This window comes from Prunus mume, linkage group LG6 (assembly GCF_029339155.1).
Source record: "Prunus mume cultivar Tortuosa linkage group LG6, ASM2933915v1, whole genome shotgun sequence".
NCBI lineage: Eukaryota > Viridiplantae > Streptophyta > Magnoliopsida > Rosales > Rosaceae > Prunus > Prunus mume.
Window position 1 is genome coordinate 3,202,550 of NC_142703.1, and position 116,066 is coordinate 3,318,615.

Here is a 116,066-nt window from a genome sequence, read left to right on the forward strand (position 1 = left end):
TAATATCCTAATCCCACATAATCAACATAACTCAACAACGCTCAAGACCCGTCACTAGGGTCATTATAATCCTCCTAGGAAGGTAAAATTACATCGGAAGACTCACGGTCAACCAAGGGTCAAACTACCCAAAGTTGGTCAAATGGGCCCATGGGGCCCACGGCCTCCAAATTCTGATCCAAGAGTTCCTATGTGTTCTACAAAGCTTAGGACACATGTCCTGTAAGTTTGGTCCAGATCGGATGGTCGGATCGCTCATGATCGCACGATCAGACGGTTACTGTAACCCTAGCCCTAGGGTTGGCATTTTTGGAGTGTTTGGGACTCGGTTTTACGATCCGTCAAATCCTACGCAATTCTAAGGATGTCCAGATTAACCTATAATAAACTCAGGACCATCCAACGCGCAATAGGCGATATCTGTTTGGGACTCAAATGGTATCCAAATTGAAATCCGAGCACACCTATGTACTCGTGAGGACTAGGAGATCACATAGGGATGTAATGCCCACTCACCGCCACACGCCCCGACAGCGCGTAGGTGTCCAAAGCTATAACGCTTTGCAGTAAAATCTCAAAATCACGGCTCAAGACTCCTACCCTAGTTATAACACCCTATTTGGAACCACTTTTGTTCTCGGACCTACCCTAAAAACTGACCGGAAGTGGCTGGAATCGCGATCCCAAAATCGGCTGAAATCCAATTCGAAAATCAGACAATCTATGCTCAAAATTTATACAATCCTACCCAACCATTAGCTATATTATGAAGAAAGGATGAATTTTCATACCTGGATCGCCAAAAATGGCGGCCGAACGACGGAGAACGGCCGGCGAATCGGCGAAAAATCGCATGAAATTCCCATTTTTCGATGGATGAGCGATGGCCGATGTGAGGAAGGGTCTGGGTCATGACACCGGCTGAGCCGTCCTTTGGCACCAGTCTCATCCACAGCCGTGACCAGTGGCCAGAGTTTTGACAAGAGAGAGTGCTGCCATCGTGAGAGGGGAGAGAGAAAGAGAGAGAGGGAAAGAATCAGATTTTTATCAAACCCTTTTCGCAATATTTACGATTGTGCCACTGGTGATGTTTTACTTGTAACTTCTTCGTTACAACTCCGATTCAAGCCCGCTACGTGTCTATGGACTCATCACGTCGTGCTCTACGTAACGGTATAGTCGAAATTCCCAAAATCCTTCTCGGTCAAAAAGGCAACTTTATTACTAGTATAATATTTTAGGGCCAAAATGGTCTTTTATTTGAATAAATTAATATTTACCAATTTATTTAGGACCGGGTCGTTACAATCACCCTTAACCTTTTCATTTATAGCCTCATCAACAGCAATGTCATCACTCTCATCCTCCACATTTATAGCCTCTTCATCATCCTCATCTTCCTTATACATACCCTCATAACTAGATTGTTCATTACTATCATCTTCATGATCAAATTCAACAACTAGATTTCTTGCAATAGGACCCCTCTCCCTCCAAGGCATTGCAGTTTCATCCACATTAATAATAGTTGGGTGTTCCAAGTAAATTACAATCATTCTTTCAAAGCTATAGGAGGCACCAAATGACACCATTCAAGTAGCTGAGCATCACTATCTATGCACACTTCTTTTACCATTTTGTATCCCTGTCATAACCACTTGGTCATGGTAGCCAAGCTCTTTTGCATACTTATATATCTCTAACAATTTAATGTAGTTCAGAAGACACCAATCCAAATAATCAATCGACCCCCCTCTCCCCACATAAAACCACCACTCATTGAGGTTTGGGGACTTTACCATTCTACCTCCATGGAGTACTTCAAAGGTGACTATTCCTTTGTCATCTACACAACAGAACATAAAAAAACACATTTTAACCACTGCCTAGTCATATGTACAGTTTAAAAAGGAAAACACAATCTCCAAACTACCAGTAAACAGACATTGAGCAACATTCACAAGCAACTAACAATTTTAAAGCACTAAAAGAACCTTTAAACAACTAGTAAACATGAAAACATAACAGCAAGACATAGGGGACCACAACAATTTTTTATTCCAGGCTTTTCAAACTCAACACCTTTGAACCTAGACAATAAAGAAGCTTAAACTTGGACCACATTTTGTAAATCTCTCGCTTTCATTGATTCCATTTCAAAAGAGAAGGGCCACTTACAGAACTCAGGTTGAGAACCTCCTTTCTCTCTCGGCACCGCTATTGTCCTTTTCATTCTCTCCAATATTCGCGCTTCTCCCAAGATTTCAATTCTTTTGCTTTGATTCTTTGCAATATTCGCTCCTTCTCATATCCTCTCTCTCTCTCTCTCTCTCTCTCTCTCTCTCTCTGATTATACACTCTAAACCCAAATCTCCAAATTATTTCGACTAAGAAGCTTCTTTTTTGCCAAATCTACAAACTGATCTACTTTGAATTGGATTTTAAAAGCATGTGGGGTCCACTGTGCCACGTAGGATGCTAACTATGCTGACATAAACTTTCATTCATGTCAGCTAGTCTACGCATAAATAGTTTATCCATTTCCAAAGGGAAGATTTAATTACGTGAACTAAATTTAAAACTCATCCAGAAAATATTTATGTATAAAAGCACTTTGATCACGTTTTTAATTACTAAATATATAATATAACAATTAAAAGTTACCCTAAACTTTGTAAGATGGTGAAACTTTTGACATATGTTTTTTATTATATGATTTTATTAGTTTTGTCAAATTAAATTGAGATGATTTTGAGTAGTTGAGTGAAATTGTATAGTTCAATTGAATGTAATTGAGTTGAATAATACTTTAAGGTTAAATTTAAGTGTTACAATATGAATAATTTAAAAATAGAAAGAAAAAAAAGGGAAAAAGAAAAAAAAAAAAAAGGGATTCAAGATGGGTTTGGGATACCATTCCCCGACGGGGACGAGAATGGGGATTCCCCGAAATTTCATATTGGGGATGGGGACAAGGACATGGGCGAGAATGAAGAGCAAGGATGGATATGGTATTGCCATACCCGACTCCTAACCTGCCTTTTACCATCCCGCTTGGATTTGTGTTTTCTTTTACCATATTCTACGTGTAAACTTTTAAAACCCATGTTTTAATCTCAACCATCAATATCGATCCAACGGTTGAATTTGATGTTCGCACACAACTAGCTGTCCTCAAGAGAGATAAATTTCTACGTGATTTGCCCTAGAGCACGGGCCAAACTAATCAATGTTAAAATGGCAAGGCTCCTCCATTTTAGTATTATTAAGTTGTCATAATATGTTTGTTGAATTAATGCATAATGTTATTTCAAAACTACAGTATGAAATTATATTATTTCAAAACCCAGAGGGTAAGTAATGCAAACCAACAATCTTATTCAATTAATATTACATCATGGTAATTTGTTGTAGGTACGTAGGGAAAAAACATATTGGCCAACTTAATACATCCAACCAAGCACATCGATTGGTTGTTCTTTCCTTGGCCTTTTATGCTTTTCGCATATAATTATTGTTGTATTTTACTAATTGTTGTTGTCGTACCAGAACTGTTTCTGAAGATAGTCAACCACATTGTTGTCCACTTGGAAGGCCTTGGCTAGAACATCAGGGTTGATGAGAGGCTTGGAGCCAAACACTGCATTGGCTATAGTGATCACTCCTGGGTTCTGGCTGCTAAGCCCAGCGAAGGCTACAGCGTTGACGTATCCCACATTGAATTGGAAGTGAATGAGGCCAATTGGGAACACAAACACATCTCCCTTGTTCAACACTTTGGTGAATAGGCGATTGCCATCACCGTTGGATGTGACGAAACCAACATAGAGTGTTCCTTCCAAGACCACAAGAAATTCGGAGGCACGAGGGTGAGTGTGAGGAGGGTTTAGGCCATTTGGTGCAAAGTCTATGCGAGTCAGAGATATGCCGAGAGTGTTCAACCCTGCTATTTGGTCCACATTCACAGTTGTCACATTTGAACCAAGCGGATTTTGTGTGTTTCTTGGATTTTGGAGGCCAGAAAAGAAGAAATCATTTGCATTGACAAGCTTTGGGTCCTTGCAGAATTTCCCATTTACAAACACTGCGCCTGCACCGAAATATCCACCTAAGCGAAACAGAACCCACATGATATATTAGAGAGGTGATCAATAAGATAGTCAGCAAATATAGTACAAATAGCACATACATGTGTAAGGGACAATACATACATACATACATATATATATGTATATGTAAACTTATGTACTAATAGATTGTTCACGCATGAGAAGCCATACAAATGCATATTTTTAACAGAAAAACAATATTCATAATATTCCTAATGCCTTAGGAAGAAAATTATTCATGTGGAAATAATTGCATGCCAGAATATAATGAATATAATTAAAGCATACCAGCAGATTTGTTGTCATTAAGTGCTACACAGAAGTCCTGAAGAGGACTGGGGTCAGAGGCAGAGACAAGGAAGGTTGCAGATGCCAATATGGCAAGAGTGCTTATGAGCAAATGAACACCTTTCATTGCAGTTGGCTTAATTAGAGCTAGGTTGCCTCAGAACTTTCTTTTACTGTTTTTTCTTCGTGTGTAGAAAGTTTTGGTTTGAGGATGTGGGATGAAAATCCTTCATGGCTTAGAAGCCTATTTATAGACTGGAGAGAATGAACTGGTCTTGTACTCTTGGATATGATTTTCCTTGTCGAAGCAGGTACAGATTTGAATATTGTAGTATTTAGAGGCAAGTCAAGACTTGGTATTTGACAAAATCTCACCTTTAAGTTTAACTATTGAACAATAAATTTCCTATATATATTTTAGCACAAGAAAAAGAAAATTCAGTTGTGATAGAATTTTGAAGAACTTTGACTCAGCTCTACTGTTTGGTGTTTCAATAAAATAAGTTACCTTTTGTAAAGGGTTATTAGGGTTGTTTATTATAAGACAAGGTCAGTTGTGGGAGAATATATTCATATAATTATGATGATGAAAGACCAGGTATTAGGAGTAGTACTCAAAAAAAAAAAAGTAGTTAGGAGATAATTATTATTATTTTTTAATTAGGTGGTATTTAACCAATGGAAATGTTCAATGCTTATGCTATATATGGATTCATTCTACAAAGAGAATGAAATTCATTTCCTTATATATTAACATTGATGGTGACAATTTGCCTCGATATAAAATTTTACAGTCAGTCCACCAATTAACGTTGAGTGCATGACTTTTTCTTCTTTTTCATTTTTTCACCTTCTAGCTGGTTGAAAGTTGTCTTGCTAAAATGGATTCTGCAGTGGCTATGGTGTCTCTGGTTTCAAGCTGCTGGGAGCTTATGGGAAAGTTTGATACCTGTGCTCTTCAGCATGTTTATAGAGAAAGAAATGTGGTTCTTGATTGTATTGCTCAGCGGAGCTACAGTCTGGACCTAGGTGTTTGTTTTCTTGATACGGCTCCGAGTTGGATTGGCTCTAGCCTTGTTGATGATTTGCTAGGAGTCACTAGGACTCGGTTCGTCTGTAGTGATTAGTTGCTCTGTGTTTCTTGGGGTTTTACACAGCCCAATTCATAGAAAATAAAAAAAACTGGTCTTGCTCAAAGCAGCCGCTGCTCCTGATTATTTTCCCGTTTGGGTTAGCTGGTGGTTTTTTTTTTTTTTTTTTTCTCTGTTGTGTTTTCTTTTTGGTCCTAAAACACAGATTCAGATAATTGGCAGGCACACCTGAATTCAATCTGATGCTGCTTAACTTCAAATGACGTTTAACAACATGACTGAGTAGCTTTTAAACAGACAAATGTGTCATTTAATTTTTATGGAAATCAGTAAGTCGAATATATATATATATATATATATATAATAACCCTAGTTGTTATGGTTGTAGATTATAGAATTTTCAAAGTGAGAAAGTAGAGAGAGATGAGAAGGGAGAAGAAAATGTGAAACAGATATGGAGATCATGAGAAGATGAAAAAAAAAAAGAGAAAAAAAACGTTGTCTGAAATCCACCACAATCTGTCCGGTTCGCCCGGTCCCCTTTTTCACTACAAGATATTGGAATTGAAATCGAACCAAACCGGTCTAGTTCAGTTTTTGGTTAACTCAGTCTGGTTTTTGGTTATTCCGATTTTTTTCTGCTCAATTCAGCTCGATTTGTCAGTTTGAATGCCCAGAGAGGGAGGATAGGAGAATGAGAGGAAAATAGAAGAAGGCAGAGAAAGAGGAGAGAGAAGATGATTGTGTGGGTCAATGGGTCTCAGTCAGGTGAATTTGTGTTTTCTTTCACCAGATTCTACATGTAACCTTTAAAATCGATCCAACGTTGAATTTAATGTCTGCACTAATTGCACGCAAATAGCTGTCTGTTGAAAAAAGTAATGCATATTTGTGTAGATATAACTACACAATTCTAGAAAACTCAAGAAACTACAAACTAAATTATGGAACAAAAAAATATGAGAATATTCTAGATAAAGCCACATGGTTGTGGCTGGAGAAAGAGACCAAGTCAGTGGACTTCGTGATGTCTGCTAACACAACAAAAGTTTGAAGAAAGTTCCAGAACAACCATGCAGCAATGAATTGTGAAGTTCACCAACTATGTCGGTTGAACATGTGGCTGGAGTAAAGAGCTCAAGTCGGTGGAGAAAGCATATGTCGGCTACTTACACCTATAAAAGGAGTTGTAGCATTCCCAAATAAAGTGGAGTGAGCCAATCAACTCCCAATCTTTGTGGGAGCAAAAAAGCTACCCTAATAAAGGTCACCAAGTGAAGGGCCAAATATCCCAAACTAATCTAAACCAAGTGTTGTGGCCAATAAGCCAATATGCTATGTGTATAAGGCCAATTAGCCTACACAAAACCATGTACTATCCTCCTCCAATCTAATAAAATCACTTTGTTTCCCCTTCAATTCTAACACTGTCCTCGAGAGAGAGAAATTTCTACTTGATTTGCCCTAGAGCATGGGCCAAATTTATCAATGTTAAAATGGCAAGGCTCCTCCATTTTAGTATTATCAAGCTGTCATAATATCTTTGCATAATGTTATTTCAAAACTACAGTATGAAATTATGTTATTTCAAAACCCAAAGGGTAAGTAATGCAAACCAACAATCTTCTTCAATTAATATTACATCATAGTAATTTATTGTAGGTACGTAGTTGAAAACATATTGGCCAACTTAATACATCCAACCAAGCACATCGATTGGTTGTTCTTTCCTTGGCCTTTTATTCTTTTCGCATATAATTATTGTTGCATTTTACTAATTGTTGTCGTACCAGAACTGTTTCTGAAGATTGTCAACCACATTGTCGTCCACTTGGAAGGCCTTGGCTAGAACATCAGAGTTGATGGGAGGCTGGGAGCCAAACACTGCTTTGGCTATGGTGATCACTCCTGGGTTCTGGCTGCTAAGCCCAGCGAAGGCTACTGCGTTGACGTGTCCCACATTGAGTTGGAAGTGAATGAGGCCAATTGGGAACACAAACACATCTCCCTTGTTCAACACTTTGGTGAATAGGCGATTGCCATCACCGTTGGATGTGACGAAACCAACATAGAGTGTTCCTTCCAAGACCACAAGGATTTCAGTGGCCCGAGGGTGAGTGTGAGGAGGGTTTAGGCCATTTGGTGCAAAGTCTATGCGAGCCAAGGATATGCCGAGAGTGTTTAGTCCTAGTAGGTTGTCCACATTCACGGCTGTCACATTTGAACCAAGCGGATTTTGTGTGTTTCTTGGGTTTTGGAGGCCAGAAAAGAAGAAATCATTTGCATTGGCAAGCTTTGGGTCCTTGCAGAACTTCCCATTCACAAACACTGCTTCTACAACCCAAAAAAAAGTTATATTAAACTTTAGTGTTAGAGCTATTCGGAGGTAAAATCCACGTACGTAAGTGGAAACTACTTTAATATATATAAGAGAGATGATCACTAAGATGGACAGTAAATGTAGTACAAATAGCATTATTCATATGTAAAAGTACGTAATAATAGATTTTTCATGCATGAGAAGAAGCTATAGTTAACAGAAAAACGATCTTCATAAACCTAATATCTAATGAAAATAATTCATGTGGAAATAATTGCGGGGCAGAATATAAATAATTAACACAAGTATATATTAATGCATACCAGCAGATTTGGTGTCATTCAGTGCTACACAGAAGTCCTGAAGAGGACCGGGGTCAGAGGCAGAGACAAGGAAGGTTGCAGATGCCAATATGGCAAGAGTGCTTATGAGGAAATAAACACCTTTCATTGCAGCTGGCTTAATTAGCTAGGTAATAAAGATTTGGTTGTGGGATGGAAATCCTTTATGGGTTAGAAGCCTATTTATAGACTGGGGAGAATGAACTGGTCTTGTTCCTGGATATGATTTTCCATGTCGAAGCAGGTAAGGATTTGAATATATATATATAAATACTTAGTATTTAGAACCAAGTCAAGACTCGGTGTTTGATTAAATCTCACCTTTAAGTTTAGAAGGTATATATTGACCAAAATTTTATATTAATTTTCTTCCTTCCAGATCCATGTAGTTTAGGGTTTGAATCTTTTACTTCAAATTAATTGCTGCTTCTACTTTAGGTGGTTTTTAACCAATGGAAATGTTCAATGCTTCTACTTTATATATGGAATGGATTCATTCAGTCAAAGAGAGTGAATTATGAAACTCATTCTCCCATTAACATTGATGGTGACAATTTGCCTCAATATAAAATTTTAAAGTCCTTCCACCAATTGCTTCTGTCATTTCCACCTGCACCCCAGAAATTTGAGTGCATGACTTTTTCTTTTTCATTTTTCACCTTCTAGCTGGTTTGAAACTGGTCTTGCTCTCTGTTTTCCCACTTGGGGTTAGCTGCTGGTGGCTGCTGGTGTTTTTTTTTTTTTTTTGGCTCTTATATTTTGGTCCTAAAACACAGTTGTTATTCAGATAGTTGGCAGGCACACCTCAGTTCAATCCGACTGGACTGATGGTGCTTTAACTTCAAATGATGTTTACCAATTTGACTGAGTCCCTTTGCAATAATATTTCTTGAATTGGTTGGGGACCTTTTACGTGGTTGAGACAAATCGATCATTTATTTTTTATGGAAATCAGTAAATCTTTTAACTTTTTTTTTTTCATAACCCTAGTTGCTATGGTTGTAGATAATAAAACTAGAATTTTCAAAGAGAGAAAGTAGAGAGAGATAAGAAGGGAAAAGAAAATGCGAAACAGAGATGGAGATTATAAGAGTATGAGGGAAGATGAAAACAAGAAAAAGAAAACGTGGTCTGAATCCTTCCCTCTTTGTATTTCATTCAAAATAACTTTCTACCCATTTTAATTGAGAATTAGCAACCAAAAAGAAAAAAGCAGTGTTTCTGGAAATACTCAGGCTTAAATTTACACTTCTAGCGATAAATTTTCCTTTGGTCAATAGTGAATAATTCATTAAACAGCCCAAAGGCAGCAAAGGTAATTCGACCTAAGAAACATAAAGGGATACATGATTGGATAATATAGTTGAAATCAAAATAAAATCTGAAATCGGTAACCATCAATGCAAAGTAAACTTGCCATAAAAATTAGATAACTAAAGGAAGAGATTAGGATGCTGAGGTTGATCGAGATCATATAGCTCCAGAAAATGGCTCCTAGAATCAGGCTCACTGCAAAAATTATATCCAACTTCACCAACTCTACCCAAGTTTTCCAAGTCTCCTAGATCTTTATATATGTTGCTTGTATTGAAATGAGGTGTAGCATTGCCCAAATGTTCGGGGTTATTAAGTTCCTGCAGGAGAATATGCACACATTAATACACTTAGGGAAGCCAACAGATACAGATGTATGTAAGAAAAATTAAAATGTATTAACAGTATGGAAGTTACACCATCTAGTTTAAAACTCATGCTTCATGCAATGACATTCTGTAATTGAGAACAGTCAGATATTACTATAAGCAGTAACATATCATTGCTCATTGGAAAAACAAGAGAGCATGATCAAGAAAGCAGGAAGAGAAAGAGAATCATCATCAGCAGAGGATAATAGAATACAATTACTCCTAGCAAAATAAAGCAGGGTTTTTCTTTACTCTCCAGCTATGGGAAAGGAAAAAACAATGACAAGAACCAAAAATATCTTAAAGAAGCATCCGATTGTTAATGTGTAAATGGTGAACTGATTTAGTATTGTAATCGTTTTGTTTAGTGTTAAGTCTTAGCTCATAGGCTAAGTTAGTTTGTTAAGTCTCATAGGACTTGACTTGGACAGGTGTCTTAATCGTATTGATAGTGTAGTTGGATGGTTGAGATTGAAGCTAGGAGCTGTCTAGCTCTCTCTCTCTCTCCTCTAACGGTAATATGAGTGTGAATTGGTTACCTCACATGATAGATGAATGCAAGTGTTTTACAAAGCAATTTTGTTCATCTCTCTCTCGTCTGCATCATTCTCAATACTCCATTTTCTCATTAGCTCAGATTAGCTCATAAACTCTAACATGGCCTCAGAGCCAAGTTCGATCTAAATTTTCTAGGCGTTGTGACTGTGAGGTTGGGCTCGAATCTGTAAGCAAAAGCTCATTGCGTGATTCTTGAGCTCAAAAATCTAAACTAACATGTCTGGATCTGGAGGAGGAGAACTCAAAGCGCCAATCTTCAATGGAGAAAACTTCAATTTCTAGCAGATCAAGATGAAAACCATCTTTCGATCACACGAGCTATGGGAAACGGTTGAGAATGGGTATAAGATTCCGGTGAAGGAGGAGGCACTCACAGAGGCAGAGAAGAAGCTTTGCGTGAGTATGCGGTGAAAGATGCCAGAGCATTAGGCATTATTCAAGGAGCTGTGTCCGATTAGATTTTTCCAAGGATTGCAACTCAGGAAAGTGCAAAAGCTGCATGGGACATTTTAAAACAAGAATTTGTAGGTTACAAACAAGTAAGATCTGTGAAACTCCAGGGTCTTCATAGAGATTTTGAATATACATGTATGAATGATAATAAGACACTTTTGGGGTATATTGCTAAACTATTTGATTTAATTAATCAAATGAGAAGCTATGGTGAGGATTTGAGTAATCAACGAATTGTCCAGAAATTGTTGATTAGCTTACCTAAATCCTACAATAGCATTGCAGTTGTGATAAAGAATACTAAAGATCTGGACACCATTGATGCACAAGATGTAGTTGCTATTTTGAAAGGGTATGAGCAGAGGCTTGATAGGCATGGTGAGAATGGTACAGAGAAGGCATTTGTGAGTTTGAATATTGGATCGAAATCCAATCGGTCCAATAGTCAAAACAACCAGAATGAGTCTCAGAAATCTAAATGGAAACCATGGAGTAACAAGGTTGAAAGGAGCAATAAGGCTATTTCTTATGAAGGGAACAATGAGGCTAGTTCTTATGTGAAGAATGAAGCAACAAACACTGGAGACAAGTGTAAGTTTTGTGATAAAACTTCACCATGGTGAATGCTGGGTTAAAAACAAAGTCAAATGTCACAAGTGCAATAAAGTTGGACATATTGCACGATATTGCAATACATACAAGACTGTTCAACATGGGCATTTTGCAAATCAGTTTGAAGAAACTGGAAATTTGTTTTATGCAAATCATACTGAGACGGAGAAAAGGGTAAGTGATGACTGGTATATAGACAGTGGATGTAGTAACCACATGACATCTCGAGAAGATTTGCTTGTTGATATTGATAGGAGAGTGAAAGCCAAAGTTCAAGTAGGCACTGAAGTGTTGGTTGATGTAGCAGGGAAAGGGACTTTGGTCATTGAAACTACAAAAGGCAAACGGTACATAAAAGAAGTCATGTTGGTACTTGGCCTTGCAGAAAACTTGCTCAGTGTGGGACAAATGACAGATCATGGCTATTTTCTCTTGTTTGGAAATTGTAGGGTTGACATATTTGATGATAGAACTTTACAACATTTGGTAGTAAGTGTAAGGCATAAAGGGAACAGGTGTTTTCCACTAGTTTTCAATACAAACAAAGAGTTTTCTTTGAAAACCAGTGTGCATTAGTTTTCCAAGTTGTGGCACAAGGGGTTTGGGCATTAAACTTCACAAGTCTCAAGCTGTTACAGAAACAAGAACTTGCACTGGGGCTGCCTAAAATCCAAGAGCATGATGCAGTATGTCATGGATGTGCAATGGGGAATAATCATAGAGAGGCATTTCCACAAGAATCGAAATGGAGAGCAAAGGAGCCACTAGGATTGATCCATTCAAATATATGTGGTCCTATGCAAACACCAAGTTTGGGAGGGACTAGATACTTTATCACCTTCATTGATGACTACTCAAGAATGTGTTGGGTATATTTTTTGAGAAACAGGTCAGAAGCACTTCATGTGTTTAAGAAGTTTAAAGTGATGGTGGAACTTAAAAGTGGGTATCATATAAAGAGGTTAAGGACAAATAGAGGAGGGGAGTTCAATTCACATGAGTTTGTGCAGTTTTGTGAAGAATTGGGAATAGAAAGACAGCTCACTATTGCCCACTCTCCCCAACAAAATGGCGTGGCAAAAAGGAAGAACAGAACAGTTATGGAAATGGCAAACTGCATGGTTCATGAGAAAGAGATGCCATACAACCTGTGGTGTAAAGCAATAAACACAGTAGTGTATCTGTTAAATCGAAGTCCAACAAAAGCTTTAGAAAACTCTACACCTTTTGAGAGGTTTAGTGGAAGAAAGCTAGGTATTAAACACTTAAAAGAGTTTGGCTGAATGTGTTATCCTTTAGTTCCAGGAGCTGTGAGACACAAGTTGGAAGCAACAAGTGCCATTGGTGTTTTTATCGGCTATGGCATCTATGATAAGGGATATAGGATACTGAATCCTATAACTCAGAAAGTGTTACTCTCTAGAGATGTGATCTTTGATGAACATGGCAAGTGGGATTGGGAGAAGCACAAAGTCTAGGAAATTTGTATTCCCCTATCTATAAACAGATATACAGATATGAATAGAACTACTGATGAATTGGAAAATCAAGATCAAGTGATTTCTGATGATACTCAGGTTGAAAGTGAGATTCCCTTAGCTACTGAGGGTGGAGAATCAAGTAGTCATTCTTAGTATGATGATACTCCATTGAGATATAGAAATTTAAGTGAAATCTATGAAAGGTGCCATGTATGCATTGTTGAGCCTGAAAGTTTTGATGAGGCTGCAACGGATGAGGCATGGAGAAAGGCAATGGAAAATGAAATAAGCATGATAGAAAAGAACGTTGAGTGCATGACTTTTTCTTCTTTTTCTGTTAGTACGAAATTTCGTATTGGCATTTCCTAGACTTTAGTATAGGGTGAAAATTAGTTTGTGAGGAATTGTTGATGAACGCTTTGTCACTACTCTTTCAACCCCACATTTCCGAGGCATGCCCTGACCATATGAGAATCTTGACCTCGGGTAAATCATGACATAATCATGCATTCATTATAGGATTCCTAATTGGAGTTATTTTTCACTTAAAGTATTTTTATCTTGATCTTATTTTTAATAGGATTAGATTTTATCTCTTGAGATTACTTTCCTAGTTAGACTCTATTTTGGTTTAAGTTAAATTATTAAGTTTTCATCATCTTGGACTTGGAAAGGATGTTTGAATGAATATCCTATTTGGCCGTTGTTTACATATTGATATACACTGTTTTGTTGGATATCAATTCATGATTGGAAAATCATCCTTTATAGTACAAAAGATGACGAAATAGAATAGGACTTTATTTCAATCAAATCTGATTTGGCACGTTTGTGATACCTTAGTTTTTTGAATCATCTCTCGGAAGATAACAACACAGTTGTATAAAGCCAAGGCGTGCATCTCCTTCTTGGTTACAGCTTTTGAGATATTTGTTTTGAGCATATAGAATTCCAAGAAAGCTGCTGTGCGTATATTTGAGATAAATCATCAAGTGTTCAATGTTTACTTGGTGATTTATCAAACACTTTAATCATTCATATTGCATTCATATGCATGTCGGTGACTCATACGGTTGAAGGCACCAAGACCGTGGTTGCGGTTTTCCTCCGGTGAGCTTGAAGCAATCGTGGTCAGTGATTGCGTTCAACATAAGGAGTGTCGAAGATCATCCCGTGACAGAAGTTGAGTTACGAAGAAGTCGGTAAACATTATCTAGAATGTGTCTAGGATAAGTGTGTGAGTACTTCTTGTAATCATCGTTCTATAGTGGATTTGTGTTGGACTGAGGAGTCTCGTGGATTTTCCCCATATGTGGGGTTTTACCACGTAAAATAATTCTCTGCGTGTTCTTTTATTTTATGCCTAGCACGTTACAGGATTGATAAGTCATATCAATCCTGCTACCTAAGTTTATTTTTATTTATTTGATTAGAATCTTAAATTGGCCTATTCACCCTCCTCTAGGCATTTTGAGTCATCCTGCAGGTATTATCATTTTCATTTTTTCACCTTCTAGCTGGTTGAAAGTTGTCTTGCTAAAATGGATTCTGCAGTGGCTATGGTGTCTCTGGTTTCAAGCTACTGGGAGCTTATGGGAAAGTTTGATACCTGTGCTCTTCAGCATGTTTATAGAGAAAGAAATGTGGTTCTTGATTGTATTGCTCAGCGGAGCTACAGTCTGGACCTAGGTGTTTGTTTTCTTGATATGGCTCCGAGTTGGATTGACTCTAGCCTTGTTGATGATTTGCTAGGAGTCACTAGGACTCGGTTCGTCTATAGTGATTAGTTGCTCTGTGTTTCTTGGGGTTTTACACCCCCCAATTCATAGAAAATAAAAAAACTGGTCTTGCTCAAAGCAGCCGCTGCTCCTGATTATTTTCCCGTTTGGTTTTTTTTTTTTTTTTTTTCTCTGTTGTGTTTTCTTTTTGGTCATAAAACACAGATGTTATTCAGATAATTGGCAGGCACACCTGAATTCAATCTGATGCTGCTTAACTTCAAATGATGTTTACCAACATGACTGAGTAGCTTTTAAACAGTCTCTTCAGTAATATGTCAAACAGACAAATGTGTCATTTAATTTTTATGGAAATCAGTAAGTCGAATATATATATATATATATATATTTAATAACCCTAGTTGTTATGGTTGTAGATTATAGAATTTTCAAAGAAAATGTGAAACAGATATGGAGATTACGAGAAGATGAAAAAAATAATAAATAAATAAAAAAAAAATGTTGTCTAAAATCCACCACAATCTGTCCGGTTCGCCCGGTCCCTTTTTTCACTACAAGATACTGGAATTGAAATCAGACAAAACCGGTCTAGTTCAGTTTTTGGTTAACTCGGTCTGGTTTTTGGTTATTCCGATTTTTTTCTGCTCGATTTTTCAGTTTGAATGCCCAAAGAGAGAGGATAGGAGAAGGAGTGGAAAATAGAAGAAGGCAGAGAGAGAAATTTCTACTCGATTTGCCCTAGAGCATGGGCCAAATTTATCAAAGTTAAAATGGCAAGGCTCCTCCATTTTAGTATTATTAAGCTGTCATAATATCTTTGTTGAATTAATGCATAATGTTATTTCAAAACTACAGTATGAAATTATGTTATTTCAAAACCCAGAGGGTAAGTAAGGCAAACCAACAATCTTATTCAATGTATTACATCATAGTAATTTATTGTAGGTACGTAGTTAAAAACATATTGGCCAACTTAATACATCCAACCAAGCACATCGATTGGTTGTTCTTTCCTTGGCCTTTTATGCTTTTCGCATATAATTATTGTTGTATTTTACTAATTGTTGTCGTACCAGAACTGTTTCTGAAGATTGTCAACCACATTGTCGTCCACTTGGAAGGCCTTGGCTAGAACATCAGAGTTGATGGGAGGCTGGGAGCCAAACACTGCTTTGGCTATGGTGATCACTCCTGGGTTCTGGCTGCTAAGCCCAGCGAAGGCTACAGCGTTGACGTGTCCCACATTGAGTTGGAAGTGAATGAGGCCAATTGGGAACACAAACACATCTCCCTTGTTCAACACTTTGGTGAATAGGCGATTGCCATCACCGTTGGATGTGACGAAACCAACATAGAGTGTTCCTTCCAAGACCACAAGGATTTCAGTGGCACGAGGGTGAGTGTGAGGAGGGTTCAGGCCATTTGGTGCAAAGTCTATGCGAGCCAAGGATATGCCGAGAGTGTTCAGTCCTAGTAGGTTGTCCACATTCACGGCTGTCACATTTGAACCAAGCGGATTTTGTGTGTTTCTTGGATTTTGGAGCCCAGAAAAGAAGAAATCATTTGCATTGACAAGCTTTGGGTCCTTGCAGAACTTCCCATTCACAAACACTGCTTCTACAACCCAAAAAAAATTTATATTAAACTTTAGTGTTAGAGCTATTCGGAGGTAAAATCCACGTACGTAAGTGGAAACTACTTTAATATATATCAGAGAGATGATCACTAACATGCCCAGTAAATGCAGTACAAATAGCATTATTCATATGTAAAATTACGTACTAACAGATTTTTCAAGCATGAGAAGAAGCTATAGTTAACAGAAAAACGATCTTCATAAACCTAATATCTAATGAAAATAATTCATGTGGGAATAATTGCAGGGCAGAATATAAATAATTAACACAAGTATATATTAATGCATACCAGCAGATTTGGTGTCATTGAGTGCTACACAGAAGTCCTGAAGAGGACTGGGGTCAGAGGCAGAGACAAGGAAGGTTGCAGATGCCAATATGGCAAGAGTGCTTATGAGGAAATAAACACCTTTCATTGCAGTTGGCTTGATTAGCTAGGTAATAAAGATTTGGTTTGAGGGTGTGGGATGAAAATCCTTCATGGCTTAGAAGCCTATTTATAGACTGGGGAGAATGAACTGGTCTTGTGCTCTTGGATATAATTTTCCATGTCGAAGCAGGTAAGGATTTGAATATATATATATATATATACTTAGTATTTAGAACCAAGTCAAGACTTGGTGTTTGATTAAATCTCACCTTTAAGTTTAGCTAGAAGGTATATATTGACCAAAATTTTATATTAATTTTCTTCCTTCCAGATCCATATAGTTTAGGGTTTGAATCTTTTACTTCGAATTAATTGCTGCTTCTTTTTTTTCTACTTAATATTATAAGTTTAAACCCAGTGGTATTTAACCAATGGAAATGTTCAATGCTTATGCTATGTATGGAATGGATTCATTCTGCCAAAGAGAATGAATTATGAAACTCATTCTCCCATTAACATTGATGGTGACAATTTGCCTCAATATAAAATTTTAGTCCTTCACCAATTGCTTCTGTCATTTCCACCTGCACCCTCGAAATTTGAGTGCATGACTTTTTCTTCTGTTTCATTTTTCACCTTCTAGCTGGTTTGAAACTGGTCTTGCTCTCTGTTTTCCCACTTGGGGTTAGCTGCTGGTGGCTGCTGGTGTTTCTTTTTTTTTTTTTTTTTTTTTTTTTTTTTTGCTCTTATTTTGGCAGGCAGACCTCAGTTCAATCCGACTGGACTGATGGTGCTTTAACTTCAAATGATGTCTACCAATTTGACTGAGTTCCTTCGGAAGTAATATTTCTTGAATTAGTTGGGGACTTTTTACGTGGTTGAGAGGCAAATCTGTCATTTACTTTTTATGGAAATCAGTAAGTCTTTCTGGAAATGCTAAATCCACTTTAACTCCGCCAAAATCCTTCCCTCTTTTATTTCATTCAAAATAACTTTCTAGCCATTTTAACTAAGAATTAGCAACCCAAAAAAAAAAAAAGTAGTGTTTCTGGAAATGCTCAGGCTAAAATTTAAACTTCTAGAATTTTCCTTTGGTCAATAGTGAATAATTCATTAAACAGCCCAAAGGCAGCAAAGGTAATACAAGCTAAGAAACATAAAGGGATACATGATTGGATAATATAGTTGAAATCAAAATAAAATCCGGAATCGGTAACCATCAATGCAAAGTAAACTCGCCATAAAAATTACATAACTAAAAGAAGAGATTAGGATGCTGAGGTTGGTCGAGATCATATAGCTCCAGAAAATGGCTCCTAGAATCAGGCTCACTGCAGAAATTATATCCGACTTCACCAACTCTACCCAAGTTTTCCAAGTCTCCTAGATCTTCATATATGTTGCTTGTATTGAAATGAGGTGTAGCATTGCCCAAATGTTCGAGATTATTAAGTTCCTGCAGGATAATATGCAAACATTACACTTAAGGAAGCCAACAGATACAGATGTATGCAAGAAAAATTAAAATGTATGTTAGTAAGGACGTTACACCATCTAGTTTAAAACTCATGCTTCAAGCAATGACATTCTATAATAGTTGAGAACAGTAAGATATTACTATAAGCAGTAACATATCATTGCTCATTGGAAAAACAAGAGAGCATGATCAAGAAAGCAGGAAGAGAAAGAAAATCCTCATCAGCAGAGGATAATAGAAAACAATTACTCCTAGCAAAATAAAGCAGGGTTTTTCTTTACTCTCCAGCTATGGGAAAGGAAACAGTGACAAGAACCAAACATATCTAAAAGAAGCATCCGATAGCATAAAGGACACTAATTAGTTACAGCATTTGCAAATATGTATTGGCAAGCTACAACACACGCACAGAGAGTGTTTTAAAATGATAACACAAATAGGAAAGAAAAGACTTCTTTGTCAAATAAACACCAAAGGCACGGCAAGATTCACATAACCAAATAAAAAATCAGCATACTTCATGAAAATGGCAAACATATCAGTACATGCGGTAACCAATAACAGTACTCGGAAAAAAAAAAAAAATTTGAATCCAAATATTAAATCCTAATTTGCATGTCCACTTGCCACTAAAATCAAGAATGTTACATGCCAATACTACATGTAAATAAAAGGGAAGAGCACATTACGCACCTCATTTTTGCCATTATCATTCACAAGAAACGCGCTTTCTTCTGCAAAGCAATCCATAATTGGCAGGGTCTCATCACCATTAGAAGCAGGAGGGTTCTCCATTGTAAAAAAATTACAGGAAACCGATTTGTAAACATTGCAAGGTGGTAAGACATCAAATCCGCATGATTCGAATGAAGGACCTACGCCTATAACTTCAGGGGAATGTGTATTAGGCATGTTTGCATTTTGGACTGTTTCTAAACGACCTTCCGCCTCAACTTTTTTAGGTTCATCTATATAGAGAGCACTTTCTTCGGTAAAGCAATCAAACATTGAAATTATATCATCACCAACAGGAGCAAGAGGCATCTCCAGTACAACATAATTGCTGGAAACCGGCTGGGAAACCTCGCAAAAAGGTGGTAAAATATCATAAATGCCTGATCCAGATGGACCTACGCCAATATCCCCAACAGAATGTGCATTAGTAGCGGTTGGGCTGACATAATTGCAAGGCAGCCCAAGATCTGGCTCAGGCGTGATTGCAACTTGGACTGCTTCTGAAGTAATTTCAACCTCATCATCACTCCAGTCTTCCTCTTTAAAGGGTGCACCATATTGTGCACCAATTCTTGGTCCTAGCCCTTCTTTTTGGAAAATCATGCAGAGCACATATGAGTCCTGCAACATCAAAAGAGCCAACTAAGATCAATATCAACTGACCAACCATCAGCAGCAACATAACAAAGAATAAGGGAATGGAAATAGCAACATGATCAATCCAATTTGGATGCATTAAAAAATTTTAATCAGTTGCAGCAGAAGAAATTTAATTTTTTTTACATCTCACAAAAATTCCATTGAATAAAAAGGAAGAAATAAAAATAATTAAAGGAGGAAGAGTAGCACTTACCAGAGGCACACCCCTATCAGCCAGGCCCTGATCTTCAAGCCTATACTCATGCATAACCCAATTTGTTCGATCTCCTGATGGGGCTCGACCCGTATGAAAAATTAAAGTTTTTATCCACCCAACAATTTCACCACTGTAAAGAACGGATCTATCCTTTCCCGTGGTCTTCCAGTAACCACCTTCAGTGGCACGTTGAATTTTATTCCCACTACGATATTTCTTTTCTCTCGGACAAAAGAAATACCATTTCAGATCTCCACAATCCCAGCAAGATTTGTCTGGAAAGGAAAAACAAAACACAGTAAGAAACTAAATAATATAAAGTCTGAACTAGATGATAGATAAGGAATTCAAAGGTGAGAAAGTGAAGTGACCTATACCTGGAAGATCCCAAGGATCATACTTGTAAATGTCAACCTCTGCAATGACTTTAAAACCGAGCCTTTTCCCCAGTAACTTTCTCTTCAAGTAGTATTGCACAAGCTCAACATCAGTTGGCTTGAACCGAAACCCAGGAGCCAAGGATGATTTCCCCATGAGAGTCCCCCTATCTAATAAGAACCCTTAAATCTCAAACTAGAAAAAAACTAGAAATTCCTTCACTTCTTAGAACCCTTAAATCTCAAACTAGAAATTCCTCACAAGAAGTGAAGGAATCAAGACCCCCTCCTCCAAAGAAAAGGAGAGTCAAGTCCAGTCCCGAAACAATATCCTCCGCAACCAGAGTCTGCCTCGGTTCATAAAACAAAATGCTCTAATAATTGATGAATGTTCCTTGTTGTGATCAAAAGACATCGGGTGCAAAATGAAGGCCCTGTTTCCAACATTATACACATAAACTTCGTTAATCAACAGAACACCAAACGCAAAATAACTAAGGAACTAAGCAATGAAACACAGGAAACAGTAAACTCTTTTATATATAAAAAAAATTCAACACAAAATCATACAAATGATCATCTAAACCAGAAAGCAATAAAATTGGAAACCCTAATAAAAACCCACAAACCCTAGCAAGCAAAAAGAAAGAACGATAAACTCGTCTAAGAAGCAGAATTCTCGAAACAAATCATACCAAAATCATATAACCCAGAAATCAATAAAATTCAAAACCCACATAAAAACACTCAAACCCTAGATCGCAACCCAAATTGAAACACAGAATCAACGTATGCGAATAATCTCCTTAATTATATTCAACATTCAAATTCTGTCACCTACCCACGAACCCGTAAGAGATAACAATATTTGAATTGACGAAAAAGAACTACATTGACCAAAAACAAAGACGTGAATGAAAGAAGAGAGAGAGCGAGAAAGAGATCAATAAAGAAAATGAATCAAACCCTAGAAACAAGAACCAGAGAAATTGAAAATTTGAATCGAAAGAGCGAGAAATACCTAAAATGGAGAACGAGATTGAAAAACAGGAACAGACGACGAGCGAACTGAGAACACTGCAGTAGAGTGCGGAGTGTGTTGTTTTCGTTACGCTACTTGGTCAATTTATAACGCGGTCAAATCTTTATTATTTACGTTATTGTCCAAATAATAATAATTGTTTATTTAGTTTTGGACCCAAAGAAATGTCTTTATTCATCTTATGGCCCAAATTTGCTTCTTCTTCTTTTTACCCCAAATAAATTTAAAAAGGAGTTTCTTATTTGTTTGGGCCAGTCTAAACATGGGCCGGGCCGGGCCTGGCCATAAACCCTTACTCTTTCAGTTTAGAAAATTAGAAGTTAATTGGTTGTTGTTTGTGAGTAGATAAATTGAACTAATTAACAGTTTTGTAGAGTGAGGATTGTCGAACCTCCGTTTTGTGGTTTATATATTGGCTGGGTTGAATTGTTTTAATTCTTTTATTTCAAGCAGAAAAAAAGGGTTTTCGACCAAAATGGTCATCCAACTTTTTGCCTCAGTATTATTTTGGTCCACTAATTAAAATTTTATTTTCAATAGTCCTCTAACTCTTTATTTGGTATCAAAACAATCTTCACCGTTAAAGACTGTTAATATTGCCGTTAAATTAAAGGGAAATTTTCCATAAAAATTAAAATATTAATAAATAATTAAAAATTAAAGGAAACTATTATGAAAACTTTAAAGAAAATAAAAGAAAATTGAATCTCACCAGACCACAGGTTTTTTTTTTTTTTTTTTGTGGCTGAGAATGACTTAAAAATTAATCAAAAAAAAATTCTCTATTGTTTAAATTAATTTAAAAAGTTCAATCCGATAAATACAAAAATAAAATTACGAAAAATTTTAAAAAAGTAACCGATGAACAATCAAACCCAGATTTTTGTGTTAGAGAGCTGAGATGAATGGTGTCGTGATTTCTGTGTTATTACTTTTTAAAATTTATGGTTTTTTTACTTTTGTTTTAAATTTATAATATTTATGTGTGATTAAAAATTCCAATTTATCTCTAGAATTGGAGCATGTGTCATCCACGTGATTCAATTTAACTGAAAATTGAATGGTAGGACCGTTTTGATACCAAATGAAGAGTTGGAAGATGATTGAAATGAAAATTTTAGTTAGTGAACCAAAATGATATTGGAGCAAAAGTTAGGAGACCGTTTCTGTCAAAACCCTCCAAAAAAAACATACAAATTAAAAGAAAATGTTTCAAATTGATCCAATTTGAATTTAGATTTGCGTTGAATGGAATTGGATTTTAAGTAAATAACAATTAAGAGAGAATGTAAATCTCCGTTTGTTAAAGTTCATTAGAAACCTCCATTACCCCCATTAAAAAATAAATAAATAAAAATTCATGACATTATGTTAAAGTTCCATTGCTAATGTACTGTTGATTGCTGGTTAAAGTTCATCAACAAGCTCACATTTGACCCCCAAAAAATGTACTGCTGCTGATTGCTGGTTGTTGAAATTTTGACCAGAAGAGACTATGGAAAGTTTGATTGCAAAAACCCAAACTGTTTAGATTAACGTATGAAACTGATTTTTTCATTCTTCTTTTGTTTACTTACGCTCTTTTTATTGAAAATTGTATGCTCTCATTCGTCTTTTAAAAGTCCATTGTCACTCTTCATAAGGCTAAAGCTTGTAAGTGCAATCTCATCGGGAAAGTGAAATGAATAGATTGCATGAGTAAGGTGCGATCTTCCAAAGTTGAAAATTAGAGTTTTGCTCCACATGATGCGAATATCATCAAAATTTGCGTTGGAACTTACTCTAGGGATGGCTATTTATTTATTTATTCTAATTAATGCATGTCGTCTAGAGTCAATGTTTAGTCTACTACGGACAGGGAATGCAAAAACAGGTTTGATTTGATCCTCTTTGAATATTTGTGTGCGGAACACATCAATATATATATATATATATATATATATCAAATAAATTCATAGATCATCCTTACAAAATTATCGAAAACCGATCTAATTGGGTCCTACAAAATCAATGAACACGCTTCAAAAAGTACTAAAATTTTCAATAACTCAATTGAATGGTCAAATGACATCAGTTCAAATGATTTTTGTAGAGCATTAAAATACAATCCGAGCACTCATTTTTCCTATTTTATCAACAGGGTGTAAATGAATAAAATAGAATTAAAATCATTGCCCTATATATATATATATATATATATATATATATATTTTAAAGAAGGTAAATCAAATCTTTAAAGATTAAAATTAAAGAAAAACAAAATAATTAAACATTTTAAAAACAAAATGAAAAAACATTAAAAAAGTTCACTTCATTATGTTAAATTCAACAAAACATTGAAGCAAATAAATAAATAAAAAGTAAATTTAGGTTTTAACCACACAAAAACTCACTTTTAGAAAAAGCCAAAACTTTATAAAAAAACATCTTAGCACAAAAATATAAATAAAAAATGTTCAAATACTAAGATAATATGATTGAGGCAAAAGACAACAAAGAATTTCTCAAAGCAAAAGCAACAATAACACAAGTACACGTGAACAAAAAAACATAAGCCAAGTCACACAACCTCACGATTATAACCTCCACGTTACTGACCCAACGGAAAAACACTACGAAAGTCCACAAGCTGGTTTAAGCGTAAACCCTCGTAAAAGATTGTAGTAAAACAATACGGTAATCCCAGGTAAACCTGATAATTTTTAATACAATACGGTAAACACAATTTTCAGTACCGTTCTATCCCAACAATGAAAATGAATGTGCAGAGGCAACTCAAAGTTGTGTCTGATAAGGTGAACTTCTGAAGCAAACTGGTTAACAAATTTGATCTGAAGGACTAGAGAGCAAAAATAATTTCAGAAGTTAAGTTATCAAACACATTCAACTCGTCTTCAACCGGAAAAGGCGTCTCTCCCATCAAAGTAGGAGGCTGAGTATGTGTCGAATCAGGGCAATTCAACGGTTTACCAAGATAGATCATCCAGCTCCAAGAATTGCTCATTGTCACCTAGCTGCATTTGAGCCGTGGAGCACAGATTGAATTATGCACATTGGAGAAATTATATCCATCTTCACTCACTCTAGCCATCTTCCCCAAGTCTCCTAAATCTTCATAAATATCATCACTATTGAAATTGGGTGTAGCACTAGCATTTCCAGAAGCAATGACATTACCAAGCTCCTGCAAACCGTGAAGAAGTTTTACATTAGCATACATTAGAAGTTTAAAGAACATTAGCAAGATAATTAATTTGTACTAATGTACTTATGGAATCTTTTTTTTTTCTTTTAACAGATATAATGAAATTTTCAAAATTTAAATTCAAAGCCATCAACTTTTCTAGTTACGCCATCTAGTTTAAAACTCTAGCTTCAAGAAAAAACATCTGCACTATAATAATATATCATTTCTCCATGAATAAAGAATAGGAAAATTTGCCCTCCATCCATGGAAAAGTAAAAGCAGAAAAACAGAAAAACAGTCAGAGAAACACCAAACCTCTCCAAAATAAAGCAGTATGAAAAAGGAAAAAGGAACCAATTAGGTTGCTGAGAGAGAGAGAGAGAGAGAGAGAGAGAGAGATGAAGGAAATAACGCAAACTACAGATGCACGGAATTCGTAGAGCACACAAGACCATCATCAGAAAAAGGAAAAAACAACAAGGCTAATTTGTCTCTTTCAACAACCTGGATGACATCAATGACAAAAGTAAAATATACCCAACTATATTGTGCCACATTAGCACATCTGAAATTGGAAATCTATGGCACAAGCAGAGTGTCACAACATAAACCTATCCTGATTGCATAAATTAGATCATGTTTTGCATTTCCACGTGCTATAGATCAGGAATGATATATACTACATGTAGAAAAAAGAGAAGGGCGCATTACACACCTCATTTTTGTCATTTTCTTTCATTAAGGAAGTGCTTCCTTCAGTGAAACAATTCAACATTGACAGGATATCATCATTGGAACCACGAAGCTTCTCCATTGTAACATGATTACTGGAAACCAATTGGTGAACATTGCAAGAAGGTGGTAAAACATCTGATATGCACGATTCAGAAGGACTTGTGTGTATTCCCTTCAGGGAATGTCTGCTAGTAGTGATGGAACTATTACAGTTGCTCGGCACTACAAGGTTTGGCTCAGACATATTTTCATGTGGGATTGCTTCTGAACAAATTTCAGCTTCATCATCAGTCCAGTCTTCCTCTTTAAAGGGTGCACCATATTGTGCACCAATTTTCGGCCCCAACCCATCTTTTTGGAAAATCATACAGATCACATATGAGTCCTGCAACACCAAAAAGCCACAAAACTTATCCAACAAAAACCCACAAGCCATGAAAAGCAGTAACACAAATTGTATGAAGTAAGGAAAAATAACATTATCAATCCAATTCAGCAGCATGAAAAAATTCCATTGAATAAAAGGAATAAATAAAAATAATTAAAGGAGGAAGAGTAGCACTTACCAGAGGCACACCCCTATCAGACAGGCCCTGATCTTCAAGCCTATACTCATGCATAACCCAATTTGTTCGATCTCCTCGTGGGGCTCGACCAGTGTGAAAAACTAAAGTTCTTATCCACCCAACAACTTCACCACTGTAAACAACGGATCTATCCTTTCCCGTGGTCTTCCAGTAACCACCTTCAGTGGCACGTTGAATTCTATTCCCATTACGATACTTCTTTTCTCTCGGACAAAAGAAATACCATTTCAGATCTCCACTTTCCCAGCAAGATTTGTCTGGAAAGGAAAAACAAAACACGGTAAGAAACTAAAAAATACCAAGAATGAACCAGATGATAGATAAAGAATTCAAAGGCGAGAATGTGAAGTGACCTATACCTGGAAGATCCCAAGGATCATACTTGTAAATGTCAACCTCTGCAATGACTTTAAAACCGAGCCTTTTCCCCAGTAACTTTCTCTTCAAGTAGTATTGCATAAGCTCAACATCAGTTGGCTTGAACCGAAACCCAGGAGCCAAGGATGATTTCCCCATGAGAGTCCCCCTATCTAATAAGAACCCTTAAATCTCAAACTAGAAATACCTCACAAGAAGTGAATGAATCAAGAACCTTTCCTCCAAAGAAAAGGAGTTTCAAGTCCAGTCCCGAAACAATATCCTCCGCAACCACAGTCTGCCTCGGTTCATAAAACAAAATGCTATGATAATTGACGAATGTTCCTTGTTGTGATCAAAAGACATCGGGTGCAAAATGGAGACCCTGTTTCCAACATTATTACACATAAACTTCGTTAAGCAGCAGAAAACCAAAGGCAAAATAACTACGGACTAAGCAATGAAACACAGTAAGCAGTAAACTCTTTTATATATAAAAAATTCAAGACAAAACAACATCGCATAAAATTGATATTTGAATTGTCAAAAAACCTAATTGATAATCGATATAAAATATTCAACAGCAAGACACATTGAATTTAAAAGAAGTAATCCCACATACGAATCCTCAAAATAACCAGATAGAAAAAAAAATTCAAAACCAGATCGTAAAATGGGCATAATTCTCGAAAAATATCATACCAATAATCGTAAAGCAATAAAATTCAAAACCCAAAAAACACAAATTCCACAAACCCTAGATCGCAAAAAGAAAGAACCCAAATTGAAACACAGAATCAACGTATGCGAATAATCTCCTTAAATTATATTCAATATTCAAATTCAGTCACCTACCCACGAACCCGTAAGAGATAACAAAATTTGAATTGACGAAAAACAAAGACGTGAACGAAATTATAAAAAAAGAAAAAGATAAATAGAGAGAGATAAATAAAGAAATGAATCAAGCCCTAGAAACAAGAACCAGAGAAATCGAAAATTTGAATCGAAAGAGAAATACCTAAAATGGAGAACGAGATTGAAAGGCAGGAACAGACGATGCGCGAACTGAGGACACAGCAGTAGAGAGCGGAGTGTTTTGTTTTCGTCACGCCTACTCTGTCAATTTATAACGCGTTTAAAGTTTTATTATTTACTTTCTGGCCGGAATAGTTGTGTATTTAGTTTCCGACCCAACAAAATGTCTTTATTTATTTTATGACCTATATTTATTTCTTTTTACCCCAAAAAAATTTAAGGAAAATATACTAATATAATCACGTTTCACAACTTCTATTCTGAAATGATCACGTTACAAATCTTATTCAGATATAATCACTTGGGGATGTGAAATTACCTAAGTGCCCTCCATATAAAAACATATCTATTGTGGAGTTATTAGTCATTAATTGTCGACCTAACACTTCTGACTTCTCTCTTTGTCTCAGCTCTCTCTCACGATTCTCTCTTCCTTTCTCTGCGATTTCTCTCATCAACCACCACCACTCTCTTTCTCCCTCTACCACGAAAACCTAAGCAGCACTCTCTCGTTCTCTCTCTGCAGTCAATGTTAGGGTTTGTTGAAGGGGTTATTGAAGGTGAAAGAGCGGGTTTCTTCATTAAATGCTCTCTCCCTTCAACAATCTCTCAGTTCCCTCTCTTTTCATGTCTTCAATCGACTTCTTTCTCTTCTCCTCTGCTCATTCAGGGCCTCTGATGCTGATTTGGGCTTTTCTTTGGGAGTCAAGGCCTATTTTTGTTTTCTGCTTTGTGGGTTTTCATAAAAATGGACTATTGTGCAGAGTGTTTGGCTCGATCATAAGGAGAATGTTGGTGGTTGTCAAAAATTGATATGGGCTTTTGATTTTGGATTGGGTGTGCCAAATTGGGCCCAAACAGAAAAAACAGAGTTAGAGTGACATAGGCATAACCAGTGACACTTGAGTACATTATGAACGCCAAAGAACTCAGATAAATCACCAATATGATCATCCTTCATAGATTAGGCCTAACTCTATCTCAGCACCTTAACATGTTGGTGGCAGGTGGTTTGAGCTCCAACCACTTCGTGAAATTAACCAAAATAAAAACCATTCTCCAAAATTGATACTTTCTCTTCCGAAAATTAGAAAACTAACAATTTTGCTAAAGACAATTTTATCTTTTTCTGCATGAGTAAATAGTGTGGATTGAGATGATTGAGACCAAGGTTTAATGATCTTCCTCTATTCAAAAAATAACAATCATATCTGTTTTTGCATAGTGATTTATATTTTGGGTCATGTGAGCATAGAATCCTTTAAGATTTGAGTATAGTTATGATAATTCCTTGTGATGTTCTGAGACCAAAATTGAACTTCATAATTTAACCCAAAATTTTCATAGAAGTGAAAGACACATACCCTGATAGTGACATAACCAGCTGGTATCAGACCAATTATGGTTGCCATGAAGAAAATATGATAGGGTACATCCACTATTGGTGAAGCAAGATTAATAAACGTGTTTGGCAAGGTGGAAGTGAATCATAGAAACAACATGTAGTTCAAAAGTCCCTCTCTTCTTTTAGCCACCTAGAAGAAAAAATAAATGACTTACTCCTATTTTTGAAGTTAGTATCAATGTAGGGCTCGTTAAATGGGCCGGGTCGGGCTTGGGCCGGACTTTAAAGAGGAGAGATGAAATGTCGGGCAGGCATAGCCAGATTTTTAGAAAAATCAAAGCCTAAGCCCAACTCATGAGCCGGCCTTGAGAAAGCCCATCGGGCTAGGCCGGGCCGAAACGAGCCTACTTCATTCGAAAAAAATCATAAACTTAATCATAAAGGCATTTTAATCCAAATTTGAGATTAAACTCACTTAATTCCAATATTTTCACATCAAACCAAATTCATAAAACACCCAATAAAGTCACACAACTTAATAAGATTTTCCACAAAAATAATAAAACCAAGTATTATTTTTGAGGTCATTACATAATTAGACCGTAATACGTTTTAAGAAATCATTTTAAAAAAATAATAAGTATCAAATTTTTTTTTTTTTTAAGGATTGTATGAATAAATATGCAAATGTTTGGTGATGTGTTCAAGAAAAGCATTATTATATTTGGTGGTATGATTATGTTTCGTGATATGATTATATTTGGTGATATGATATGTTGTTCATCTTATTTTTATATATATAATTGTTGTATTAATAATTGACACAAATTAATGTGTTAATCATCCAATTATAAACTAGGAATGAGTAAAGAAAAGTAAATGAAATGAAACAAATTATATATGTGATTTAAGTGATATAATCCTAATCATAAACTCTTATTTATACATAATTATATATGTATGCGGCCCTAACGGGCTTTTTGGCGGGCTGGCGGACTTTCTTGAGGCTTAATCCGGGCCTAGGCCGACCGACCTCTCAAGCCTAGCCTAACCGCGGGCAGGCGGGGCCCAGGGAGTAGGCGGAAGGGCAGTGCCATGGGCCCCCAATTAAGGGGCCCCAACATTGTTTATGGCAGGACCGTCAATTTCCCAGAACCAGAGGCGAACCTGCGGAGACCCGGCATCACACCCAAGCGGGTTCACTCCTTAAATCTATGTCCTCGTTTACGAGAGAGGACTAAGGGCACGAGACTTTAAATTTGTGAGTCTCCCTATAAATTGAACATTTCCCCAAAATTTCCACATAAAACGCATTTATAACCCAACTGGCAGCATGCACAATAAAATCTCATGCAATTTACATAAATGGCCTCCGGCCTTCAAATGCTTCTAGCAGAACTGCCCACACTGCTTTTAAAATAACTTAATGCATTAAACATGCATATAACAATTTCAAAATCTAAAAACGCACACCTTCACTTGCTCAGTCCACAGGACGAGTCCCAATTCAACCAAGTTTTGGGACCAACAACGAGGTCCAACCCAATCCCAATAAGACCACCTAAGTGGGGTCTAATATGTGGCTGCACCTAGTAACTTCAGGCTGCCTCGTACCCTACTAAGGGATCAAGCCACACGTAGCTCTTTCATATCTATCCTGGCTACTAATATCAAATAAACCATTACCACCACACAAATACATACATTCAAATATTTATCCATCACAACCCATCAGTCACAATCACAGTATCACCCTTCATACGACGGGACGCCTTTCGGCCTCGTGTAGGAGTGCATCAACACGCCGGCTAATCCAAAGGCGCGTGCGACCTCCTGCCCAGGCAGGCTACATTCTCACCACCTCACACAACCATATCTCCCCTCATGCGTCGGGACGCACCGGCCACGTGTAGAGTGCAATCAACACGCCGGCTAATCCAAAGGCGGCGTCGACCTCCTGCCCAGGCACGCTACATTCTCACCACCCTCACAATCATATCTCCCTCATCGTCGGGACGCGCCGGCCACGTGTGGAGTGCAACACGCCGGCTAATCCAAGGCGCGTGCGACATCCTGTCAGGCACGCTACATTCTCACCGACCCTCACACATATATCTCCTCATACGTCGGGCGCACCCGGCCACGTATGGGAGTCCGTCAACTTCTGGCTAATCCAAAGGCGGCGTGCGACCTCCCTGCGGGCTGGCTACATTCTCACCCTCACACAACCATATCTCCCCTCATCGTCGGGGCCCGGCCACGTATGGGAGTGCATCCAACTGCGCCGGCTAATCCAAAGCGCGTGCGACCTCCTGCTGGGCACGGCTGCATTCTCACCGCCCTCACACAATCATATCTCCCCTCATCGTCGGGACGCACCGGCCACGTATGGGGTGCATCAACACGCCGGCTAATCCAAAGGCGTGCGACCTCACTGGGGCACGGCTACATTCTCACCAGCCTCACACAACCATATCTCCCCTCATCGTCGGGCGCCCCGGCCACGTATGGGAGTGCATCCTTTCTGCCGGCTAATCCAAAGACGCGTGCGACCTCTGGGCACGGCTACATTCTCACCACCCTCACACAATCATATCTCCCCTCATACGTCCGGGACGCACCCGACCACGTATGGAGTGCATCAACACGCCGGCTAATCCAAAGACGCGTGCGACCTCCTGCTGGGCACGCTACATTCTCACCACCACTCACACAACCATATCTCCTCATACGTCGGGACGCACCCGCCACGTATAGAGTGCAATCAACTGCCGGCTAATCCAAAGACGCGTGCGACCTCCTGGGTGCAGCTACATTCTCACCGACCCTCACACAACCATATCTCCCTCATACGTCGGGGCCTTCCACGTGTGGGTGCATCAACACGCCGCTAATCCAAAGGCGCGTGCGACCTCACCAGGGGCACGCTACATTCTCTGACCCTCCACACAACCAAAGCTCCCCTCATCGACGGGGCGCCCCGGCCTCGTATGGGAGTCGCAACACTGCGGCTAATCCAAGGCGGCGTGCGACCTCCCAGGTGCAGCTACATTCTCACCACCCTCAACATGATCACAATATATGGAAGTGCGTAGGGTAGTGCGTGTAGCTGTAAGCTAACATTCAACCGTTTTATTTACTTTTAAACATCCACACAATTAATTATATAAAATATAAACCTGCACAAATAAAGCATACCGTAAACTCCCCCATTTAACTTCACTAATTTATATCTTAAGCTCACAGTCTCCGTTTCACTCAACAACGCTCGAGACACATCACTAAGTCATTCTAGCCCTCCGGGATGGTAGACTACAAGGAAAGTCTAGCGGTCAACCCAGGGTCAAACTACCCAAACTTGGTCAAGCGGGCCCGCGGGCCCACGACCTCAAATTCGATCCGAAAGTTCCTATAGGTTCTGCGGGCTTTAGGACACACGTCCTGCAAGTTTGGTCCGATCGGACGGTCGGATCGCTCACGATCGCCGATCGGACGGTCGCTAAAACCTAACCTAGGGTTGGCATTTTTGATATCGGGACTCCTTTACGATCCGTCGAATCCTACGATCCTGGTAATACCTAGATCAACATATTATAACTTCAGGACCATCCAAGCGGTCCAAACCTAGCGAACCGGAAAATCGCAATATCGATATCAGATTCGGAACCTGCGGTATCCAAAATGAGATCCGAGCACACCTCGCGCTCGTGACATTGAGAGGATCACAATGGGACAAGAATGCCCCTCAGCTATAAAGGTGCCTGCCGCCACCGCGCGCCGGCGTGGGGTGTCAAGCGATATCGCATCGCGGAAATCCTCCAAATCGTGAGCCAAGACTCCTACCTAGGTAATACACCTAATTTGGAGTCACTTTTGTTCTTGGACATACCCCAAAAACTGACCGGAAGTGGCGGAATCTCCCCTCGAAATCCGGTAGAAACCCATTCGTAAATCGGGTTACCTCGCTACAAATTGATCAATTCCTACCCAACCATCAGCTAGATCATGCGAAGGGATGGATTTCCATACCACTGATTGCCAAAAATGGCGGTCGGACGACGGAGAAGCGGCCGCGAAGTTTCTATCAAAACCGCGCTTTCTCCTCGTTTCCGGCGAAATCACGGCGTGGCGAACCGGTAGGGTAGGAAGAGGGCGGCGGCCAGTCATTTGCGGCCGTCGACTTTGGTGGCGGACGAGAGCCTGGCCGGCCAAAGCGTGGCGGCCTCCATTCTTGTCGCGAACCAGCGGAGGGAGAGAGGGACAGCGGGGAGAGAGAGAGAGACGAGCAGGGCATTTCCGTCTTTTAACCAAAAATCCAATTTCAAATATTTACGATTATGCCACTGAGCTTCTTGACCATATCTCTCTCGTTACAACTCGATTCGAGCCCACTACGTGTCTACGGACTCATCTCACCGTGCTCTTATGCAATACAACCGAATTCCCAAATTCCTTTCGGGTAAGAAAATGACTAAAATACCCCTTTCCCACGGGTAATTTCTCAATTCCATTTAAATTAATTAAACATGGGATAAATTTGAGGTCGGGGTGTTACAGTTTATATTATATATGTATACCCTCATCAAATATAAAATATATAAAATATCTGGGGGACGTTTGATGAATTTGGAATAAATTTTTGGGGTCCAACTTATTTAAAAAAAACACACGATAAAATTAAATGAGGAAACACGATTCCTCTTCCAAGAAGAAACCCCAATAGGATTCCTCTTTTCCCACGGAGAGCCTACTCCTAGTTTCTCCATGGAAGAACATACTATCTATATAATCCACCACCATTTTATTCTCTGTTTTCCCAATCTCTCTTCAATCCATCCATTATTTTCAGTTTCTCTCATTCCTCTTTTCTCATATTGTAACCCTAAGAATCGATCTCTCAATGAAAACCTCACAAATTTTTCTTTTTTGATCTTTGTCTTTGAGATTGATGGTGACCAAGAGGAGAGAAGCATGAGAATTATAAAGGTAATCAGATTTATGAATTTTTCTTTATATTTGTTCCTATCTAGCAAACTATTTTTTCAATTTCCAATAGGAACAAAACACATAAAGACCCATTATAGAAGCAAACAACAAACTCTTTCCTTGGGTTATTGGTTGCTAGAACGTCAGTTTGTAAATTTGTAATTTCCTTCATGATATTAAATATCTAATTTGAATTTTTTTTATGGAGATATGTCCTACTATAATGCATACAACCTTTTTTATTTGCTCATAGCTCGCGAAGTAAAATCATTTTATTTGTTATTTTTCGCAATTGTATACTAAAAAAGGGGCCTCATTTAGTTTATGGCCTCAGGGCCACCCAAAAGTCAAGGCGGCCACAGGCCTAGGCCATCTCAAAGCCATAACAGGGCGGACAGCTTTTTCAATGGGCAGGCGAACCCCATCGGCTATGAGCCTGCGAGCCAAATGATGAGGCCTATATCAATGAGAGATATGGAGACATTTGGTGGTTTTGGAAGAACTGCAGCTTGTCAGGCCTAATATAGAAGACAATGGGCCTCCCTATCAACTTTGACAGGAAATAAGAAGAAGATACACTAGCAGTGGCATTGAAAACCACCAAAGCTACACCTTTGAAAACCCCAAAAAGGGAACCAGCAAGAGCAAGGACATGAATACAGTACCAAAGGCAAAAACAAAAGCAAAATAAATAAACCAATCAATGCCAAACAGTCATTACAACAAATGAAAAGGAAGTAGGGACAATGATTTTGTGGGGTAAACAGTAGCAGTACAATTTTTGTGGTTTGGAAGCCTCTCTCAAGATTCCATCAACCAATGTGTTGCATTGTGCTGTCAAAATTTCAAATGACCACAAAAATTGCTCTTCATTTCTTTTCTTTTTTTAACTCTTCCTTCACTTGTCTATTTATTAATGTCTACTTGGATTTGTTTCAGGGTTTTCCCTTTTGTTTCTGGTACCATCAAGATCACGAACAATATAACTACAAAAAGAAAAAGAAAAGTATTTCTTACCAACCATCTTGGAGACTCAGGAATGAAAAAGAGACCGAAAATGGTCACTGCACAGGGAACTAGTCCTGCAATCACTACACAAATGAGCACTCTACTACTATATTAGATAAGTATTCTAAAGCACATTCTGTCTAAGTAAATCACCTATTAATGCTAAAGCCCTCCAGCTTTCTAGTACCCCATTTTTTAAGGAAATGGACACTCCAGAAATGATCATTAACTATAAAATAAGCACAAGATAAAGTTAGATATGATCCAATCCAAACCCATATAGTTTGTTGCTGAACTAACCCACATCAATTTCTTGTTTAAAATATCAAAGCTAACTCACAGAAAAATTCTACTAGCTAGGTTCAAGGATTGCATTTCTTGTTACATGTTTACCTGATTTATAGCAGTTAATCTTCCTCCAAGATTTTTGAGTGCAATTGAAGCTATGAACAACAACCCAGAAACAGACATATTGAAAGAATCCCAAAAGAACCACACACACATATTGAAAAGCTCACAAAATGATTTCAATAAAAATGGAAACGCAAAGGTCCAAATGTAATCAGAACAGAAAAGTTATAAATAAAAGGTCTATATTATCCCTAGCCAAAAGGTACATCAAAATCAAACTAAACATTACTAGAAATTCGATTACAAAGGATTAGATATACACCGAGGTTGTCAAGTTGTCATTAGCTCTTCTCCGATTCTGAGCTTGAAACCCATGCACTTGGCAACATCGGATAATGCACAAGTGATGGAGGAGACATCAAAGCAGGGACTTGATAGGGCTGCTCATCATGATTAATCTCTTCCCGGACCAAACTTTGATTTTGTTTCTTAGCAAACCCCATATATCTTTCTATAGAATCAATCTTCTTGGTTGCAACTTGTATCTTGGATTCGAGTGAAGCAATGAGCTTAGTCAATTCATCCTGTGAAAAATCATCTATTCGATCGTTCCATGTCGGGTACTCCTCCTCAGAAATCTTCTTCCCTAAATTTTGAAACTTCGTCGGATATTCCCCCTCAAAAATCTTCTTCCCCAAATTCTGAAACTTTTCGTCATCCTCATCCACGTGATCTTTCTTGTCCTCATAAAAATCTGACATATCAAAGTTTCTCTTCAATCCAGGCGTGGACGTATCCTTAGAATCCTTGTACTTGTTGAGAATGCGTTTGAATTGAGTTGGATCTCGCGGCCACGTCTCCGGCTGAACTGCCCTCCCCTTCTTTTGATCGGCTTCGTAGACGATCAAGCAAACATCAATACCACAAAGCTTCGAAAGCTCGTCAGCCTTTTTATATATACTCTTCTTTCGCTTCCAAAAGGTCATCTTCCGAGTGCCCTCATTAGGTATGAGTTCTAAGCTTCTTCTTCGAGGGGCCACCATATCTTCAAGTTGAAGAAAGTACCTGTGACTTGGATTTTTCGGAGATCTTAATATGAGAGTGAAAGTCGGGGTTGTGATTGAGTTTTATAGAGAAAGAAAAAGGAGGCGGTAAAGGAAACTCAATTCAAATGGGAATGTTTCTGGTTTTTTATTTAATTTTTAATATTTATAGAAAGGTAGTTTCCATATTTAATGAGGAAAACCCAAAATATAAAAAGGAGTTTCTTATTTGTTTGGGCCAGCCTAAATATGGGCCGGGCCTATCCGGTCGTAGAAAGAGGTTAGGGCCCACTCTAATTCAGAACGACGACGTAGCAAGAGCTTAGGGCCTGCTTCAAATCAAAACGACTCCGTAAGGCGAGGCTAGGGCACCGCTATGAGAGCAGCGTTCTTTATAAAAGGCAAGCCTCCTCAGCCTCTGCTATCCGATCCAAACAAAGCTCGTCTGAATTTCAATGGCGTTGTGTGGTTCTGTAATTAGGGTTTTGTGTTAATATATGTATGTATATATGAAGGAGGAGAGGGGATGATGAAATTCAATGTGCAAACGCAGTACCAGGCATCTCTTGGTTTCTATGAGCGGCACTTCCACACGAGATTTCTGACTCTCTCTCTATCTCTCACATATGATTTATCAATTTTCTCTTCTTCATTTTTTTGTGGGTTTTTCTTTCAAAATATTCTGAGCTTTGAGATTTAAAACTGGATTTTCAAGATTTTTTTGGTTTTTGTTATTGGGGTATTTGCTGAAATTAATTTAAAAGTATTTAATTTCGTTTTTATTAAAAGTGGGTCTAGAATGTCTTGAGACTTGCTAAGTTTTGGTTTACAATGTATTAAAGTTCATCAACAACCTCATATTTTAACCCCCCAAAAAAATGTATTGCTGGTTGTTGGCGTTTTGACAAGAAGAGGTCATGGAAAATACAAGTTTGATTGGAAAAACCCAAAATTTATAGCTTAATGTGAAGTCCATTGTTCCCTTTTCTCGAATCGCTTGTAAGAGAATTTGGTTTGGGAAAGTGAAATGAGTAGGTTGCATGAGTTGATCTTCCAAAGTGCAAAATTAGAGTTATTGACCCAAAGATGGTGCATTAAAAACATAAGCCAAGTCACAACCTCATGATTATAACCTCAACGTTATTGACCCAAAAGAAACACACTACGAAAGTACACAAGTCTAGTTTAAGATTATAGACATAAAACAAGTGCATTGTAATCCCAGGTAAACCTGAGAAGTTCACGTTATCTAACACATTCAACTCGTCTTCAACCGGAAAAGGCGTCTCTCTCCCATCAAAATAGGAGGCTGAGTATATGTCGAATCCGGGCAATTCAACGGTTTACCAAGATAGCATCCAGCTCCAAGAATTGCTCATTGTCACCTAGCTGCATTTGAGCTGGAGCACAGATTGGATTATGCACATTGGAGAAATTATATCCATCTTCACTCACTCTAGCCATCTTCCCCAAGTCTCCTAAATTAGCACTAGCATTTCCAGAAGGAATGACATTACCAAGCTCCTGCAAACCGTAAAGAAGTTTTACATTAGAAGTTTAAATAACATTAGCTAGATAATTTATTTGTACTAATGTACTTGTGGAATCTTTTTTTTTTTTATAACAGATATAGGTGCATATAAGAACATCCAAGAGGCTCCAGTATGTAATGAAATTTTAAAATTTTAAATTCAAAGCCATCAACTTTTCTAGTTACGCCATCTAGATTAAAACTCTAGCTTCAAGAAATAACATTTGCACTATAGTTAATAACATATCATTATGGCACAAACAAAGTGTCACAACATAAACCTATCCTGATTGAAGGCTTACTTACTGTATTACCCTCTGAAACTTGGTCAAATCTCACTTTACCTCCCAAAGTTAAAATGACCCACTTAACCCCCTTGACCGTGGTTTCGTATTCCACTTTACCGCGCATCGTTATCTCCATTAATAACTCTATCAATTTTCATGACATGACATGACTATTTTAGTCTTTTTGCAACAAGTGTTGATGTATCATGTGAATTTGCTCCTCGGGAGTATAACCAAGTTGCTCATCTATTGGCTAAACAAGCGCTCTGGTCTTAGAACTTTCAAGTGTGGTTAGAGGATGGTCCCTTATGGATTTATGATGTTTTGGCCAATGACAAATTATTTTCTTAAATTAATTTTATACTGTATGTGATATAGTGGTACTCTTATTCCTTAACTAGATTTTCCTCCATTTGGGAGTTTTTAAAAGCAAAGTTTTAATGAAACTACACTTGTTACATTGCTGAAGTCCAGTTTTTCTTTTTTTACTATAACATTGTTGTTTCAATGAAGTTACCTCGCTTTAATCAACAACAAAAAAGGCTTTAAGCCGCTACGTCAATAAAGAATTAAAAAACCCGGACCTAAATTTAAAAATAAAAGAATCAAAAACCGTAGTAAGGTTTTGGGCCCATGTCATGTAGCATCCTCATCGTTGTTAGGCCTGCAAGGCATTCAGAAGCCCACTGGGCTCTATCTTGCGGTGTTATTAAGCAAATTTAACACTTTTGGAACCCTAATTTCGAGCACGTCAAAATTTCGTATGACAGAGACAAAAGATCCACTATCAAATTGCCCCACCTTGTCAGCGAAACATCTTTTCTATGTAGTGTAATAACAATTCAAAAACGAAAATTAAATAACTTGAATGAACTTCTGGGACCATTATGCCCTATCTAGTGGTGGCTGGCTCCATGTACTCTTCACTTGAGAGAGCTGATTAAGCGAGATCAATGGAGCAACTGGTCTACACTGAACGAGAGGAGTAAAATATTCCAGACTGACTATGCACAACAAAAGAAACGGTTAGCAAGGAAATAAGAGATCATTAGGTTTTCGTTTGCTTGACAGGGAACTTGTCTTCAGCTTGCTTTAACCACATATAATTTGAAGCTTCAATCCACTGTGGATGGACCAAAAACTTCTTCTCTTGCACTGCCCAACGAGACTTCTCTGTTCCAGCGTCTGTTGAAACCACATGTGTCACCGACGGGTCCAATTCTGTTGAACAAGTGGCTCCCAACTGCTCTGCCATCTTCCACAGCTGATGATTCTCGGCCTGGAATTTTGAAGGAAAAACACTGCTGAAAACAATTTTACACCCCTTTAAGATTTCCTTCCGAAGAGTTTTCAACACCTACAAATAACATTCACAAGAATCCATATTAATAATCCTTGCAGACCTCCTGCATCGAAGTTGGATTGCGGTGAAAGCACAGGAAACAAATCACTCAAACAAAGATATATTCCAAATAAGCAGACAAGAAAAAAGTGTCAAGTTTTAGTGGTTCCTGAATAAAATTCTTCACCTGCCTCACATCTCTGTCAATAAGATTGTCCAATTCCTACCAAATGGTTCACCAACAATTGATCAGCTCATAACAAAATGAAATTTTTTATCATTAAAGAGACAGGCAGCAGCATTACTTACATAAAAGAAGATATTGTGGATTCGCTTAAGAACTTCAAGAACAGTTGCAAGAGCTCCTTCAGGCTCACTTTCATCACTCTTCAACTCTGAAAGAGACTTGCAATGGAACCCAAATTGGTGACAACTCGATCTAAAGAAATGATATCTTTCCATCAATATTAAATTGTCCTTGTGCTTTGTCCATGCCTACAATAACAGAGAGCAACATTGATAACCCTTCAAAAGATAAACAACAGATTCAAAGACCATCAAACTCATAGCCAGTGTATCCACTATCCAGACATAAAGGAGTCAAGGACGTCAGGTACTTACATTTTCTGTATCATCAAGGATCAAAGCAGCACTTTCCTGCCCAAGCACAACATCTAGACCCTTTTGATGTTTTTGGGTGCCATCATCACGTGATATCACTCTATCACCGAAGTACTCTTTCCTGGGATCAAGCAGTTTAGCCATTTCCAGTGCATAGGCTCGTTCACCCATTGTGTATATGTACATCTCAAACATTTCGCTGGCCTCCTTTAAAAATTTCCTAACAAAGGGCCTCAACTTGGTCATCATATGCATAACGTCCACTCTGAAGAGGCTACCATTTGAAACATCTACATGTAGCACAGTGGAGCAACAATTAAGTTGGGGAAAAACATAAGAGTATGCACATCCATTTGCACACGATACTACGGTAAATGAATCAAATCAAATAACACCTCATCAACCTTGTTTTATGTCAGAAGCATGCTACGGAAAATAAAACTAGAGAACCTCTCTATAGTTTGCAAAGTCCAACAGGGACAAGAAACACCCCACAAAGAAAGGTGTATACATTAATTGTGTTACAAAAGCAAAAACACATTAAGGGAAAACATTGGATACCTTGCAGAGAATCTGTTTGGCTATGTAAATATTCTTCTTCTGCCGTCATATGATTCAGATGGGTGGAATTTAGCAGCGTGTGATCTAGATCAAGTACCAAGTAAAGTTTCTTAAGGTGTAATGATTTCTTAATGTCTGTGCTGCGTACCCGGTCAATTTCATCATTATTAAGCCAGAAGTCCTGCAGAAACATATAAATTCCAATTTATATCACTGTAAAAGAAGATAGCAGCAGATTGAGTAGTCATTCTACATATAACTGAAAATGAAAACATTGAAAATTTATGTTTCTTTCCTAACAGTAAGTTTATCTTTTACATCAGGGATAGGTAATTCAAAAATTAAAAGAAAGAACTGACAGGAACTTAATAATGCCTCTACAAAACAAATTAATAGAAAACCATATGCATGTATACTACCAATATTTAAGCAAAAAATCCAAAATTCTTGTATCTACCAATTTGCCATCTAAAAGAGTACCTTGTGTATGTACCCAAGTGGCACACCAGACTTCTCATCCACCCTCTGGCCACAAACCATACACAAATCTTTTACTGAACCGGGATGAGTGCAGATATCCTTCTTTGGGGATGCTTCTGCACACAATAACATGATGAATACAATATTATGCACCTAAAGGCAAAAACAGGATGCTCACATCTATCCTCTGAGAATCCTTCAGCACATAATAATTACAACATTCTTATTCAATCCATACTTCTTCTAAAGACTCAAATTGTTTCTACATTAAAATTAAATAAATAAAAGCATTTCTGCAAAGCTTTTTGAAACTTTTTCTCATGTTTGTTTGAGCAGAAACAAGAAAAAATGAGTATTCCCTTTAGTTTCTGAACAGTAATTTTAAGTTGGTCTTATGACCAGGCGGGGATTTGTTGTTTATGACAGTTCACAGCATTTCACCCATTATTAGAAACCCTTCTTGCAGTGCGAGGAGTTGAAAGGGTACAGAACATAGAACAAACCAAAAAGCTATCCAACTGAGTTGAAAAAGTTACCTGAGTTTTCTTCTACAAATACTTGTGAAGTGGACCCATGAGTTTCCTCTATGCTTCCAAGATTCTCTACCTTGCGCCTTTTTGCACTGCAAGGTAATTCATAAGTTGCATCCAAGTAAAAATTTCGAACGCTAAATAAACTTTAACCTGCAGTTTAACAGAAAACTCATACTACATTAATCATTAAAGAAAGAAGATTTAAACACCTCCTCTCACTTCCATCATCGCTCTCATAATCAGCTTCTTCATCTGGTGAGGAATGCGAAGAACCAGAACCCAGTGCTCTCTCAAGAAACCCAGTAAAGTCATCACTGCTAGATGAATGTACTGGAGATTCGGCAAGACTCGTCTAAAGAAAACCCTTCACATATGTTAATTTCCCGATGGATTTGATGAGGGGAAATAATGCATGCAACAGGCTAAGCTCAGAACATTATAGCTAATTTGCATCCTTCAAAATTGTATAGGTTAAGTACAGACAGTGACTTCTCAGCTATTTAAAGGCAAAATATAATATGCATTGGCAATCCAGTCCCACCTATCTAGGAAAACATGGTCTCAACAATTTGCACCAAGACTAGGCTACTGGCATGTTCCAGAGTTTCAAGAAATATGCTTTTTTTATTTGGAAATGAAGTGTTTCACTATGTATTTATTCATAGAATGATAATGTGCAAAATAGCTTAATAACTGCACCTTCTATTGCAGCAAGATTGGAAAGGGCATATGCTAGAGGGCAATGAGGCCATGCTACATAAAAATTTATTGTGGTATACACAAACCTCATCAATTGCAACAACTTTGGAAGTGAGAGTATGTTCTTATGGAGATTCAGAGCCCGTTAACAATACGTCAGCCTAGTTAACTATCATTGTAATCCTCAATTCTAAAGCTCTGTAGTAAATGTGCCTCAGGCCTCTCTGTAGTTAATGTGCCTCAGAGAGGCAACGCCGATTAATCCACCGAGTAGAATCTAAATTCTTCATATCATCATTACAATGTAGTATCAATGATAATCAAAGATTTATGACCGTGAAGAAATCAGAGGATTGGAAATTGTGAAGGTTTGTCAAACATTTAGGTGTGTTCTCTAACACATCATCATTGCTCAATAAATTGCCTCTTGTGGCAATATTACTCGAGAAGTGTACATAAATAGCATGTTTACTACTGTTCCTCAATAAGTATCACCGCAGCTGTCCCCCACAGCTAAGCCTAGGTAGAAAGAAATGCAGTTACTATCTGGAGTAAGGAAAAATCAATTTCATAGAATTTAATATATATGTGTCTCCCCATTTTCTATTTCAATCAGTGAAGACCTTCTGCACACTCCAAACTCCCAAACCCTTCTATCAGAAGACAATCCCGACAGCTGAAGGGCAAAGGCATCTACTCAGTATTGGGGGGAAAAAATCTTAACACAGTGCACTTCATCAAGAAGGTAATGCCCAGCTTATTTAAATTAAATTACTCAATAAACACAATCGGAGAAAAGAGAATATATATGATCCTGTATTTTGAGCAATTCCACTCTCTGTAGTGACTTCCATTCAAATTTTCAGGTACCATCGATTCAAGTAAATGCCACAATTCTGAAACATATTCAAATTATTAATTTTCACTTCACTGATAATCAACTACACACTCACATTGTACAATGATTACAAAGCATAATTTACAATTCTAATCTCTCATAAAAAGGGGACATCACAAGACCCCAGATACAAAAAGTTCCCTACATTAATCAACATGTTAACAAAACTAAACTAACCTCAAACTGAGAATGAAATGGATGATACCCATGATCGCTATACCCAACTTTGGGGGGTGCAACCACGCTGCCACCGCCAACAGCCTTCCCGGCTTCACCCATCTCCTTTCTCTCACCTTCAGCCGCCTGTGCTCTGTCTTCACCCCACTGCTCTTCCATCGTTTGGTTCAGCTCACCATCAGCCACAATAACGAGCCCGTCTTCATCGTCGTCGTCGCCTTCAGCGTTGCCGCCTATTCCGTCTCTCTCCATAGCCATAGGCCCGTAGTTGTTATCATTCAACACTATCTGCAAATCGTTCTCGCTATGGTCACTGTCCCAATCATCTTCGCCTCTCTCGCCTTCCTTTCTAGAACCTTCCGGGTTTCCTATATTGACCGCCGAATCATTCACCGGCAAGGTTTCCGATAGTCCTGGAATCACCGGGTCCAAACCCATATCATCAGTTTCATTGTTATCCTCCGCGATGTCGAAATTGACATCCTTGTCCATCAAATCCACACTTTTACCACCGATATTAGAATCCACAGAATCGACTTTTGGTAATTCAACACCATTATCCTCCAAAACCCTAGACCCACCTGCTGAATCCGCATCTTTAGTCGAATTGGCGGGGACAGAGTCGGCGGGAGCTAGGGTTTGGGTATTCGGTGGATGGGGAAGAGAAGGAATAGAGCGAGGAGCTGCATATAGGATCTCGTCCTCTTCGTTACGGAGGTTGAGATCGATCGGACGGTGAGGTTGGGGTGCAGTGGAGGGTTGGTGGGTCTGCGGCGCAGAAGATGGTTGGGACGATTCAAAGGGTCTAAGAACGTCTGTGTAGAGATCTCCGAATTCGTCATCGTCTTCCATCTAAAAGACACAGCTTTAGACAGAGAGTGTGGAAGTGTATTTCTTTCCTAAATTCCAATACCCAAAATGTATTTAATAATAATTATTATTATTTTGGTGACAGAAATATAAGCTCCTAATTTTGGGTTTTATCTTTCCACTTTTGCTCATGGGAATGGATAAATATGACCGGGCAGCCAATAGAGATGTCCTCTGTCGTTGATGGGTTAAAGACTTGACTTGAGAGCTCTTTTGTTGTGCAATTAAAAATGTTGCATAAAAATGCAATCCCAAGTCAAGTCTAATACCAATTCTATCCGATCCAATCTAATACAATTCAATCATAGTCACCAAACAATAAGGAAAAACAAATTATTTATTTATATATATATATATATACACACACAGAGAGACTAAGCCCAATGCAACCAGATACTATTCATAAGCACTGTTCCTTGAACAGTAAAATGACACTACGAAAGTACACAAGTCTAGTTTAAGATTATAGACATAAAACAAGTGCATTGTAATCCCAGGTAAACCTGATAATTTTTAATACAATACGGTAAACACAATTTTCAGTACCGTTCTGTCCCAACAATGAAAATGAATGTGCAGAGGCAACTCAAAGTTGTGTCTGATAAGGTGAACTTCTGAAGCAAACTGGTTAACAAATTTGATCTGAAGGACTAGAGAGCAAAAATAATTTCAGAAGTTAAGTTATCAAACACATTCAACTCGTCTTCAACCGGAAAAGGCGTCTCTCCCATCAAAGTAGGAGGCTGAGTATGTGTCGAATCAGGGCAATTCAACGGTTTACCAAGATAGATCATCCAGCTCCAAGAATTGCTCATTGTCACCTAGCTGCATTTGAGCCGTAGCACAGATTGAATTATGCACATTGGAGAAATTATATCCATCTTCACTCACTCTAGCCATCTTCCCCAAGTCTCCTAAATCTTCATAAATATCATCACTATTGAAATTGGGTGTAGCACTAGCATTTCCAGAAGCAATGACATTACCAAGCTCCTGCAAACCGTGAAGAAGTTTTACATTAGCATACATTAGAAGTTTAAAGAACATTAGCAAGATAATTAATTTGTACTAATGTACTTATGGAATCATTTTTTTTCTTTTAACAGATATAGGTGCATATAAGAACATCCAAGAGGCTCCAGTATGTAATGAAATTTTAAAAATTGAAATTCAAAGCCGTCAACTTTTCTAGTTACACCATCTAGATTAAAACTCTAGCTTCAAGAGATAACATTTGCACTACAGTTGATAACATATAATTTCTCCATGAACAAAGAATAGGAAAATTTGCCCTCCATCAAGGAAAAGTAAACACAAAAACAGTCAGAGAAGCACCAAACCTCTCCAAAGGAAAGAGAGAGAGAGAGAGAGAGAGAGGAAGGAAATAACGCAAACTACAGATGCACGGAATTTGTAGAGCACACAAGACCCTCATCAGGAAAAAAAACAAAACAAAACAAAACAAGGCTTAATTTGCCTATTTCAACAACCTGGATGACATCAATGACAAGAGTAAAATATACCCAACTATATTGTGCCACATTAGCACATCTGAAATTGGAAATCGATGGCACGAGCAGAATGTCAAAACATAAACCTATCCTGATTGCATAAATTAGATCATGATTTGCATTTCCACTTGCTATAGATCAGGAATGATATATATATTACATGTAGAAAAAAGAGAAGGGCGCATTACACACCTCATTTTTGTCATTTTCTTTCATTAAGGAAGTGCTTCCTTCAGTGAAGCAATTCAACATTGACAGGATATCACCATCAGAACCATGAAGCTTCTCCATTGTAACATGATTACTGGAAACCAATTGGAGAACATTGCAAGAAGGTGGTAAAACATCTGATATGCACGATTCAGAAGGACCTATGTGTATACCCTTCGGGGAATGTCCGCTAGTAGTGACAGCACTATTACAGTTGCTCTGCACTACAAGGTTTAGCTCAGACATGTTTTCATGTGGGACTGCTTCTGAACAAATTTCAGCCTCATCATCAGTCCAGTCTTCCTCTTTAAAGGGTGCACCATATTGTGCACCATTTTTGGGCCCCCACCCATCTTTTTGGAAAATCATACAGATCACATATGAGTCCTGCAACACCAAAAAGCCACAAACTTATTCAACAAAAACCCACAAGCCATGAAAAGCAGTAAAACAAATTGTATGAAGTAAGGAAATCTAACATTATCAGTCCAATTCAGCAGCATGAAAAAATTCTAATCACGTAAAACATTAAAGAATAACAAACCTTTTACAAAAGGAGAGTATATTACTAAATCACTGCAGAGTTTCAGACTAATTTATTGAAAACAAAGAAGCATACAAAATAGTGAGAGGAAGAGTGTCATTTACATGTGGCACACCACTATCAGCCAGGTCCTTAGCTTCAAGCCTATACTCGTGCATAACCCAATCTGTTCTTTCTCCTTTTGGGGATCGACCTTTATGAAAGATCAATATTTTTTTCCACCCGGAAACTTCACCATTGTAAAGAACAGATCTATCCTTTCCCGTGGACTTCCAGTAACCACACTCAGTGCCACGTTGCACTCTAACTCCAGTTGAATACTTCCTTGCTGTCGGACAAAAGAAGTACCATTTTAGATCTCCACTTTGCCAGCCAGATTTTTCTGAAGAAATAAAAAGCACAATACAGTCAGAAACTATATGATACAAAGTAGGAAAACCAAGGTAAATGACAGTGAAGAAAACAAATAAGAGAAATTAGAATGACATATACCTGGAAGATCCCAAGGAGCATACTTGTGAATGTCGACCTCTGCAATGAAGTTAAAATGTAGCCTTTTCCCCATTACCTTCCTCTTCAAATAATACCGTACAAGTTCTACATCAGTTGGAGAAAACCGGAAACCAGGTGGCAACGGTGGTTTCCCCATCACAAAATCCAAATGTAAAGTCTCAAATATCTAACAATAGCCTTAAATCCCACTGTAAAAATTCCTCACAAGATGTGAGGAAAATAATGCACTATTATAAACAACGCCCACTCCCAAAAAAAATTAGGTCAAGTCCAGTGCCGGAACAAGATCCTCCGCGAACACCAGAGCCTCCCTCGGTCCATAAAGTAAAATTTTCCAATAGTTGATGAATGTTTGTTGTTGAGATCAAAAGACATTGGATGTGCAATGAAGACCCTGTTTTCAAACATTATTAGACACGCTCAGAATAAGAAGCAGAAAACTAAACGAAACAGCACAGGAAACAGCAAGAACAATTTTTTCTTCTATAAACTTTCAAGACAAACAAACCCCATCAAAATTGATAGGTCCCTCAAAACCCTAATTGGTGATCACCTTTTAAATATCTAACAGAACAAAGCAACGCCTTTCGCATTCAAAATACGGACCCTGCATACAAATTATATATGATGCCCATCTATAAAATAAAAATTAAAAAATTAAAAATAAAAATAAATAAAAAGTCAAACCCATATCGTAAAACCATCATAATAATCTAAAAACACATAGAAACAATCATATAAAATCCGAAAAATACAAAAATGAAAACCCACATTACGCTAGCCCGCTAAAGAAAAGAACGAAATTTGAACTGAGAAGAATACCCTAAATTGACGACGAACTAAAACGCGTAGATAACAGAGAATAAAGAGAGAGAGAGAGAGAGAGAGAGTTTCGATTTGAAAAATCAAAGGCGGGAGAGCATCAGGGCTTAACGAGAGGAAAAATAATCAAAACCTTGAAAAAAAAAAAAATACTTGAACGACTGAAACCAAACAAGGGAGAGAGCTATACCTGAAGATGGGGGAAATGGCGATGATGGGTTGAACCGGAGAAGTGGTGGGCGAAGATGGCTTCAATGGAGGAAGACCCGAAGCGCGGAGTGAAACAAGCTACAGGTGACGACTCTGGTTTTCAGTGCTTTTGGGGTATTTATACACGAATCGCAGCCATAGTTTCTTTATTTATTTTGTGGCCAAAATGTTTCTTTAATTATATGGGCTTGGCCCAGCTGTAGATTAAATGAATTTGAAGGGTCAATAAATAAATTTTATGAAATCAACCAATTATCTATTAAGAGTTTTAAATGATGTTTTCATAGAAATGTCACCTCAACTTTATACATCAATTTCAATTTGTTGCCTTAAAGGAAAACTAAAGTGTTTAAAATATCGCTATATTGTCAAAACTAGGGGCAGAACTAGCCCAAGGACTACCTTGAGTTGTAGATAAAAAGGAGTGTAAGTGAACAAAAGAGGAGTGAGAACAAACAATTTTAAAAAAATAGAGTGTAAGTGGATAAAAAGAGAGTGGAAAAATCAGTACCCTAATGTAAATGTCATCAGAAATTAGTTTAGTGCATGCGTTGGTACGAGTATGATATGAATTTGCAATTATAAACAGTTAGCCAGCACGATCTGAGAGTCGAATACATTGTCAAATAACAAAACGAAGAACAAACTTTTATTAATTTTTAAGATCATAGATTCATAGTCAAAGTACCAGCTGTGAGTTATAAACTTACCATGATTTGGGTAAATGATGATTTACTACACATTTATCCTATTAATTAGTTTTTAGTTTTATTTGAAACAACTTCAGTTGCTGATCAACCAATGGACAATTACATCTTAGAATATACACAAGTAGTTAGTTTTTGGGTACAAAACTTTCCAAACTCCCAAAACCTTTCCAACTGCAAACAGCTAATGAAACCACCTTTATATGAATATACTCTCTCCTTTCCATTGCCTACTTCCGTAGGCCTCCTTAATTTCTCCCCCATCCCGGCCTTTTTTTTTCTTCTTTCCTCAGTGACGAATTAAGGAGGAGACATAATAGGTCAGAGAAGAGCGAGATTCGAACTCTGAAATGAGTACGCAGTACTATGAGGGAAATATTCATTCGTTATCCTTCCCTCATGCAGAAAGGGTTTCTTCACAAGCCAATTATATTGATCAAATACCCGAAATAACCATCACAAAAATTGTACTTTCAGTGCTTGCTTTTCTAGGGTTTATTGGGTACTTGTTTGTGGGTGTCCTATACATGTCTGAGACCTACTGTCCAAAATCAAAATCCCTTCAAGTGATTTTGCATTCTTTGACAACATCAAATTTCCATGCCAAATCCACCCATCCATTGAACACCACCAAATGGGAAGCCACCCTCACCATACAAAACTATCACAAGAACAAGCTCAGGATCCTCGTGTCGGACCTCGAAACCCTCCTTCATTACAGAAACTACGGATTTTCATGCGCCTCGGGGTTGAGAAAACCGATGGAGATTGGGAGCCTGAAGCAGAGGACGGTGAAGCTGAACATTAGCCACTCAGCATGTGCTGAGAAGCCCTATGTGGTACCAGAGCTAAACGAAAAGGCAATTAGGGAAAGGAGGAGAAAGCGTTTGAGGTTGAGCTTGGAAATGAAGATGGTGATTTCATCTGCCATGATTCAATCAGCTTTTGGAGGAAGATTTACCATCGTTGATTATAGAAGTTTAGATGTGTTAGACGTTGAATTTTTTCATGGAGGAAGGGGTAGATTGGTTCATCGTGATGTAAAGTTGCGGATGAATTCCACTTTGTCAACTAATGATAATTATTAGCAATTTGCATCAATTTCTTTTAGATTAATTTACTCTCTCTCTTTTTTTTTTCTTTTTACATTCCAATTAAAGGGGCATTAGATTTCTTGTTCTAGTAACAAATTTGTATATTAATTCAACTTCCTCACAAATATATGACAGCATTAATTAGCTGGATGAACCTGAGAACTAACCGTAGAGCTTACTCAGTTTAATTTGGCCTTATTATGCTTTAATTGTGAGTCTGCCTAATTATGCGTCAATTTAGTTGTTGGAAAACAGTTAAATTAGTTTCGAGATTATGGAGGTTAAGTAAGAAAAGTTCAGTTTCATGGGTTAAAATAAGACCGAGTGTCCATTCAAGGGGTGAAACAGTAATTAAGCCATATTTTAATGCAAGAATTTCAATTGAGAACTTCAACTAGTAATTCAATTTAAATAAGAATGGCAACAATTATAAATAAATAGATAAGAATTTTGTTCCAAAAAGATAACTCAGACAATTAAAACAAATCACTTTACCCTTTTCATTCTTTATCACTTTCTCACTAATTTTCTCGGCAACTTTACTACCTACCAAACACTTGAATCTCCCACCACATGTAAAACGATTTCTCAATTTTACACATCTTTACTGTAGAAACAATAGAAATTCATAAACTTAGCAACAATCAGAAAAAGAAGAAAATGGTTTGAATATATCTTCTGATCTAAGAGGATAGAGGGAGAGAGGACAAGCACATCTAAACAAGAAGGTTCATTGTTGCATTAAAAAATCACAAGGGAAAAATATCAAGGAGAGAAATGCATATACATCAAATAAGGAAATCAAGGGAGGACATTTAAGTGGCTTGTTGTGTATTTGGTTGAGCGGTAGTTGTCTCCGCTTAATTCAAGAAAGTCTTAGGTTCCACTTAATTGATTTTTTTAAAATTTAAATTACTATAAATTAATTTAATATAAGGATTCGAACTTGAGTGCAACGGGACAGACTCACTACCATCACTAACTGATGTAACCTGCGTATGCCTTAATTGATAAATTATCTTGTAAATTTTATGTTTCTTTCCAAGAATGATATATATGTAGGGACTTTTTTTTGGTAAAAGAGATTTGGGAACTTGGAAGAGAGAAAATATAAATAAAACTAACAATAAATACAATTTAAAAATAGGGAGTTTCACTAAAACACCCAAAATGGGGGTTGAAATTATAAAAAAACCCAAGTACTATTTAAACATATAAACACACCCAAAACCCATCATTACACACACTCAAAACTCATTTATAAACACACCCAAAAAGTTAATTTTGGGGTTGATTTTGGGTGTGTTTCTATATTTAAATAGTGCTTGGGTTTTTGTATAAATACATGTCTAGGATTGGGTTTATTTATAAATTTGTATTAAAAATATCGTTAATTTGCATTTCTCACTTGACTTCTCCCTCAAGATTCAACTCACTTTTTGTCTCAGCGAACAAAAGTTACACACTCGCTTTCCTTGGTCGACACCTGTACCACGCACCGACTTAAGCCTAACCTTAAAATTACCATTATACCCCTACAATCGTCTCCCTCGTCGCTCATTCCGCAAGTACAGAATCCATTTCCCTTTTGAAATCGCGAGTTACATAAAACCCGTCTTGGAAAGCGGGAAACTCATCCAGTTTGAATTTAAAAAAGCACAGAGAAAAAAGCAAAAGGAAATCAAACCGATTTTTCGAGAAAGAAAAGAAAATTAGAACATCGAAAGCAAAAATCGAATTTAATTTCATCGAAAGTAAATCAACAATCAACAATCTCCCTCTCAGAAGGTTCTGAATTTTCTGAGTTCTCTCCATAGCCAAGCCAACTTCGCGTTGGCGCGAAAAAGGTGAGTGGAAGATTCTCGAACTGTAATTTTTTTTTTAAATACATTTTTAGTTGTTTTGTTGGTTTCAATAATTTATGATCTTTTCTTTGTTCAAAATTTTGATTACAGAGATGGATTATTATGCGATGAAGAGGAAGCAACTTCAATCACTCTGTAAACAGCACGGAATTCCTGCAAATTTAAGGAACACTGAAATGGCCCATAAGCTTACTTTGCTTCTCAAGGTAATAGCATCACCGAAGAATGAAAGTTTTTTTATCTGTGTTTATAAACTTTATAGTTCTTGCTTCTTTTCTTTTTTTTTCTTTAAATTTAAATTTTGTTTTCTTTTTGGTTCCTGATAAAATTGATGAAAAGAAAATTGTGGGTTTCATGTTATTATTTCCAGAAAGTGAAACCCCTAAACCAATTAGGGCAAATGATGTGTACGGGATCAGTTGGCTGTGTTCCAATTTCTCTCTTTTGTTATGTACTTTGCAATGGGGTTTTGGTTTATTTTGGTAATATTTTTTGTTCCTTTTATTTTTCCCTAATAAACAGGAAGATGAAAAACTCAGTGAGCCAGTCTGTAAAAATTTAGAAGAAAATGAAGGGGGAATTGATGCTGAGGTTGAGACAAAGAAGGTGAAGAAAGTAAAGTTCAGTCCAGAAAATCAAACGTTTTACTTTGTGGGTACGGATAATGACTCAAACTCGGATTGTGATTACAATCCAAAGAAAAAACAGGGGAGAAAGAGGAAGTCCATGGTTGTTAAGAAGGTTCAGGTTTTTGAAATTTCCAGAGGACTCGAACACTCTCACAAAATTATTGACTCCCCAGGTAGAGTTACAAGGTCCAGAGCACAAAAAATGGATGAAGGCAATGCAGAAGCAGTTTTTTCACCTCTTCCTGGGAAGAAGAAATTGACAAATCGAGTGAAAAAGGTTGATAGCTGTGATAAGCCTCCTCCGGAGGTTGAGTTTATTGAGAGAGTGGATAGTAATGCGGAACATGCTAATTTGAATGGAGGGTTGATTCAAAGGCAGTTGAGAAGCAGGGTGGTGGTGAGTGGTGATGGTGGAAATTCACTGGTTTTGAGGAAGAATCTAGTGCCAAGGGGTTCAAAGAAACCCAAACAAAATAAAGGTAGTGATGGGGATCTTTTATCAACTGAGACTTACGAAGAAAATGTCCCTGTAGAAAAAGGTATTAAACCTGAAAAAGTCCAGAAGCAATGTAAAGGAAATGTCACAAAGGTTGAAGGCTCAAGTGTTCTGAGTGAAAAATCGGGGAAAACTGATCTTGGTGGTAGTAGGATCACACGGTCTCGGACTCAGGTTGGAGGGAATAGTTCTGGAGTTGAAAGTAAAACAGATATTCTCGAAGTTCAGGAAAAGGGACAAGAAGTGCTTCAACTTGAAGAAACCTGTAAGGGCCTAGATAGAAAGCATTTGAGGCGGAAGTCTGCTGTACCTCTGAAGAGGAGTCTGGAAGGTGACCAACCTTGCTAATGAAGCTGTTGTACCTGGGAAGACCCTGAGGAGGTCAAAACGAAATTTAGCCAGGGACAGAGACTCTGCATGTGGGCCATTGGCAGAAACCAAACTTGTTGGTAGGAGCGAAAAGTCTAAAACAAAGTTTATGGGAAAACCTTCAGGCCAAGAAAAATGTGAACTTGAAGAACCATCAAAGGACGGGCAGAAAATTCCTGTGTTCCAGAAGGGCAAGGAACTGGCGAAAGGTGATACTAGAAAAAGACCAAGGAATATAGATTTGGAAAGAGCTTCCAAAGTTGAGTCAAGTGTAGAAAGAATGGAAGCAAATGTTGCTCTCCTACCCAATGGTCCTTTAAGGAGATCCAGACGCAAAACTACATTGTTTTCCTCCGCTGCTCATGATGATAGGGAGTTTAGAATTTGTGAAGCTGCTGGAACTGTGAAGCAATCAACAGCTGCTGGAACAGTGAAGCAACCAGTTCCTGACAAGGGTGCCAATGTGTCTCAATCTCTAAGGCGTTCTAGTTGGAATGCTTGTGAAAAGATACTAACAGAAGCCACTGGGGACATGTGTGGAATTGCCAATGGTGTTAAAAAGGATGGTCTTGTGAAGCAAATACAAGAGCCAACATATGAGAAGGAAAGTTCATTAATTGTGCATGATTCTTTAAATAAAAGCCCACAAAGACGATCCTCACGTATTCTGTCCAAAAGTGGCTTGGTTGCACCTACAGGACGCACTGGTATAGCTGCTGGAAAGAACAAAAAGAGTGAATCTAGGATGCCAATTATAAAGGAAAAGGTCTCGTTTGCTAAAATCAATTCACCCCTTGAAGAAAATCCGAGTATAGATATTAGATTGAATATTCCAGAAGCTTCAGGAAATGAGAACAATACTGATTCTTTCTGCAGCAAAGGTCTGGAAAGGTCAAGCAAGCAGAGGAAGGGATCAAGCAAGCAGAGGAAAGGATCAAGCAAGCAGAGGAAGGGATCAAGCAAGAAGAGGGAATCTGCTGGAAGGGGTCAGCCTGTTTATGATGAAGTATCTACTGCATATTCTATCATGGAGAAGGCCATGGACATTTCAGGTCATCTGAAGGACAATCAGATCTCAGAATCAATGAAGTTTCAAGGTATATCTACAGTGCAGAAGCCTCAGAATGTGACAGAACCCCTGACTAACGAGATGGAAAATAGCATCCCGGATAACACTACTGCATGTGATATGGATTATCATTCTTATCTGTCTTTGAACAAAGGTCATACTGGCCATGCTATTGCAGTTGAACAAAACCCAGTAGAATGTCCAGATAAGTTCAGCAATGTCGTTTCTTCCAAAGTTACCTGTCCAAGTGATGGCCACTCACCTACCTATCAACCAGACTGTGAAGGTAAGGGAGTTATTCACTTTTGCTGTCAAATGGATGTATTAATTAGTTTTTGGTGCTTATTGTGTTTGCCTAACTTGTAGGTGAATGTTCCAACCTGTTGGACTTGAAAAATGGATTGGAAACAGATGAGTCATTAACTGTTAAAACCTCAAACCAAAGGATTGATGTGGTGGATGATCAGTTAGAAGGTGGTAGCAAAGTTAGTGTTACTGAGGTTCAAAACTTAGTTCAATTGGATGCTAGGGGGATTGATCAACCAGTACTTGTAGAACAAGTTCTTGAGGATCATCTAACTGAACTTGGTGAAAATAAGGAGTCAGACAGCAATAATGCAAAGTCCTCTGAATTAGTAGAAGAAATATGTGCTTTCAGTTCTTGTGACAGAGAAGAAACGGTTCAGGTTGATGTAGGTTCTACTGCTGAAACTAGTGCAGAGACAGATGGAGTCATCCATCTGGGTAGAATTGTTCTCAGTGATACTGCTGTAACTCTGTCCAAATCTTCACTAGTAAAGGAAGGTATTTGATTTTCCCTTGTTTGGTTTCTTCTTTAATTTTCATGTTTATGTGATGTTTTTATTGCTGATAGGTTCAGCTGTTTAATCTCATTATTCATCAGTTAAATCGTTTGGATGGATTTACTTTGTAGAACTTAATGCTATTGGTAATCAATCACATTATTTATTCTTATCACTAAAGGGAAGTATGTGCATGATCTCCCTGACTGTGATAGAAACAGTTCAATCACTTTACAAGAAAGTGCTATGGCTCAGGCACTGTAGTTTTCAACTGTGAGGCCTTCAACAAATTCCCTTTGTTTAAACCTTTTTTGTCCGGCTCAATCACTGCTTAGAGTATTAAACCTCTATCACTTTGTATTTTTTCACATGATTAATATTTGTATCTTCTCTTTGTTCTAGCTACTGATTCTTGCTGCAGCAAAGAAGCTGTTGAAAAATCAAGCAATAAGTGGGAATCTGCTGCAATGGGTCAGCCTGTTTGTTTTGAAGTATCTGCTGTACATTCAAGCATAGAGAAAACCATGGACATTTCAGCTCATCTGAAGGAAGATCAGCTATCAAAGTATAATAATTTACAAGGTATATTTACAGTCCAAAACGCACAGAATGTAATGGAACCCGTGACTAACGTGATGGAAAATGTTATGGTAGATAGTGGATTGAATGTCCCAGAGAACGCTACTGTACGTGATATGGAAGATAATTACTATCCGTCTTTGGACAGAGGTGATAGTGGTCATATTATTGCAGTTGAACAAACCTCGGAAGAATGTTTGGATAAGCTCAGCAATGTCGGTTTTTCCAGATTGACCTGTCTAGGTGATGGTCACTCACCTACCTGTCAACCAGGTTGTGAAGGTACGGGAGTTATTCAAGTTTTGGTGTCAAATAGATGTATTAATTAATTTTGGTGCTCTGCTTATTGTGCTCTTATAATATGTAGGTGAATGTACCAACCTGTTGGACTTGAAAGGACTGGAGACAGATGAGTCATGGACTGTTAAGACGTCACACCAAAGAAGTGATGTGGTGGATGACCAGTTAGAAGATGGTAGCAAAGCTAGTGTTCCTGAGGATCATAACTTAGTTCAAATGGATGCTAGAGGGATTAATCAACCAGTACTAGTTGAGCCAGTTGTTGAGGATCATCTAACTGAACCTGATGAGAATAACGAGTCAGACAGAAATACTGCGAAATCCACTGAAGTAGTAGAAGAAACTAGTGAAGAGACAGTTGGAGATATCCATCTGGATAGAATTGTACCCAGTGGTACTGCTGTAACCCCGCCCAAATCTTCACTACTAAAGCAAGGTATTTGATGTTCCCTTGTTTAATTTTTCATGTTCATATGATAATTTTTATTTTTATTTTTTTGATAGTTCAGCTGTTAGATCTTGTTATTCATGATTCATTTCGTTTGAGCATTATTTGCAATGGTTAGTTCCATGAATTCTCCTCCTAATAGTACCATGTTACATGACATTTTTTAAATGCTCTTGACCTTACTTTGCGGACTGAGGTTGAGTTAAATTGTGTTTGTGGTCTAGATTACCAACACTAGTCCCGACTCTTGTTAACTTTTTCGGTTGGGCAGTATAGAACCATGCTGTTAACTAAGTTTGACACTCTTAACTTTTACTTTATATTGGTTTATCTGTAAAGTGAATAGAAGAGATGGATACTCTTCCTCATTCCTAGTAATCAGTGGCAAACAACTGATAATTGAAAATTTAATTTATCTACATGAATAACTTGTGTTGTTCTCTGGTGTCTTTAAGAAAAACATGTGAATTCCATCCAGTAAGTTATGAGATATTAATGATTGTTTAATCTGCAGAAGGAGATCAACTTGAAAATCAATTCAAATCACCAGTTGAAGGCGGAAGTATTTGTGAAATAGATGAGGCCTTGTTATATGGAAGCAAAAACCAAAATTTATCCTTTGATGAGGTTGATTATCTGGAAGACGACACAGTGGCAGCAAGTAAAATTGAAAGTTCTATGGGTGCCATCGTCGTTGAAACAGAGGCAATATCTCTTTCTGATTGTGCTTTGGCAAAAATGCAACATAGAAATGAGAACATTCTTAAAGAAGTTACTTCAGAGATGAAGAGACATCCTTCCATTGCTTCAGATGACAGTATGCACATGGATGGCAATGCTGATATGGATGATAATGTTGGAACACTGGATGGTGGTATGAATTCTCTAAATGTGAGTTCAAAAACTGAGATAAGTTCAGACAATATTGGTGATTTCTTAGTCAGAGATGAGCTGACTGATCTGAGTTGCTGTGATCATGGCATTATTTTGGGCAATGCTGGTGTGAGTAATAGCGTGGCACAAAGCATACCTGGCTTGGCTGACACAGATGGAATAGTTGGAACTGAAAGTATTACACAAGTCAAACTATGTGCTGATAACTCTTGTGCCAAACCTCAAATGTATTCAGGTGTTCTGCCATTGTGTCATGTTTTTAATGATTCTTCATCTCTTGGTATATTTTGGTTATTGATCTTGAATATATAATTTTACTGCTTATAACCTGACATTCTGATTTAAGTAACTGTATATACTCAAGTAAGCAAATTTTCTCAAACGCAGGAAATCTAAGTGGATTAAATGAGATTGAGGGTAAAAAAAACAATGCCAAAGAAAAGGAGATGACCTATGAGGATAGAGGTACAATTCCTCTTTTAGGTTGGAAACTTGTCGTATTGAGAAGTTTATATGTTCATGTGCTTCTTGTTTATTCATATCACTTGATAGGGTATTCTCTTGCATCTGTGAGAAAAAATGTATGTGTTCCATCCAGTAAGTTATGAGATAATAATAACTGTTTAATCTGCAGAAGGAGATCAACTGAAAGATAAATTCAAATCACCAGTTGAAGGCAGAAATATTCATGAAAGAAATCAGGCCTTGTTACATGGAAGCAAAAATCAGAATTTATACTTCGAAGAGGTCAATATTTTGGAAAAGCACACAGTTGCAGCAAATAACACTGAAAGTTCTATGGATGCCGTGGTGAACGAAGCAGAGTCGCGGTCCCTTTCTGATTTTTCTTTGGCAAAAATGCGGCATGGAAATGAGAACAAATCCCCAGATCCTTCAACTATGGTGGTGTCAGTAGACAGTGAAGTTCAAGAGAGAGCACTAAACAATGTTATGCAATCTGTCCTCCTACTGGATCAAGTGAAGTATGGTGATCCTGGCATACATAAGGAAGTATCTTTAGAGATGAAGAGACATCCTTCCATTGCTTCAGTTGATAGTATGCACACGGATGGCAATGCTGATATGGATGATAATATTGGAACACTGGATGGTGGTATAAATTCTGTAAATGTGAGTTCGAAAACTGAAATTAAGTCAGATAATACTGATGATTTCTTGGTCAGAGATGAGTTGGGTGATCTGTGCTGCTGTGATCATGGGATTATTTTGGGCAATGCCGGTGTGAGTAATAGAGTGTCACAAAACGAACCTGGCTTGGCTCACACAGCTAGAATTGTTGATACTGAAAGTATTACACAAGTCAATCTATCAGCTGATAACTTCTGTGCCAAACGTCAAATGCATTCAGGTGGTGCCACTGTCTCATGTTTAATGATTCTTCATCTCTTGGTATCTTTCGATGATTAATCTTGAATATATGATTTTACTGGTTATAATGAGATTTTGATTTGAGTAACTGTATATACTTATGTTTTTATATTGTCTCAAATGCAGGAGATCTAAGTGGATTAAATGAAAGTGAGGGTAGAAACAATGCGGAAGAAAAGGAGAGGACTTATGAGAATAGGGGTACAGTTTCTCTTTTAGGTTGGAAACTTGTTATCTTGTTGAGAAATTTGTATGTTCATATGCTTCTTGTTTATTCTTATCACTTGATAGGCAATGAAAGTACCTTGTTATATTCTCTGGCACTTCGAGAAAAAAATATGTGTTCCATCCAGTAAGTTATGAGACAATAACAATTATTTAATCTGCAGAAGGAGATCAACTTAAAGATCAATTCAAATCACCAGTTGAAGGCGGAATAATTCGTGAAAGAGATGAGGCCTTGTTACATGGAAGCCAAAACCAGAATTTATCCTTTGATGAGGTTGATATTCTGGAAAAGCAATCGGTGGCAGCAAATGATATTGGAAGTTCTATGGATGCCCTGGTGGACGAAACACAGTCGGGGTCTCTTTCTGATTTTGCTTTGGCAAAAATGCAGCTTGGAAATGAGAACAAATCTCCAGGTCCTTCAAATATGGTGTTGCCGGTAGACAGTGAAGTTCAAGAGAAAGCATCAAATGAAGTTATACAATCTGTTCTCCAACCAGATCCAGCAAAGTGTGGTGATCTTGAATTACAAGGCAATGAATTTGGAGTGCCGGAAAGAGTCTCAGGCGTGAAGGTTGTTGAAAGTCTCAATGTTGGCATTAATCGTACGAGGACCTCCCAAGAGACTGAGGAAGTAATTGATCTGCTTAATCTTAATGATAGGGATGTCATTTCTGGTGACTCAAAGGAATCCCCCAGTTTTGAAAACTTGCATCCCATCTCTATGGTTAAACCTGAAACGGGTGTCGATTGCTCTGCTGATTCTCCAGCTACCGATTCTAGTCATGGTCAGTGCTTATTGCATCAAGGTGAAGAAGCAACTGCAGGTTAATAATTGTTTCCAAAATTTTCAACTCTTATGTATATTTGTCTTCATTTCCTAAGCCACGTGGCCTGGGGTGGGGAGTGGGGGGAAGAATAGTATCCATGTTTGAGCCCAAGGAGTATCTATATATCTTGTAGTTATTTTTTAACAAAAATAAAAAAATTAATCTTCATTCAACTTAAACTTTTTATTAAAAACAGTTCCTTCTCTAACGGTTTTTGTATCTTTGTGATTAAACAGAAACTAAAGCCTTGGAGTTAAATGCTGCCTCACCTTTATTTAGCAGTTATGGGATAAAAAAACTTTTCAGCGACGACAAAATAGATGGATTTTCAAAATCATATCCAGACATGTCGAAAGTCGATTCAGTGATTGAAGATAGTGAGGATGTGAAGAAAGGGAAAGAAAGTGCTGTTGGTATTGCACAAGTTGCTGCAGGGCAACTTACTGACCATGAGCATAAATCTGAGGAAGTTGTGGAGCTAAAATCTACTCTGGAAATGGGTATTCATTACCCTGTTGGTTCTCCTGTTACCAACTTTTCTAGTTGTGGTGAGTGTTTAATTTTGGACTTCTCTGCTAATACTTTTAATTAACTATGAGTCTACGACTCCAAGAGTTTGCTATTATATTTTTTCTTGAATAGTCCAACATGTGGAAGTCTATAGATTGGGAAGTTATAGTTTTAGGATTTCGAACTTTGATATCATGATACCATGTTATACTTTTTATTTATCCATGCCTCCAAAAGTATAGAGTATTAGGATCTGTAAAGACAAATGTTATAATGTGTTTTGGGGAATAACAAAGCCTTGGAGTCAAATGTTGAATTGTTTGGATTGACTGATTTTGAGATGGAACTGATTGTAGGGGACATCGAAAGAGATGAATTTCAGAAATTAGATGCAGGTCTGAGTAAAGCCAGTCTGATGAATGAAGTTGGTGAGCATGTGAAGGAAGGTATAGAAAATGACCTGGGAATTGCTCAAGTTGTTGCCAAGCAACACAGTGATCATGGGCAGAGAATGGCAGATGAACTTCTGAAATCCACTCATCCTCCTGTTTCAGATGGGAACACCTGTGTAAATGAAGGACCAAAGGAGAAAGGAATCAGGCCTATCAACCAAGTGTTTGTTGATCATGAGGATATTGATGAGGCTGGTGATATTGAATATTCTAATGTCTGGGCATGTACAGGGAAATCGGTAGATGATTTTGAGATGAGTGGCAGCAATCCTGGTGCTTTTGATGCGCCAATTGATGTGCCAGCAGCAAACAGTGATCCAAATTACTTAATGCAAGCTCAAAGTAATGTGAACCCTGATGTTGATGATACTAAATTTTCAGTTGAGAGTGAGATTGTGTCAGAACAGAATGTAACTGCAGATCAATGTCCCATATCTGCAGATTCAGTTTTGAGAAAAGGTACACATATCTTGCACTTGAACGTCAATTTTTTTCTCTTTATTGGTTCTCCAAGTATTTTTACAAGCACGATTTACTTGAAAATGCAAGCCGATTCTTTGACCTTCTTGCTCATCTCTTCTCAGACAATTTGGAATCACCTTGGGTAAGGAGTTGGGAGGCAGATTCGGACAAAAGTATCAGTATTTCTTTTGCGCCAAGGGAGAACAAGACAGATAGTCTGGTCCCTAGTCCTCCAAAGAGTTTTGTCAATACTGTTGATATGAAGGAAAATTTCAGAAACACAAAGAGCGACAAAGTTTCCAACCCAGCAGTGAAAACTTTGCAACCTAGGCCGGCATTGAAGGATCTCCAAAAAAGTAGACCTATTTGTGTTGGCCATGGAAATACGAGTTAAAGTGACCCTTCATTTTCAGCTGAAGCATACCTCATGCAGATCTTCAAGTTTCTTTTGGTAATTTACAGTATTGCTTGTAAATGAACTTGTTAATGGTACAGTTAGTTTTGTGGGGTCCAGTGTAAGTATGGTGTTGTATTGGATTGCTTATTTTAAATATGAGAATGTCTAGCGACAAAAGTTTGCAAATGCAAATATGTAAAGTTTGTTAATGTGCGTATATTGCAATTTTAGGGTTTATATGCAAATATATAAATGTGTTAATTTTAAAAATGAGGTTCGCATATCAGAACAGAGGATCCGGATCCTTGGGGGTGAATGAGGCCTATTTCCTCCCTAATTTGTTGTTTCAGAGGTGGATTTACTTTAAGGCTTTACTTAATAAGCCAGGAAATTAATTCCACAGGATTCCTGGGAGAAAAAAGCAGACATTCAAAACCTCTGAGTTAGTCAAAATAATTTGCCACGTTACAATGTCATCACACCATCAATGTGATTGCAAAAGCTGAAGTCAAACTTATAGGCAGAAGTATCAGAGGTGAGAACTCCAAACAAGCCAGAAGAAAGAAAGAGAAGAAAGAAAATCAAACATTTATTGAATGTTGAGTTGTTCTAAAATAAGCACACATACAAGAAGAGTTGCCTTTGTTTGGCAAACACATTTGGACATCTCAAAAAATACATCACCCTAAGATTGCAGCTATTTCCTCTCAAATACTGCACAAAAGGACAAGGTTTTATGACACTAATATATATGAACCAACCCCCTTATTGAGAAGGGAACATAAATTATGAATCAAACTAAATTTATCTTCTCATGGGATTACAGACAGACCTGAATACAAATCCCCTTCCAACCCACAAAATCCATGTATTAAAGAATTAATGAACACTTTGCAAAACAATCAATGTGTCAGATCCAGTCCCTTTGTATCTACATGCAACCTCCCAGGATTGCTCTTTCTTCCCATCTCATCTTTTACCACAAGATTTATCCTTATAAATAGAACTGTTCGAAACAATTTTACCTTCGATTGAACAACATCGCGCATTCAAACTCAATCTCTTTTTGTTTGCCCAAACAGCTACTTTATAGAACTCACGCCATCTAAACCTTCTGTATAAGTAGAGACCTTAGTCACAATCCAGCCCGCAAACTTCTAATACGATACCACCTTTTGATACAAATGGGTTGATTCGGACCCATAATAGAGAGAAGATCGATGCAAGAAGAATTGACCAGACCACAATGATTGTGGGGAGTCTCTCCTGTCTTCCCACCAAACCCTTTAGGAATGGGTAAAGATGGACAATGACCCATATGGCAAAGAACAACCTACCAAAGAGAGGACCCCATGAGTCGTAACCATTGTTGATGGCATCAGAAATCCCAACGACGACTCCAATAATGTTTATGATCAATAAGGTCATGGGAGGGATCAAAAGTGACGTCCACTTAAAGAGGTATAGATCAGAAAACTCTCCATCATCCGCTGCTTTAGATGTGACAGTGAAGTTTGTGTTAACTCCGCCCAAAACCTTGAGCAGACCCTGGATGAGTGCGAAAAAGTGTGATGACGCACCACCAATGACCCAGAACTGTTCATTCCTCCACCAGTCATGTATGCCAACATGTCCCCACTGCATCTCAAGTATGCTAGTTGCAGCGATGGATAAAAAGAGAGCCATGAAAAGGATACTGGCATAGTTGCTAATCTGTTAATCGGAGAAAGCCATTATTAGCTGAAAGCATTGCAACAGAAATAAATACAGCAAGCACAGCACTCTCAAGTTAGGCCTTTCAAAAAATATATATTTCCTAAAAAGGGCCAGGGAAAATAAAGTTCTCACACACACATATATATATATATAGTCCAGACCAAAATAAAGGGGAAAATTACCTCAGGGACAATGAATTTCCCAGTAAGGAGACAGACAGCTGGCAAGGAACAGTAGGCAAGCAAGGGGATAGATGTCAAAGGATAGACAACCGAGTTTATATAAGAAAAGCGCTCCAACCATTTCAAACCACACCCATATCCATACCAAATTGGACAGTGCCTGCTCAATAATATTTCAACAGATCCCAACGCCCACCGAAGCACCTGGTGAAGCCGATCAGATAAGTTTATAGGGGCTGAACCCTTGAATGCAGGCCTTTTGGGCATGCAATACACAGATCGCCAGCCATGGCAATGCATCTTGAAGCCCGTTAGGATATCCTCTGTAACAGAGCCATATATCCACCCAACCTGGAACAAAATTAAGATTTAGAAAACAGAAAAATGCCAAGCTTCAAATCATAAGAGCTTGAGTCATTCTTTAGTCAAACTCCATAAATGGTGCAGCATACCTCCTTCCCCCATTCTGTTTTATCTTCATAGCCACAACTAATGACATGGATGGCTTCTTTCAAGAGTGATGCCGAACTTGTTCCCTTCGGAACTCCACCGTCTTCCATGAGTGTAGAAGCGATGAAAACTGGCGACTGTCCAAATTTTTTCTCAAATTTTATTTGGGGTATTAGGGATGACTTTTCATTGTCTATTCCTGTAAAAAAGTTTCAGTAAAATCATAAACATCTGTGTTTAACACAACCAATCACTTACAGAAATCAAATTAATAATCCGCATTCACAAGTAGCCTGAGCAAGGAAATTCAAGATTGATCTGTAAGGAGGAAAACAACTATACTATCCATTTGTAAAGCACCTCTTACCTTCAATTCCCTCCTGAATATTTTCTAGTGCATGTATCTGCTTTGAAGCATCCTTGTTCTTTTTCTTTTTATCATTTGACTTTGCTTTTTTGTTCTTCTTTCTAGATCCACAACACCAGCAGCACCATTTTGGCAAACAATTACAAGTCTTCCCTGGTGGTTTCTTCTTGGTAGGAGCATCATATCCATACAGTGCCTGCCTTCGGAAGACACAACCAGTTCCAACATATATGGGTCCTTGAATACCATCTAAACCTTTCATATTGATCTGTATTCAAATTATGAAAGGAATTAGCTTCTCTCACAAAAAATCATACTTTTGCAACTTCTCACCTACTCTTTGAATAAAATAAACAAACAAACAAGGTGCTTACATCAAAGAATACAACATTGCGATTTGAGTATCTATCATGACGATCAATCCCATCAAATCGTTGAGGAAATTGTACGTAACAGATTTTCTTTCCTGACGTGGGGTCCATCATGAAGCACATTGCTTCACGAAGTGCTCTGCTGTTGTTTATATAGTGATCACAATCAACATTCAGTATGTAAGGAGCATTTGAGATGATTGCTGACACCCGTACCTTGATTTATTAGCCAGCATGTAAATAAAAATTAGACAACTGAAAACCTAAACAAGTTCAGAGAGGAGAGAGGGAAAGAGAGGGAGAGGGAGAGACAACAAGAGAGCTATACCAAAGAATTCATAGCTCCAGCTTTTTTGTGATGATCAAAACCTGGTCTCTTTTCACGGGACACATAAACCAGACGTGGTAATTCATTTCCTTCCACATCACGAACACCATTTTGCCCAAGGAAAACCTGCCAAAAAAAGATAAAGATTAGAAATACTCAATAAGGATTGGCTCTTCATCATGAATTGATTAAATGAACACCGCCTCACCTGAATCATTCCAGGATGATCCCTGACATTGTTCCCAGGCCATGGAGTCCCGTCCTGCATCGTCCAACCCTCCTCGGGAACTTTCTGTGCTGTGGCGACCAACCCATTTATCCTAACTTTGAACTCTTCATACTCTCTCTATACCAACAAAATGACAACACCAGATCAGAAACGTCATCATCCAGCACCAACCAAAAGTGTGTGCATCATTGCAAGGTTGTCACTATAATTTAAGCAATTTTTTTTTTTTAATGAAAATCATCTTTTCTTTTTTCTTTTTTTAACTGAAAGATGGTTATCAAAGAAGCTAAATGCCAGACCAGAAACTTGTCAGACTGTAACACAAACAAATGAAGAAAGAAGTGGTAAACCTTAATGGCTCGACGTTCCCTGACAAATGTCGGATCTACTTTGTCTCTCAAATAGTCAACTTTTTGTGCAAAGTACCACTCTGGGGCCCGGGGTTCAATACTGTACTTCTTGCAGAATGGAACCCACTTTCTTGCAAACTCAGATGTCTCTGAGAGGGCTTCAAAAGTGAGCATTGCAGCACCATCATCAGAGACATAGCATGCAACTTTGTCAACTGGATAATCTACAGAGAGGATGGACAGAACTGTGTTTGCTGTGATAAGTGGAGGTTCCTTAAGAGGATCAACAGTACTAACAAATACGTCTAGATCGGCCAACTCAGATGGCTTCCCTTCTTTCTCATACCTGAACCCCAAAAAAAAAATCACACTAGCTTAGAACAGACATTTCAAAAAGCCGCATATAGAGAGAGAGAGAGAGAGAGAGAAGGTGGCTACCTGAGTGATAATCTATCAAGGTATGTTTCTCTCTCAATAGGATACCACTTAGGAAACTGATCCAATATCCACGACAAGCCAAACCAAATTTCACATATTATCGATGTTAACCACAATCCATATGCGTTGTTGACCGGATGGAGAATTCTATAGTGGAAAAAAAGGCCAAGAATTGCAAGACGGAGTAAGATTATCATTCTATATGGATTTATCTTGCTCGAAGGAATGGGTAACTTCCTCGAAAGCGGCTGCCTGCCTTCATCCATCCTGTAAAAAGAATTACAAAAATCAACTCTCTTTGGTTGAAACAAAATTACATCATTCTAAGTAGTGACACAGCTAAATTTTAAACTTGTGCCAAAATGGACAATAATATTGCACCATTTGGATTGTCCTTTAGCTTGCACTAAGTATCTGTAGCCAGTACCTCATACGTGTTTTCAGACAAATACATTAAGAAAGTAAAAGTTTAAATGTTATGGATAAATATTTTTCTTTTTCATTCATATAAACTGTCATTAAATTAAACGAACGTTTACCTTCTCTTTTAACAAGAACTGCAAAGTTTGAGTAACTAAAAATATACATAACCAATCTCTTAACACCTAAAGAATACAAATTCACACAATAAATATAAACTATCATCTCTTTTTTTTTCAAAGAATAATTCATAAAATAATTTCGCATTTCAATTTAGAATAAAATAACATAATCGTTCCAGGAATATAAAAATATTCTAAAGGAGCACCTACTTGGGTAAATCCGGATCATCCGGCTCATTTCCATTATTGTTTCCACCATCATTTCCTCCTTGGTGCTTCACCACCTGAAGTTTTTCATTTTGCTTCTTCTTCCAGTCCTCCATTCGCTCCTTCCATGCAACAGTTCCATAACCATATACAGCTAAGTCTTTCTTAGGATCCATTGGCCTGGGTGGAACTGCATCATCAACACCACAATCAGACTCTAAGAAAGATTAAGCAGTCCGAACAGCTACAAAAATTGAGGCAAATATTGAGGCAAATTTAATGAACTTACAGGACATAGAGGAATCAGTGGTCGGCATTGGATGAACCCGTTTTCCTCGACTCATAAATGGGGGAATAATAAGAGCGTGCTTATCAGAAGCAATCCCAACATCCTTCACCAAAAACAACAATTATCAATTTATCAGACACAGATCAATTATAACCATCACTGTCAAGGAAAGAACATCAAACAGTTAAACTAACTCACCTCTTGGCCATAGGTCAGCAGAGGGATCTCGGAAGCAATGGAGGCAGAGTCAAATTCTGCTGGTGTGCTAATCCCTGAACCATGAACGTGGGATCCCCGTCCGATATTAAGGCGAGCAGCGAGAACTGCCTCGGCAATGTGGTGAGGATCTCTCCTATCATTGCTTGAAATATCAAACTCATTCTCCAAATCATCAATATCATCCTCTTCTTCATCACCTTCAACTCTTGGACTCCCTAACAGAAAGTTGCAATTTCAGTATTATTTTTATAACAAAAAATTAAAAATCACCAAAACCGTGATTGATATGGGGAAGAGACTCACCTTTGAGGCGCTTGTATCTGGTTTTGCACTGAGGGCAGGCTTGATTGCCCTCTCTTCTTTCATACTCATAGCAAGATCTGCAAACAGGAAATGCACATTCATTGCAAGCAACAAATGGCTCCCCATCCACTGTTATCTCTATCTCATCCCCACAGATCTGGCAAATCTGCCCACTCAGTTCTTTGACAGATGTTACCTGCAATTCATTGGTACCATAGCAATATCAATCTCCGTCAGATCGAAGACTAAAATAATACCAAAAGCATCAGAAGAAGAGAAAGAAATCCTATAACACCCATCTGAATTGCTTGGAAAGGAAACTAGTTAATTTACTAGAAAACTATTAAATAAATTTTGCAGAAGCAAAGTTGAAGGCCTTATGCACCGGTTCATTGACCAGCTCTGAAAACCAAGAAAGAACAAGACACAAAAAATAAAGTAATTTTACGGAAGCCGTTTCAAGGGAAACCACAGAGTACCACAACCAATGCACAGAACCCAGAAAGAGATTGTGGCTGAGAAAAGTCAAATCCAATATACTAAAAACCCCGAACAAAATTCAGTAACTGAAGCTTTAAATCTCAGTTGAAATCAGAGAGGAGGTAAAGGAAAACATAGAAGACAAATTTTGCTCATCAAGAGGTAGGAAACAGCATAAACAGAGTTGTAGAAAGAGAAGGAAAAATGTACTGTCTTTATTTCAAGATCTAACAAATTTAAGAGAGAGAGAGAAGGAGTCAATATGAGCAAATGGGTATCTTCCAAATGTAGACAAAGGGTCCAGAAATGATTTCTGGGACAAAGAGTGAACAAAAGCAACAGATTTTGAAGGCTCTCAACATGTCCAGTATCAGAAATGGAGTTGAGAGGAAATGCAAAAGGCACAAGGGGAAGGGAGAAGAAACAAAGTAAAAGACCTACTCTTGAAACCTCATCAGCATTGATGAGAACAAACTCATTCCTGTTGTGAGAACCTGCAACAAGTCTTCCTTTGGTATCCATAGCACTCAGAACACACAGACTGAGCCTTGAAACTCAAAAGAGACCCACTTCACAAAACCACTTTCTCTGTCTTTCTCATCACTCAAAAACCACCAAAGAACACCACTTGACCTCTCTCTTCCTCTTCTCCTTCTTCTTGTGTGTGTGTCTCTCTCTCTTTCTAGGTTGCTTAATTTAGTACACACTCTCAAAGGCACCCATTACAAGAAACACCAACCCCACATTACACAATGAATAAAAAACACAGCTTTACACAGAGACACAGAGAGAGAGAGAGAGAGAGACGGAGAGAGCTAAATAGAGAATGAGTGAATATAATAAAAGGGTGAAATTAAAATAAGAAAAAAATTAAAAATGTTTTGTTTGTGTGTAATGAATGATTCTTTTCTTGAGGGAGAGACCTAGTCCTCTAACAAATTGGCTGTCTGCAAAGAAAACTTGGTGCTTTCGATCTGTGACACGGGTTGCTGCCAAATTATATAGAGCAATAAAAAGAAAAAAACTTTTGTTTTTAGAGAGAGAATCTAAAAGTGGGAGTTGAAATTTCAACACATAAACACAGAAGGGACGAGATAGGGACAGAGACAGAGGAGATCAATATATAATTTGGATCTAAAATATCACTGTAATCTAAATTAAACCCCAAAGCTAATTCTCAAAATATGGGTTTTTGGGTGGGTCCCAGATTTTGATTATGGAAGCCAAAGGCAGCAGTCGTGGTGGTGGTAGTGGGGCGAAGGTGGTGCCCCACCGGAGTGTCGGTGGCGCTGGACCTTGGAGGTGGGAGAGGGGTACTTCCGTATTTTCACTACAGAGAAACAGAGAGAATTGTTGGGTTGTTTTTGTACGTAAGTATGTAAGTGTCGGTGGCTCGAAATCGATGTCTTTCTCCTTCTCTTTCTCTTTCTCTTTCTCTTCTCTCTCTGTCACGGTTTCTGTGTGGGGTCTGTTGTCAAATGAGAGAGAGTTTCGGAGTTTTTAAATTGTTCTTCAGAGGGGAGAGAGAGAGAGTGAAGAAGAAGTTGATGAGTCTTCTCTTCACCAAAAAGACAACACAACAAAACACAGTTCACAGTACGCTGATGAGTGTCACGTGTGACTCGTGCAACGTGTGACCGAAAGACGGGTAAAATATCGCGAGAAATTGAGCCACAGCTGTTTAGAAAAGGCTAGCAAGTGATGGCCATCTATTGCGTTGCTGTCTGTCCGCCTTTCTTGAATTATTTTTTAGAGGAATTTACTATTATACCCAATATAAGAATTCAAATTATAAAAAAAACTTATATAAAATAGATTTAAAAACATACCTAAAATTTATTTACAACATAATAAAAAGACTTTTAATTTCTTTTAAATTACAAAATTATCATTAATTTTTTAAAACAAACGCAATCCCAAAATCTCATTAAAAAAAACTCAAAACACTCAATAGGGCATCAAAATAATTTAATAATCAAAATTAAATTCAATAGGGTCAGCTATTATTTTTTGGGTTTGATTATAAAAATTAAATGATGTAAGATTTATCTATATTATTAGTACTAAAAATGAATATATGTCTAAATATCTCTTATTTTTTCTCAATCAAGTTTTAGGTCATGTTTCTTTCATTTCAGTTAGAAAAATTTAAGGGGAAAAACTTTGGCCCAAACTAGGGAAAGTTTGAGAGCAGGCACTTACACAGTAACACCAGCAAATTGATGAGTCGAACTGAACCAAACCGAAATATGACACACAACCATATATACAAATGGTAATATTTTTTTCCCAAACTTATATTGTTAAAGTTGTTTTGTTATGTGTATGTTGTCATGTTATGAATTTAGACCTAACATTTATATAATAATCAATTTGATTCATTGTTAATTTTTGAATTTGGCAACATATATATCCATCTTATGTTGTGAGTCAGTCTGGACTTTATAATTTATATATATATATATATATACACACACACAAAGCGATATTGGGGAAAGAGAAATAAAACATATGACCTTGAATACATATGTAAATGCTCTTAACCAACTGAGGTACAAACTCCTTGCTAAACTTTATAATTCTTAATATATCTTATTTGTACTGATTTACAATCATGATCAAATATTGATGATAACATCGATAGTTTTCTCATCAACGAGTTTTAGTATTATATATAATATTTGTTTGCGCATTTAATTCAAATTTCCATTGTTGACCTTGTTAGTAGATAAATTTTGGTCTCTCAAATTTGGGTGGTATTGCTTCGTGTCATGCCGAATATGGCGTGTTTACAGGACCCATGTGTGCATGTCTATTAACATGTTTAATCTATTTAACATATTTAAACTTATTTACTCTTTTAAATATTTATTTTATCAATAATATTACTCATATATACTATAAAAATTACGTTAATCTTGAAAATATCATTTAAAAAATACAAATTAAATGTCCGAAATATAATTTAAATTAACAAAATTAAACATTTTAAATGTGACAGATCAATTAACTAACTTCCATTGCAACAACGGAGAAGAAGAAAAAGTTAGCGGAATGGCATCGTTTGATGTCTGTCAAAAGGTCCTTCATGTCCAATTAATTAACTTTTATATTTACGACAATCAACTTATGATATAAGTTTTCATTTTTTATCTCAACTATTAAATTTCCCATAAATTCTGATAAGTCCTAAACTGCCCATAAAATTAAATAAATAATAGAGTGATCAAGTTGAACCGACTGTTGTACATTTGATCTATGACTCAAGTTTTAGTCAGTAATAAATTAATTCTAACAAAGTTTTTTTTTTTAATTACATCCTATGAAATCTAAGAAACGGTACATAAACGGAAAATTCTAGTTCCCTCTTTCCCAAAAAATATTCTAAAACCATTTTCACTTTGAGGGGAGAAGAAATTCCTCCCCTCTCTCCTCCTATCTTCCACTCCTCTCTTCTCCTCTTTTCCTCCGTTTTCAAAGACAGAAGGTTTCCCTTATTTGTCTTCATTTTATAATGATTTTCCTCCACTCATCACATGCGAATGCGTCTCGACATCGGATCTTCACCTGCATTTCAGTATTGGATCTCTACCACCATCTATTATGCAGTTTCTTCATGTTTGGAATAAATCGTAAAGACTTTTTGTGTTTTATGTGTAGATTTCACCTCTCCTTTGCGCGAGTTTTATTTGTAGTATTATGGCTTGGTTTTTTTCAAGCTTTATCTATTTTTTGTTCTTCTGAGTTTGCACTTTTAGTTTTGGTGCATATGTTCTTCGATTTTGCACGATCATTTGTGAATGAGCCTCATATTGTCTTAATTTTTATATTAGATCACTCCGTTATTGTAATGGCACTTTGTGGTTAGTGGCTTTTTTAGTAGAATTATAAATGCAATCCCAGAAATTCTATAATTAAAAAAAAAAAGGATTAAACAATGGGCTAAGTTACATTTTTTTGATTCATGTAGTGTGATCTATTTTTCACTTCAGTTCCGTCATGTCAATTTTGACAATTTTAGACATGTTATTTTTGTTTAGGTAGCAATCGAGTCTTATGAGTGTAATATTATTAAGAAAAATAACCAAAATAATAAAATTTTGGATTGAATGCAACAATTTTGAAGAGACAAAAAATGCTCTTGCATGTGGTACTTGCATATTATCACATCGAATTTCATCTATTAATATGATAAACCTTTGGATCTGAACTTGGTTGCCATTCGATCAAATTATCCCCAAAAAAAAATGTAAAACGAAAATAAAAGAAAAATCAGATATAAATATGTTCATACAAATGCGAGCATAAAATCCCAATTAAATTCCTCACCTAAGAAAACGAGTGAACAAGTAATGGCTGCGTATCAGCAGCATGTCAGCCTTTTATGACTTGCAGAACGGAAACTAGTGTCAGACATCCCCAAAATAATAATAACAACAATAATAATAGTAATAGGGTTGGTGGAAGCTTAATTCCATCTGTAAATTATTTGAAGCCAGCTCCATAGTCCATACAATTTTCTTACCCCCCACATGATCATGATGGCTTTTCAATGATTTTTTTTTCTTTCTGTTTCTGTACTTTATGTAAAGTACCCATTGATTGTTACCACTACCACTAGATTAAGTAAAACTTTTAGGATGAATGAGTTAGTGTAGAAGCTTAATTGAGTTGTTACTTTTTTATTATCTAATATGCTCTCCCTTTCTTGAAAGTGCTTTGTGGTATACAAATATAAGATATTGAACTACGTTTTTCTCGTGTTACTTCAAATTAAACGAGGAGCTATTATTGATAACAATCTAACATGTAGCATATTATGTTTTCAGACTGTACATTTCGACTATTTATTAGATAGTTTATTACTTGTGCATATAGTTTAGTTGACTTTTTGTAACATGTTCGGTGCATAGTTTATATCGAGAAATGTTGTTATTAGGAACTTCATCTTTTATGTATTACTACAAGAAAAAACAATCAAAAATATCTTTTATGTATCAGCTAGGTCGCTATCAAAAAGAAAAAAAGAAAATTTAGGTCTCTTGACTATACAAGTATATGTAAAGGTATTGTCAATTGAATAAAAAAAGTGTAGTAGTTAATTAGTTGACATCCATATATGCCAAGGGGCAAGAAGGATATGTAAAGTTCCAATAGACATATTGACATTGTATCAAGCAATATGTGAAGAGATATCTGTTGGTACTGAGTCATAGTCATATAGAAGATCCCAAATTATCAAGTCTCAGCTCTCTCGTGTCATAACTTCCGAATAAGAAATAGTCACTTCCTTTGTCTCTTGCACTTCTTTTAGCATAATTAGTCCTAAATACATTGGAATATGGTTTTAACCAACTAAATTAAATCTAAATAAAGACTATTCCTGATATTATAGAAGAGGTACTATGAAGTTGAAATCCCGGCTTCTCCATTGACATTTTTTTAAAGGAAGGAAAAATGGCAACTTTAGTAGGCAGAATTTGACCATAGATGAGTGACCTCCATAACATGTGTTACATTTTGAAAATTATAAATAAAAACTTAAAACTCATGTTATGTTTTAATTAGACAATACATGTAATTCGCGTTGGACATCTCCGCCCTGTAGTATTGGGGGCCTACACTGGTGACAAAAATATAGAAAATGCAGGAGACATAAACCGATGTAGCAATATCTTATATTCCGTAAATGAATAAAGTCTAGCGAGTGAGCCTAGAAATAAAACAAATTAAACGCTAATAACACATCAGTTGGTGTCCCAAAATTACTACGAAAATATAACCATCTGCATATTTTAAGGTACCAACATCTCTAACAATCAATGATACACAGGTCCCTGCAGTTTATATACTGTGAAAAGGACTGAGGAACTAATGCTTCCGAAAATTCGTATTAACTAAGTTGACAAAATGGACCGATGGATCGCAAATGTGGTTGAAAACAACCCTACTACTAATAATTATTTGGTCCAAAAACGGTGGTTGTGGTATTTGCTGGTATAGAGTCACTCATCATAATATTACTTTAGACCAAGAATAATATTGCATCAGCAATGAGAGAGAGAGAGAGAGAGAGAGAGAGAGAGAGAGAGAGAGAGAGAGAGAGAGAGAGAGAGAGATTCCAGTGGGCAAATATTTACAGATATTTCCAAAGCATGTGTACATGAAGGTGTCACATGTGCATAGTTTTTTTCTTCAAGAGAGGGCCAGAGGCTGTGACTCCATATGCATGCTTTGCTCCCAAAAAAAATAAAGGAACAGGGCAAGTTGTCTCTGGATGCTTCTGCTACAGGTAGCCCCTCCCTCCATTGATTTGATTTTAATTGTCACCAAGCGTATCTGGGAAACATATAGAAAAATAATACCAATTTGTTGCTCATTTGATTTGATATATCTTGCTCAACAGAAACAGATAACAGGTTATTAAATTCAAAAACTTTTTCAAGATCCTGAAAGTGAAAGGCTAAGCCTCAATTATTTGAGCCAGCTGAGGCCACACAGAAACGTCCATATAAAAACTATATATTATAAATAAATAAATAAATATGATGAAGATTAATGACTACTTATGCTATGATCATTAGGGGTTGCCGACACTGGGCAGTGTTGGTTGTTAATGAATAATTAAATTTTGATTAATGTGTAATCACTGGACCAAATGCTTTGCATGTAGCTAAGGAGAGAGAGAGAGAGAGAGTACACATTTTAATCACAATATAGTATGTAGTGTGCACTTGTCCTTTGCCTTACTTAAAGACTTGTTGAAAACGACTACTTTGGGTTTGTTAGCTTAATGTCGTTCATGAGCGCAAGTACATGATGGTGATGATGATGATGATATCGTTGAGCTAGCATGGCTTGATGCCTTTTTTGGCTTTAAGCAGCACGACATGTGTTGTCAAATGTCATCACTGCCAACTAATATCATCAAAGGCCATTGTTGACATTCCCAGATTTGTTAGGTCTATGTTCCCAACATTGCTTCTGAACAAGCCATGAGGCTAGCTACTATAGTCTTTGATTCATTTGCCAAAATTGATAACTCGGTTTGTTGCAAATAAATCGGAGTTTGATATGTGTGCATATATTTTTCTTTTTATACTTTAATGTGTTATTTTTACATATGTAAAAAAATATAATTTGGAAATATGGATAAGAATGACTCATTACTTGTGTGGGCGCATAAATTCTGAAGATATTTAAATGTCGTAATAGCTGAAAGTAGTATAGAAGAATCATACTGAAGACTTATTACATTCTTTTGATCTAAATGATGCGACAATTGATATGTATATATAATTACTGGTGTTTAGCTGTTAATTTACCCATTCACTTGCTTCTTCAATGTACCTTGTGCAATAGTTAAATTATTAATGTACGACTGTAAATGTAAGTTAAGTAAGTTGACCGGGATAATGTGACGGTTTAAACTAATGCAAGAAAGATGTAATAGTGGATACTTAATATAAAAGAAAAGGCTAAAGGAAAGGGAAAAAAGGCAAAAGGGCAAAAGGGATCAATAATTGTTGCCAAGAAATTGAAATAGTTGATGGGACAGTGCTGCAATGGCCTTTAGGCTTTAGCTTTCTTTCGAGCAACTCAACCCAAAGCCTAATCTCGTCCCATTTGTCCCGCTCCTTTTCCAGAGGGTCATGAGCAAAAACAAGAGGCTTGGATGGTTTCCACTTCAAGGGAACCAATCCCATTGGATAGGAAGATACGAGCCAACGGCTATCTTTAAAGCAAAACGCAGTGTTCATTCTATTTTGGGTAGTCATCAATTGGCATTATACATGCTGCATTTCTAAGTCATTTCGTTTTAGATACGCTGCTTGATGAGAGTTGGAATTCACCTAAGTCCAGCTAATGTTTTATCTCAAGTCAAACAAAAGATTTCTAACTCAAGGGCAGCCCAATTAAAAATGGTTACGTGTTAGATAATAAATTGACTTGTGATTTGAAAGTAATTAATCCTACTAACCCTAGGTTAAGCTGGATTAATTAGCCTTGCAAATTGCACCCCAATGTTGACTATTAAAGTCTAGAACACACAACCTTGCAAATTGCAATAGATTATGGGAGTTTGGAACATAAAATAATTAATTTACATTTTTTTTTTCTATTTTGCATTGGATTCTTAATTCTTTTCATCTTCTGTCGGTGGCATCATTGGCTAATTAGTCGATCAAAACACGTGCCAAAGACCAACTGGTACTCTACTGTTTCATCATTCATCAACCAATTAACAACGATAAAGTAAGAAGCCACATTTCGACCCAGAAAAGAAGAAGAAGCGACATTCTAACTTCCAGCCAAAAAGAAAACACAAAATTTGAGGGCCCACATGTTACAGGGTGGGCTAAATGGGGATTTACATCAGAGAAATTATTATATGGTACTGAAAGAAATATAACTGTGGTATAATTCTTCGAAATTGAAGTAATAAGATTAAAAACTGGTATATTTTTGTCTCAAAAAAAGTATGTGATGAATTTCCTCACTGAAACAGGAATGCTTGGATGTAAAAACTGGTATATTTAGTCAGTTTATGCATTCACTTCGTGTTTCTCATAGAAATGTAATTTATCGGATCTTAAGATAATTAAAATCAACCCCAAAAAAGAATTAATGTTCTCAAAGATACCAGCGCGGAGTTATACCAAGCAACCAAACTCCTTCGTCCCGTACTACATTATAATTACTTGTGTACGATTATTATCTGGCACCTCCTGGCTGCAGAGAAAATTTCCGAGAGAGGTAGGTAGGTTCATTCAACTAATTCATGATTGATTACTACAATCGATAAACAAGGTTTGGTTAAATCCATTCGCATTGCATTGATGACACTTAGAAGAAGAAGAGCGCCACGTCGAAATGGGGCCCACAGGGCCACACGTATGCGATAGACCCCACATGTTACAATCGTAGTGGTTGGGGCCCTCGGCCACAGGAGAAACTTTCCGACTGGGCGATTGATACAGCTGGCTGTTCCTAGTTTTGTCTGGTGGAGATTGGAAAGCAAAAGATATTAAACCCACAAATTGAAAAATAAATAAAAAATAAAAAACAAAATTTAAAAAAAGAGGGTAGATAGAGCAAAGCAGAGCATATATAATTTGTTTTTATTTTATATTTTATATGCGGTCCAGATTGTTTAAGATACGAGTTGATCGTACAGTGCCAGAGGCGCCACGTGTCAAGAGGACCCCACCAGACTGGCAGTGGAATTGATTTTGTGTCTGTGGCTTTCAGTAGCTGTCAGATTAGTAGTAGCCCTATAAATAATAATATAATATTTTTTATGCTCTTGAGTCTTTGGTTAAGAGCCTTGAGGGGACTTCTTGTGAAGTGCTATTTTGTCGGTGGAATTGGGCTTGGGCATAAATAAATATAAAAAATAAAAAATAGCCCGCGAGATTTTCGTGCGAAAGTGAAAGGCGGGCTGCCTTCAAGTTTCAATTCTGTGAAGCAAAAATCGTAACTTTTTCTTATTTTTCTGAAATTTGGGGTGTATTTTTGTGATGGCAGAAGACAAAAGTGTTTGATTTTGATTATGATATAAGCAAATTGTCTGCAATAAGTACTTATTGTCTGCATTAGATGACATACTATTACAATTCATTTTATTTAATAAAAATTGAAGAATGTGTTCATCACTTTGCATCCGAGTTCGAATCCCCTTCTATGTAATTTAGATTAGATTAAAGTAAAATATCGCTTAATTGAAGAATGTTTAACGAAAACAAAAAGTGTTTACCTATAAAAAAGGACCCATTTGTTTTGACCCCATGAGGAATGAATGAGGTAGAAAAAGATTTTGTGAAGTACTCATTTAGGTTTTCATCATTTGGGTTGGGTAGGTGAAGGTCATAATATTTCATCTTTTTCTGGCCTTAAAATGTGATACTTGAGCATGAAGTTTGAAATTGATTGAGTTTTTCAAATTCATATGATATGGGTTGATGATGAAAATTAATTTACCATTAGAACCACATATATAATAGGAATCATGTTAATGATCTGGGTACTAATGGATTAGCCCAACCCAGTCCATAAACAAAAGGGATTATGTGTAAATCCCAATCCACATCAATCTGTAAAGCCCAGTTGTTGTTGTTTTTTTGCTAAGGCAGCCCAGCAGTTCACCCTTCCAAATATGCCATTCGTTTTAAAACTTGTCAATAATTATCATCGATTTTTTTTTGTCATTGTGTTTTGTCTGGATTTTAATTTAGATTGGTGTGATTTTATTTTGAAAATTTTCTCTAATTAACTTTAAATCATAACTAAAAAATTTGTTTAAACTCAAGAATATTATTCAAGGGTTATTGAAATCATGTTGATAGCAATGACTTTGATTTTCAAGCAAGAAATCAAAGAAATCGCAAACTTGGAGTTCAAATTCTAACAATACTTTTAGAAAGCTAATAAGTCGAGTGATATTTGTCTGCACTTATTTGGAGGAGATCTCATATTTGACTTACATAAATGACAAAAGCAATATATATATATATATATATTTGTTATCAATTTGATACCTAGTTACTTGTGGCTACTAGCTAGCCTCATTGTGATGCTGTAGCAATATTGTGAGTGTATTGACCTATTGTAAAAGCGTCGTGCAATTATGACAGTTGTTTGTAAAACCAAAAAATGTGGTAATTGATTATCTACAATGACAACATAACCTCCATGAGTCCATGACCAATAGTAAATTAATTAGTAAATTGTAATGGCATTTCATTGGACGCATTGCCATCTTAGGTTTTCAATAACGTTAACATAAGCATTAAGCAACAAAAACTTATCATTAAAATCCAATAGCAAGCTTATTTCATTTATTATCGCACCTCTAAAGCTACATATAAAAATATGTATCGTTGACCGAGGGGTTTACCTCAGTGGTGAGGTCCCTCCCCCTTCCTCCCTTTGGTCACCTATTCGAATCTCAGGATAAGTACCCCCCTCCCCAATGCAATATATCTATCGCTAATTCAATATTTTTAAAAAAAAGTATTGACAATATAGGGTTTTGTTTTTTTGGTTATTAAAAAAATGGTGGTAATTGATTATCGATATATATATTTGTCATCATTTTGATACCTAATTACTTGTGGCTACTAGCTAGCCTCATTGTGGTGGTGTAGCCTTATTGTGAGTCTATTGACCCGTCGTAGAAGTGTCATGTAATTATGATAGCGTTTTTAAAGAAAAAGAAGTAGTATTCAATTTTGACTTTTGTGCTCCTAAAAAACTTCATGACTTTTTGTGTCAAGAAGATAAAGAGCTCCATGACCATCAAAATAATGTATTTGTGTGTTCATGAATGCCAATCTGAGTCCTTTCACTGAGCGAATATCTAGTGCACCGCTTGCTATTTTGGCAAAGCCAGAGCCACTAATATAGTATATATCAAAGTAAAAAAGAAAAAGAAAAAGGACAACTATAGTATGTGTTATTTTTTCAATTTTGGTCATGAGAGGGAGAAATCGAATTGAAACTTCTTTCTGCATTGAAAAGAACTAACACTGGCTCAATAGCTAGTTGGTTACAGTATGCAATTCCTATGATTTTATAGAGGCCTACCTTTTTTTTTTTTTGGGTTATTTTGTTTGTAGTACAAGCGATAAGGGGATGGGGTGGTTTACACATATATTTATTAGGTGTATGGGGGGTTTCAAATTTCTACCCACATAGGTGAAGGTAGAAAAGCTCAACTAATTTAGTTATACCCCACTGACTTCAAAGAGAAAAAAGAATGGCTAACGAGGGTTGGTTGAGTTGGTAATGATCGTTCTCTTCGCTATCAAGGTCTAGGTTCAAATCCCACTGCCAACAATCCATTTTGTGGGTAATTTGTAAAACCCCCTCTATAAGTCCTCAAATCAAAAAGGCATTGGTATGCCATGACCCTATGATGGAGTAGCCTCCTGTTCCCCTAAACTTTTTGTTTGAGAGCAAAACAAAAAAAGGAAAAAGAATGGTAGTTTTTTGTGGATGCATACTCATAAGCAAGGGAAACTGAACTAAAAATATACAAAAACCCTAAAACAGGAAGTTAAAATGTGTGGCTGCTGGGATTCGAGCCCAGGTCTCCACGGCCACAACGTGGAATTCTTACCACTAAACTACAGCCACTGTTGTTGTCAAGTTTCATTTAATATTTATAACATGATGGTATTGTAGGCCCCTCGTGAAAGATGGCTGCCCATTGAAATGTGTTCTACTTGTAGGTACGGTTGTTTGCCTACATGTGAGAGAAAATCATTAGGGAGCTATAAGAAGGAAGTACATTAGTTGCACTGATATCATAAAAATGAAAAATCAACATGTCTTATAAGGTCCCGTTCGGTAATGTTTTAAGGGGTTGTTTTCATTTTTAGAAAATAAAAATGAGGCAAAAACACGTTTGGTAGCCCAAAAACAGAAAACATTGAGAATGTTTTCATAAAATGAAAACAAGTTCATGTCTACTTGTAGAAAACAGAAAAAAGTTGTTTTCATTCTCATAGGAAACATTTTCATAAAAAGAACTCACATATTATTATTTCAAATTGTACTACTAGACACGTTTTCATTGTTTTGTTTTCAAGATGTTTTCTAATTAATCTACCAGACGCATTTTCATTTCATGAAAATGCAAATTCTTTTCTTGTTTTCATTCTCTGAAAATATTCTAAGAAAACATTCTCCGAAAACGTTACCGGACGAGCCCTAAACTTTTTATTTCCTATGTGATTTTGACTTTGATCTAAGGCTGTGTAATATAGGTTTTCATTAAATACAATTTACGGAATTGAAAAAAAAAAAGGAAAAAAAAAAGAAAAATGAACAAGAAGGGGAAATCCCAAATGAAAAAGGCTAGCCCAATGAAGTTAAGGCAGGATAAAAAAGCAAGAAATTAAAGGTGGTAATGGTTGGTGACGTTTTGGGTTCAAGTCGTATCAATGTATTAAATGGGTTGAGTGAGTCATTTCATGTCGGTATGTTGACCAAAAACTTACTACTTATTAATCATGTCTTGGCGGATTGATTAGAATTTAACTCATAATTATTATTGTGTGGCCTAACTCGTGTAAATTTCGTGAAGGTTTCGAGTGCCATAAATAAGCTTACCAAACAGACCAATCAAGAATAAATAAAGCCTAACAACATCGAAAATGTGAGGAAAAAGCCCAACTTAACAGCAGAAAGCCCAAAGATAGAAGCCGAAGCAAGACAAACCGACTCCAGGCTCCAGCTAAGGCAAACCAACAATCACAAACTTGTCCATTAATTTGTCCGATCATGGTTTGAAGATCAATCGATTAATTAGTTGTTTAAGTCTTAATTGCCCACTAATTTTGTAATAACACATGCATAAGTGATATTAATAATTATGATTCATGAGCCTCTTCACCATCCCATCTCTCTATGCACGTAACATTTTTGTAACACTAAATTTCACTTGCTCTGTCTGGCCTCTATATATATAAGAGTTATATGAGTAATGCTACACTTACTACATTTATATCCAATATTTATACTTATGTGGCAGATGAAGTGGACAATCACATCAATTAAAAAGTGTCAATAAATCATAAAAGATAAGAAAACTTTAAATTAATTTTAATTGATGTGTTGTTCACCTCATATGCCACATAAGGTGGTATGAGAATGTGGTATACAAATGTAGTAAGAGTAGCATTATTCTAAGAGTAATGCTACACTTATCACATTTATATCCACATTTTCATACCACCTTATGTAGCAGATGAAGTGGACAATCACATCAATTAAAAAGTGTCAATAAATCATAAAAGATAAGAAAACTTTAAATTAATTTTAATTGATATGTTGTCCACTTCATCTGCCACATAAGGTGGTATGAGAATGTGGTATACAAATGTGGTAAGAGTAGCATTATTCTATATATAAACTCTTGGATTCTCCCTTCCTCACACTAAATATGGCAGCTTCTAACCTCTTCCTTCTCACTATTCTTGCTTTGTCGACGACCATGCCACTATTTATAGCCACCACTAGTGCTCGCTCTTTGAATTATAACTTGATTGGATCGAACGTGAACCTCGAAGTCAGGTTGAATTTGGATGAAGAATCATTGAATTGTTGGGACTCTTTGTTTCAGCTCCAGGCATGTTCTGGTGAGGTTTTCATGTTTTTTTATGAATGGTGAGACTTACTTAGGGCATGGCTGTTGCGAAGCCATTCGAACCATTGAGCATCAGTGTTGGCCTGCCTTACTTGGCACGCTAGGGTTTACAATCGAGGAGATTGATGTACTCAAGGGTTACTGTGATGAAGCCCATCATATTCAATTCCCTCCGTCAACACCATCACCACCTGCTGTTGATAAACCTATTAATTAATAAAACAGTTTGGGTTTGTAGAAGTTGATTTCTCGAAGAATTTTTTTGTTTGGAGTAAGATTATAAAAAATTATGTATGCATTGTCTGCTATTTTAATAAATTAATAATTAGTAAGGCTTTGTTTGGTCTTTGCTATATACAATTATAGCGTCTATAATTCGAGAATGATTATATGTCTTAATTGGCTTTTAATTAGTTATTATGTCAATAACTTATAATTTGAGATGCAGGTGTATGAAAAACGACACATGCAATATGGATGTAACTATGAAAAAGAATATGGATGTAGTTATGAAAAAGAGAGATGAAGACCAAAACAATATAATTAAGAATACTAGCCATACAAATTAAAATGGAAATCTTAAGATACTAGAACTTTGATATATATATATATATATATATATAAAACACAAAAGATAGTCGTGGAATCTGTAATACATTTGCGTATTAAGGGATGCAACAATGAATGCCTCTTTGACAAATTGCTTTAGAACTTTAAAATTTTTCGTTTCTTTTCTCATCGTAAACAAAAGTTTTTTTTTCTTCTCTGTATTGATGAGTTCTAGAGGGATCAAAAGTAAACATTGTAAGAGGAGGATCAGAAGTAAACATTGTAAAGAAAGGGAAAATCGTTGATGCCTTAACCAAATTTCGTGATTATTATTTGATGCATTGTTCTCTTTTACTCCATATATAATTATATATTGTGATGAAAAGATTAAGTAATTGCCTTGATATTTCCTTCAATTAAATCTCGCCACAGTTTAACCAAGAAACCAACCATTCAAATAATTGGCCTCTTCATTGAAAAGCAAATGAAATCACTCATTGACCCAAGACTTACTTTTAGACTCCCATTGGAGACGTTGGAGAAAACCAAGAAACCGACCATTCAAATAAATGGCCTGATGTGGGGGGCCCCTATAATTGGCCTCTGAGCAGAACTTGTCCGAAATGAAATGATGCCTCCTTCCTCTATCATTGAAAAGCAAAAGAAATTACTCATTGCCCAAGAAGACTTGGACTCCCATTTCGCCACTACACGGTTTCCAAGTCTCTCCCTTTTCTGAGGCTGCTAGCTTTGTTTCTTCTTGTTGGGTTCTTGGCTGATCTTGAGAAGTTGTATATTTTGTGAGTTTCTAGCTGGCTTGCTGGTCTTACAAATTCTCTGGCTTTGTAATTTTTTTATGTGTTAAGGTAACATTAAGCTAAACTTGTTGGTAACATTAACTAAAGCATATGCAGTTTTTAGTTCACTGGTGTAGTGATGACGCTTTTTCATGCCAGCCCATTGTTTTAAACGTTGAAAACATCATGACAAGACGACCCATTTTCCTCTACGTCGTCCTTATTTATCTTCATTTACCCAAAAAAAACCTCTCTAAATTTTAATCCTTTTCCTTTTGCAAGCCATTTATCTTCTATTTGTTAGTTGAGTGTTTGGATTTAATTAGCGAAAGGCTTATTTTCATTGAGTGTTTACAGCAGCAGCAGATTGCCAAATGGCATTGAGCACCCAAAGAGACTATGCCTTTCTTCCTTCACCTCATCAGTCTGCTCCTCAACCGAACCACGATGTGTTTTTGAGTTTCAGGGGCGAGGACACTCGAACTAGCTTTGTATCCCATTTATACCACGAATTGCAGCTCAGGGGCATTAAAACATTCAAGGACGATCCTAAGCTTGAAAGAGGGACAGCTATTTCTTCGGGGCTTTTCAACGCAATCGAAGAATCAATGCTTGCAATCGTTGTCCTCTCGCCAAATTATGCGTCTTCTTCCTGGTGCTTGGATGAGCTTACAAAGATTCTCCAATACATGAAATCGAAGAGCACCGTTCTGCCAGTGTTTTATCATGTGAATCCTTCCGACGTACGAAAACAAACCGGTAGTTTTGCGTGCGCGTTCGCTGATCATGAGGAAAGGTTTAGGGAAGACAGAGAAAGGGTGAAGAGCTGGAGAGATGCTTTAACTGAAGTGGCCAGTTTATCTGGGTTTGATTCAAAGAATGAGTATGTTTTTTCGTAAGCCATCATATCTTGTTATATGTATGTCTTATATTTTAGACTTCATTATCATTTTACTTTTCCTCTTTGTAGAAGTGAAAGAAAGCTTGTTGAAAAGATTGTTGACTGGGTGTGGGACAAAGTGAATCACAGATTCAAATTGTTAGATTCCAGAGAGTTAGTGGGAATGAAGTTTATACGTGAGCAAGTAGATTTGCTTTCAGCTCATCCTACGGATGATGTTCGCTTTATAGGGATATGGGGGATGGGCGGAATTGGCAAAACAACCATTGCTCAGCTAGTTTATGATAGCATTTCTACCCATTTTGAAGTTAGCAGCTTTCTTGCTAATGTTAGAGAGGTTTCTCAACGTGGTAATCTTGTTGATCTACAAAGACAACTTCTTTCCCCAATCTTAAAGGATCAAATTACTCCAGTTTGGGATGAACAGCGGGGAACCTCTATCATTAAGAATTGCTTGTATAATAAAAAGGTTCTTCTCATTCTTGATGATGTGAGTGAATCAAGCCAACTTGAAAAGTTGGCTGGTGAAAAGGATTGGTTTGGTAAGGGGAGTATGGTCGTTATTACAACAAGAGATAAACGGTTGCTTGTTCAACATGATATACATATATCATATAAGGTAGAGGCGTTAGGTCATGATGATGCTCTTGAGCTCTTTAGTCGGAATGCCTTCAGAAAAAATGAGCCTGAGGAAGGTTTCTTGGAATTGTCCAAGGGTTTTGTAAATTATGCAAGAGGCCTTCCACTAGCTCTTAAACTTTTGGGATGCTTAGTGTATAATATGAGAGATCAAGATGAATGGAAAAGTGAATTGGATAAGTTGCGGAAAATTCCTAACTCAGGAATTTTTGATTTGCTCAAAATAAGTTATGATGGACTGGATGACATGAATAAGGAGATATTTCTTGATGTTGCATTTTTTCATAAGTGGAAGGGCAAGGAGGAAGTAATTGAAATACTGGACAGTTGCGGCCTATGTGGTTGTGCTGGGATAAATGATCTCGTTCGGACATCACTCTTAACTATATCAAATGGGAATGTTGAGATGCATGATTTGATACAAGAAATGGCATGGGAAATTGTTCGTCGAGAGTGTCCTGAAGAGCCTGGTAGACGAAGTCGATTGTGCAATCATGATGATATCTCTCATGTATTCATAGACAATATGGTAAGAAGTTATATAAAAGATTCTAAGCTTTGGAAGATTTATGATTTCTCTTTAACACAACATTAAACTTATTAATGATATCTTTGATGTATTCATAAATAGAATGAGAAGAGTTATATAAAGATAGTTTTGGAAAATATATGATTTCTCTTTAATACATTATTAAACTTAAATGTGGAATTAACTTTTCTTTTACTATTCTTAATTACAGGCAACAGATAAAATTAGAGGCATCAGCTTACGAATGACGACAGTTAAAAAGACAAATTGGAATTGTGAAGCCTTCTCTAAGATGCTTAACCTGAAATTTCTTGAATTTGATAATATGATGATTTCTTCAAGCCCCAGAGTTCTTCCTAATTCCTTGAGAAGTATCAAATGGAGTCGGTATCCTTCCAAATATCTCCCATCAGGCTTTCAACTGAATTTCCTTATTTCACTTGAGATGCCTGATAACAAACTTGTTCGACTTTGGGATGGAAGAAAGGTAAGAGTAGGGACCATATGCCATTCTAGAAATTAGTTTATTTATTTATAAATATTTTGTTTTAAAAAATAAGATAAATCTGAGCTAATTATCGAATTGTACAGGAGTTGCCCAACTAGAAATAAAATAAAATAAAATAAATATTTTGTTTTAAGAAATTAGTTTTTTTATATTTCGTTTTGGAAAATTAAGATAAAAATGTGCTAATTATATATTTTGTTTCTGAATTGTACAGGACTTGCCCAACTTGAAAACCATGAAACTAAATGCCTCTAAAAAGTTGATCATAACCCCAGATTTCAGTGGCATGCCGAATCTTGAGGTGTTGAATTTTCAATTTTGTGATAATTTGGTTGCGATTCACCCGTCAATTGCAGATCTCAAATGTCTTAAATGGTTTTTGTTTGGTTCATGCCCAAAATTGAAAAAGATTCCAGAATTTTCAGGGCAAATGAAAAATTTGTCATTGCTTACTTTAAATGGGACTTCCATTGAGAAATTATCTTCATCAATAGGACGTCTGGTTGGCCTTAGTAGTCTATCACTATCGGGTTGCAAAAATCTCGTGGGTCTTCCGAGTGAAATTTGTAATTTGAAGTTTCTTACAACGCTCGGGGTGGGTGGATGCCCAAAAATTGACAAACTCCCAGAGAACGTGGGGGAGATGGAGTGTTTAGATATGCTTCTACTGGATGGGACTTCTATAAGACAGCTGCCACGCTCCATTGTTGGTTTGAAAAAACTTCAGAGTTTATCTTTGGGTAGATGTGAATCAAGGTTACCGTCTAGGCTTTTGTGTTGCCTACCACTCTCATATGAAAGAGAGGCTTTTGAGTTGGCTTCGCTAGGTGGTTTATTTTCTTTGAGGGAATTGGATCTGAGTAATTATGGTGTTTGTGAAGCGGATCTTCCCAGTGATATTGGTTGCTTGTCCTCTTTAGAAGAATTAAAGCTTAGTGGAAACAATTTTGTTAGCCTTCCTGCAAGCATTGGATGTCTTGCTAATCTTAAGTCATTTTGGGTGAATGGGTGCCAAAGTCTTGAACAATTGCCAGATCTTTCTAAGCTTATCTCATTGGTGGATATAAACATAGCCAATTGCACTTCCTTAAAAATGTTACCACATCTTTCGTCAAATTGGTTATTAGTGAATATAAACAACGAAATACGTTTTAATTGTGCCAATTGCTTTGTATTGGTTGACAATGAAGGCTGCGATAGTATAATACTGAAAATGCTACAGCGATACCTTCAGGTTCTCTCTCTCTCTGTTTGTCTCTTTTGTTGTTTGCTATAATAATATTACAACTTACTAACCTCGTATATATCTATGTATATGGTACAGGTACTCCCTACGCCTTTTGACTACCAATTCGAAATTGTAACTCCTCGAAGGAAAATTCCAGAGTGGTTCAGTAATCAAAGTTTGGGAGATTCCCTAAATGTGGAGCTCCCTCTGGATTCATGTACCACGTGGATGGGAATTGCTTTATGTGCTGTGCTTGAAGTTCAGGCTGATCTTTCTGAATTTAATTTTTTTCATGTTAGCTGTTTCGCACAAGGAATGCTGCCACATGGAGTATTTCCAAAACTAAAAACAGGCAATGTTGTGTCAGATCACCTTTGGGTAATTTATGTACCTTGTAAACAATTTGAGAAGATGTGCGGTCAGATAAAGGTTTTCTTCAAAACTTCTTATTTTTGTCAAGACGAAAAACGGTTGGTATACGACATACAATATGTGAAGAAGTGTGGGTTTCGGTTGGTGCACAAGCAAGATGTGGAACAACTCAACCAGATCATGATGAACAAATCCATCATCAAGAGCACTACTACTTGTCCTACCAAATCAGCTGATGCACAAGGTCAACAACGCCACCACGATGACCAGGAGGCTGGTCCTAGTGGAAGTGGTAGCTCTCACCAAAAATCTCTCTTCTGCAATACCTATGCTCTTTCCGAAGAGGCAGACCAAGATGAAATAAAATGATGTTGTTGATGAAGCTCGGCCCAGAAAAAGAAAAAAGATCGATGTGATAGGGACTAACCTATGATTCCTCACTTTCAAAGCAAGAGGCATCACAGCTGCTGTATTTCAATGTGAGTTGCTTCTTCTGTTGATTCTAGTTTTCATTTTTTTTGGGATTTGCTGTATTTCAATGATGTTGTTTCTCTCTTGTTTGTTCCACTGCTTGTGCTTCATTCTTTTGGCCGTATATTGCCCTAAGTTTTGTTTTTCACCTATTGCTCCTTCATTTGGTTCTCCCCCTGTTTTTTTATTTGGCTCTATTCCTTGTTTTGTTTTAGGAGCATATCTGAATTTCTCTCAACTTGTAAAGATTTTCTCCCTCTTTTTAACAACTTTATGAAAATTTTCAACTACAGCAGGGGGTGCATAGGACTTTTGATTTGCTACTTAGGTCTTGCCCTTCTTATTTTTCGCTATTGTTGAAAAGTTTAATAAAAACTGTTATTCTTAAAAGATGAGCTAAAATTTTGCTAAAAACTCCTCCTCAAATATCTGCACCTCAATACTTTAAAGGCCAATAACACTGCTCTCACAATGGATATTATGAGTAAGTCACCACCATCTGTCTCCCTGCATTTTCTTTTCTAGCCTTACATTTATCATTAGATTCATATCTTTGATGATAATTCCTCTGCTCTTTCTCTCTTTGTCTCTCTCTCTCTCTCTCACATGTGCATTTGTCATCTTGGTTGATAACATGAGCTTTATGCATATGAGAAAGAACATTTCTTTGTTAGCTACTGCAGAGCACTAATTAATCAGGTTAATTAACTCATGTTGCTGCTTATTATATAGCACTTGAGGAAAGTATCTGTTAACATACTGCAAATCATTAAGTAGTTACGTTCAGCAATCAAGTATATGTCTACTGAACGAAAAAGAGAAGGGGTTTTCACTTAAGCCATAGAATCAAAACAGGGCAATAGCTAGGTAAGAGCCATTCATCGTCATACCGAGGATACCATAGATCGCAGGCCTCCTAAGGAGCTGATGACAATGGAGCGACTATAGAGTTTGGGAGCTTTGGATCTTTCTAATTGTGGGTTTGCATTACATTAAAAAAGAGAGGATTGTGTTCTTGAGTTTTTCACAGAGAGGGAAAAATCTTCAATAAAAGTTGGGTTTCCAACGGGTCAAATTTCAACCCGGTTCTACATGCACCTTCTTTTAAAAACTCACCGTTGGATGAAACAACGGCTCTTACATACCCCTCAAAACCACCCCTTATAACTTTCCACTCACTATAGAAGCCCCCTATTATATGGTTCATGGATCAATTTTAAAAATCCTCATAGCCATATTTGGGTCCAAGTGCAAATGTCAATTTTAGAAAATTAGTGGGTTAATCAAAATTACTCATTATTTTTCTTGGACATTGACAAAAACGGAAAAATGGTACAAAACCATCCAATTTTTGCCAATGGGTTATCTACCCATGCAAATCTCAATGAGATTAAATTCAAATATCCCTAAAACACAAACTCTTAATTAGTGGGCTACACTCACCCATTAATTTCAAATTTTTTTTCATAGGTCATCTGGCCATGAAAATTCTAATGAGATTAAATTCAAATTTCTCAAACACAAATGCTCCATTAGTGGGCCGCACTTACCCATTAATTTTCAATTTTTCTCATGGGTCATCTACCTATGAAAATCTTCAAATTATCTCAAAGACACAAATTCTAAATTACTGGGCTACCCATTAATTTCTAAATTTTGGAACTACGTCGGTTTGATCCCATCAATGCAACCGCTACCAAATTTGAATCCTTGGTTTATTCTAACCAAATTCGTCAGAATACTTTTCCAAGTGCAAATGTCAATTTTAGAAAATTAGTGGCTTAATTGAAGTTTCTCACTATTTTTCTTGGACATTGACAATAGGAAAAATGGTACAAAACCATCCAACTTTTTTCATGGGTCATCTACCCTTGCAAATTTCAATGAGATTAAATTCAAATATCTCAAATACAAATTCTCAATTAGTGGGCCACACTCACCCATTAATTTCCAATTTTTCTCATAGGTCATCTACTCATGAAAATTCCAATGAGATTAAATTCAAATATCTCAAACACAAATTCTCAATTAGTGGGCCACACTTACTCATTAATTTCCAATTTTTCTCATAGGTCATCTACCTATGAAAATCCCTAAATTATCTCAAAGACACAAATTCTAAATTATTGGGCAACATTTACCCATTAATTTCTAAATTTTGGAACTACGTCGGTTTGATCCCATCAAGAGTACGTAGGCAGTCTAGCATCCCACTAGACACAACCGCAACCAAATTTGAATCCTTGGTTTGTTCTAACCAAATTCGCCAGAATACTTTTCCAAGTGCAAATGTCAATTTTAGAAAATTAGTGTCTTAATTGAAATTTCTCACTATTTTTCTTGGACATTGACAATAGAAAAAATGGTACAAAACCATCCAACTTTTTCCATGGGTCATCTACCCATGCAAATTTCAATGAGATTAAATTCAAATCTCTCAAATACAAATTCTCAATTAGTGGGCCATACTCACCCATTAATTTCTAATTTTTCTCATGGGTCATCTACTCATGAAAATTCCAATGAGATTAAATTCAAATATCTTAAACACAAATTCTCAATTAGTGGACCACACTTACCCATTAATTACTAATTTTTCCCATAGGTCATCTATCTATGAAAATCCCCAAATTATCTCAAAGACACCAATTCTAAATTATTGGGCCACATTTACCCATTAATTTCTAAATTTTGGAACTATGTCGGTTTGATCCGATCAATGGTACGTAGGCAGTCTAGCATCCCACTAGACGCAACCGCAAGCAAATTTGAATCCTTGGTTTGTTCTAACCAAATTCGCCAGAATACTTTTCCAAGTGCAAATGTCAATTTTAGAAAAATAGTGGCTTAATTGAAATTTCTCATTATTTTTCTTGGACATTGACAATAGGAAAAATGGTACAAAACCATCCAACTTTTTCTATGGTCATCTACCCATGCAAATTTCAATGAAATTAAATTCAAATCTCTCAAATATAAATTCTCAATTAGTGGGCCACATTTACCCATTAATTTCCAATTTTTCTCATGGGTCATCTACCCATGAAAATTCCAACGGGATTAAATTCAAATCTCTCAAACACAAATTCTCAATTAATGGGTCACACTTACTCATTAATTTCCAATCTTTCCCATAGGTCATATATAAGTGCAGTCACATCATTTCACTGTGCTCTCCAACATATTTTCTCTGCAATTGAAAAAACTGAGCGAGCGAGTGTGAGAAAAAGAGCCACAACCATGGTGCTCCAAATCACCGTCGAGCGCGACTACACCATCGACGATATTTGTCTGCACTTATTTAGAGGAGGTCTTAGATTCGGCTCACATAAATTATAAAAGCAATATATATATTTGACATCAGTTTGATATCTAGTTAGTTGTGGCTACTAGCTAACTTCATTGTGATGGTGTAGCCCTATTATGAGTGTATTAGCCCCTTGTAAAAGTGTCGTGTAATTATGCCAACAGTTTGTAAAAGCAAAAAATGTAGTAATTGATTATCTACAATGACAACATAACCTCCATGACCAATAGTAAATTAATTAGTAAATTATAATGGTATCTCATTGGAAGCATTGCCATCTTAGGTTTACCATGAACATACCAAACATATTGAGCTTGATTGCTACACTATATGAGAAAGAATTCAAAAAGGAGAAATCAAGACAACATATGTGCAAACTGGAAAACAGATTGCTGACATTTTCACGAAGCCATTGAGACAAGCTGTTTTCCATTCACATCTCAGCAAGTTGGGTGTTTTGGATATCCACACTCCAACTTGAGGGGGAATGTTAAAGGAAAGAATCAAGTCATATTTGTTGTCTTACAAACTACATTTCCATATCTGTTTTGTTCAGGTAACATTAACTAAAGCATATGCAATTTTTAGTTCACTTGTGTAGTCATGAGGCTTATATTTTTGTTTTAAATGTTGAAATTCGTATTTTTGTTCCTTCTAATGTTTATATATTGAATTCCTCTGTTTTCCTCTGGTTTACTATATTACCCAAAAAAGACCTCTTTAAATTTCAATCCTTTTCTTTTTGCAAGCCATTTATCATCATCTTTCTATTTATTAATTGAGTGTTTGGATTTTTGAAGATTTAATAATAATTACAACTTGCTAACCTCATAAATATCTATGTATATGGTGCAGGTAATCCCTAGGCCTCCATACAAATTCGAAATTGTAACTCCTGGAAGGAAAATTCCAGAGTGGTTTAGTAATCAAAGTTTGGGAGATTCCCTAACTGTGGAGCTACCTACCATGTGGATGGGAATTGCTTTATGTGCTGTGTTTGAAGTTCAGGCTCATCTTTCTGATTTTCATTATTTTCAAATTAGCTGTTCCGCACAAGGAATGCGGCCACATGGAGTACTTTCAAAATATTTTAAAATAGGCGATGTTGTGTCAGATCACCTTTGGGTAATTTATGTATCTCGTAAACAATTTGAGAATATATGCGATCAGATAAAGGTTTTCTTTACAACTTATTATTCACAAATTTTGTTATGTGCAGGTACTAAAAATCCTATCATGCATCATCAGTTGATGAGTTGAGTTCCATCAACTTCTCCTGCCGTTAAGTAACGCATGATCATTGTCATTATGAGTTATTCTCAACAGCCTCTTCACCACACAATGCACATAACGTTTTTTTATTGTTCATTTTTATAAGACAATCACCTCACCATCTATATAAAACCCTTCATTCATATCAATTCCTTACTCATCCACAATCAAAATCAAAATGGCAGCTTATACAACTTTCAAGCTCTTCCTTCCCACTGCTCTTCTAGACTTGGCTATGCCATTCTTAGCCACAAGTGCTCGACCTTTGAATTCTAATATAATCCAGTCGAACCTGAACCTTGCAGCCATGTTGAATTTGGATGAAGAATCTTCCAACTGCTGGGAGTCTTTGTTTCAGCTCCAGGCATGTTCTGGTGAGGTTGTCATGTTTTTTAAGAATGGTGAGACTTACTTGGGTCATAGCTGTTGTGAAGCCATTCGAACCATTGAGCATCAGTGTTAGCCTGTCTTGCTTGACACGCTAGGATTTACCGTAGAAGAGAATGATGTACTCAAGGGCTACTGTGATGAAGCCATTCATGTTAAATCCCATACGGCAAATCCACCATCACCACCATCAAGTCATGATCCTACTAATGTATTCATCACTCTGCATCCGAGTTTGAATATTCTTTTAAGCAATTTTGATTAAATTAAAGTAAAATGTTGCTTAATTGAAGAATGTTTATTAACCAAAACAAAAAGTGTTTACCTATAAAAAAAAGGACCCATTTGTTTTTGACCCCATGAAGAATGAATGAAGTAAAAAGAGATTTTGTGAAGTACTCATTTAGGTTTTCATCATTTGGGAGGTGAAGGTCATAATATTTCATCTTTTTCTGGCCTTAAAATGTGATATTTCATAATATGTGATACTTGAGCATGAAGTTTGAAATTGATTGAGTTTTTCAAATTCATATGATATGAGTTGATGATGAAAATTAATTTACCATTAGAACCATATATATAATAGGAATCATGTTAGTGATCTAGGTATTAATGGATTTGCCCAACCCAGCCTATAAACAAAATCATATCATCAATCTGTAAAGCCCACCCAACCCAGCCTATACACAAAATCATATCATCAATCTGTAAAGCCCAGTTGTTGTTGTTGTTGTTGTTGTCTTTGTTTTTTTTTTTCCTAAGGCAGCCCAGCAGTTTCACCCTTCCAAATATGCCATTCGTTTTAAAACTTGTCAATAATTATTATCGAATATTTTTTTGTCATTGTCTTTTGTCTGGATTTTAATTTGATTGGTGTGATTTTATTTTGAAAATTTTCTCTAATTAAATTTAAATCACAACTAAAAACTTTGTTTAAACTCATGAATATTATTCAAGGGTTATTGAAAATCATGTTGATAGCAATGGCTTTGATTTTCAAGCAAGAAATCAAAGAAATGGCAAACTTGGAGTTCAAATTCTAATAATACTTTTAGAAAGCTAATAAGTCGAGTGATATTTGTCTGCACTTATTTGGAGGAGGTCTCAAGTTCGACTTACATAAATGACAAAAGCTATATGTATATTTGTGATCAGTTCGATACGTAGTTACTTGTGGCTACTAGCTAGCTTCATTGTGATGGTGTAGCCTTATTGTGAGTGTATTGGCCTGTCATAGAAGTGTCGTGTAATTATAGCAGCCATTTATAAAAACAAAAAAAATGCAGTAATTGATTATCTACAATGACAGCATAACCTCCATGAGTCCATGACCAATAGTAAATTAATTAGTAAATTGTAATGGCATCTCATTGGACGCATTACCATCTTAGGTTTTCAATAACGTTAACATAAGCTATAGCAACAAAAACTTATCATTAAAATCCAATAGCAAGCTTATTTCATTTATTACTGCACCTTGAAAGCTACATATAAAAATATATATAATTGATTGAGGGGTTTGTTGGCGTGACTTGTGGATATTGACTTACTTTCCTTACACACCAAGGATTCCTATTTTATTTGTAATTGATTTACTTTAATTCCTGATTTCCTACTGTAAATAGATTTAGGAATTTATTATTTAATTGCCTATTCAGGTTTTGTTGTATTATAAATATGACCTCATACAAGGAGAAGAATACATAGAAAATTCCTACAAACAAATATTCTCTTATAGTTTTCATATTTTAGCATGGTATCAGAGCGGCGATCTTGGAATTGCTGACTCTAGTTTCAAACCCCCGCCGCCGCTATGGGGGTTGATGATTTTTTCAACCCTCATGGAGGTAGCACCACCGACTTCTTCTCTTCTTCTCAACCAACCATACCTGAGTTGAGTGCCCAAATGGCTCAGCTCCTACAGATGCAGACTTTGGCCCCGAATTTGATCCTGAATCAGGATCCTATTTTGATGACCCCGAACCCGATCAGGAATCAGGATCCTATTTTGACGACCCCAACCCCGACCTCGACTATGACGACGACGACCCCGACCCCGACTCCGAAGACGATCTCGACCCCAACTCCGATGATGACCACAACCCCGAATTTGTCTATGATTCAGACCTCGATCCCGATTTCGACTCCGACTCTAGCCCCGACTCAGGCTCAGATCCCGATCCGAATTCCTACTCTACCTATATCCTATGCATCTTCCGCTGCACAGATTATGACTTCTCGACTAACGACACCGACACATGGACTAGATTGCGCATATTGTGGTGATCCGAGACACACTCGTGAGACTTGTTTTAAATTGCATGGCTACCCCGATTGGTGGGCTACTCTTAAAGATCGAGGACAATGCAATACGACCAGTAATGGTACTGGTTATGGATTCCATACTTCCGATAAGATTGATTCCAGGAGTTGGATAATTGATTCCGGTGCAACTGATCATATGACGTTTGATCCTGATGATTTTCTGAATACTACACAACCTCGACGAACCTGTATTGCAAATGCCAATGGCGTTACTTATCCTGTGACAGGGGCTGGCACTGTTGCACTCTCATCCTCTCTCACACTATCTAATACTTTACTTGTTCCATCTTTATCTACTAAATTGTTGTCCGTTAGTCAGCTTACTGAACAATTGAATTGTTGTGTACTCATTTACCCGAGTTTTTGTTTGCTTCAGGATATTCACACTAAGGAGATTCTTGGTCGTGGTACTAAGAGAGGGGGGCTATATTATGTCGATGACTTCAGTCCTGGCATGGCTAACAGTGTGACGCATCCCTTTGATAGCAAACAAAAGCAAATTTGGTTGTGGCACCGTCGATTGGGACATCCGTCTTTTAGTTATATGAAGCATCTTATACCAGATTTATTCTCAGGTTTCAAGGACTCCGACTTCACATGTGATACTTGTATTTTGGCTAAGAGTCACCGTGTGCCCTACCCGTTGAGTACGAACAAGTGTACTACTCCATTTACGTTAATTCACTCTGATGTCTGGGGACCTTCACCTATCACTGCTCCCTCTGTGTTCGATGGTTTGTCACATTCATAGATGATTGTACACGGATGACATGGCTTTATTTGCTGAAGAATAAAAACGAAGTGTTTTCCCGTTTTCAATCATTCCACAAACAGATGAAAACTCAGTTTAATGCTCAAATCCAGATTCTTCGCTCCGACAATGGTGGAGAATTTGTCAATCATGACTTTCAGACTTACTTCCAACAACATGGAATTATCCATGAGACGACTTGTCCTCAGACACCGCAACAAAATGGTGTTGCTGAACGAAAGAATCGACATCTTCTTGAAACCGCCCGAGCACTTCTGATTGGCGCTCATGTTCCTCGCCATCACTGGGATGATGCTATTGTCACTGCAGTTCACCTAATCAACCGCATGCCTTCTGGTGTATTGACTTTTAAAACTCCCTTACAGGTGCTTGCGCAACACAGACCTCTGCCCTCTGTTTTGGTACTCACACCCCGAATCTTTGGATGTGTGGCTTTCGTTCATCTCCACAAAAATCAACGTAGCAAACTTGATCCATGTGCGCTTCGTTGTGTTTTTGTGGGTTATGCCACTCATCAGAAAGGCTACCGTTGTTATCACCCTCCTACCCGACGTACCTATGTCACTTTGGATGTGACCTTTCTGGAATCTGAGCTGTTCTTCCATGACCCATCATCCAATTCTACGCTTCAGGGGGAGATACGAAATGAAGAGCAGAATTGGAGCAACTTGGAAAACGAAGAAATTCTCCTATGTACAGAAATAATTGATCATCCCGAGTCTGGAGCACAAGATTACTCTCTGCCGAAAAGCGACCAATCGCTCATTCATAGCGATCAATTACCTGACCCACCTGATCCATACGAAGATATTTCTGATCCGAGTCTCACACCTACAGACAATACAGAACAACAAGATGAAGACCCCCCCTCTAACTCAACAGTACCAACAGACCAATCTCCTGAGAATATCCTTGAGGTAACTACTCCTACTAGACTTGTGCATTTAGAGGATAAAACTATTGGATATCAATTACCTTTCAGGCAAAATCGTGGGAAGCCACCAAATCGCTATTCACCTGATATTGGCAAGACATCCAAGTATCCAATTGCAAATCATGTATCTACTTGAGAAGCTGTCTGAACCACTCAAGGCTTTTGTGCATCAGTTGTCTGCTATCCATATTCCAACCAAGGTCTCTGAAGCATTGAAAGATCCTAAGTGGGTCCAAGCTATAAAAGAGGAGATGAAAGCTCTTGAGAAAAATCAGACTTGGACATTGGAGACTATACCACGAGGAAAAAAGACTATCGGATGTAGATGGGTGTTTACTATAAAACACAATGCAGATGGATCTATCGAGCGATACAAGGCAAGACTTGTGGCAAAAGGGTACACACAGACCTATGGTATAGACTATGAAGAAACCTTTGCTCCAGTTGCAAAGTTAAACACCGTCAGAGTCTTATTGTCCCTTGCAGCTAATTTGGATTGGCCACTACACCAGTTTGATGTAAAGAATGCTTTTCTACATGGCGAACTCACGGAGGAGGTGTACATGGACATTCCTCCTGGTTATAATACTACTCAGACTGGAACAGTTTGCAGGCTACGAAAAGCATTGTATGGGTTGAAACAGTCACCACGTGCATGGTTTGGACGGTTCACCATGGCAATGAAGAACAATGGTTTCAAACAGTGCAACTCAGATCATACTTTGTTCTTGAAACATCGGAAAGGGAAGGTAACATCATTAATAATTTATGTTGATGATATGATTATTACTGGGAATGATAAACAGGAAATATCACAGCTACAAGACTATCTGGCTACAGAGTTTGAGATGAAGGATCTAGGTGGACTCAAGTATTTCTTGGGAATTGAGGTGGCTCGATCGCAGCGAGGCATATTTCTCTCTCAAAGGAAATATGTCTTGGACTTGTTGACAGACACAGGAATGCTTAGATTGCAAACCTGCGGACACTCCTATTGTTCAGAATCATCATCTTGGAGAATATCCGAATCAAGTTCCAACTAACAAAGAAAGATACCAAAGGTTAGTGGGAAGATTGATCTATTTGTCACATACTCGACCAGACATTGCTTATGCAGTGAGCGTTGTCAGTCAATTTATGCACTCTCCAAGTGAAGACCACATGAATGCAGTTCTTCGGATACTTAGATATTTGAAGTCTGCGCCTGGAAAAGGACTTATGTTCTCAAAGCATGGTCATCTAAATATTGATGGTTATTCAGATGCAGATTGGGCAGGTAATGTAACAGATAGAAAATCCACATCGGGTTACTTCACATTTGTGGGAGGTAATTTGGTGACATGGAGGAGCAAGAAACAGAATGTAGTAGCTTTATCCAGTGCAGAAGCCGAGTTCAGAGGCATGACTAAAGGGATTTGTGAACTTCTTTGGTTAAGAAAGTTGCATACTGAACTTGGGTATAAACCTACATCAACAATGAATCTCTTTTGTGACAACAAGGCTGCTATAGCCATTGCACAGAATCCAGTTCAAAGCATGATCGTACTAAACATGTTGAGGTGGATCGACACTTCATCAAATGAAGCTTGAGGCTAAAGTGTTTCAGTTTCCTTTTGTGAAATCCGAGGATCAATTGGCGGATATTTTGACAAAGGCGATTTCCAGTAAAGCATTCCACAATTCACTGGATCAGTTGGGCATTGGCGACATCTATGCACCAACGTGAGGGGGAGTGTTGGCGTGACTTGTGGATATTGACTTACTTTCCTTACACACCAAGGATTCCTATTTTATTTGTAATTGATTTACTTTAATTCCTGATTTCCTACTGTAAATAGATTTAGGAATTTATTATTTACTTGCCCATTCAGGTTTTGTTGTATTATAAATATGACCTCCTACAAGGAGAAGAATACATAGAAAATTCCCACAAACAAATATTCTCTTATAGTTTTCATATTTTAGCACTCTCTGCCCCGTCTGACACTTCTCATTGTGATGAAGCCGATCATATTCAATTCCCCCCTCGACACCACCGTCACCGCCCGTGCTGATAAACCTATTAATTAACAAAACAATTGTTCCTCATTTGGAAAAGTTGGTTCCTGGAAAATTTGTTTTTTTTATTATTTTGTTTTGTTTCAGGGTAAGATTCATGTATGCATGTCTTGCTATTTTAATAAATAGTAAATTTAGCTTAACCCTTTGAAAGTCATATTTCTACAACTACAACTCATCTATTTATTTTTGTTTGAATAAAATCCTGTTTTTTAAATAAAACCCGATGACTAAGATCCAACTCGGCAAGTTACCTAATCAAGTGTAAAATCGAATTTATTGTACTTTTTCGATTCCTTAAAATACCCCAAACTAAGCTATTATTGCAGTTTGTATATTAATGTATGAACCATTATATAAACAAATTTTAATTGGATTGTAATTAATGACACACGTTGAATTAGGAAAGATCTCCAAATAGATGTACAAATTAATTTGGAAACTTTTTTAAATTTAACAATAAATTCATATTTAACATACCTAATCGGTTTGTTTAATAAGAAAATATTATTTTTAATTTATTTATGAAATATACGTGATTAATTATGTATTATTTTATTATTTTATAAATATAATAGCATACATACATTTTTATGTTGAAAAAATAACGTACTTATTACTTCTTTTACGAAAAATAATGTACCTAGTATAAATGTACTTATTCAAATAATATACTCAAATTTTATAAACACATTTTGGATATAATTTACCTAATAATTTACTATTATGCAATAATATAACTTGTATTTTACCTATTATAGATATATCGTAGATATATTAAAGCCATCATATTTATAAGGGATATAATTATCAAACCAACTCCCTCTTAGACCATCTCCGACCCTTGGGGGGGAAACTCAAATTTTGAGTTTAGTCTCCAAATACCATCTCCAACCCATGTATTTTGGGGGTGAAATTTGAGAAATCTCAAATCTTGGTGGAATTCCAGTCCTTTTTGCTGGACTGATAATTTTGTAAAATCGCTTTTTATTATTTTGTTTCTGATCAAGCCCATGCTACATAATGTTTTTTTACTTCCAAAAATCTGATATTGTTTTTTTTTGTTTTGTTTTGTTTTGTTTTGTTTTATTTTAAATATTCCAACAACTATATTTGTAATCAATAATCATGATTAATTTTAAGCAATCTCAACGGCAAAATTTAATGATTGTTGTTTATTTAAAAATGCTTAGATAATTTAAACACACTTACATAATTCAATGAAGAGTTCGAATTATTCCGGGCATACGTATGGTATTGTACTTATTTTTATTTTTAAGTGAAATTCAATTATGTTTTGGAATTTTATTTTTTTAGGTTAAAATGTTTAGAAAATTAAATCACGAGTGAAACAAAAATAATGTCAAGAAAAATTAACAAGAAACAAAATTTAGGGGTTAATCATTCTTAAATAATTTAATAAAGTTGCAGACTCAAATTATGAGTCTACAAGGTTGGAGGAAAAAATTTTGAGTCTGAAAATACATAAATAGTTGTATTTTAGAGAGTGAAAATTTGAGCTTTAAACATGGTTGGAGATAGTCTTACCTCTTCACGCCTCAAACCCATTTCCTCGAGGTCGTCGTCAACAACACCATCAGACCCATTTCTACGCTTTTTTCTGAGAAATTGAGCGGGAAATTACACGGTAAAGCTGATATGCAAAAGTGAAATTAGAAGCAAGAATCTTCTAACAGTGATCGAGAGAAGTCTTTCGACCAAAAGATAAAAAAAAGAAAAAAGATTGAGATCAGTATTCTTTTGTCTGCACATGTCCTTCAATTAAATCTCACCACGGTTTTAACAGGAAACCGACCATTCAAATAAATGGCCTGACGTAGGGGGCCCCTATAATTGGTCTCTGAGCAGAACTTGTCCGAAATGAAATGATGCCCTCCTTCCTCTATGATCTATCATTGAAAAGCAAATGAAATTACTCATTGCCCAAAGAAGACTTGGACTCCCATTGGTCTCTGAGCAGAATTTAATGGGGTTCTTCCTCCCTATTTCATAAAAAAGAAAAAGCGAAAAGACTGGAACTTTGAAACACCAGCCATACAAATTAAAATGGAAATCTTAAGAGACTGGAACTTTGATATATGCGTGTAACACAAGACATGGTCGTAGAATTTGTGATACATTTTCGTATTAAGGGATGCAACAATGGATGTCTCTCAGAAAAATTGCTTTAAAACTTTTAAATTTTTTCTAATTACATTTTTCGTTTCTTTTCTCATCGTAAACAAAATTTATTTTTCTTCTCCTTATTGATGATTTCTAGACGGATCATAAGTAAACGTTGTATAGAAAGAAAAATCCATAATTTGATCAATTGTTCTCTTTTACTCCATATGTATCGTGAGGAAAAGACCAGGCAATTGCCTTGATATGTCCTTGAATTAAATCTCACCACAGTTTTACCAAGAAACCGACCATTTAAATAAATGGCCTGATGTGGGGGGCCCTTATAATTGGTCTCTGAGCAGAACTTGTCTGAAATGAATTGATGCCCTCCATTGAGAAAGCGTGTGCTTAGTGTAACTACACGGTTTCAACCTTTTCTCCCTCTCTCTCTCTCTCTCTCTCTCTCTCTGCTGGCCACTACTTATATCTCCTCTTTTCCGAAGCTGTTAGCTCTGCTTGTTCTTGTTAATTTCTTGGCTGATCTTGAGAAGTATTTTTTGTGGGTTTTGGTTGGCTTGCTTCGTCTACATTACCATATCTGCTTTGTTCAGGTAACATTAATTAATAAGCTAAAGCATATGCAGTTTATAGTTCACTGCTGTGGTGATGAGGCTTTTCAATGCCAACACAGTTGTTTTATAGATGTGGTATTTTTGTCTCTCTGCGGTAATATCTTTTGTAACACATGGTTAATATCATAATATGTCAAGTAGGTGACACATTTGCGCATTGTTTCAGAAAGGGATGCCACGATGGATTGAATACAGTTTTCAATAAAAACACTAGTGTGCATAAACTTCAACTAAAATACCGATGTGCTTGCAAAGCAAAGCCATTTTGAGTCTATTGTTTGCTTAAATTGCTCTAATTACATATAAACTTTTGTGTTGCGCTTGTATGCAAAAAAATTCCAGATTAATTTTCAGAATTAACTAGTTATTTTTTTTCATTGATGAGTTGTAGAAGTATGAAAAAACATGTAAAAGGAAAATCCTTTACCCCTTAACCAAATTTCGTTATTATCGTAGGGAAATATCAAGTAATTACCTGCATATTTCCTTGAATTAAATCTCACCACATTCCAATCAAACGAAAGCACCCATTGAAAAGCAAAAGAATCATGAAGCTTTCTTTTATGGGCTTCTTCCTCCCTCATTGGTGAAAAGAGAAACCGTGTGCTCCTCACTACACGGTTTCCAAGTCTCTCTCTTTTCTGAGGCTGCTAGCTTTGTTTTTTCTTGTTGGTTTCTTGGCTGATCTTGAGAAGTTGTATATTTTGTGAGTTTCTGGCAGGCTTGCTGGTCTTACAAATTCTCTGGCTTTGTAATTTTTTCGGTGTTGAGGTAACACTAAGCTGAACTTGTTGGCTTGCTTCGTCTACATTTCCATATCCGTTTTGTTCAGGTAACATTAACTAAAGCGTATCTGTTTTGTTTTAAACGTTCATAACATCATGACAAGACGACCATTGCAAGCTATTTATCATTTACCCAAATCTGCTTCCTAACGTCGTCCTTATTTTTCCTCTGGATTACTAAATTTTAATCCTTTTCCTTTTGCAAGCCATTTATCATCATCTTCTATTTATTAGTTGAGTGTTTGGATTTTTAAAGATTTAATTAGCGAAAGCCTTATTTTCATCGAGTGTTTACAGCAGCAGCAGATTGCCAAATGGCATTGATGAGCACCCAAAGAGATTCTGCCTTTCTTCCTTCAGCTCGTCAGTCTGCTCCTCAACCGAACCACGATGTGTTTTTGAGTTTCAGGGGTGAGGACACTCGAAATAGCTTTGTATCCCATTTATACCACGAATTGCAGCTCAGGGGCATTAAAACATTCAAGGATGATCGTCAGCTTGAAATAGGGACACCTATTTCTTCAGAGCTCATCAAAGCAATCGAAGAATCAACGGTTGCAATCGTTGTTCTCTCGCCAAATTATGCATCTTCTTCCTGGTGCTTGGATGAGCTTACAAAGATTCTCCAATGCATGAAATCCAAGGGCACAATTCTGCCAGTGTTTTATCATGTGGATCCCTCCGATGTGAGAAAACAAAGCGGCAGTTTTGCGGACGCCTTCGCTGAGCATGAGAAAAGGTTTAGGGAAGACATCGATAAGGTGAAGCGCTGGAGAGATGCTTTAACAGAAGTAGCCAATTTATCTGGGATAGATTCAAAGAATGAGTAAGCATGAATGAATGAACAACTTCTCTATATGTCTTAACAAAACCCATGGCTTATATTTTAGACTTCATGATCCTTTTACTTTTCCTCCTTGTAGGTGTGAAAGAAAGCTTATTGAAAATATTGTTGAATGGGTGTGGATGAAAGTACATCGCAGATTCAAATTGTTAGATTCCAGAGAGTTGGTGGGAATGAAGTTTATACGTGAGCACATAGATTTGCTTTTAGCTCATCCTACGGATGATGTTCGCTTTATGGGGATATGGGGGATGGGCGGAATTGGCAAAACAACCATTGCTAAGCTAGTATATGATAGCATTTCTACCCATTTTGAATCTAGCAGCTTTCTTGCTAATGTTAGAGAGGTTTCTCAACGTGGTTGTCTTGTTGATCTACAAAGACAACTTCTTTCCCCAATCTTAAAGGATCGAATTGCTCAAGTTTGGGATGAACAGTGGGGAACCTCTGTCATTAAGAATTGCTTGTATAATAAAAAGGTTCTTCTCATTCTTGATGATGTGAGTGAATCAAGCCAACTTGAAAAGTTGGCTGGTGAAAAGGATTGGTTTGGTAAGGGGAGTTTAATCATTATTACAACTAGAGATAAACGGTTGCTAGTTAAACATGATATACATATATCATATAAGGTAGAGGCGTTAGGTCATGATGATGCTCTTGAGCTCTTTAGTCGGAATGCCTTTAAAAAAAATAAGCCTGAGGAAGGTTTCTTGGAATTGTCCAAGGGTTTTGTAAATTATGCCAGAGGCCTTCCACTAGCTCTTAAACTTTTGGGATGCTTAGTGTATAAGAGAGATCAAGATGAATGGAAAAGTGAATTGGAAAAGCTGCGGAAAATTCCTAAGTCAGAAATTATTGATTTGCTCAAAATAAGTTATGATGGACTGGATGAGATGAATAAGGAGATATTTCTTGATGTTGCATTTTTTCGTAAGTGGAAGGGCAGGGGAGAATTAATTGAAATACTAGATAGTTGTGGCCTATGTGGTCTTATTGGGATAAATGCTCTCGTTCAGAAATCGCTCTTAACTATATCAAATAGGAATGTTGAGATGCATGATTTGATACAAGAAATGGCATTGGAAATTGTTCGTCGAGAGTGTCCTGAAGAGCCTGGTAGACGAAGTCGATTGTGCAATCATGATGATATCTCCCATGTATTCATAAACAATACGGTACCATAGTTATATAAAAGATACTAAGTTTTGGAATATTTATGATTTGTCTTTAACACAGTATTAGACTTAATTACTGATATCTTTGATGTATTCATAAACAACATGTTAAGAAGTTATATAAAGATAGTATTGGAAGATATATGATTTCTCTTTTAACACATGATTAGACTTAAATGTGCAATTAACTTTTCCTTTACTATTCTTAATTACAGGCAACAAACAAAATTAAAGGCATTGCCTTACACATGATGAGACTTGAAATGGCAGATTGGAATTGTGAAGCCTTCTCTAAGATGTGTAACCTGAAAGTTCTTGAATTCGACAATGTGATCTTTTCTTCAAGCCCCATAATTCTTCCTAATTCCTTGAGAAGTATCAGATGGAGTCATTATCCTTCAAAATTTCTCCCATCAGGTTTTCAACCGAATTTCCTTATTGCACTTAAGATGAGTCACAGCAAACTTGTTCGGCTTTGGGATGGAAGAAAGGTAAGAGTAGGGACCATATGCCATTCTAGAAATTAGTTATAAATATAAAAAAAAATCTGAGCTAATTATCTATTCTACAATTGTTATGAATTGTACAGGACTTGCCCAACTTGAAAGCAATGGACCTTTCTCACTCTAAAAACTTGACCACAACCCCAGATTTCAGTGGCATTCCGAATCTTGAGGTGTTGTATTTTGAAAGTTGTAAGAATTTGGTTGAGATTCACCCGTCAATTGCAGATCTCAAATGTCTTAAAAGGTTGTGGCTTTGCTTTTGCTCAAAATTGAAAAAGATTCCAGAATTTTCAGGGCAAATGAAAAATTTGTTCTTTCTTAGGCTAGAAAAGACGTCCATTGGGAAATTACCTTCATCAATAGGATGTCTGGTTCACCTTACTTTTCTGTTTCTAGATGATTGCAAAAATCTCGCGGGTCTTCCGAGTGAAATTTGTAATTTGAAGTCTCTTAAAGAACTGAATGTGGATGGATGCTCAGAAATTGACAAGCTCCCAGAGAACATGGGGGAGATGGAGTCTCTTACATTGCTTCAATTGTATGGAACTTCTATAAGACAGCTGCCACGCTCTGTTGTTGGTTTGAAAAAACTAGGCATGCTAGATTTGGGTAGAAGTGGATCACCCAGTTTATTTCAAAACAGAAATGGTTTTGTGTTGGCTTCGCTTGATGGTTTATTCTCTTTGAAGAATTTGAATCTGAGTAATCGTGGACTTTGGGAAGGGGGTCTTCCCAGTGATATTGGCTGCTTGTCCTATTTAGAAGTATTAAAGCTTAGTGGAAACAATTTTGTTACCCTTCCTGCAAGCATTGGATGTCTTTCTAAGCTTAAGGTATTTTGGGTGAATGGGTGCCAAAGGCTTCAACAATTGCCAGATCTTTCTAAGCTTATCTCATTAGTGGATATAGACATAGCCGGTTGCACTTCCTTAAAAATGTTACCACATCTTGCGTCAAATTGCTCATTAGTGGATATAGACGAAAAAATATTTTTCCTAAGCTCTTTCTTCAAGGGCTTCAACAACTACGAAATACGTTTTCGTGTTAGTTTTAATTGTACCAATTGCTTTGTATTGGTTGACAATGAAGGCAGCGATAGTATAATACTGAAAATGCTACAGCGATACCTGCAGATTCCGCTTGCTTGGTTGGAGTTTCAGCTTCAGCGTAAGGTTCTCTCTCTCTGTCTATCTCTCTTTTGTTGTTTGCTATAATAATAATTACAACTTACTAACCTCATATATATCTATGTATATGGTACAGGGCCTACATGCAATCCGTGCCCCTCGTTTCCCAATCCTCTTCGAAATTGTAACTCCTGGAAGGAAAATTCCAGAGTGGTTCAGTAATCAAAGTTTGGGAGATTCCCTAACTGTGAAGCTACCTCTGGATTCATGTACCACGTGGATCGGAATTGCTTTATGTGCTGTGTTTGAAGTTCAGGCTGATATTCCTGAATTTCATTATTTTCAAATTAAGTGTTGCCCACTTGGATTAAGGGGACATACATTATTTTCAAAAGATTTTAAAATAGGTGATTTTGTGTCAGATCACCTTTGGGTAATTTATGTATCTCGTAAACAATTTCAGAAGATATGCGGTCGGAAAAAGAAAAAGCTTTTGTTTGATGTTCAGTCTCATCATTATTTTCAAGGCGGAGTGTCGATAAGCTTAAAGTCTTGCGCGAGTGTGAAGAAGTGTGGGTTTCATTTGGTGCACGAGCAAGATGTGGAACAACTCAACCAGATCATGATGAACAAATCCATCATCAAGAGCACTACTACTTGTCCTACCAAATCAGTTGATGCACAAGGTCAACAACGCCACGATGACGAGGAGGCTAGTCCTAGTGGAAGTGGTAGCTCTCACCAAAAATCTCTCTTCTGCAATACCCATGCTCTTTCCGAAGATGCAGACCAAGATGAATTAAATGATGTTGTTGACGAAGCTCGGCCCAGAAAGAAAAAAGATCGAAGTGATTGGGACTGACCTATGATTCCTCAATTTCAAAGCAAGAGGCATCACAGCTGCTGCGTTTCAATGTGAGTTGCTGCTTTTGCTGATTCTACTTATCATTTTGTAGGAGAGGAGAACAATTTATCTTGCTACTTTTTTTTTCCATTGCATATGTATGTATATGCAAGATTTATGATGCAAATAAACAGGACACACTGTAACTTGCTACTTGTCAAAATGTACTCACAGTTCCACAAAAGCAGAGAATGTAGTCTTCATATTAATATTCACACAGTGGTCTGTCTTGATGACAACATTTTCACACTAGGGAAATCATTTGAGAGGCAATGATTTTGGAGCTATTATTTTCTTTCGATTTTTATTTTGAGACATTTTGGAACTACAATGAGACATATGTTCTAAAAATTAAGATGTATTGTAAGCTATAGATATGTTCAAACAAACAGAGCCGAACAAACATCCAAGAGCCATCAACCGAAGGCCGAATGGAACCAAATGAAGCCCAAAATGAAGCCAACTCCAGTATCTAGCTAATCAACAAATCACAAAATTATTAATTTGTCTAGCTCTAAGCGAATTCCAATGAGAATTGAAGCATAGTTTGGAGTCCAAGAACTAAAAATCTAATAGAAAATTAAAATTGCAAATGTGGTAAAGGCGAGTTGGTCAATGTAGTGTGCTTGCCCCTTGTACCCGAGTTCAAACCCCCTCACTTACCTTACATTACAATAGGTTGAAATCACCTTTGTCAATTTGAGAACAAATTTGAAATTAAAATGTAAAGCAAACATGAATTTAATCATCCAATTATGGATCTCAATCAATCTTTTGGAATGAGCACGAATAGTGAATACACTAACCAACTTTCGGTAAGCAAACGAATGGTCAATCCTTTTGACCATCAGCAAACAAAACCAACACTAGCAAGCAAACCAACCATCACAAAGACCATAAATTATCCATTAATTCGTCTGTGGTTGGGAATTACTTTTGGTTATTTTAATTCCCACAAATTTTGTTATATGCATCAACTTCTCCTGCCGTTAAGTATCACATGATTATTGTCATTATGAGTTAGTCTCGGCAGCCTCTTCACCACCCAATGCACGTAACGGTTTTTTTTTTTTTTCCTTCCATTTTATAACACAATCACCTTACCATCTATATAAAACCCTTCATTCGAATCAATCCCTTACTCATCCACAAAATCAAAATGGCAGCTTACACAACTTTCAAGCTCTTCCTTCTTACAGCTCTTCTAGCCTTGACTATGCCATTCTTAGCCACAAGTGCTCGCCCTTTGAATCCTAACATAATTTGGTCAAACTCGAACCTCGTAGCCAGGTTGAATTTGGATGAAGAATCTGCCAACTGCTGGGACTCTTTGTTTCAGCTCCAGTCATGTTCTAGTGAGGTTGTCATGTTTTTTCTTAATGGTGAGACTTACTTGGGTCACAGTTGCTGTGAAGCCATTAGGACCATTGAGCATCAGTGTTGGCCTGCCTTACTTGGCACGCTAGGGTTTACCGTGGAAGAGACTGATGTACTCAAGGGTTATTGCGATGAAGCCGATCATGTTAAATCCCCGCCGTCAAATCCACCATCACCACCATCAAGTCATGATCCTACTAATGTGAAAGTTGTTCCTGGTTCAGAGAAGTTAGTCCCTTGAAGAATTTGAGATATTCAATCAATAAATGTAACGCACATGAGGTCTCTAGCCATGTTAGTTACTTAACTAGTAGGGTCTATTTTGTTCATGATCTTAATTATGTTTTAGCGTGAATCATTCGCAGTGTTTTAATGGCTTAATTGGTCTCACCTTTATGAATGTATTACTATTTAAGACTGAATGATTAGAATAATCAGTTTCTATCGAATTCTATATGCAAAGCACCATATTTTTCACTTAGTTACAACAAGGTAAAGGGTATTCAACAAAAAATCAACAATATGATTTTCGTCTGCATATTTTCTCAACTCTATATTCTTATCCATATATTGAGTTGTTAATTAAGTCTGACTAAGATTTATACACAAGCGGTTTATAACTTAAGTAGTTAAAAGTAATTACCCTTGCATAGGTCCTAGGTTTGATTTCCCGCTCGCTCAATATTGCTTGTATAAAAGAAAAAAAATTAATACCACTAAAAAATTATATAAAAGTTACACCGAGTAAACGATTAACAATTAAATACATGACATGCTAAAAGAAAACAGGATATATACAGTACCCTTTAAACAAAGAGTCTTACTTATACACTCAACATGCATCAATTCTCAGAAACAAAATACTGAGCATTCATCATAATTAAACATCACACAAATAATTAAAGGGATGCATACAAATAAACCACTTAAATAGGTAATCAATAAAGATCGATATTGATTAATTGAGATTATTTAGAAGAGGTGGTGTTGCTTCTTTCCATGAGACTCTTCCTCTTCTCTCTCTGACTCTTTCTCCTCATGATGCTCGTGGAAGGCATACCCACCCGAACCAACTGCCCCTGTTGCCCCAATCTCCTCCTCTATCCTGTGCCTGCGAGCATGCTCTGGGTCTTTCTTTGCCTCGTGCTTCTCATACTGCCCAAAAAAAGAAACAACTTTAGGGTCAAAGTTTCTCCTTTTATATATCTAAGCTCAACATTATCTTTCAAAATTATATATGTGATATATCCTATAGTTCGATTCGGGCCAAAGTTTCTCATTTTATATTTTCATTAGTGTTAGAAAAAAAAAGAAATGGAAATTACGATGGTCCTGGAGTTTGATTTGGTCCGTTTTAAGTTGTAACTAAAACAAGATTTGGCCTTATAACTACATAATCATTATACTTAACGCAAAGTAAGATTGGCAATTATATAATTTGTCAATAAGATCTGGATTAATCTCCCACTTCTTCGGTTATGTTATATTTAAGTGAACGGGTATACGAGAATTTTTTAGATATAACAAGTGTATACATATTATTTAGATGATTGATTATCATAAAATAGGTGATGTATACTTATCCATCATAATTTAGATGATTGATCACAAATCATGCACTAATATGCCTTTGAGAATGATCATAAATCCACAATTAGTATGCCTAATTAAAATAATAAATTAAATCAGAAAAATAGGGTTGAAACATTAATCTACCAATGCATAAGTGCCAGCAGCAGCAGAACCTAGCTCCCCAAGTTCCTCGAGATGTTTGTGGTGCTTCTCCTGCTTCTTGTAGTCTCCAGAGTCACTAGACCCATAGGTTTCAGATGTCTCGCTGTACCGTCCGCCGTAGGGCTCATCAGAAGAGTAAGCAGTGGTCTCGCCACGGCCGCCGTGTCCTTCTTCCGAGTAACTGTCTCCGCCACCGACATCTCCAGTACGTCCTTCGCTAGAGTAACTGTCTCCGTAACCACCGCCGCCCCCACCGGTACGACGTCCTTCACCAGAGTAATCAGTGCTGTCTCCATAGCCGCCGCCGCCGGTACGACGTCCTTCACCAGAGTAACTGTCGCCGTAGCCACCGCCGCTAGCACGACGCTCTTCACCACCAGAGTAATCAGTGCTGCCGCCGTAGCCTCCTCCGCCAGTACGACGTCCTTCACCGGAGTAATCCGTGTTGTCGCCATAGCCGCCGCCACCACCACCGGCACGTCCTTGAGAAGAGTAACCAGTGGAGTCGCCATAGCCAGTGCTGTCGCCGTAACCACCAGTGCGGCCTTGATCTCCATAACCAGACTGAGAGAAGGATGAGGATTTGTCTTCGTCTCTGTCCTGGTTGAAGAGGCCGCGGGGTTGCTGCTCCTCGTTAGCCATGTTGAGGGGTATTTTGGATATTTTGAAGAAAATGCGAGAATGAAGGAAGATTATGAGGTAAGGGTGTTGCGTTGGGTGTGCATGGTGATGGGGGGGCTTATATAAGCGTTGGGTGTCCAAAAACTCTCTTTCTGGCTTTAATTTGTGGCTCTTCTCTCTCACAAGCTCGTACGTAAAATATCCACCTAAAGTGGGGCTCTCTTGCTCTTGCCACATGCACGGCTACCTATCCATGCCTTGGTGGACGGTCTGGATTCGTTTGGATCTCTCTCTCTCTCTCTCTCCCCTGAAGACATTGCTTCAACAAAGACTTTTCACTTATTACACCTTGAAAACTAAATATATTTTTATTTATTGTCAACGGATGCCAGTTGATATCAGAAAGAAAAATGAAGGTTGATTTACCATTCTTAACCTGAACGAATATTGTATTACAAAATCATGCCTAATTTTTTATTTTTTATTTAAATAAAAACACCTATCAAATAGGTATCAAACTTTCTCTCTATCGAACAAGATTTTTACCAAAAAATCGACGGTGTAGAATATATATATATATATACAGCTTTCATTGAGGGATCTTTCAAATAATCTTATTTAAGAGACACTCTTGTAAGGCTTACTCCGGATTATATTTCACTAATCCAAACCCTTCTATTTTGTAGATATTCATTCAATTATCATCTCTACAAAAAATCACTTCAATATGATATAATTTGACCACTCAATTAAATAATTGAAATTTTAGTACCTTCTTGAAGTCCATGTTTTTTGATTTTGTAGGACACAATTAGATGTCTAACTGATTTCCGATTTGTCTAATTTTTTGCATGGATGATCTATGAATGAAGACTTAAAAAATAGATGGTTTGGATCGTTGAAAAAAAATCCGTATTGTACCTAAAGGGCGTCCCTCAAATAAAATTATTTGAAAAATCCCTCAATAAAAGGGATATATATATATATATATATACATTAATCCCTTATATTTGGATTCATAAACCCAAAAAAAAATTATAAGTTTTTCTTGCAAATAATTATGGAATATGGGTTTCTTAAATTCCATCGTTGTCATTTGAAAAATTCCAAAACAATAATCTATCCACCGCCTTCCCTTATCTTATGGGCGAAGGTGGCAAGGTATGTACTAAAACGTCATATTGATCGATTTGCAATGTGGGGGACTAAAATGATGATTTGTGATAAGAATGATAACGAGAGTGAAAACTTGAGTTGCATATTCACTCAAAATTATTATTGGGAGGAAAGAAGGTAGGGTCATTAGAGTCAACCCCTCATTGTTCACTTGTCCTCCAAGTATGCTCACTTGTAATGTCCTCCTTTCATCATTGTTAAATGGAAAGGGTTTTTTAAGAGAGCTATTTAGTCATTTTTCCGTGATTTTGATGAAGGTAATACTTTTCATAAACAAAAATTGGTTATGTAATGGATGGCTACCCTACGTTTTGGCTTAAATGGCACGACGAAGGAAGAGAAAGAAACAATTGCTTTTATCATTATTCCCCGGGACCCTTTACTTCACATGAAAGAGACTAGAGAAGATGGATTTATACTATACGATATAAAAATTAATAAATTAAATATATGGATCCTAAATATATATATATATATATATGCAGTTCCGCTCATCTACAGACTCTAATATCACGTATTCAAGAAATTCTTCACGACAGTAAACGATCATATTCAATTAATTGAGTGAAGCCCCAATTTACTCCTCCATCTAAGATCTTCAGTTTCCTCCTCCTTCCCAGTATCTCTTGTATAAAATATTATAAAAATAATAATTTATTTATTTTTATATTAAATGACACTATTATGAACATGATGGTCTCACGATTGAAAAGCAAGTGTACAATATCCACGTACTGTTCTCTGATAGGGCCAGATACTTGCTAAGTCAATTTACTAAAGTTGGGATTGACAAAATGAACCATGACCTTGATGGAAATTAAGGAGAGGGAAATACTTGCCTCCTTATTAGGAAATAAGAGCTCTTATTTTTTTGTCAATCACAGAATGACATGTATGTAGAGATTTTTCTTTTGATGTTTTTCATGAATTATTTTTGTCTATGTGTCAAACTGTAATTTGCATGAAGTAAGAATGTCTCTTTCCAGGGAGAGAGAAGCAGTGTCCTTTAAAAGAGGCTAAGATAACACGCACCACCACCACAAGAACAATAATATTTTCTATCTTAGAAAAAAAAAGAAGACCAATTAATAATATAGAAATTAACACCAAGTAAACGATATTATTTATTATCAACAATGAGAAATAGATAGATACATAGCACTCATTTAACAAGCACACATAAGCACTCAACAATTATAACATTGTTGAGATCAAACCTCACTCATAACAGATAAGTAAAATCACAATATATATAAATATAAAATATAGTATTTATTTGTAGATTTAGAAGAGATGGTGGTGCTTCTTTCCATGAGACTCTTCCTCTTCTTCCTTTGCCTCTTTCTTCTCATGATGCTCATGGAAGGCAAACCCACCAGACCCAACTGCAGCTGCTGCAGCAATCTCCTCCTCTATCTTGTGCCTGTGAGCATGCTCTGGGTCTTTCTTTGACTCGTGCTTCTCATGCTGCACATCACATCACATCTCATGGTCATTATTAAATTAAATAAGAGTTAATTAATTAGGATCTGGTATTTTAATTGTATTATATGTCTCATCTGGATACCATTTTGTGAAATTATTTCTGGGGCAGATCTTAATTACATTAGTCTCAGAAAAAACCTGGAAATGAACAGACATTTTGTGGCCTCACATAACTTAATCCATTTGATACTTGAGAAGATTTACGTTTCACACTTCTCTTGTTATGTTGACAAGGCCTAACAAGCTTAAAAGCATTCGGCCTGCTTCGGGGAGAAATTCTTACATACAACCGTTGTATACAATGATCTGCTTACTATGCATGATTAATTAGTTATTGGGAGATGAGCCTAGAAAATGTAAGAATTTCTGGCTGTGATCCTTCACATTTAAGGTTAATATATAACTAAAATCAAGAACAAAATTAGAAGATTCATATATAAAAGGTGTTTAAATCCATACCAGGGCAAAAACACCAGCAGCAGCAGCCCCGGCCTCGCTTAGGTGCTCAAGATGCTTATGGTGCTTCTCCTCCTTCTTGTAGTCAATTTCAGATTCTTGGGTGCCAGTGGTGCCATATGCAGCGGTCTCCTTGTAGCGGCCGCCATCGGAGTAATCAGCGCTCTCTCCATAGCCGCCACCACCACCGTAGCCGCTGTCGGGACGTCCTTCACCAGAATAAGCAGTGTTGTCACCGTAGCCGCCACCACCATCACCGTAGCCACCACCATCACCGTAGCCACCACCACCACCGTAGCCACCACCACCACCGTAGCCGCTGCCTGTACGTCCTCCATCAGAGTAACCACCAGACTGAGGGTAGTCTGAGGTTTCAATGGGTCTGTCTTCATCCTTGTGGTGGTGGAAGAGGCCGTGGTGGTGCTTCTCTTCAGACATGGCGGGGTATTTTGGGTATTATATCGGAAACGGGACGATGGAGAGCTAGATTAATATGAGAAGAGGTTTTGATGGTGTGAGACGGTTGGGTGCATGGTGGTGGGTATTTATAAGTGCGCTGGTGCGAAACTTATTTTCCTCGGCACTTCACTCTCTCCTGTCGCCCGCTCAAATATAACCTTAGGTTAAAAGTGGTTTGATTTTTTAAGGAAGGGGAAAACCTTATATATGTCACATCTACAATTCATCATCGTAAAACAAATATTTAAGAGAACTCACATCTCAATTTTTCAAAATGCTTAATTTGTCGTATGGCACTGTAACTCTATCCAAAATTCTGCGTGTGTTTTACATGCCACATATTCTAACTTAGAATTTCGATAAATTAAAATAACATCTCGTTTAAGATTTTCTTTGCGTGACAAATTAAAATTATATATAAGTACAAGTGACATTTCTAAAATTTTCTCCTAATAATAAATATCTTAAAATTGGATACTCTTGATTTTGCCACGTGCCATGCTTTGGTGAACGGTTAGGATTTGCTGTCCTCTCTATAAATTGAAATGTAAAGTGATGGGTAGATAGATACCAATCTAAGGTGGGGTATTATGATAACATTTTCTTTAATAAAAGGTAGACAATTGTATTCATACTATATGAGTTAAATCGTATTATATTATTATACTATAATGCAGAATGAGAGTCACAAAATGCCATCAAAATAATTCAAATATAGTTTTATTTAAGAAATTCGTGGACTAAACTCATTGGTAGGCAGACATGGCTAGAGCAGTAGCTTCCTTTATTGTTCGGGTCATTGCAGTTGTTAGATGTTAAATTCAACGTGACATTTTTAGCATGTAGAAAAAATAGTTGAATATTAAATTTTATGTGGAATAATATTTTTATATTATATTGTTATTTTTTATTGTTTAATTTTGTGATGTTATTTTATTTTTTTCATGATAAATAATCTATATACATAAAGCAAAAGGCAGAGTATATATATAAAGCAAAAGGTAGAGAATGGTAAAACATTTAAAATACCATAAAATGCTCTTGGTTAATGCAAACATTAAGAATTGAAATTATTAATTAAATGAGAATAATATGGTAAATTCATACTTTTTCATATTAAAAAAATTAAAATTAAAAGAAAAATCAGATAATAGAAACACAACTACACATTATTTTTTTAATTCTAAAATAAATCTTAAAATTAAAATAAATAAAAAAGCCTCTCGCAGGAGCGGAAGCGCATGTGAAAAGGCTAGTCTATTGATAAACATTCAAGCATCTCATTGGACATAAACTTTGTCATTTAGTTTTTTTATTATTTTATACTAGCCTCTTCACATGCGCTTTCACCTGTGATAGACTTTTTTTTAAAAAAACATTATATTTATTTTAGAATTAAAAGATAATGGGTAGTTGTGTTCCATAAAAATAGGATTCATTTTGATTTTTCTCTTAATTTTAATTTTTTTTTAAATATGAAAAAGTGTGAATTTACCATATTATCCTCATTTAATTAATAATTTCAATTCTTAATATTTGCATTAAGAGCATCTCCACCCACAAGGGCTAAGTCGAAGGTAAGGGCAAGCAAGGGCTGTCACTATTCACGTAATAATGTTAGCCTTTACATTTGTGGTTCCTCCCATGAGGGCAAAGTCTAGGGCAAGTCTAAGGCAATTACTATTCATTGTACTTTATTTCCTATTTTTTTATACTTTAAACCATTAATTTTGATAATCTTTTGTAATTAAATTTTCGGATAAGATTTTCACCCTCTAAAATTGTGCCATGTGTCCCATGTCAGATACGATTTTCAGATATTTAAAAAAATTATAATCTCAGATTTCAGAT

At 36.9% G+C, this 116,066-nt stretch overlaps 13 protein-coding genes, 1 non-coding gene and 2 pseudogenes across 19 annotated transcripts; 4 read left to right on the forward strand and 12 right to left on the reverse strand.

The window, feature by feature from the left end:
- Window positions 1-3,358: 3,358 nt before the first annotated feature.
- LOC103336251 (germin-like protein subfamily 1 member 18) lies at window positions 3,359-4,602 on the reverse strand. Its single transcript, XM_008239303.3, has 2 exons — window positions 4,398-4,602; window positions 3,359-4,108 (listed from the first exon to the last, which is right to left on the reverse strand). Exons 1-2 carry the CDS (start codon window positions 4,522-4,524, stop codon window positions 3,528-3,530), a joined length of 708 nt encoding a protein of 235 aa, XP_008237525.2. The 5' UTR covers window positions 4,525-4,602; the 3' UTR covers window positions 3,359-3,527.
- Window positions 4,603-7,090: 2,488 nt separating this feature from the next.
- On the reverse strand, window positions 7,091-8,315 carry LOC103336253 (germin-like protein subfamily 1 member 11). The gene is made up of 2 exons (XM_008239304.2): window positions 8,132-8,315; window positions 7,091-7,822 (listed from the first exon to the last, which is right to left on the reverse strand). Exons 1-2 carry the CDS (start codon window positions 8,256-8,258, stop codon window positions 7,263-7,265), a joined length of 687 nt encoding a protein of 228 aa, XP_008237526.2. The 5' UTR covers window positions 8,259-8,315; the 3' UTR covers window positions 7,091-7,262.
- A 7,253-nt stretch (window positions 8,316-15,568) lies between these two features.
- Window positions 15,569-16,774, reverse strand: LOC148915837 (germin-like protein subfamily 1 member 11). The gene is made up of 2 exons (XM_008239302.3): window positions 16,604-16,774; window positions 15,569-16,294 (listed from the first exon to the last, which is right to left on the reverse strand). The coding sequence occupies exons 1-2, from the start codon at window positions 16,728-16,730 to the stop codon at window positions 15,735-15,737; spliced, it is 687 nt and encodes a 228-aa protein (XP_008237524.2). The 5' UTR covers window positions 16,731-16,774; the 3' UTR covers window positions 15,569-15,734.
- Window positions 16,775-17,768: 994 nt separating this feature from the next.
- LOC103336254 (NAC domain-containing protein 82-like) lies at window positions 17,769-21,290 on the reverse strand. Its single transcript, XM_008239305.3, has 5 exons — window positions 21,151-21,290; window positions 20,130-20,563; window positions 19,750-20,027; window positions 18,855-19,517; window positions 17,769-18,140 (listed from the first exon to the last, which is right to left on the reverse strand). Exons 2-5 carry the CDS (start codon window positions 20,284-20,286, stop codon window positions 17,940-17,942), a joined length of 1,299 nt encoding a protein of 432 aa, XP_008237527.2. The 5' UTR covers window positions 20,287-20,563; window positions 21,151-21,290; the 3' UTR covers window positions 17,769-17,939.
- Window positions 21,291-23,722: 2,432 nt separating this feature from the next.
- Window positions 23,723-27,162, reverse strand: LOC103336255 (NAC domain-containing protein 82-like; annotated as a pseudogene). The gene is made up of 5 exons (XR_514398.2): window positions 27,059-27,162; window positions 26,040-26,422; window positions 25,660-25,937; window positions 25,074-25,478; window positions 23,723-24,355 (listed from the first exon to the last, which is right to left on the reverse strand). The product of XR_514398.2 is annotated as an NAC domain-containing protein 82-like (transcript).
- Window positions 27,163-35,095: 7,933 nt separating this feature from the next.
- Window positions 35,096-35,808, reverse strand: LOC148915838 (agamous-like MADS-box protein AGL103). Its single transcript, XM_089055293.1, has one exon. The coding sequence runs from the start codon at window positions 35,806-35,808 to the stop codon at window positions 35,107-35,109; it is 702 nt and encodes a 233-aa protein (XP_088911419.1). The 3' UTR covers window positions 35,096-35,106.
- A 2,582-nt stretch (window positions 35,809-38,390) lies between these two features.
- Window positions 38,391-43,883, reverse strand: LOC148915839 (RNA polymerase II C-terminal domain phosphatase-like 4). The gene is made up of 9 exons (XM_089054970.1): window positions 42,938-43,883; window positions 41,373-41,515; window positions 41,167-41,252; window positions 40,631-40,746; window positions 40,151-40,331; window positions 39,590-39,879; window positions 39,278-39,463; window positions 39,156-39,191; window positions 38,391-38,983 (listed from the first exon to the last, which is right to left on the reverse strand). The coding sequence occupies exons 1-9, from the start codon at window positions 43,787-43,789 to the stop codon at window positions 38,675-38,677; spliced, it is 2,199 nt and encodes a 732-aa protein (XP_088911096.1). The 5' UTR covers window positions 43,790-43,883; the 3' UTR covers window positions 38,391-38,674.
- A 299-nt stretch (window positions 43,884-44,182) lies between these two features.
- Window positions 44,183-47,735, reverse strand: LOC103336256 (NAC domain-containing protein 82-like). Its single transcript, XM_016795279.2, has 5 exons — window positions 47,598-47,735; window positions 46,565-46,979; window positions 46,177-46,454; window positions 45,511-45,915; window positions 44,183-44,800 (listed from the first exon to the last, which is right to left on the reverse strand). The coding sequence occupies exons 2-5, from the start codon at window positions 46,719-46,721 to the stop codon at window positions 44,585-44,587; spliced, it is 1,056 nt and encodes a 351-aa protein (XP_016650765.2). The 5' UTR covers window positions 46,722-46,979; window positions 47,598-47,735; the 3' UTR covers window positions 44,183-44,584.
- Window positions 47,736-50,975: 3,240 nt separating this feature from the next.
- LOC103336257 (uncharacterized) lies at window positions 50,976-61,347 on the forward strand. The gene is given in 16 exon segments (XM_089055239.1): window positions 50,976-51,265; window positions 51,374-51,489; window positions 51,806-52,744; window positions 52,746-54,132; window positions 54,213-54,650; window positions 55,052-55,231; window positions 55,304-55,510; window positions 55,596-55,964; window positions 56,491-57,150; window positions 57,258-57,335; window positions 57,505-58,239; window positions 58,386-58,478; window positions 58,649-59,314; window positions 59,554-59,865; window positions 60,184-60,738; window positions 60,864-61,347. Coding segments are annotated over 15 exon segments (7,005 nt in total). The 5' UTR covers window positions 50,976-51,265; window positions 51,374-51,375; the 3' UTR covers window positions 61,136-61,347.
- Window positions 61,348-61,707: 360 nt separating this feature from the next.
- On the reverse strand, window positions 61,708-68,394 carry LOC103336258 (cellulose synthase A catalytic subunit 2 [UDP-forming]-like). Its single transcript, XM_008239308.3, has 14 exons — window positions 68,051-68,394; window positions 67,130-67,325; window positions 66,806-67,041; window positions 66,608-66,710; window positions 66,322-66,508; window positions 65,570-65,836; window positions 65,132-65,477; window positions 64,761-64,898; window positions 64,553-64,678; window positions 64,228-64,440; window positions 63,854-64,121; window positions 63,489-63,685; window positions 63,037-63,387; window positions 61,708-62,851 (listed from the first exon to the last, which is right to left on the reverse strand). Exons 1-14 carry the CDS (start codon window positions 68,129-68,131, stop codon window positions 62,270-62,272), a joined length of 3,291 nt encoding a protein of 1,096 aa, XP_008237530.1. The 5' UTR covers window positions 68,132-68,394; the 3' UTR covers window positions 61,708-62,269.
- An 11,281-nt stretch (window positions 68,395-79,675) lies between these two features.
- Window positions 79,676-79,747, reverse strand: TRNAH-GUG (transfer RNA histidin (anticodon GUG)). The gene has a single exon. It is a non-coding gene; the product is annotated as a tRNA-His (tRNA).
- Window positions 79,748-82,974: 3,227 nt separating this feature from the next.
- On the forward strand, window positions 82,975-93,026 carry LOC103343951 (TMV resistance protein N-like). Of its 3 annotated transcripts, none has more exons than XM_089055244.1 (6): window positions 82,975-83,110; window positions 83,465-83,990; window positions 84,078-85,176; window positions 85,388-85,663; window positions 85,899-86,918; window positions 87,009-87,653. In XM_089055244.1, exons 2-6 carry the CDS (start codon window positions 83,482-83,484, stop codon window positions 87,651-87,653), a joined length of 3,549 nt encoding a protein of 1,182 aa, XP_088911370.1. In that variant the 5' UTR covers window positions 82,975-83,110; window positions 83,465-83,481. The 3 variants fall into 3 exon arrangements, with proteins under 3 accessions (XP_088911370.1, XP_088911369.1, XP_088911371.1); XM_089055243.1 differs by having other exon boundaries at window positions 83,022-83,176; XM_089055245.1 differs by lacking the exons at window positions 82,975-83,110; window positions 87,009-87,653 and adding exons at window positions 91,918-92,187; window positions 92,282-93,026 and having other exon boundaries at window positions 83,183-83,990.
- A 7,883-nt stretch (window positions 93,027-100,909) lies between these two features.
- On the forward strand, window positions 100,910-107,202 carry LOC103343858 (TMV resistance protein N-like). 3 transcript variants are annotated; one of them, XM_089055241.1, is made up of 6 exons: window positions 100,910-101,545; window positions 103,058-103,177; window positions 103,275-104,370; window positions 104,586-104,861; window positions 104,960-106,048; window positions 106,140-107,202. In XM_089055241.1, exons 3-6 carry the CDS (start codon window positions 103,318-103,320, stop codon window positions 106,863-106,865), a joined length of 3,144 nt encoding a protein of 1,047 aa, XP_088911367.1. In that variant the 5' UTR covers window positions 100,910-101,545; window positions 103,058-103,177; window positions 103,275-103,317; the 3' UTR covers window positions 106,866-107,202. The 3 variants fall into 3 exon arrangements, with proteins under 3 accessions (XP_088911367.1, XP_088911366.1, XP_088911368.1); XM_089055240.1 differs by lacking the exon at window positions 100,910-101,545 and having other exon boundaries at window positions 102,288-103,177; XM_089055242.1 differs by lacking the exon at window positions 100,910-101,545 and having other exon boundaries at window positions 102,288-103,177; window positions 104,960-106,043; window positions 106,140-106,367.
- Window positions 107,203-107,947: 745 nt separating this feature from the next.
- On the forward strand, window positions 107,948-108,887 carry LOC103343682 (egg cell-secreted protein 1.3 pseudogene; annotated as a pseudogene).
- Window positions 108,888-109,029: 142 nt separating this feature from the next.
- On the reverse strand, window positions 109,030-110,777 carry LOC103343950 (uncharacterized). The gene is made up of 2 exons (XM_016797208.2): window positions 110,001-110,777; window positions 109,030-109,439 (listed from the first exon to the last, which is right to left on the reverse strand). Exons 1-2 carry the CDS (start codon window positions 110,658-110,660, stop codon window positions 109,257-109,259), a joined length of 843 nt encoding a protein of 280 aa, XP_016652694.2. The 5' UTR covers window positions 110,661-110,777; the 3' UTR covers window positions 109,030-109,256.
- A 2,322-nt stretch (window positions 110,778-113,099) lies between these two features.
- On the reverse strand, window positions 113,100-114,194 carry LOC103344297 (glycine-rich cell wall structural protein-like). The gene is made up of 2 exons (NM_001319803.1): window positions 113,760-114,194; window positions 113,100-113,282 (listed from the first exon to the last, which is right to left on the reverse strand). Exons 1-2 carry the CDS (start codon window positions 114,192-114,194, stop codon window positions 113,100-113,102), a joined length of 618 nt encoding a protein of 205 aa, NP_001306732.1.
- Between the last annotated feature and the right edge of the window lie 1,872 nt (window positions 114,195-116,066).

Excerpts from the sequence above, each read along its gene's own strand:
- LOC148915838 (XM_089055293.1), bottom strand. The coding sequence starts at position 35,808 with ATGGTGGCCCCTCGAAGAAGAAGCTTAGAACTCATACCTAATGAGGGC.
- LOC148915839 (XM_089054970.1), bottom strand. The coding sequence starts at position 43,789 with ATGGAAGACGATGACGAATTCGGAGATCTCTACACAGACGTTCTTAGA. Across the intron at positions 41,253-41,372 it reads GATGATGGAAGTGAGAGGAG|TGCAAAAAGGCGCAAGGTAG; the intron begins GTGTTTAAATCT and ends ATTACCTTGCAG. Across the intron at positions 39,192-39,277 it reads TCCACAATATCTTCTTTTAT|GAATTGGACAATCTTATTGA; the intron begins GTAAGTAATGCT and ends ACCATTTGGTAG.
- LOC103336256 (XM_016795279.2), bottom strand. The coding sequence starts at position 46,721 with ATGGGGAAACCACCGTTGCCACCTGGTTTCCGGTTTTCTCCAACTGAT. Across the intron at positions 46,455-46,564 it reads TGCTCCTTGGGATCTTCCAG|AAAAATCTGGCTGGCAAAGT; the intron begins GTATATGTCATT and ends TTATTTCTTCAG. Across the intron at positions 45,916-46,176 it reads CTGATAGTGGTGTGCCACAT|GACTCATATGTGATCTGTAT; the intron begins GTAAATGACACT and ends TTGGTGTTGCAG.
- LOC103336254 (XM_008239305.3), bottom strand. The coding sequence starts at position 20,286 with ATGGGGAAATCATCCTTGGCTCCTGGGTTTCGGTTCAAGCCAACTGAT. Across the intron at positions 19,518-19,749 it reads CTGATAGGGGTGTGCCTCTG|GACTCATATGTGCTCTGCAT; the intron begins GTAAGTGCTACT and ends TTGATGTTGCAG. Across the intron at positions 18,141-18,854 it reads ATGATAATGGCAAAAATGAG|GAACTTAATAATCTCGAACA; the intron begins GTGCGTAATGTG and ends ATTATCCTGCAG.
- LOC103336258 (XM_008239308.3), bottom strand. The coding sequence starts at position 68,131 with ATGGATACCAAAGGAAGACTTGTTGCAGGTTCTCACAACAGGAATGAG. Across the intron at positions 67,326-68,050 it reads ATGCTGATGAGGTTTCAAGA|GTAACATCTGTCAAAGAACT; the intron begins GTAGGTCTTTTA and ends AATGAATTGCAG. Across the intron at positions 65,837-66,321 it reads GATGATCCGGATTTACCCAA|GATGGATGAAGGCAGGCAGC; the intron begins GTAGGTGCTCCT and ends TTCTTTTTACAG.
- LOC103343951 (XM_089055244.1), top strand. The coding sequence starts at position 83,482 with ATGGCATTGAGCACCCAAAGAGACTATGCCTTTCTTCCTTCACCTCAT. Across the intron at positions 83,991-84,077 it reads GGGTTTGATTCAAAGAATGA|AAGTGAAAGAAAGCTTGTTG; the intron begins GTATGTTTTTTC and ends TCCTCTTTGTAG. Across the intron at positions 86,919-87,008 it reads TGCTACAGCGATACCTTCAG|GTACTCCCTACGCCTTTTGA; the intron begins GTTCTCTCTCTC and ends TATATGGTACAG.
- LOC103344297 (NM_001319803.1), bottom strand. The coding sequence starts at position 114,194 with ATGTCTGAAGAGAAGCACCACCACGGCCTCTTCCACCACCACAAGGAT. Across the intron at positions 113,283-113,759 it reads CTGCTGGTGTTTTTGCCCTG|CATGAGAAGCACGAGTCAAA; the intron begins GTATGGATTTAA and ends TGTGATGTGCAG.
- LOC103343950 (XM_016797208.2), bottom strand. The coding sequence starts at position 110,660 with ATGGCTAACGAGGAGCAGCAACCCCGCGGCCTCTTCAACCAGGACAGA. Across the intron at positions 109,440-110,000 it reads CTGCTGGCACTTATGCATTG|TATGAGAAGCACGAGGCAAA; the intron begins GTAGATTAATGT and ends TTTTTTGGGCAG.
- LOC103336251 (XM_008239303.3), bottom strand. The coding sequence starts at position 4,524 with ATGAAAGGTGTTCATTTGCTCATAAGCACTCTTGCCATATTGGCATCT. Across the intron at positions 4,109-4,397 it reads TAATGACAACAAATCTGCTG|GTGGATATTTCGGTGCAGGC; the intron begins GTATGCTTTAAT and ends TGTTTCGCTTAG.
- LOC148915837 (XM_008239302.3), bottom strand. The coding sequence starts at position 16,730 with ATGAAAGGTGTTTATTTCCTCATAAGCACTCTTGCCATATTGGCATCT. Across the intron at positions 16,295-16,603 it reads CAATGACACCAAATCTGCTG|AAGCAGTGTTTGTGAATGGG; the intron begins GTATGCATTAAT and ends TTTGGGTTGTAG.
- LOC103343858 (XM_089055240.1), top strand. The coding sequence starts at position 102,666 with ATGGCATTGATGAGCACCCAAAGAGATTCTGCCTTTCTTCCTTCAGCT. Across the intron at positions 103,178-103,274 it reads GGGATAGATTCAAAGAATGA|GTGTGAAAGAAAGCTTATTG; the intron begins GTAAGCATGAAT and ends TCCTCCTTGTAG. Across the intron at positions 104,862-104,959 it reads GGCTTTGGGATGGAAGAAAG|GACTTGCCCAACTTGAAAGC; the intron begins GTAAGAGTAGGG and ends TGAATTGTACAG.
- LOC103336253 (XM_008239304.2), bottom strand. The coding sequence starts at position 8,258 with ATGAAAGGTGTTTATTTCCTCATAAGCACTCTTGCCATATTGGCATCT. Across the intron at positions 7,823-8,131 it reads GAATGACACCAAATCTGCTG|AAGCAGTGTTTGTGAATGGG; the intron begins GTATGCATTAAT and ends TTTGGGTTGTAG.